Source organism: Hoplias malabaricus, chromosome 2 (assembly GCF_029633855.1).
Source record: "Hoplias malabaricus isolate fHopMal1 chromosome 2, fHopMal1.hap1, whole genome shotgun sequence".
NCBI lineage: Eukaryota > Metazoa > Chordata > Actinopteri > Characiformes > Erythrinidae > Hoplias > Hoplias malabaricus.
Window position 1 is genome coordinate 62316199 of NC_089801.1, and position 111618 is coordinate 62427816.

A 111618-nucleotide genomic window follows, 5' to 3' on the forward strand; every position below is an offset into this window, starting at 1 on the left:
CATACTGAAAGCCATACCAAGCTTGTATAATTCTGAGACTACAAATGACTACATTATTATATATATTATATATATAATATATATATATATATTTCGCTCATTAAATATTTGACTAAAACCACATTCTTTCATCTTTGCAACATTGCTAGACTGTGCCACATGGTTACCTCTAAAGATGCTGAGATTCTGGTTCATGTTGTTTTCACATCTAAATGAGTCTACTCTGACTGTCTGTTCAAGCTAAAACTCATTTCATGACTTCCAAAATTCTGCACCTGGAGTCTTATTACACAAAGAGAAGTCTGCCCATGTCACATCCATAATCACATCAGCTACACTAGCTTCCAGTCTCAGAACGTGCCTGGTACAAAACAATTCTTTTAACTCTTAAATCTTTGCATGGCCTCGTACCGGCTTACCTCCCATTCCTACATTCTTATGACACATCTAGCAAGCTAAAGTCCTCTGAAATAATTATTTTAGCTGTTCCTAGGTTTAGGCTCTGCACTATGGGAGACAGGTATTTTAGTGTTGCTGTCCCTGCCCTCTGGAAATGTTTAGCCTAACATATTCACTATTCTATCTCTCTTTTCATCAGCAAAACTGCTGAAAACCTCTCTGAATACTTTCACTTAATCTACTGTAAATTATGCATAAATATTCCCTCTGTGGGCGGCATGGTGGCGCAGCAGGTAGTGTCACACAGCTCCAGGGACCTGGAGGTTGTGGGTTCGATTCCCGCTCCGGGTGACTGTCTGTGAGGAGTTGCTGTGTATATGCAACATGGATCTGTTAACCATACAAAATATATCATGCAAGCCTGAAAACACATTTTCACAGAATTATAAAAGGTATTTGAATTTTAAGGTCACAGTTAAGAACAACAAAATGTAGATTTCAGAGTTAACAGATTAAATAATTATAAAATTGCAGCTTAAATATATTCTGTAGTTTGGAACAATTTTAGGCTAAAGCCTAGATGCTTGCACATTGTACTTTGCTGTAGAAAGAATGGATGCTGCTTGTTCTTGTCACACATCCTTCAGGTTCTTAATTTCCCAGGATACCTTAGGTGATCATGTGACCTCCAGCATACAAACAGCAGCCTGTCACAGGTCAGCTTCACCAGATCAGCTATTGTTTTCACCTGTTTCATGGTCTATTTAAACTCTGCTTAAATTAGCTCTTAGTGAAGTATTGTTTCTGAGTCATTCATGAAAATGGTGCCTTTTGAGTCCCTCTATCCTCTTTAGGTGTATTTTATCTACTGGGCCATACAAATGGATATTTTAACAACTTTACACATACACTGAAATATCTCCGTTAATACTGTGTATTTTTTATTTATTTGTTTATTTTTTTATGAGAAATGACAACAGGACACCAAAGACAGGCAAGTGGCTTCCTTCTTTTACTTAGTTTTGGTCATATATCCTGTGATATTGTGGTCATCAAATTCAATGACTCAATACCTTCACATGGAAAAAAAAGATAAAAATCTATTACTTATGAATAAAGGTTGTTTTAGTGTGTAGTTCTATTCACTATGTAGAGCAGTGGCCATTTTGTGCAAAAATCACAACCCCATTATGTGTTTGATTGTAATGGGGTTATGAGATTGTCACAGGGTTGTGATTTTAAGATTTCGGATGTTAAGTTATCCAATTATTTTAATTAATTATTATTATATTTGATCAACATTATTTTACCACACACATGCTGAATGTAATCTATGTTCCATGTTTAAGCTGAGTAAGATGGCACCAACAACAGCAGCAAAAAGGCAGAGGAAGTATCGGACACACCTTAAAAATGATCCAGAAAGAAGGGAGTAGTGATGTGTTGGTCGCGAACGAACCGGTTCAAAGAGCCGGCTCTTGTAAGTGAACGATGAGAACAGGTGTTGTGCCGAATTCAGCACCCCCGCCGCGAGATGCATCCCCGGTATATTTAGTCCTAAGGGAGGTTAATGGGCGTTTTATGACAAAACGGGCAAAATATCATGTTCATTTCCGTCAAAATAAAATAAATCGCCTTTTCCCCAGTAGAAACACTCTAGATGTTGAGATGTAAAAAAGAAAAGGTCGCTTGTAAATAATAAAATGATATAATCTACAGGCACCGCTGCTTTTTCTGAAGTCAGCTTCGACTTATTCTAAAACAAACGTGTACGTTCATTTTCTGACCACAATGAAACTCCTACATATCCTGTCGCAGTTTTTATGGAATATTTAAACACTGGAAATAAATAGGAATATAGGACAAAAGCAGCGAATTGTAAATAAAATTACCACTTCATTACTGAACTTGCTAAATGTTATATCCATGAAAATGTACACATGCTGCCACTGCCTGAACATTACTGCAATATTAATAGTTGAATTAGAAAGAAATGTACCCAATTTTAATTCTGGCTACATTACTGTTATAACCATGAAACTTATACAGGTATTTTATATTGATCCTATAGGTGTACTGACAAAAACAAACCATATTTGTGTGTACAGAAAGAGAGTTATGATGGGGTGCTTTTTAAGGCAGTCCACCTGCCTGAAAAGGCACCCCCTCTTAATTCTGGCTACATTACTGTTATAACCATGAAACTTATACAGGTATTTTACATTGATCCTATAGGTGTACTGACAAAAGCAAACCATATTTGTGTGTACAGAAAGAGAGTTATGATGGGGTGCTTTTTAAGGCAGTCCACCTGCCTGAAAAGGCACCCCCTCTTAATTCTGGCTACATTACTGTTATAACCATGAAACTTATACAGGTATTTTACATTGATCCTATAGGTGTACTGACAAAAGCAAACCATATTTGTGTGTACAGAAAGAGAGTTATGATGGGGTGCTTTTTAAGGCAGTCCACCTGCCTGAAAAGGCACCCCCTCTTAATTCTGGCTACATTACTGTTATAACCATGAAACTTATACAGGTATTTTACATTGATCCTATAGGTGTACTGACAAAAACAAACCATATTTGTGTGTACAGAAAGAGAGTTATGATGGGGTGCTTTTTAAGGCAGTCCACCTGCCTGAAAACGCACCCCCTCTTAATTCTGGCTACATTACTGTTATAACCATGAAACTTATACAGGTATTTTACATTGATCCTATAGGTGTACTGACAAAAACAAACCATATTTGTGTGTACAGAAAGAGAGTTATGATGGGGTGCTTTTTAAGGCAGTCCACCTGCCTGAAAAGGCACCCCCTCTTAATTCTGGCTACATTACTGTTATAACCATGAAACTTATACAGGTATTTTATATTGATCCTATAGGTGTACTGACAAAAGCAAACCATATTTGTGTGTACAGAAAGAGAGTTATGATGGGGTGCTTTTTAAGGCAGTCCACCTGCCTGAAAAGGCACCCCCTCTTAATTCTGGCTACATTACTGTTATAACCATGAAACTTATACAGGTATTTTACATTGATCCTATAGGTGTACTGACAAAAACAAACCATATTTGTGTGTACAGAAAGAGAGTTATGATGGGGTGCTTTTTAAGGCAGTCCATCTACATGAAAAGGCACCCCTGCTTAATTCTGGCTACACTGCATAGAGACTACATGTGTCGAGCATGCAAATAGGGGTGTTCTTCTTTCTAACATCTCATGTTTTTTTGGTTAAATATACTTGAATCTTTTAAAGTTGGTTTATTTGCAAATGTAAGGTATGTATATATGTATACAGTATTGTGTTCATTTTCAGATAAAAGTACTTTAAGATAATTTAAAAAATGTTTGATTGTTATAATAGTTTTAATATTTGTTTTTTGTTTATTAACATGCTTTTGTATATATTGTCATTGAAATAATTGCCATAATAATATATTATTATGCTACAAGTTTGCTTGAACTTGTTTCTAGATCCATCCATCCATCCATTATCCACCGCTTATCCGGGTCCGGGTCGCGGGGGAAGCAGTCGGAGCAAAGAAACCCAGACCTCCCTCTCCCCAGCCACCGACTCTAGCTCCTCCGGGGGTATACCGAGGCGTTCCCAGGCCAGTCGAGACATATAGTCTCTCCAGCGTGTTCTTGGTCTGCCCCGGGGCCTCCGCCCCATTGGACATGCCCGGAACACCTCACCAGGAAGGCGTCCAGGAGGCATCCGAACCAGATGCCTGAACCACCTCAACTGGCTCCTCTCGACGTGGAGGAGCAGCGGCTCCACTCCGAGTCTCTCCCGGATGTCCGAGCTCCTAACCCTGTCTCTAAGGGAGAGTCCAGACATCCTGCGGAGAAAACTCATTTAGATTGAACGGTAAATCGAGAGCTTTGCTTTTTTGCTCAGCTCTCTCTTCACCACAACGGACCGGTACGGAGCCCGCATTACTGCTGATGCTGCACCGATCCGCCTGTCAATCTCACGCTCCATCTTTCCTTCACTCGTGAACAAGACCCCGAGATATTTAAACTCCTCCACTTGAGGCAGGATCTCACTTCCAACCTGGAGAGAGCACTCCACCCTTTTCCGGCTGAGTACCATGGACTTGGACTTGGAGGTGCTGATCCTCATCCCTACCGCTTCACACTCGGCTGCAAACTGGTCCAGCAAGAGCTGGAGGTCCCGGCTCGATGAAGCCAACAAGACCACATCATCTGCAAAAAGCAGACATGGAATCCTGAGACCACCAAACCGGACACCCTCCGCCACTTGGCTACGCCGAGAAATTCTGTCCATAAAAATTGTGAACAGAACCGGTGACAACGGGCAGCCCTGACTGAGTCCAACTCCGACTGGAAACCAGTCGGACTTACTGCCAGCCATACAAACCAGACTCCTGCTCTGTTTGTACAGGGACTGGATAGCTCGTAACAAAGAGCCCAGTACCCCATACTCCCTGAGCACCCCCCACAGAATACCCCGAGGGACACGGTCGAATGCCTTCTCCAGATCCACAAAACACATGTAGACTGGTTTAGCAAACTCCCATGCAACCTCCAGGATCCTAGCGAGGGTAAAGAGCTGGTCCTGTGTTCCACGACCGGGGCGGAATCCGCATTGTTCCTCCTGGATCCGAGGTTCAACTATCAGTCGGAATCTCTTCTCCAGTACCCCCGCATAGACCTTACCGGGGAGGCTGAGGAGTGTGATCCCCCTATAGTTGGAACACACCCTCCGATCCCCCTTTTTAAAAAGGGGAACCACCACCCCAGTCTGCCAGTCCAGAGGCACTGCCCCCGATGTCCACGCGATGTTGCAAAGACGTGTGAACCAGGACAGCCCCACAACATCCAGAGCCTTGAACCCGGGGTGAACCTCATCCACCCCCGGGGCCCTACCGCCAAGGAGTTTCCCTACCACCTTGGCCACTTCAGCCCCAGTGATAGACGAGCCCCCCCCGGGGTCCCCAAGCTCTGCTTCCTCTGCGGAAGACGTGCTGGTGGGATTGAGAAGATCCTCGAAGTATTCCTTCCACCGTCTGGTGACGTCCCCAGTCGAGGTCAACAGTTCCCCACCCCCACCATATACAGTGTTGGTGGAAAACTGCTTTCCCCTCCTGAGTCGCCTGACGGTTTGCCAGAAACTTCTCAGAGCCGACCGAAAGTCGTTTTCCATGTTCTCCAGGCTCGATAGGACTCTTTCTTTAGCTTGACAGCCCCCCTCACCCGGGGTGTCCACCACCGAGTGCGGGGATTGCCACCCCGACAGGCACCGACAACCTTGCAGCCACAGCTCCGTTCAGCCGCCTCAACAATGGAGGTCCGGAACATGGCCCACTTGGACTCAATGTCACCAGCCTCCCCCGGGATGCAGTCGAAGCTCTGCCGGATGTGGGAGTTGAAGATCTTTCTGACAGGTTCCTCTGCCAAACGTTCCCAGCAAACCCTCAGCACATGTTTGGGCCTGCCAGGTCTGTCCGGCATCCTCCCCCGCCATCTGATCCAACTCACCACAAGGTGGTGATCAGTTGACAGCTCAGCGCCTCTGTCTATCATCGAAATGCGGCCTAGGGTGTCCTGATGCCAGGTGTACTTGTGGACACCCTTATGTTCGAACATGGTGTTCATAATGGACAAACTGTGACGAGCACAGAAATCCAATAACTGAACACCACTCGGGTTCAGATTAGCGGGGCCGTTCCTCCCAATCACGCCCCTCCAGGTCTCACTGTCATTACCCACGTGAGCGTTGAAGTCCCCCAGCAGAACAATGGAGTCCCCAGAATGAGTGTTCTCCAGCACTCCCTCTAGGGTCCCCAAGAAGGCATGGTACTCTGAACTGCTGTTCGGTGCATAAGCACAAACAACAGTCAGAGCCCTTTCCCCAACCCGAAGGCGCAGGGAAATTACCCTCTCGTCCACTGGGGTAAACCCCAACGTACAGGCGCTAACCCGGGGGGCTATGAGTAAGCCCACACCTGCCTTACGCCTCTCACCCTGGGCAACTCCAGAGTGAAAGAGCATCCAGCCCCTCTCAAGGTTTCAGATTGGTTTCAGAGCCCATACTGTGTGTCGAGGTGAGCCCAACTATATCTAGCCGGTACCTCTCAACCTCGCGCACCAGCTCAGGCTCTTTTCCCACCAGAGAGGTTACGTTCCATGTTCCAAAAGCCAGTTTCAGTAACCGAGGATCAGAACGCCAGGGCCCCCGACCCCGACCGCCACCCGATCCACAATGCACCAGACCCGGATTACTACCTCTCCCACATGTGGTGGGCCCATGGGAGAGTGGACCCATATATCTCCTTCGGGCTAAGCCCGGCCGGACCCCATGGGTGAAAGTCCGGCCACCAGGCGCTCGCCAAGGAGCCCCTCCCCCAGGCCTGGCTCCAGGGTGAGGCCCCGGTAACCCTGCTCCGGGCAAGGGAGGCTGTGTCCGTGTTCTTGTCTTTTTCATCCGTGTCTTTGTGGATCACTCTTTGTCTAGCCCATCACCTAGGACCAATTTGCCTTGGGAGACCCTACCAGGGGCTATTGCCCCCGACAACATAGCTCCTAGGCTCACGCAGGCACGCAAACCCCTCCACCACGTTAAGGTGGTGATCCAAGGAGGAGCTTTCTAGATTCTAATGTTTATTTGCATGTGCAGTTTAAATAATATATTTTCTTTCATAATATATTGTTTTTATATTATAAAATAAATGTGTGGTTGTATTTTTCAAAAAATATCTTATTTGAATCAAGTGCTTATTTCCATCCATCCATCCATCCATTATCTGTAACCGCTTATCCAATTTAGGGTCGCGGGGGGTCCAGAGCCTACCTGGAATCATTGGGCGCAAGGCGGGAATACACCCTGGAGGGGACAGTGCTTATTTCTTTTTACTTTAAAACACACAGCATTTTTAAGAGGGGGTGCCTTTTCAGGCAGATGGACTGCCTTAAAGAGCATCCCCCTGTAACTGTCTTTCTGTACACACAAATATGGTTTGTTTTTGTCAGTACACCTATAGGATCAATGTAAAATACCTGTATAAGTTTCATGGTTATAACAGTAATGTAGCCAGAATTAAGAGGGGGTGCCTTTTCAGGCAGGTGGACTTATTTCCAGTGTTTAAATATTCCATAAAAACTGCGACAGGATATGTAGGAGTTTCATTGTGGTCAGAAAATGAACGTACACGTTTGTTTTAGAATAAGTCGAAGCTGACTTCAGAAAAAGCAGCGGTGCCTGTAGATTATATCATTTTATTATTTACAAGCGACCTTTTCTTTTTTACATCTCAACATCTAGAGTGTTTCTACTGGGGAAAAGGCGATTTATTTTATTTTGACGGAAATGAACATGATATTTTGCCCGTTTTGTCATAAAACGCCCATTAACCTCCCTTAGGACTAAATATACCGGGGATGCATCTCGCGGCGGGGGTGCTGAATTCGGCACAACACCGGTACCCGTCTAAGACAGAGCCACTTTTTTCTAAGGCTTGTCATTCAACCAATCAGAGAACAACAAGCAAGCTCCAGCCCTCCAACCCTCCAAGCTGAGACACTTTGTTTTACCGAATACCAATCTGCCTTCCAAAAAATAGTTGAAGAAAATGTTAAATCAGTTAAATGTTTGTTGACAGTTGTGGTTGTTTTAATCACTACCGTTGAATGCTGCTGTTTTGCACTTTGCAGACTATTTGTTTATTTTATTACCCAGAAATGGATGATTATTTAATTTAATAAGCTATTTTGTAATACCTACCTTTTGGGTTCCATTGGCTATACTTCAGAGTTTACAAGTGAATTTTATTAAGGTGTTTAAATAAAAATCCAGTTATTTATACAATTGAATGTGTGAGTGCAATCAGTGAGTTATTACAAGACATAACATAAAAACAATTGGCCATTGCAACGCTATTTATTATTTTTAATATTGAACAATAATATTTTGTCCATATAGTCATGTAAAATGTAGGTAATATTGTTCTGTACCAGTGGACGTTAAGTGGTAAAAACAAAGAGCCATTTAGGAGCTGAAAAAGCCGGCTCTTCATGAAGAGCCGAGCCAAAAGAGCCGAAATTCCCATCACTAGAAGGGAGAAATATCTGCAGAGTGAAGGTGACAGTTGGAGAAGGAAAGTAGAGGAAGGGAGAAAGAAAGCAATTAAAGACCTAAGTAAATGAGAACAGCATCAGAAAGAAAAATGTGGAGAGCAGCATACAAAATGAAAATAGAATAGCGTTCAAGAACTTAAGCATTCCTCCACACAGTCCAGATCAGGGAGATCACCCAGAGCGGTCAGGATCTTCAAGGTTAGGGCAATGGGCAGTTAACAGTGTTAGAAAGTGATTCTTGCACAATTTGATTTTAGAAACAGGGAGGGGAGAAGGGGGAAAAGTCCTAATACTAGGGGCAGCCTTGGCCTGGTGGTTAGAGAACTTGGCTTGTGATGGGAAGGTTGCCAGTTTAATTACTAGAGCCGACAGGTCACGACTGAAATGCCTTTGAGCAAGGCACCAAACCCCTAAATGCTCTCTAGGTGCCATGGCTGCCCACTGCTCTGGGCATGTGTGTTCACTAGTGTGTGTAAATGTGTGTTTCACTGCACGGATTGGGGGAAATGCAAAGGACAAATTCTTCTGTTTGTAAAAAGCACAGGGATGATTTAATATTCTAAATTCTAAAAAAAAATAAAAAATCTAATTTTCCAGTTTCAAATCAACTTCATGGTTTTGTTTTGGCACAGAAGAGGGGCAGAAAAGAAAGAAACAAGATTAAGAGGCAAAAAGAAGAACTTAAGGAAAAGTAAGAAAACTAAAGAGAAATGAATGAAAAATACAAAAAAGTGCCAACATTTAAAGAAACATTCTGATTCACCATGGTCAAAGGTAAAGCAACTAACTGCAAATTGCCCTGTTAACCCTCAAATCAGAAAGCCCTTGCACAGCCACATAAACCGTATCACTTTAACATTAAGCGGCAGTATGCCATCTGCCGTGAACTGAAGAAGAACATGTCAGGGGAAGATGCTTTGATACATACTGACTTTTAAGAAAATGACAGCTGTAAATACAGCTCCCTAGTTGGGAAAGGAGCACCAGATGGTGTTGGGAGAGTCTTAAAAAGAGCAGCTGATATGATGGTGGCAAAGGGCTGTGACATCCCAGACACAGCAGAGTTGTCCAAGGCCTTGACTGAGACAAACACAACAGTGAAAACGTTTTTTTGTGAAAAGTCAAGATGTTGAGGAAGCAACAGAGAAAAGACCAAAGCTGGTACCAGCTGTTCCTGGCACCATGAGAATTCACTAGGTCATTACTCTGGCTCCAGGAGAACTGATATCTCATGATGTAAGCTTCATGTGCACAAAATGAAAGCAGTTTAACTGCAAGTGCTTCATCACCCAGTGTTTCAGTTTTGGCCAGAAGATAACAATTGCTATGCCACAGACAGCCAGTGGAGGGAATCCAGAAAAGGAAATCCAGTGGGATAGTCCAGAGCTGATTGGGAAATGGTGTATTTCAAATCGATTCTTCTGGCCGCATCAGGAAGATACCCTCTGGTACCTGTTTGATGATGTTCTTGAAGTCATTCCAACACCGCAGCCTGTGACAAAGCACCATGTGAAGGTCTTGAAAGAGGTGTGGATCCGACTTACAGGCTGAAGGCCATGAAGCAAGAGGCACATGCATACACACGCAGATATACACTGAAATGATTAAATGTTTGATTAATAATTATCAGTTCTCGAGTTTAATTGTATGTACATTAACAGGCATAATACTTTAGTACACCTCTCATGAGTCCTTTAAAAGTATATTTGACCAGATGAGGCTTGTGTCTTATGCCTGAAAACACAGGCCATGCACACTCGCACAAATGCACACACGGGCGGACAGACAGACAGACACACACACAGACTCCACATTATGTTAACATTTGAGCTATTCCGTTTACAATGTTTTGATGTATTTGCCATTGTTTTTAATTTGGGTTAACAAAACTCAGCTTAACAGCAATTCATATCTGTTGTCCTTCTCAAGTGAGTAGGTCTGATTTTGACATTGGTGGGGACATTAGTGCTCCGAGGCAGCTCTCCTGAATGTTGATGATTTTTTGCATTTGCAGTCCTAATTTCAGGTCATGTAGAACTGATCAAACAAACAAGCAAGTAGTACGTCATGAGGCCTCTTAGAACACCACTCTTGATATAAAGCATTGATTCCAAAGCCACATGGGTGAAGCGTTGTTATTCAGATCATCATCATACTGACATTTGTCACAATGCTGAATCTCATGACTAACATATCCATCATTCTTTAACCTCACCTGTGAATTTCCAGCCTCTCCTTCATCTCCATCCAGCTTCTCCTTCTCTACCTGCTCCTGCCTCCCCTCCTTTACCTGCTCCAGGCTTCCCTTCTTCTACCTGCTCCTATTTGTCCCTTCTACCCTGTTACCCTAGTCTCGATCCTGTCACACCCACATTTTATAGATAATTATTTAAAAATTCATTAAAAAGTAATTTAATGTTTATTGATTTCTGTCTAAAATGTTGAGAGCTGTCATAAGCTTATTGATTTTGGTAAAGATTCTTCAGTTAAACGAGCGCTTTCAAGAAAAAGGACATTTCATGCTTTAGTATGGCAAAAAAAGGTGAGATTTTTATCTCATTTTCTTATTTGCAATTATTGAATTAGTTTTGGGGACATCTGATTAATATGAAAATATTGATTTCTTTAGAAATACGTTTCATTATCTTATTCAGAGAGCTTCCATTTTGTACATAATGGGGTTGAAGAATAACATTGTCCAGATCTTGAAATGCTGACTAATAATAATAGAGAGCTAATGCCTGAGATGGTAAAATATGTTTTTCTGATAATTAAAATATCCTTAATGCTGAGGGGTATACATACAAATGATATATTTTAGTAAAAGAATGTGAAAATGTCAAAGTCCAATTTGAATCATTCTCGTTTAATGACACTTCTGTATTTCAGTGCATACCACTCATTAGTATCTCTTCTTGTCTTTTCAGGTTTTTGACTTTTGCCATTCTTTTCAGCTTTGTCTTTGGATTCCCCTTTTTGTGCATGTTTGACTAGTTTTCGACCTTCGGCTTGTTTTGGACCAGTGGCGATTGCTCTAAGACTGCAAGGGAAGCTCAGCTTCCCCTGAAATAAGTGATCAAATATATACTGTTGTGTGTACATGTCACTGAATAAATATGCACTACAACACGCTCAACTTTTGTTCAGAATTAGCTTCTTATCACTGGTAAAGACGCGGCTTTCCTCTCAATCATTCGCACAGTGATTTAAAGAGTGAGGACGCTGAGCGTCCACAGAGTTCAATAGCAAAGCAGCGAAGTGCAGCGAAACGAGACGAGTCATTGGATAAATGCTGGGCTTTGTCCCGCCCATCGGACGCTCAGCGTCTCTGGGGGTCTATGGGGCAGTGGGCTGGCCTCAGCTGGCCCGGACTCAGCTTCTGCATGATGATTGGATGATCTGTCTGAGGCAGAATCCCTTTTTGATTGACAGCGAAGTGAGCGAATCAGCGATCCTTTGGTGTAAAGATCCGTGGCAGCACAGGCGAGCAAAGGCCATTTAAGCAGCCTAGCTCTGCTGGCCATTGAGAGGACACTAGTCAAGTCCCTGGAAAAGACGCCTTGTTGGTACGACAGGGTCACAGATCATTTTCTTAAAAATAAACTGACACATTTTATGATGTAGGCCGAAATTGAGCTTCCCCTCCTTGAAAGACAAGCATCCGCCACTGCTTTGGACTGTGTGTTTTGTAATAAACCCTTTTTAGCCTCATCTGCACGTATTGTGCTTTGGTCTGAAACTCAGTTCAAATATAGTTTTGATGTGTTTCACAGAGGGTGTAGCCCAGCAATATTTTCATTTGACCAATGAATTCATCAGTATTCATTTTTTTTACAGCTATTATATAATATTAATATGATCAAGTTTCTGAATCTGAATCAATCAATTTTCTGAAAAAACAAATACAATTTTTTTTTTTAAACCAGATGAATTCATTGTAGAGTCAAACATAACTGTGACATACAAACACTCAACATCTTGCAGTTGCAGTATGTTCTAATCATGCTATAGGTTCTGGTGAATGTTTTGTTAGGGGTCTTGTTTATCTGAGCAGGGAAAACAACCCTAGTCTTGGGCATAGAAAGCAGCAGGTTTACCAACTGAAATACACTAAATACTCAAGTATTTCTATTATATAGGCCATCCCTAATACAATATAAATGATATCTTACCTGTGTTCACTTTCAGGTTCAAATCAATATTCCACAATCTAGATGCTCCACACTTATATGATCCAGAGTCCTGTAAACTCAGTTCTTTGTGGACCACAGTAAGAATATTAGGGGTGTCGACGAAAGCAATTCTTGAGTCTTTGTGACTCACTATGTTGGGAGTTTGATTATGGTTTATAATCACACAGTCCTTTAGAGTGTTTGGATTAATGCCTTTTTTGCAAAAGTATTTCTCATTCTGTCCAAGTTGTTGGTAGTTGCAGAAGATTATGACAGTGCCTCCTGTGTAGCCAGTTACATCAAAGCAGCCCACTAGACCTGCCAATCAAATAGATAAAAAAAAAAACAATGGACATTTAATCTCCCTAAATTATGAAGTAATTTTACCACAAAATTACTGTTTCTACATATGTACATTTTGAGCACAAATATTTAATTTTAATGTATAAGCTCTTTTATTTAAATAATTTAAAAATATGATTCTGACCTGAGATGAGGTAGGTGTAGATGAAAAGGATCTTCATCCTGACTAGAATGTTGGCTTCCTTTTTGTTCACCCAAACTCCAGCCGGCTGTTGTTCCAATCCTGTAAGCTTTCTCCCCAGAATATTTCAGAGAATGAATCGGTTGCTGTGTCTTCTTCAGTTGGTTCCTCTTTCTTTGTCAAGAGTCAGAGTTGCTCAATACCACAGCTTCTCAAAGCAGCATCAGTATACATCAGGTTGTCATTGACCAAGAGCAAGGGTGTGTGAAAAAAGGAAAACACTGGAGGTGGGAAATTGTACAGTTAAAAGGAACTCGCTCAAAGTAGTCTTTACAGAAGAAGAAGAAATGAAAATAGCTAAAACAAAAGTAATGCAGATGCAACAAATTGCACCCAAACTGCCATAAAACAACAACATCGTACTGTGTTTCATGTACAAAAACACCCTCATCCCAGGGTCTACCACTAATTGTAAGTAATAGTTATTTAAATATATCTTTAATGGGATTTAATTCCTCCAGACAACACAATATCATCACAGTCATGTCATAACAGATCTAGACACTAGATAACTCTTACCTTAGATCTGTATAGGGCCCTCAAAATAATAAAAGAAAAGCAATTCAATAGACTATAGTCTGTTGTAAATTTTTCATTTTCCACTCAAAGTTTTCTGTCTGTCCAAGGCCAAAAACCTTAATAAATGGCTTGTTTTATCCCATGTATTTTAGCTCATAGTACAAACCGGATTCCAAAAAAGTTGGGACACTAAACAGATTGTGAATAAAAACTGAATGCAATGATGTGGAGGTGCCAACATCTAATATTTTATTCAGAATAGAACACAAATCACAGATCAAAAGTTTAAACTGAGAGAATGTATCATTTTAAGGGAAAAATATGTTGTTTCAAAATTTCATGGTGTCAACAAATCCCAAAAAAGTTGGGACAAGGCCATTTTTTACCACTGTGTGGCATCCCCCCTTCTTATAACACTCAACAGACGTCTGGGGACAGAGGAGACCAGTTTATCAAGTTTAGAAATAGGAATGCTCTCCCATTCATGTCTAATACGGGCCTCTAACTGTTCAATCGTCTTGGGCCTTCTTTGTCGCACCTTCCTCTTTATGATGCGCCAAATGTTCTCTACAGGTGAAAGATCTGGACTGCAGGCTGGCCATTTCAGTACCTGGATCCTTCCCCTACGTAGCCATGATGTTGTGATTGCTGCAGAATGTGGTATGGCATTATCTTGTTGAAAAATGCAGGGTCTTCCCTGAAAGAGATGATGTCTAGATGGGAGCATATGTTGTTCTAGAACCTGAACATAGTTCTCTGCATTAATGGTGTCTTTCCAGACATGCAAGCTGCCCATGCCACAAGCACTCATGCAACCCCATACCATCAGTGATGCAGGCTTCTGAACGGAGCGTTGATAACAACTTGGGTTATCCTTGTCCTCTCTGGTCCAGATGACATGGCGTCCCAATGTTCCATAAAGAACTTCAAATCGTGACTCATCTGACCATAGAACAGTCTTCTGCCACACTCCATTTTAAAAGAACCCTGGCCCAGTGCAAACGTCTGAGCTTGTGGAGCTTGCTTAGAAATGGCTTCCTCTTTGCACTGTAGAGTTTCAGGTGGCAACGGCGGATGGCACGGTGGATTGTGTTCACTGACAATTCTTTCTGGAAGTATTCCTGAGCCCATTCTGTTATTTCCTTGACAGAGGCATTCCTGTTTGAGGTGCAGTGACGTTTAAGGACCCGGAGATCACGAGCATCCAGTAGAGTCTTACGGCCCTGACCATTACGCACAGCAATTGTTCCAGATTCTCTGAATCTTTTGATGATGTTATGCACGGTTGATGATGATAACTTAAAAGTCTTTGCTATTTTACGCTGGGTAACACCATTCTGGTATTGCTGCACTATCTTTCTGCACAACTATGGTGGAATTGGTGATCCTCTTACCATCTTGGCTTCAGAGAGACACTGACACTCTGAGAAGCTCTTTTTATACCCAATCATGTTGTCATTTGACATAATTAGTGTTAACTGGTCTTCCATCTGTTCGTTATATGCTCAATTTCCTTTTTCCAGCCACTTATTGCTACTTGTCCCAACTTTTTTGGGATTTGTTGATGCCATGAAATTTTAAATCAACATGTTTCCTTTAAAATGTTACATTTACTCAGATTAAACTTTTGATCTGTCATCTGTGTTCTATTACGAATAAAATATTGACATTTGCCATCTCCACATCATTGCATTCAGTTTTTATTCACAATTTGTTTAGTGTCCCAACTTTTTTGGAATCCGGTTTGTACACTGACTGTCCTCCAGAAGGCAGGCCAGGGTTTGCCTCTTAACTAGGACAGGAGCAATACATTATGCCAAAAAAGAGTCCTTGGGAAATGTTCTTGTCATTTTATCTGCCTTCCATGGTAACATGATAAATGTTCCTCTTTATGAGAGCATTTGGTAGTGACATATGTGGCATATGATAGCTTCCATGATATGTTTATAGTATGGTTATGATTGTTTTATGTTGTAGGGCCCCAGTAACATGTTTTATTTTCCTTCGTTCTCCAGTATGGAACGTAGCATTTATCTGAGACCTTTGGGGGGACATGTGCACAGTCAGCTGAGTGTTTGAGGCTGTGATGCTGATGCCAATGGCCTTGATCCCATTTGCTGAGGTTGCTGTGCAGATACAAAGGGGTCAAAAGCAGGAGCTGTTTGTTTCTGTGTGAATCTGTTTTGTGTTTGACCCTGCTATTTTGCAGGTTTTTGAATTTAGTATATATTATTATTTCCTGTGAAATAAGAACAGGTGATTCTGAATTTTGTGCATTTTTAGCATGAGTTGTCACATAAAAGCTGTGGATTTCTGCACTGAAAGATTACTGGAGGGAGATCCTAGTTATACAAGAAATTACTATTACACAGTTTTCCATGTCCCAAAGCCATCTTGTCCCATCATCTTATCAATTATGTAAACCCTCCACTGGACAATTACACGCTTTGTCTTCTACATATTTTTATTTTAGTTTGGCTAAATAACGTATTTGCTGTTATGGTCAAAACAAGACACTACCTCCGTAAAGATGTGGTTAAATCAGACTGTTAAGTGGCTGCCTATGGAAAAGCTAGCTTACAAACCATGCCATGATTCTGAAAAATGAATTGGAATCTAGTCCAGTGTTCAGCTATATTTGTCAAAGTGACTTTTTTCTCTACGTGATCTGCCTGTTGTGTTGTACACACACACACACCACCACTCTGTCTGTATATTTTGTTATATATATATAGCTCTGCGGAGCTACGCATCAAGTAAACAATTATTGGCTATTCAACATCCATAGTTACGAGACCAAAAAAAATACTAAGGCACACATTCATGTTTCAATAATATTTGTTGGTTGATACCTATACTAATATTTCTGTAATGTGTCTATGTTGCAATACAGAGATGTTTGCACTAATTTCTGCAGAGGAGCAAACCTCCCTTAAACAAATAAATGTTCACAGCATTGTTGTGCAGAATTCGGTGACACAGATGTGATATTTAATCATGTTGAATGTTTTATTTCAACTGAATAACAATGTGGCGGATTTCTTGTTTATATTTGCTAGATCTTCTTGGCCAGTCTGTCCTTATTTTGCCCACCCTCCCTCAGATAACTTACTGCCCATAGTCACGCAGTGGTGTTGCATCCTTTAGGCACCACTATACTGGACACGCCCACCACAATCAGAGGAAACCTATATCCAATCAGAATTGCAGTTTTCCAGTTAAGTGCCTCCTTCTGATTTGTCCTGACCTTTGTGAGGTTCTTTACAGAGATGAAAAGCAGAACCGCATCAATCAGCATCCACACAAATGCAGAGAGGAAGTGGAAGTGCAGAAATCCTGCCACCACTGCACACGCCAACTAGAGAGAGACAGAGAGATCAGACAGTCTACACTCTAACACATCTTTAACCGTAATGGGTAGGTGTAGGATAATTAAGCATTAATACACTCAAGGTTCCTGCTGTGACGTGAGATATTGGCACTGGTGTGCTGCAATCGTAGGCATGAGGCCACAGTTCTGAAGATCAGTACACCAGTGCCAGTATCTCACTTTATAGCAGGAACCTTGAGTGTATTGTGATTATACCACAGTTCCTTATCAAGTTTATTATTAGGTTTTTTAAGATAAAGAAGACTTGCAAGGAATAATAGCTTCATTCCATCACACATTCCTTTTTGCTCTTTTCAACAAATTCTGGATCTTTAACTTGTATGATGTTCAACCCATTCAGGGTTTGGAACTTTGGTTCTCTCCAGGAGCCGGTCTGTGTTCACACCAGATTTGTTGGGAATCCAAGTTATTTTATTCAGAGCTGCTCTCTTTCCATAACAGGATAGAAGCAGGGATAAATGCATCAAGTCAGTAAAATGTCATGGTTTAATCATTGTTTACAGCAGATTCAGATCGTAGTGATATATATCTAAACAATGCCATGTTCTCTCTGTTTAAGTTAAATGTGAGTGTTTTGGAGTATTGCTCCAGAGCCATGCTGCTGAGCTGGTGAAGGAGAGCAGCGGAGAAAAAAGACGTGCCTTGACTCGAGTTAAACACAATCATAGAAATCACATAGACATAGAAATTTACTTTTATTAATTTCCGATTTATTTTTTATTTATATTTTTTACAGAGAGCAGACAATGGTCCACTGCACCATAACTCTTCACTCTATTTAAAAAAAGGTGAACAAACAGAAAATGAACCAGAACGTTGTGTGAAAAAGTCCAGGCACAGTTGTCTTGTAGCCGCTGGTGCCGTTACTAGGTTACATGTAATTTGTGGAGTGATATCTGAAGAGCTTCAGTCAGATTGTCATGATCATTTAATATTGGCACTCCTGGAACATCTTTCAGCCAATCACATTGCATGGTCGGAACTAACTGTGGTTATATTGGTAATATTGTTTAGTACTTACTTGTTTACTGGATTGTTCATTGAGCAGGAGGAGGAGGTGGGTCAGCAGAAGGCTTAGGCACAGGTTGACCAGAACCACATTGTTAATATTCAGCTGACGTCGAAATAAAGCACAAGTCAGAAGAGTCAAGCTCAGGAACACCATCCCCACTGGCATGGCTACCAAAGTAAATAGCTGTAAAGGTGTTTTTGGTACTGGAGCAAAATGCATAAATTGTTGTCATTATGAGACCAGTTAAAATTTAATTACATGCATACAAACACTTAAAATATACACCACTCCTTTGTAACAGTAATTTTTTTTTTAACATTTTTTTTTCATATAACATTTTTTACATTTTAACATATGTTTTAACATTTGATCAGCTCCACTAACCCCATAGACGCAGTCTGTAATTTTACAATTGCAGATCATAGCCCACCTGTACTTTACCCCTACCCCCTTTTCACCTTTTTCTACAGGGGTCAGGACCACCTGTAACATCAACCTAAGCTGTTTCTCCTCCAAGCCAACAGAGGTCACTCTCCCTACAAAATTTGTATATAGACTTCACCTGTATCTAGTTATCAGCTCATCAATGTTGATATTTTGTTCACTTGTTTGCAAACCAGCTTACACTGAGTGTTATGTTCCTTGTATTGTTGTTCTGGTTTATGACTTCTGGATAAGAAATCCTTCTCCTGTTTGACTTTGATTTATATTTTGAATCTGATATATATGCATCTAACTCTTACCAATGTTGTGGTAGAGATGCATGATAATCTGCTAAACCTTAAGTCAACAGGATTAGAAGAATGATTAACAAAGTATTTTAACAGTTAATGGATGAATTAATGAGGTTGATGCAAGAAATACAGCAGCAGGGCTCATCTGAAACTAAACCATCTTTTTCAACTCAACTTTCTTCCATGTCTTGTGCTGCATTTCCATCTGTAAACATAGCATATTATGGGTTCCAGAAAACTGAAGAGCTTTTCCTATGCAGTGCAACCTAGCATTGGAAATAATTGTGAAGGGTTCCATGCAGACATTTGTAAAATAAATTGTTTGCTCAATAGGAAGGCTAAACTATAAGCAATGTGATGGACAATTACCATTGTGGTATAAGAAACACAAAGATTTAAAGTCTCAGTGTTACTTTTTTAAAGAAGTATTTCACCATGGTCATGTCAATTTATGTAAACTAGTGTAGAAGAAGTGGTCTGCAGCTGAATATTTATTAGAGTTCCACACTCTTGCTGGTGGGTGTGGTTGATGTGTCCCCACATTACTCACTGTAATAAAAGGTCATATCAACCACACCCACCTGCATAAATAAATAAAACATAAATAAAATTCACTTACAAGCGGAAATTATTAAGTTTTAAAGAAAGTATGCTTCTTCATCAATTCAAACTTCAGTTGCGGTCTAAACAAAGTCTGCAATCATCAGTTCTATCAGGATGTTTAATGTCAGCATCAGTAATAGATTCAAAACCAATCAACTTGGATCAAGCTTGTCTGCCTGCTTAGGAACACCAGGGAAACTGTAATATCTGCTTATGTTTATACAGTGATTAAACTTGTTACAGATGTCCTGAATGTTTTGGCTCTGCTTGGTTGTTGGAGGTGAATTTATAAATGTCTGTATACAAACAGGATTTGTACAGACATAAAAGTGGTTCTGTCAGGAAATTTACCTATTTCAGCACTGAATTACTCAGGAGCAAAGGACACCTTTTATGGGTCAGGGACTAGGGAGAAGTTGAACACAACTTAACGCAGTAGATGACAGACTCCTGGGTCTCTTTGGCTACTGTGGATTTAAATATGAAATACTCCTAAAAAGCTTCTATTACGTCATGTGTTATGAGATTTCCAGGGTGCCTTTTGGGAAAAAAAGACAGTCACCATCTCATAGATCATAGTATTGTGCTAAAGAGCTTTTACCAGGATCCATACATCTTGGTTGTAGAATTTACCCCTTATCTTTACCAGAATTTTAAGCTTTAGTATATTTTCAGGGCAATTAAAGCAGATTGCATTCACCCTTCATCAGCTGCTACTGAATTTTTTCTTCATTGAAAAGAAATACAAACTTGCATCTTTATATTGATTATAGAGGTTTAGAATAAATTATGGAGACATGCATGTCCTCTTACTTTGGCGGCTGCTGCCCTGGAACAGTTTACTGAACTGGACTTGAGTGCTCATAAGTTTTAGAGAAAACAATGATTGTAAGAATGCATTTAACACTAAGGTTAACTATGAGTACAGGGTGATGCCATATTGTTTGCTTAATTTACCTCCTGCATTCCAAAGTACATTTAAATTTACTAAATTTAGCAGACACTCTTATCCAGAGCGACCCACAAAAATGCTTACTGTTTTGACAGAATGTTTATCCTAGCTAGTACAATAGGTTCCAATCTAAACTCCCTCTGAGCTCAGACGCTGACAGAACACAATACTAAGCGACATGAAGGACAATGGGTAATTGTCTACATTAATGACATCTAGACTGATTCCAATCCCCAGGAGTCAGTCATCTACTGCTTTAAAACTAGAAAGACTGAAATTTTCAGACTGAACCTGAGGATATACCTCCTCCTTCTTGCAGCCGATTAGTAATTCACAAGTCATACATAACACTTTGTTTGGAGTGTATCTCCAAACAATTTTAGTTTCTAGATCTATAAAGCCCAAAAAGCTTTTCGCTAACCATGATTTGCATACAAACATTCCCTCTCCTTAGGCAAAATGGAAGGATAGGACTAAGTGGTAGAGGCAAAGTGTGAAATGGGATTCACCCAAAATGCACCTGTATGGTCAGTGAGGCTGACAGAATGGATAATGACTGTAGAAATAAGGAGGACTTCTTAAAGTTATGGCTGATCTGTGTGCAGATAATTGATGCCTTAATTTAATGGTCAGTTAATTAAAGTCTGAGCACTGGATTACAGATCACAAAACAAAAGTTAATAGAAAGTGAAATTAAATATATAAAATGAGCAATAGAAACAAAATGAATAAACATAATCTCTGATAGTTATAATTTAACATCCCCATTTCCTACTCCAAGAGGCGTTGTGTTATATTTATTATTATTTAATGTTATTTTATTTAAAAAATGTTTTTAATTTTTTACTGTGGAGGGGTGCTGGAGAGCCATTAAATAACACTGCAATTAGGTAAGTATTGTTAGATTTAGAGCTAATCAGCCAACTTACTCTTGTTACTGAATGCAGTGAAATTCTCACAGTAGTGTTCAAAGAGCAAAAAATGTGACAAAGCACATTTTAATCTACTTATTTCTTACAATTCTTTCAAAATGTTGTATGAGCAGGTGTCCAACACACTTTGTGACAAATTGTCCTGTTCTTTTGTTGATGTCAGTTTAGACATGTGTATTTTACCGTGGCCCTAACCTGATCATACACCTCACTATAACTATAGCTCTGCTTGTTATGTACTCTTACCTTCAGGGCTCAGTAATTCATCACAGTTGCATATAGTGTTATTACTGTCAGTAGGAATGTATTTACAACTGTTGGCCATCATTGCAGAGTCTCCACTCATGCAGAATAGAATACCATAAGGGTAAGCATCCTAGCCAAAGGAAGAAATAAGAGGTCCTGAAAATAATTGCCATGTCCAATATTTCTTGCTCTTTCTATAGTGTTATTCTGCATACATAATGGGAATGTACAATATTACACTGTCACTCTGTCTCCCTCTCCCTACAATTACCTTTCCAAAATGATTTTCAGCACATATATTTGGCACATGACAGGCTTTATCCCCAACTATTGCCACAAATGTTGGAGCATCTAAAGCACAATTATATTATCATTCAAAGGAACCAAAAGACAAAGCTAATACCCTGAAAACAGCCTCAGGCCATTGTTTTTAACAATGACAAAATTGACAATATGACAAACAATAGGCAATATTAACTTCTGTAGGCATTGGCCAAGCTTAGAATCATACTGTACTTTTCAGATGATTCCTGTACTCGACTCCAGTGGAGACATGTTAAAAATCACTATAGCAAATCAGTGTGCGCTACTCTTCACAACGTGACAATGCAACAGCAAAAGAGGGGGTGGGGTGTGTGTGTGTTTGGGGGGGTGCACACTACACTTACATGAATTTCTCATGTGCAGGAGAGAAAAAAAGCTTGAGTATCTATCTTTTTACATGAGTATTGCTCAATATCAATACCAATGTTGGCATTGACAGTATTGATATTTGGATCGATCTGCCCACCTCTACAGTGTAGCTCTAGTCAGAAATTTCAGTGAACTGGCTGGTTGTAAAAGTTGTGATAACAGTCTTAAATCCAGAGCAGTCTATTATTTTAGAAACACAATTACATGACAGGACCAATTAATTCTACAGCCTTCTTTTGCTTACTCTACAGTTTATCTGCTCCAATTTCCTCCATTTAACTCTCTACAGTTTGGTCAGCAGGGGAAGCTGTGCACTCACATTTCCAATTTAAACTCTACCTATGAGCACAGTTACTGGCTCACAACCCTCTCAAATGTAAAAGTACTATATTGGGTCACTATGGAAATACCTGTGTGAATTAGGGTAAGTTTCATGTAAATGACATTTCATGCACTGAACTGAAGTCAGTTAAAGTAGATATACATCAGTCATTTACTGGACATTGAATAGTTATTCACATGGAATCATCTCTGTTTTAATGTAATGGGAATACATTTTGCATACAGTTCTCTTGCGAGCAAAACAAGAAGTATATTACCACAAAGTATTTTTAATATGCTGTTTGATGTCCTGTTACACAGCATCAAAATCAAAATCTAACTCCAAATAAATTATTTTCTGACAAAGGAAAGAATTCTTCCTAATTTATGGCAATAATTTATTCTAAGCTATTCATGAACATTTCTATTGTTCCTTTTTTTGTTCTAGGTTGCATTGTAAATGTGCATCTTTTGTTTAAACAAATGTCTTAAATATTGGAGATTCAAAGATTTATGACCGTAACAAACATTAGTCTCAGTGACTCACCACAGTGTATTGGAGTGTGTCGTTGAACTGTGTGTTGTTGAGTATTAGGCCTGACATCACTATGGACATCACTGTGGATACCATTACACAGACGATTTCTGATTGCAGTACGTCTGATGTGTTGTATTTGGTCAGTGTTCCAACAGCAAATTCTGAAACATTACAATATCAAGAAGTAATTTTCAAAGGGATGCATGGCTCTTCTGTCTTCTACAGTTCAAAAGATATAATACACATAGGAGTCCAATGTCTGAGAACGTAACTTTTTTTACATTAAGTATGAGGTGTCCTAGCACCACAGGGAGCCAGTCAATGACAGGGAATTCAATCACCCAGTACAGAATTGTGAATCAATACGCTGGTCAGTTACACATTCACCCAGTAACTCATGCACACCTGTGTGGAACCCATGCAGACACATGGAAATCACACCTAACCACTCACAAACAATGAACTGAGGCAGGGTTGAACTCACAACCCCAGGGCCCTGTGTGACAGTGACAAAGGTTTGTGCCACTTTGCTGCCCTGAGTATAATTAAGATATATCTAATATTTATACAAATATATGGAGCTAATAATTAATAGTTAATAACCAACCTAATAATTCCTGACAACTGAAATACTATAACATTCTTTCATTCATTCATTATCTGTAACCGCTTATCCAATTCAGGGTCGCGGTGGGTCCAGAGCCTACCTGGAATCATTGGGCGCAAGGCGGGAATACACCCTGGAGGGGGCGCCAGTCCTTCACAGGGCAACACAGACACACACACACATTCACTCACACCTACGGACACTTTTGAGTCGCCAGTCCACCTATTAACGTGTGTGTTTTTTTTTTGTTTTTTTTTTTGGACTGTGGGAGGAAACCGGAGCACCTGGAGGAAACCCACACGGACACCACACCAACTCCTCACAGACAGTCACCCGGAGCAGGACTCGAACCCACAACCTCCAGGTCCCTGGAGCTTTGTGACACTACCTGCTGCGCCACCGTGCCGCCCATACTATAACATACGGATACATAAGATCATGAAAATTTTTTATTTATAGTAGAAAACAGGAAAGCAAGATGGGTATTCCAGCATAATCTGACCACCCTAAACTGAAAGCAACTGGAAATTTGATGCTTTTAAAGAGGTAACTCTTAGTTCCAACTTAAATAGTGGAGCTGTTTCATTAGTTTTTGTGAACTTCTGTTAGTAATCAGGGTGTGAAGAAGGGTATTAGGTATAGAACCGCATTCTACTAGGGTACAATTCAATTCCGAGGCTTTATGTCGGCTTGGAATCATTTCCCTACAGCTCTGGACAGACATCCAGCATCCTGGCCTGTAAAAATATGGAATTGTATTCACAGTAGTCAAAAACTGTCTGCACAGAACAGAACACACACTCCTGTTCTCTCATCCATGATGCTACATTTTTCACCTAACACTAATTGACTCTGTATTATGAAAATGTCTGCCCCACTGTTACAACCTAGAGTGGCTTGTTTTAAAATAAGGTTGCAACATAAAAGAAAAGGTAACACAAGAAGAGTGATGGGACCAGCCCAAATCTGAGGACCGTCAGAGAGCAGGTTTAATAGAACTCTCAAAGGAAAATCAAAGAACATCCATAACAAACACAAACAGGGCCTACATGTAACTTAGGCCTAAGGAGCCAACATCGACGGTGCCAAAGTAAAGAAAGAAACATAACAAAACATTCATTTAAACTACACCCTGTCTAAACAAAACAAAACAAAAACAACACCTACATACTTAACATATAGACAAAAATTCAACTAAGGGACCCCCGCCTGCCAACCTCCTGTATCTATACATACAGATTTCTAAATGGTATAATGTATAAAGTGCTTTATTCTAACCTGTTGGACTCCTCGGGTTAATATAGTTTTAGATGTCTAGAACAGTTTACAACATTATGAGCATATACAAAAACTACCCATAAACAAACACAGACAGAGACATAGCAATGGTATTAGCAGCAAGGGACAACTAATGGCACACACAGAACAGGCCCCATTTCCTGTGTGAGTCACATTTCCTGTGTAATTGTAGATTAAATATTGTATATATCATGTTGACATCCAACCTGCAGAGACACATACATACAAACGTCTACGGAGAACACCCCCCCACCCCCAGCACACCAACAGTGCCAGATCTGCACGTAACACCCACTGTTGAAATACATCTGTTATAGTTGTGAAATATTTTAAAAGACCTCAGGATCATCTTAGGAACTGCTGTATTTAATAGACAAGTTATGTTTAATAATCAATCTTACAAATGTTGAGAGAAACCGTCTACATGCAAAGAAGGGTGTGTTATTATCAGCCCCAGATGTTAGGCTTTACTTACAGACATATGGAATATTATGTTTATGGACACTGGAGTTTGTGGCTGTAGTTGGCACTGTTGATTTTACTGTATCTGTTGTTGGAAATGGTTCTGTAGTATTTACTGGCAGTGGTTCTGCACATAGTACTGTAGAAAGTACTAGGTGTAGTACAAGCATGGTGACCCCTGGAGGAGATATATATTTTAGTGCATTCTATTACTATGCAACATGCTCTATAATTTGCAAAAGGTGGCAGCATATTTCAGTGCAGTTGTGTTGGACATTGCTTGATTTGAACTGACATTGTTACTTCAGTACGGCATCATACTGCACTGGGTGAACATTTAGAGATCTGGATAAATTCAGCACCTTGATTTCAATGCCCAGCACTTTACAATCAACTTCAAATGCAAAAGAAAACTTAGAACAACTTTCAACAGTAAAGTTGAACCAATCCAAGACATTTAAGTGAGCTCATATAAATCATTACTTCTCATTTTTGTTTAGCTACAGATACAAACTGAACAGTACCGTACAGTACCATACAGTGCCCCTCTAGTTCCCCATCATTCCTCGGACACACAGTAATAAACACTACCGTACACTATGAAAATCCTCCTCAATAAATCTATTACCTTGAAATAACAGAATACACTAAGAATGTACGGGGTGTTTATGTTCATTTTCCCCGATTCCTCCAGCTTAGAGTCTAAAGTAGATAAAAAACAGTCATAAGTCATTAGTCATAAACAGTGACATTGTATAGATCTTCTCCATCCAGCAAAACCCTGCAGGACACAGGCACATGCAAAGTCACCAGGGCTCTTTATCTACAGCCAAACAATATATCTACCGTAAACAAATAATTGTGGATGCTTATTCTAGTCAGTTCTGCTGCTTTGTATTTTAGCCTTTTCCAACACGTGTTCAACTGTGCACACACAATTTTAATAATCTCCATAGAGGAGCAGAATGAAAATAAAATGAGACACAGACATGTGTGAATGCAGTCAAATACTGACAGTAGGTTTACCACAATCCAATGTAGACCTTCCCAGATGAGTAGAGGGCTTGATGTAGTGCATTTTCATATTGACACCCCAGACACATGTGCAGCTGCTCAATAGTGTCCTTTCTCATTTAATGCTTTTCTACAGAGTCATACTGGCTGAGTGTGAACCAATGAATGTCTTTGTCCTGAATGGGACAATGATCTCATACAGTAAATTCACCAGTGTTAAATCAACACTATTAGTGTTGATTTAACACTAAAAGTGTTGATTTAACACTAAAAGTGTTGATTTAACACTTTTAGTGTTAAATTAACACTTAGTGTAATAATTTAACACTCTCAGTGTTAACACTAATAGTGTAATAATTTAACACTCAGTGTTAACACTAATAGTGTAATAATTTAACACTCAGTGTTAACACTAATAGTGTTGATTTAACACTGGTGAATTTACTGTGTATAAACAGTAACATGATGTTAACACTGCATCTGCTACTAATATACATCATTGTATCAGTGATTTACATTTACAATCACAGGGTGTCTCGCCACCCACTTCACACAAGACAGGCACAAACATGTCTGCACACAGAGAACTAGTCATCCTGGGGAAAGTGGGGGCCCTGATCCGTGTATTTTCCAGTTGTCCTGTTCAGTGTAAGAAAACACCTTGCTAACACTACAGTTAGTTTGAAAATATTTCTTTAAAAATTAAAATAGACACTTTCAGATAAAAATCAGACCATTTGCTTAAAGAAAATTGTTAAATTGTTAGAGCATAAAAAATGTCATAAGAAATAGAATTATGTGGCTGATAGTTTAATTATGAAAAATTATTAAATAAAAAGTCATCATATCTTGTAAAAAAGACCAAGAGACCAAGAGAAGCATTGCTGATAAAAAAGGAAAAAATTCTATGCACTCAAACACACACACACACACACATATATACACACATGTAATATATCAACGTTTAGGAAGTAATAAATGCAATATAATACAAATTTACTATTGGTACACCACAAAACCCTCACACAGACAAGGCAAAAGAAATTGTCCACATGAGTATTTGACGTCCATACACAATATCTGCTGTAAAGTCTTGGTGCTTTTTCACCCTTTTAGCATTTTATATCTTATCATCATCAATGACTAATTAGTTGGTGGCTGTTCCTCCTGAAGCTCCTCCTCCTTCCACCTGGATATCTTGAACAGTCTTGGGGCATTTTTTGCATGTCCGAAAAGCTGTTGTCCACTTTCTGCACTGATGTTGGACCTGGAAATGAAATATATATATAAAATAAGCTGCTGGCTCCAGTGCGCAGAAATGTTAACAATGGTGAAGTTAACTTGTTTTATCACATTCCCCATACCACTGCAAATAGTACTGCAGCTGCTTCCAGTGTTTCAAAACAGAGAAAGGCGCATGTAAATAAAACACTGTGTATACGCACTGAATATAAAGGAAAAACACACAGCAACAGAACCAATTTAATTTAAAGCACCATTTAAGGTGGAATGGAACATCGCACTAAGAAGCTGGGGAATAAGGAGCTAATTATTCAGACTTGTTACCTGCGTGTCTGAACTTTCAAAACAAAGCTTTTGTCTTTAATTAGCTCCATAGACCGTGTACTGAATGTTAGACAAAGAAACATAATGCTTATTTTTTATTATCCAACATACAGTGAAATGCAGAAAACACTACATAGAGAGAAGTTCAGCCAATGTTGCCATTATTATCAACATTTTGTATGTTTCAAACCATTTACATGAAGATACATTTTGTCACAGTCTACAGAAAACAAACAGGATCTGATCGATAAACCGACACCATTTTGAGGGTAATGAGACCTCATATGAGAACATACACATTTCAACCAGTGACTACTTTTAAGCCAGATAAAATACTGGCTATAAGAGTTGATAGATGGTCAATTGGGCTGTTGCTATTTAGATGTTTTGCTATCATCAGCAAAGACCATTTTAGCTGAAAGAATGAATAGTTGTAAGCTACATCCAAACATATATGAACATGTATGAGCCTTAAGATAGCGTGACAAGATGTCCTCTTTTACCCGCACATGTCCTCTTTTTTAGACTTAAAAAATGTCCGGGTGGAATTTAACAAACGTCTGGGATTTTGTTTTTCTAGAACTTACATAGAACTTCGAGAAGCGTTTAGTTCACAAACTAGTCCCGCCCTCCCCTACTCCGATTGGTTCGCTTGAGTGAGAAGGGGGAGCGGTGAAGTAGCCTAAAATCTTCTGATTGGATGGTCTGACAGTAGCGCTACCGTTATTGGTCGATAACCTTCTCTGTAAACATTTAATTGGTCAGTCTGCATGTCAGTAGTCTGCATAACAACTCTGCATAACATTTAAAACCTTTCAGCTCTCTCCAACTTTCAAAAGCCAAGCCAATGTTAATCCTGGTTTTAATAAGTCCACTCTTTTTGTTTGCAAGATCACTTCAATTAAACCATGCAGTTTTTTTCTTTATTTGACAATGGATGAATGAAGAGATGAAGAGTTTACCATTCTGATTGGTCCATGTTTGGTCATGTATTCAGCACAATTAGTAATGCAGCAGTTGCTCAGGTAAACAACAGAAGGTGTCTGATCCTCTTTTTAAGGCAGTGCATGTGAAGAGTGTATGAAAAGTCTGGCCATGAAACCAGAATTTATATAATAAGAGATGCAGGGATGGTCGCACCAGCACATTTGTTTGACATGTATTATAAAATGTTGCCCACAAAGGAATAAAAAAGAAAAACTTTGAGGGTCTGCTGCTTTAAGAAACGCTTTCTGTGTTGAAACAATTCTAATTTGAATTTGATAAAAACTAACCTCTTGGTTGAGCACACAGTGGACGATAAAGATGAGGAATCCCTGCAGGGCGACTGAAACATTATAGAGATTTTCCAGAGTATCACTGGGGAAAATTGTAGATGAAGATTTGTAGATGTAGAAAGCCACTAGCCAGGGCCAGGCGAGAACCACAAACTGGGCCACAATTTTAAACAGCAAGCTTATGATGAGTTTTTTATCAGCTGGAGTTTGTGTCCTCTGTAAGATGTTGCTGTTCAGTTTTTTCAGAGTGAAAATGATGATAAAGAACATGGCGATGAAGAGGATAACAATTAACTATAAAAAAAATTAAAAATACACAATTATTTCTACACGGACAAAAAGTCATTCATCTAGAGATATATTCCCTCAAGTGGCAACTGCTATATATATATATATAACCTTTCATTTTACTAATATATATTTTGAGTAACATATTCGTTCTTCAATTTTGTGTATGTATGTACATGATTTAATTTTATGCAACACACTGACATAAAAATATAAAATATAAAGAGTCTTTTTTTTGGTGTAAGAAAGAAATTAATTTATAAAGTGTGTGTGATGATAAATTCATAACCGTTCATATTCTTCCTTTTCCATGTCACTGGTACTTACTGCAAAAATAAAATACACAGGAGCTATAATAATCCAGGAAGTGTTCCAATCCTTCACAACCCAGCACCTAAAGGTATATATGTAAAAAATAAATAAACATCCTGCACCTTGTGTCACAGGTCACAGAAACTTCCAACAGTCTTCTGTATCTTAAACTGAACTTAAATTGCCACATAAAGTATTTACGTTTGCTGATCTTCAATTTTAAGTCATTTGCATTTTATTGGCTGGTCTTTGGTGTGGCCAAAGGGCCCATTGTGAACCTGAGCTTTGGCTTTACCAGAGGCTTGAGAGAATTGAGTCCTAACCCACAAGACCCTACACACTTACATTTCAGTATTGTACTTATCCGGCACTTTTTTAACAGACACGACCACCACAATCAGAGGAACAACGTATCCAATCAGAGATGTACTTTTCCAGCCAAGCACCTCCTTCTGATCGGATGGGATCTTCATGAGGTTTTTTGCAGAGATGAAGAGCAGCAGGGCTTCAATGAACATCCACAAAAAAGCACAGAGGAAGAGGTAGTGCAGAACACCTGCCACGAATAAACCTAGCTGCTGATGCAAGAGTGGAAAAATAAACACATGCTTAGTATCCTACCAATGACTGTATAAAAAAAGAACGGCATGCCTCCATTCCCTTCATTCTATAGGAACAAGAATGTAGCTGTTAGACTATTTACAGTAGAGAGAAAACTTCTGCTCATTGCAACTCTTAAGGTGCAAAGGAGGGTTCTAATAATTTAAAGAAAAATCACACCACGTATGAAGCCAAACTGTGCATGAGCATGGTGCAGTTTCTGTTCGATACTAATGTCAACACACCTACATTTAATCATTAATGATAAATTATGTCATAAATAAATAGATAGCTGCCTCACAGCTCCTCAACAAAAAAGCTCCTCCATGAACAGAAGTCTCAGACAGATGTGTGTAAGTTTAAATGTGTCCCTCCCTCTTATATCATATAATTACTTTGGTGGTTATTATAGTTCATTAAAAGTTTTTAAGAATCAAAAATCTTTGCTAATTTAGTTATAAATATCCCCATTCTTAGAGATTTTCTTGAAGTATATATCACTTCTTCCAGTTTATTTGTATGTGTATACATATATGTATGTGTTTCTTAATTCCCCAGAATAACTGTCTTATTCCCCCTTGCATTTCTGCTTGTTTCTTTTTGTATTTTGTGTTCCTGTGATCTACATCTCAATATGTGTATTGTTTTTTTATATATGGGTCCCAACATTGTATTGTATTGTACAAAAATACATGTTGGTATGTGGCTGGTAATTATCTGCCCCATGCTCCTCAATCAATTTTTACAAAAGTGTCAGTAGGGGTGAATGTGTGAGTGTGTGACTGGCGCCCCCTCCAAGGTGTGTTCCTGCCTTGCACCCAGAACTCTGGGTGGGCTCTGGACCCACTCTGGACCCCTGAATTGGATATGTGATTACAAACAATGAATGAATGAATGAACAAAAAACTCAGACAGAACTAAACAAGCAGGAGCACTAGACCTGTGCTGAATTCACTTTTCAGAAAAACTTTCAAAGAGAGCTGTTTTCTAGAGTCATTGTATCCTACTATCACCTTCCTGTGACTTTAGAAGTAAAGTATGTTTGTCTGATGGCAATGACTTATGAGCTGAGAACTGTATGTGTTTACTTAGGGTAACTAAGGTGTATTTATTTAATTATGTGGCATTATGTGTCTTTTTATGCACTTGGAAATCACCACCACATAAAAATTCTCATACACTTTATGGTACATTAAGTTGTTCCATTGTATGTTTTCGACATCTTAGGTTTATATGACCTTTGTGGCATTTTGGAGATGCATATCCTTGTTCTGAAATAACAGATCCAGATTTTACATTACAGATCTAAGTTTTACATTACAGACATACAATTGCAGATCTCAAAATGTTTGATATTTAGGTTCTTAGGGTAAGTATGTAGATAACAACTCACATTATTAGCTTTCATGTAAGGTAAGAGTGTCATTCTGAGCAGAAATATGATGTGGATCAACAGCAGGCTTATGTATGCATTGATCCGAGCCATGTTGGTCATGTTCAAATGTTGTCGACAAAGAGCAAAGGATAGCACAGTCAAGGTCAGGAACACCATCCCCACTGAGACAGACACCATGGTGAATTCTGTAGAGACAGTGAAGTAATTACTCTGAAGTTTAACACACCGTGGAACAGTTTTCTGCAGAGTTCAGAACAGAACTCCAGGCCTGTAGTGATCCAGAACTCTGATTTGTCCTTATCACGGTACTCAGTTCCCTGCTTCTGCCCACTCATACTTATCTCAAAGACCACCACATAAGGCGTTAAATGAAAGTTAAAAGGTATCACATGATAATTTGCAATTCGCCATAATTAGAAACTAATAAACAAAAAACAGGGGTTTGCATATTTTATGCTTGAGGCAGAATCCTCATTTGTTGTCTTAATGTTTATATATATTACACCACTCCAATGGAAAGAGCACAAACAGCTATCATATGGCACCCTTAACTTGCATATATACTATACAATATGAAAGTTATGAAGTGGAGACAAATGTGACAAGCCTGAAACCACCAGCGGTTTACCAACTAGCTGTACCCTAGCAATCAAACAGCTCATTGATACAAGGATTTAATTATGCATTCAATTTAAAGACAGCATAGAATATTTTATAGTCAACATAAAATTGAATAAGCAGCATGGGGAAGCTGTGAGATCCCTCAGTTAATCTGTACAACATGGCTGTGATGATGACTCAAAGTACAAAATGTGGTTTGGGGTGAAATGAAGGTTATGTTTGGCATGAGCAACTGAGGATCCAGCCTGATCAGCTGTCCCAGTCCAGCCCTGCCCCGTCAGTTTATATCTTATAACCCAAGCATATCTGTAACCTAATCAATACCTACATGTAAACCTTAAGTATATTTTTCTAGACCCTTACCATCAAAGATTGTCATACGGTTGTCACTGTATACTGCATTCTGACAGGAGCACAGAGTGTTATTTGTGTCCATTGGAATGACGGTGAAATTGTGCTTCACACACTGAGTATTGTTCCATATTCCACAGAATAGAACATCTACAGGGCTGAGAACCTAGCCAATGAAAAATGCACAAGAGCTCATGAAAGGATTGTCATATTAAATTTAAATACTCAGACTGCATGTGTGATGCTATACAAGAATACCTTTTGATTTACTGTGGCTTGGTACAGAGTGAGGTTTAGCTGTGAACAGATCCGTATGTTGGTGATGTTGAGCAGTAAGACTAACAACACTGGGCACTGAGTTGTGTTGAAGGGCCTGGGATTAAGACCATGTAAGCCATTGGTACAGACTAGCAAGGCCCCAGCATCTAGTCCTGCATTAAATAAATCATACCTGTCATTGTAAAAGGATAATGAAACCCAATATTTTTGTTAAGCTTTTTAAGTTTCTCTCTTCTGTACCACCAGCACCTGTGCAGGTAAAGGAGTTCCCTTTGGTCAGGTTTCCAACAAGTGCAGAAAGTCCAGAGAAACAATAACAGTTGCCAACAGAAGCATTGCAATGAGCATTCAGCCCACAGGAAGATGCGATGTAGGAGGAATAATCTATGAAAGAGAAATGTATATGTTTTAGATATTAACATTTATGTGTCCCACATTGTTACTAGTTTGGACATTTTTTTCAGTTGTTTGAGACTAAGGGCAACAATTTAATAGTGTAAAAACACTGAGAGGAACCAAGTAGAGAAATTTAGCCAATGCCTTCTGGCATTTTCACCCCAATCCTCAACTTACATAGATTGATTTCTGTGCATAAAGTGAATGGTATGGCTTTTGTTTGATTCACTTCCTGTTCTGGTAACCTGTAAGGATATCCTATCCTTCTACCTCCAGGAAAGAAGCTTAACCCAACATCCCATTCTCACTGAGACAAAAAACCCTATATAGGCACCAATTTAGAATACCTACATGTGGCACATACAGAGGATATAATTTATGTACAGATTGACATCTAGCTTTAGACCTACTCACTTGTGGTATAAGTTCCATTGATTGATGCAAGGTAGTAAGGGACCAATTCTCCTCCAGACTCTAGTCTCTGTGCATGGTCAGTGATTGCAGTTTGTGCTGTAGATGGTTGTGTAGGTTGTACAGTAGCTAGTATAAGCACAGTGACCCCTGGAGGAGAAATATGAGTGCATGCATCATCCAGTGGCAGCCAGTGGCTTTACAGTTAAATTGAAAAATATGAAAGACCATGGTATTTATTTATATGTGCTGTTACATTGCTTAAGGAGGAACTAACATCAAATTCAGGAGAGTGCAACTGCATTAAATTAAATGTGTATAGGAAGTGCTTCTAAACTAAACAATTCAATTTGGGAGAGCGATAACTGTACAAAAGTAAATGCAGACTGAAAGTACTACAAATCTAAACATCTCAAGTTACAAATGAGTTTAAGTGGTTAATCAAACAGTGAATAAAAATTAAGAGAAAAGTTAAACCTCAGCTACAAAAAGTTACAGTCTCATTCAAGCATTTGAGTGTCACATCTTGGCTCTTTCCTGTTTGTTTTCTCCTTCCATGTGGCTCTGTCCTATCTCCGCCCTCGTTTCACTCTAGCTCCACCTTTTGTTACGCCTCTTTGTCATTATCTGTGCCAGGTGTGTCTTGTTAGTTCGTATATTTAAGTCCTCTTCCCTCACTTCCTGGTATCGGTCATTTGTGTTATGTTTTGTTGTGTTTTCGTCCTCGTTCTAGCCCGTCTCTCTTGCTCCTTTCATGCCCCATTCGTGTTTACCCTCTAGTTCGTTTGTTGTTATATTAGTGTTTGTTTTTCGTTTCTCGTTTCTCGTTCCTTGTTCGGTTTCCTGCCTGTTTCCTGTTCTTTCCTATGTTTATAAGTACTGTTATTTCGTGTTTATCGTCAAGTTCGTTTTGTTGTGTCATCTCGTTATTAAACATTGAGCTTCTAAATGAACATAAACCTTGGAGGACTTTGTTTTCCTATGATAACAGCAGTTCTCCTGAATCATCTGTTCCCTTTAATAAAAGAAATAGTGAAGAGGGTTTTTGATGCTATCTAAAATTTGACAATCTTCATATCATATGTATCTGTTTTGCTAATTGTCATGATCCAACATTAGAAACTTCACTTAGGTTTATAAAATTTAATGTCATCAAATCCTGACTGTACAAGTACATTATTGTCACTATAGGTAAAAACTTTAAAGGTACAGCAGTGGTGTTAATGTCCAGCTGTGTTCCTTAATTACATTACATTCTCTTCTCCCGAAGGAGAGGTTAATAGTTGTAATACAGTCGTACAATACAGAACTGTGTAAAATAAAAGAACAAAAGTCCTGTAGGTGCAATGGGGCAAATGAAATCAACACAAATTTAAAATCTACAGAAATTATACAATATGTTACAAAAATATTCACTAACTCAAGGTACTGAAGATGTGCCCTTGATGGTACCACCAGTGATAATTTTTTCTGAGAGTGTACAGGAGATACTGATTATACACTGTTTCATTTCACTCTGTGCAGGATGAACGTACACATGCCAGGACTCCTCTATAGGCAGATGTACATCAGAAAAAATTATTGGTGCATTTCTATTTTTACCTCATCAGGGCCACTAGGGAACCTGAAGACAGACACTACTAACAGCAGAAATAATAACTGAACATCAAAAGGAGCCTGTTGTGAAGCTATATGATATTCCGACAAATATTAGTTTATACATAAATATACTTTTAGATGATATATAGTTATTCGAAAGACACAATCAACAGTCTTTAAAGAAAAGTCCCACACATTAAAAGAATGTTACTCACATGAAAGAATGTGCTTGATATTGACAGTCATTTCTCCTATTTCGTTTGATTCCTTGTTCTTGGAGAGCAGATATGAGTTGAGTGTGTTTTCAGAATGAATGTGGTTGGATTTAACTATCTGTAAATCTTATTCATTTGTTTGCTGAGGCTGGGCTATTGCTAGTGGACCAGTTCTGCCTGTGAGCAGATGTTTACTGTTTTATATTTTCCACAGAACAATGTATTGTGTGATAATCATGAGATACACAACACAGGCACGTACATGCAAAATCTGAGGCCTATGTTTTGGAGTTATTCCTGCTGCCAGAATGCATGTTCCTCTGCTGATTTTTTACCTTTTTTGCATATATATCATTCTTTGTTATAAATCTTCATTCAAAATGTAACTGAAGACATAGACAACATCAGTAAACACAGAATACAGCTTTTTAAACCCTGAAGTATTATTCAGAAACAGCTGTGTCCTCCTTGCAGTAAAACAATTCCCCATGTTGTGATGTAACATGCCTCAACATTATGTGAAATTACCAGCCCAAATTACTTAATTTACCCAGATTCTAGTGCTATACTTTAAACTGCCAGCTGCCTGATCTGTTCATTTGGAGGCTGCTCCATGACTTAGTGCAGATAGAGGCAGTTGGACTTTTATTTATTTTATTTATTGGACTTTTTAAATATTTTACATATTGCCTCATCTAAATTTGTGTTTGTTTCTGTAGGTTTCTGCCATTGTGTTCATTTTATAAAGTTCAGATGCCAACAACAAGGAAAAAGTACATTTAATAATTGTTATTTATTTATTAATTTAATGTTATTTTTTTCAACAACAATTATTTAACAGTCATTACACACACAAAGTTTAATACAGGAAAGACCTTGCATAAAAAGGGAAAATGTATACATCGTTCTTGTGATGGTTGGTTACAAATCCCTGAGGTTGATTTTGTCACTTGTGCAGTATTACAATATGTATGTATGTATCTTTACACTTATATAGTGCCTTTCTAGACACCCAAGGACGCTTTACAACCCACACTGCTCAGAACGCTCAATCCACACACACTGGTGAGAAGCGGCAGCCAAACGCGCACAGCGTACTCTCAACCAGGAACGACCGTCCACCTGGAGGACTGCATCGGGCACTAGGGTTTAAGCCAGGATAGAGCGCCAATCCATGTCTGGGCTCACACATACAGACATTCATTCACACACCAGGACAGTTATTAGAGAAGCCAATTCACCTACCCTCCATGTTTTTTTGGACTGTGGGAGGAGACCGGAGCCCCCCGGAGGAAACCCACACAGACACGGGGAGAACATGGAAACTCCACCCAGATGGGACTTGAACCCAAGATCCCAGCGCTGGGAGGCAAACGTGCTAACCACTAAGCCACCGTGCCGACAATACCATGGTCATCGTGACAGCCTAATTTTGCAAGAGGATTTGAAGTATGATACAAAATACTTTGGGATCTATTTGAGATTTCTAATAAAATGCAGTAAAATCAAAAACTGGCAAAGTTAAAGAAAAGTTTTCTGATGTTTTACAAATCAACGTTTAGGCTTTGATGTCTGTAACATGCTCCAAAAAAAGTTCAGTCCAGGAGACACTCTGGACTGTTATGCAGTTTTGACTGCATCATAGTTCCAGGGCCTCGGGGTCCTGGGTTCAACATGCTGTGTCTGTGTTGTGTTATTCTCATGTCTGCTCATGTCTCGTTTCCTCTTCTCATGTGTAGTTTCCTGCTGCTTAATTTATCAAAGCAAACGTGGGTATGTTGATTGGCAATTTGAAACTGTTCATAAGTGGAAGTGACTGGGTTGTGTGTTACAGCAATTTAAATTAAAACATAATCTTTGTAGACTTAACTGGCCCTCTTTTCTTCCCTTCATCACTCTGCACTTACCAGTCAACACAGTTGTCTGTCCAATGAGTATTAGCTGCTGTGTGAAAACAAGGGTTTGTAGGTATCAGCTGTCTTGCACAAGGTATGTGATAGTGATATAATGTGTGAAATGCCAGCTTATAGGTTGGAATTGGAGATGATTAATGCTGATATTGACTGGCACCCCCTCCAACATGTGTTCCTGCCTTGCACCCAGTGATTCTGGGTATGCTCCAGACTCACCGGGACCCTGAACTGGATAAGGGTTACAGACAATGAATAAATGAATGAATAATGCTGATATCTAGAATACCTGCAAAATGACATGGAATACATTATTTTTACACTGACGTCCATTCAATGTTACTGATTGTAAAATTACTATATTGGAAATAAATTATTTTATTGCATAGTGATGATTTATAAGCTATGAATAGCTTGATGAAATCTTGATGTAATTTCATATCTAATACTAGCATGGTGTTTAAATGAAGTGATATAGTCCTTCTTACAGGACCATGATTACTCAAGGTGAAATTTCTCAGTGTTTTTCCCTTTATTACGTTCATGTGCCTAGACACTTCTGCTACACAACAGCGTGTTCATAGTGAAATTCTTTATCTCATGGATGAACCATGAAGCTAGTAGATGGGCAACAACACACACACACACACACACACACACGCACACGCACACGCACACACACAGACACACACACACAGCTGCAGAGCTAAATACATTGGTCAGAATGAAGCTCCGTGTGCTTTGCTGTCTCCTTTTTGGTAAGTCCTAATGATTTTTTATGTTCTTTTTGAACAACTCCTTTAACATAGGCATTTTTCCACAAGAGAACAGAGTTCTGGGCTCTGAATGAAAGTCTGTGACATGCTTCAGTCAAAATACCACAAGGATCAAACCCCACAGCAGAGTTCTTACTTGTCTAAAAAGCCCTCTTCAGAATGTCAGGTTTCAGCACCTGACCCTTTGAATGATTAAGAGCCCAACAGTTCGGAGCGAGGAACAGAAGCTCTGTTTTTTGCTGTTTTCACTCAACCCCCTTTCTTCTTCATTCTTCTCTTACTTTACTGGTCTGTGCTTTTTTTTTCTTTGTTATCTTTGTACAATCACACTGAAATAGATCACAATACACTGACTAGTTTGTATTATTTCAATGTTTGTACTGCAGATCCCCATATTAATGTTCTCATGCACTGAAAAAGTGTTTGTATTTTTTCATTATAACAAACTTAATCCCTAATTTTGGACATAAATCTTAATTCTTCACAAGGACTGTGACAGATTTACTGCTATCAAAAAGCACACAGGATCCAGAATCTATAAGAAAGTTACCAGTATCTCTAATAAATGACTCAGCAGCTATAATAAGCATTAACTTTAGTATTCATATTCATTGTCAGTTGTTGTGAGGGACGCTTGGTCAGTTGTGAAGCTGCGAGGAAGAGTGGATGGAAATCTGAACATCAGCTGCTATCACTCATGGGCCAGTACCAACATCAAGTACCTGTGCAGGTCAAACTGCAGGGATAAAGATATTCTGATCAGATCTGCGGGTGTGGGAAAAACAGCCCGGAAAGGACGCTACTCGCTGTATGACAGAGGAGCCGGACACTTCATTGTCACCATCGGAGGGCTCTGGATGTCAGACTCAGGAAGGTACTGGTGTGGGGTGGAGAGGTTAGGCTTGGACACCTTTCATGAAGTCTTCATTACAGTTTTGGATGGTGAGACTTCATCATAAATCCAGACTAATATACTGTGGATATATCTTTTTGAAATATATTACGAGGGCTGAAAATAATGACTTTTTTCATTATTAATTAGTTGATTTATTATGCCTTTGGTAAAACAATTATTTACTTTGTTATGACTTTGAATGATCTACTTAGTTGGACAATTTGTTTACTTCATTATATGGTGCATTATGAATCAATACAATAATTACTTAATCCATTATGGCATTATTTAATTGATATTAATAAATGATTTTGGTTAATGGATTAATTTGAAAATAAAATCCTGCTGGTAGTAAAGCTTCACTCACAAAATTACTCTGCTCTCATATATGTATATCATGAGCACAGATTAAGAACTGCTTATGAAAACTGCTCTCTCCATGCACACAGCTCCACAGACCAGAAAACCACCTCCAACATATACAGCTGAAAACGGGATCTTGTCTACAGGTAACACACACACACACACACACTTTCCATGCAGTGTGGAAACTATATTCCACAAAACTTAACCATAAATAAATGCCTAGCCCTATACTCTACCCATATACTTAACACAAATTTGCAACATAAAACGAGATAATGAGATTTGGTTAATTTGGAAATTGAATCCTGCTGGTAGTAAGGCTTCACTCTATGGAGATCACAAGAAAGTCTCCACAATGTGAGTTTGTGTAAACAGGTTTTGTTCCCCACAAGCTACTAGCTACTTGACCTGGTACACTTACCCTCAGAAAATGCTTTATATTTAGCAGCTGTGGCAACAACGAGATGACCACTTCTCCAAAACATTTTGCTCGTTTCCTTGTTTCTGAGTGGAAATAAACTCTCTACCCTTTGTCTCCCCCTAATTTTAGTTCACAATCTGTATACATTTGTGAGTTTAAACCATAAAATGTGCCACTTTTGAACTGGCCAATTCACTATTTAACATGTTCCGAGTTATATTGAGCTGAGGTGTTTTAGCTGAGGTGTTATCTTGTGAGTGAGGTAGGTCTTCTGCTCACTAGTGCAGATGCTACGCTGTCCACTTTGAGAGGTAATGCCTTCTATAAACTATTATGGGAAACCTGACTGTGTGGACTGAAGATATAAATTGTATGCACAACTTCAGAAGTGGAATTTCCCATCAGCTTGGCTCTCACTATCATGCCTTGTCTGAACTCTATTAATTCACGTCACCTTGCCATGAGCACAATGGCCAGTGTTCAACCTCACTTACATGATAAAATCTCATATTATACAGGTGTGGGCGTTCCAAGCCTTCCACTGAGATAACCACACTTCATAATAAATTTACATATTGCTCTCTCATGACTTTTGACATGTACTAAATATATCAAGGGTACAAAACATTAAGATGGGGAAAAAAGTGTTCCAAAACATTAAAACCACCTGGTTAATATGCTGATTACGTTGGTGAAAGGTGTCTGCTTCACCCACAGGTCGGCACAGCTACATTCCAGTAGGTGTGATTGCTTTACTGCTCATTGTAGTTCTGCCTTTGGGACTTCACTATAAAAGAGAGAATGCCTGCAATAGATTAAGAGGTAACAATACAACACACACACACACACACACACACACACACACACACACATACACATACACATTCTTAACTTTTCATTTCTATCATCCAGCTTGCTTCTCTTCCATGTCTCAGAAGTCAACTCGCAGTGGGGTGAGTTAAATGAAGTCCTCAAATCTGAATCCAAGTAAATATACAGTGCCAAACACATGGGTTCCTTTAATTCTTAGATCAACCCTGACCATGCAGTGACCACACCTGGAGACCACAGCCCATGTGAGGACTGTCCAGACTACCAGAACCTGGAGACCAGCATCATCCAATCAAATCCTGTCTACCAAGCCATACACACCCCTGCTATCCAATCAGATCTCTTATATGACAATCTTATCTCTACCACAAGCCAATTACACTGATTCTAAGAATAAAAGTAGGTTCATGTCTAACTCAACTGAAAGGAATATTTTGAGGAGACTAACTTCTGACATGTAAAACATATGTGTTTCTCTCACAGTCTCTTTCTTTCTGTGCTTCTCTTCCTCCCTTTTTCTCCTCTCTGTCTTCTTTATTCAAACCTAAAACAAACCTCACATGCTCTGAACATGGGACTTTTTTACTTGATAATAAAAGTAAAGTCAATCATCCAATCAAATCCAAGTTTACCAGGTGCTGCACACTTCCGTCCAATCAAATCTCTTATATGACTATTTAGTGTACACTAGCCAATCACATTGAAAGAACTCCCCAAATAATTTTGTCTAAAATTTAACAAGTTCATGTTTAACTGATTTGAAAACATAAATTTGTGAATTGTGTTCATGTCTAATGGCTTATGAAAATAAAAAACAGTATATTTAGATTTCAGTGCATGTTTTTGTTTGTCATACAGTCATTTGCTGTACTCTCTTGATGATGATGTGGTTTCATTAAAAACCATTTCATCTTTATAAAACAGTGCTATACCTCTTTGCTGCAGTTTGAGGGGTTGTGGTAAATTCACGTCACTCACACACCTCCTGCTCTGTCTCAGCTAAGTGAGTACTGAAACCAATAAGAACTCTAACCACCACTGTACCTGGATATCGTGATATGCTAAGCATGCGGACACTACTGCTGTGTCCAGGGGGTATTCCACAAAGAAGGATTTCACAGTTAGCTGACTAACTTAAGCCCAAGGTCAAGCCTGTTGTAAACAAACAGCGGAGGGTGATTCTTGTTGGACAGTCCTTATCTTTGGGCTTATGTTGGCTAGCTATGTGAAACCCTGCTATGTGGAATACCCCCCGAGGTGTTTCATTAACACCCAGATTATGCAACCAAACACAACCAAACACGTAGCCATTCACCTTTATTTTACTTATGCAAATATCATAACAATGTGCCCAGTGTTGTACTCATACGCTTCAGGTTTATTGGAAAATCTGCTACAAACACAGAGCTGAAAAATTAATACAATACAAGCAAAGGAAGTCCCAGCAGGTTTACATTCACGTAAAACAAAATAACTGTTTAAAACTTTAGAGTCGCCAGCCTGGTAGTATGACTAGTTCCTTATGTTATTAATATTAGACCTGTACATTATGGTCCAGGTGGCTGCCACTGTCCACATATGTAGATTCTCGACTATATATATGTTGTGCTGAATTTTCAGTGGCCAAATACAGCAGAGGTCTCTTCTAGGGTCTCAGCAGGTCTTCAGATGTTGTTTAACTCACACTGCTGTAGATCACAGAGGGGTCCTTGATGTCTACAGAGCTATAACAAAAATCACCTCAGTGTGACTTTAGTAGTTGGGAGATTTTTATGAAATTAATAGAATAAATAGTCATAATTAATCACATTATATAATGAATAATTATTAACAGTTATCTACTTAATGAGCGATAAATACAATTGGACATATTAAGCTTCATCCTGTATTTATTACTAAGCTTTAACTGTGTATATTACATTAAATAATTCACTATAATTAATTTCACTGGTAGTAAGCAGGATTTACATAAACATGACAAGCCTGAACATGCATTAACAAAATTTGAGAAATAGTAATTAATTAATTATAGCAATTTGTTAACCTTGACACTACTATAGTAAATACATCACCTGTGGGCTGGAGCAGCAGGAGCAAATCTGATACTAGCATAGTGAACATCATCCCCTTCAGTCGTCTTCACTTTACTGCGGCAGTGCTGGATGTTCCCATACTCAGTCTCCCCCTCAGGCCCAGAGGAGGAAATAACAGGGCTCTGTTTGCTCCTCTTGTTGTTTAGACCACACTGGTCAACGGTGGCATAAAGAATATTTTCCTGATTTAGCGACTCTGTAGTTGGATTATGTATTGTAGCATTAGTTGCCACGCAGCTACAGAGGTTTTCCTGAGGTGTGAGAAAATTGCACATTGTTGATGACATTAAGAGAAATGAGACTAACACTATGAATGAACTGAAATGGCTCCCTCTTCACTAGTCCCTACATTACTCACTATACAGTGCACTATTACAGGGACTCTCGTGAAAGACTTTTGGACATTTTTGAACCAAACATTGCAGTGTATTAGCAGTATCCTCTATCTACTAGTGTACATCAGTACATACATTACTTTTTGTGGTGCACTGTGTGATAGATTGAGTGCGCTACTACTACTACAACTATTATTACTACTACTAGAAAATGGTAGAATCCCAAAGCTCTGCATTATAGTGAATAGGGAACAATGTCAGACACAGTGTAAAACTGTAAAACCACTCAAAATCAGGACACACCTAAATTAGCTGAGATTCTGTAATGTTCCCAGTATTAAGTATGCAGTCTAGCTCTTCAAACAGACTCCTTCTGGTTGCTGTGTTACGTTTACTTCACCAGGCTAACAGCCATCCAACGAGAGCAGCTGATTCAGTTAAAGCAGACACACATTCAAAATATACTTTATGTCTAAGACTATTTTTATGACTTTCCTAATAAAAAGTGTATTTAACTATTTAAAGTACATTGTCATCGAAACAGAAGCTAAGCTGTGCATGTGCAGCTTGAATAATGTTGACTTGCCTGATTAGACTTGGGTTCTTCAGATGAACGATTTCTTCTCTTTCTCCTGACAAACCACAACAAGGCAACAACAACTCAATGATAACAATAAAAACAGTATTAAAAAACACAGACCTTGATGAGTAGAACATGTTACACTTTGCTCTAATTGTTTTACAGTTAATTCTGCTTTTACTGGCACAGTTTAAAGGAACCCTAAGTATAACTTGGTATTTTTCCTCCTAGGCTCTCCCTACAGTTGCAGTGTGTAATTCACTCAATAGTACTGTCCTAGAAAGAAGGTGGGTGGTGGTTTCCTACCCTCCTCCAAAATGTACATAGTCTAGTAGGAGCAGCAATGACAGAGGCTCTGTTGAAGTTATTTTATAGCATAATTTTGGGAATAGAACCATTCCCAAACTCCCCTCAGCCCTATGTATATCCTGTGAACTCCCTGTTTCAGCCTTTAGGGGTATAGTCCATACGAGCAAATCTCCCTATTACAGCTTAGTGAAGCATAACATTTATATGGAAGATGTAATTTTAAGGTAAAGAAAAATGACATAGTGTTCCTTAAAATAAAAAGTAAGAAATAAGGTAATTGTGTAAAAAAAAAATGAAAAAAAAGCACATGGACTTACCTTATTATACACACAATGGCAATGATAAGGAAAATGCCAAGACACACAGCCACAGCCCCAGCAATGATATAGATAACAACCATTGACAAACCTGTATAAAAACAATGTGCAGCTGTCACATCCTTTTTACTTTCCAATACAGAACACTGATGCTGTGATAATGTGGTTGTATGACATTGGTATCCACTGTCAGTTTTTACCCTTGAATGTGAGATACACTGCAGATGAATTTTTAGATCCAAGCTCATTCTGAGTGAAACAGTAGTACCATCCACAGCTGTTCAGTATAAAGCTGTAATTCCATCCAGATCCTACAGGTGAAGTTTCACCTTCTTTAAACCAGGTGTAGTTCTGCACAGGTGGATTAGCATCACTGCTGCAGGTCAGAGTCACTGAACTACCCTTCACTATTTCACCAGAGGGACGGATGGATACTGAGACACTTTGTGGGCCATCTAGAGGCAGAGAGACACATTACACTTTATGGCAGTGATTCTATTTTTTCAGAGTCTAATTTAACCATGTTACAAAGTCAAGCGAACACAGTGATAGGAGTCCTGCCCAAGGACACTCTATAAACACTACATATTTAATTTCATGTTTACTTCATATTCCAATCATGGAATTAGTTTTGCTAAATCATATGTTTATAATAATGATTATTAAAAATAAATGAAGGAGTCTGTACTTACATCTGACATTCAGAGTGACCTCAGGAGACTTCAGACCCTGTACAGCACAGTGATATCTGCCTTTATCCTCCCTGCTGACCGACTGCAGGTGGAGCTGGTCAGTTCTGGAGGATAAACCATGTCCATTTTTGTACCAGGTGAATGTTGGACTGTCAGTCAGACTGCAGGAGGTTTTACATGTGAGAGTGACATTATCTCCCTCTGTCACTGTCTCAGGAACCTCCACCTGCAGAACTAGAATAAAATAGACAACACACTGACACTGTGGGGAACATAAAATTAAAAAAAAGTAAATTAAAGTAAAAAATTGAAGTAAATTTTATTTTTCAGTGCACTGTCCCTTTAAAATTCATAAATGCTCCTCCAGGACTAAGCAGTGTTTTTCTCAGGTGTGGTGTGAAGGACTGATGTAGTTCTCTTACAGAACTGCTGGAGGAATCCTGTTCACCAGTGAATGAAGTACAGTGTCTTATTTCTGCTGCGGGATCTTACCTGTGACAGAGAGATCAACTCCATTTAGACCTTGCCACTTTCCTCCAGTCTGATCTGTTATAAATCTGAAGTAGTATTTACTCTGGTCCTTTTCTGTCACATCTCTCAGTCTGAGGGTGCTGTTGTGTTGTTTATCTCCAGTGAACTGAACCCTGTCTCTGTACTCTGGGTCATTTAACAGATCAGGAGGTTCTGTACCATTTACAGGCCACTGTTTGGTCCAGAAATCTCTTTGGACTGAGTGACTCCATGGATATGTGTAAGTGCAGCCCATCGTCACTGTAGACCCCTTTAGAGCACAGATAGATTTAGGGCTGTAATCCACACCCCACCCACTCTGAGCAACACCTCCTGCAACACACACAATACAGAAATGTGTACATTATTAACATATGGGTCTCATTTGAAAAAAAAAAAAAAAAAAAAAAAACCTACCGGATTTCCTCACACTGTAGAGAACTGTTAACACTGAACACACAGTAAAACTGACCAGGGTCATATTCCAGAAATGACCTCACTCTAAAATCTAATCTTTATCTGTAACGTTACCATGAGAACTTCCATTAGGACTGAGTTTAGGACGATAGCTGTTACACAACAACAGTTTCTGAGTTCAGTCTGATCCTGACTATAAATAAGTTAATAACTGAAACAGTGCTTGTGAAATTCCAACACTGAGATCAGATTCCCCTCTATTTGTATGTAAACACAGCACAGCAAATCTTTAACCTGATCCAAGCTTACTAAAAACCTTAATTCCGGCGCTGACACGGATGCCTTCCCTGTAGCTCCTGTGGCAGATTGTGTTTTTATTTTTTTCCAGTTGATGTAAGGGTAACGTCAAGGGTTAATTGGGGGATGTCACTGTAGCCTTATAAGACTGGAGTCAAGCTATCCGCACTTTGGAAACTGACGGTCAAGCCTCCGCGCTTCAAATCCGAATGCACGTATAGGCGCGTCATTACGGTTTTTCATTGCAGAGAACACCACATCCGCTTTGGGACAGAGAGAGAGTCTGAAACCCGCGTTTGAGCAGCGATGTCTCTGTTACTAAATAAATGCACGCAATGCTAAAATGGACTAAATGGGCTAAAATTAACAAGCCATTAGGAATATATTATGAGTTTATGAGAAAAGTACACAGTGAAATTCTACCAATATCATACAGGTAATAGCCAAGAGGCCCCTCTGTTTAATGACAGTGGAATGGTTTAGGCATTATGGGTAAATTTTGAGAAATCCATATTGGTAATATTCAGTATGAGTTTATGAGAAAAGTACACAGTGAAATTCTACCAAAATCATACAGGTAATAGCCAAGAGGTCCCTCTGTTTAATGACAGTGGAATGGTTTAGGCATTATGGGTAGTTTTTGAGAAATCCATATCGGTAGGTATTCAGTATAAATCCATGAGAATATTATACAGTGAGCTACCTCTGTTTAATGACAGTAAAATGTAATCTGTATTTCTACATGTCCACCAGGATTACTATTCAAAGCCAGTTAAGTGTTTATAGAAAAGTAAAAAAAAAAATACGTAAATGTATGAAATAATCAAAGCGTGTTTTGCCTCTTTAAAGTGATTTAAAACGAAATATATTCCTAATGGCTTGTTAATTTTAGTCCATTTAGTCCATTTTAGCATTGCGTGCATTTATTTGGAATGTGGTGTTCTCTGCAATGAAAAACCGTAATGACGCGCCTATACGTGCATTCGGATTTGAAGCGCGGAGGCTTGACCGTCAGTTTCCAAAGTGCGGATAGCTTGACTCCAGTCTTATAAGAAGGGGGAGTAGGAGGACTTAGTGATTCGTTTGCTCTGTGTGGAGTAACGGGGTGATTTTTGTGTGTATTTAGTAGTGATTGCTGTGGGTGTTGTGCCGTGGTCTGAGGCCTTCATTCATTCTTTGCTTCGCATCGTTGCTGCTCTGTGCTTTGCATCTTCACTATTTTGCTGCTTCACAGCTTAATTCCAGGTAGGCATGGTGCTCCCTCTCTCTAAGAACATTTCCAGTCGTCTTTTGTATTTACAATTTATGTTTCGTTAGAACCGTCACGCTGCCAGCTGCTCCTTCTCTTCTATCGGTTGTCGCACCTCAGTGTCGACAGAGAGAGAAAAACTCCTTTTTAAACGGAGTTTAAACATTCCCCTAGCTGCTCCTCCTCTCTTGGTGCTGCTGTTTTCTCCATGTCTTGGCAAAGTCGTGCTGCTGCGCTGTTATTGATTCGTATCACTTGCGGGTCTGTTAAATCGTTTTGTTTGGTTCTTTTTTTTTTTTTTCCCCAAGGCGTCGTTTATTCTGCGACAGTTGTTTTTTTGGAAGTTGTTGCTTTTCTTGTGTTAAGTTTTCGTTTCTATTTTGTTAGATTATTTGTGTAAATATTTGGGTTTAGTTAGCGGGTTATATCACAATTTCGGGCTTGCTCATTTTCTTTCTTATTATTTTTTTTGTCGTCTGTGTATTCTATCCTTATTTTCATTTGTTTATTTTGGTTTTGTTGTAATTGGATATTTCTTGAGTTTGTCAATTGTGTGTGTGGGTTTTTTTTTTGTATTTTTTTTTCTCTCTTTCTCTCTAGTTGTGGCAGCTAGTTTATGGCACCTTGTTGTCATTTTAAAATATAATAATGTTGACTGATTTTTAATGAATGTTGATGTATTCATTTTAAAAGCTGCAGCTAAAGTCTTTTAGGTCAATGTTTAAATGTGTATTAAAATAAAGTCATCTTATTGTGAAAATTAAATTGAGTGTGAACAATGGGTCTCTGTCTCCAACAAACGAACCTGGGTTGCCTGGCTAGTTTTACTAGTCTTATTTCCTGAGGTGAAATTCCTCAGGTGACATAGTCGGACTATAATCACAGGAGATGTATATAAAACCATTCTGTTAGTGGGTATTATCCCTCTTATGACCATTAGGGTTGGTGATTTAATGGGTAGGATGTAGGCCACGTCACACTCCGTAACTTCACGTCATTCTGCTTGTTCTCTTAAAGTGTATCTCTAAGTCCTTTTATTTTATTAACAGTTGAATGATGCTGTTGTGGTAATTATAAAGTGAATCAGCCTTTATTAAAATTGATTTTACGTTTACATTTTAAAATTGATTTACAGTTTAAAACTGTTATTACGTTTTATCCTTTAAAACACAAATCAATTGTATGTGATGTTACTAAACATTTATCTACTTACGTGAAAGTCAAAAATGGAAAGAGCTGCCACTGTTTTCCCTGCATTTATAAAAATGTACTGTCTAAACCACCTTAACATTTTAGACTTGACAAGGCTGGTGTTATTTCAATCAAATGTTATTATAGGAGGCAGATCTTCACTTCTTATTCAATTTTTGTATTCAAGCATCTATTTAAAGGTGGAACTAAGTCTGTTTGAGTCTTATTTGCATTATTGTCCAGCTTCTTCTTGGATATTAATTTCCACCTTAAATAGCTGTGTGAAGCTAAACCTAGCACTAGGTTTAATAAACAATCTCATTTTGAAACACTTATTTCCTATTTTATCCATTAAAAACACCTCACCAAGTGTACATCGTGATACTAAAACATCTACCTACCAGTGAAAATCTTATTTTCTTTAAAACAAAAACAATGGTATTTACACCTTTCACCATGTTATTCACCTTCATACAAAACACCATCCTAACACCTTTCAAACATCATTATGTCTAACTTTCTTTAATAAAACACATAGCCTATGAAGATTTTTAGAAGGGCAATGGGGCTTTTTGAGTCCAGTAAAATATATATATATATATATATATATATATATATATATATATATATATATATATATATAAAACTCTATTCACTTGGTCATTTAATGGCTGCAAGACACTGTTTGAAGACCTGGCAACGCAGTGGGCGTTCCAGTAGAGCTCCACTCCAGACTGTGCACTTCTCAAAGAGAATATACTGCTCCAACACTGCTCGCAGGAATGCTATTACTTCAGTCTAGCATGTTTTCTTAATCCATGATCACACACCTTGGAAATTGTATGACCAAGTACAGTAAATAGATTACAGATTGCTCCTTTAAACAAACACATCAGTGCCCCAACCTCATCTGCAGTGGTCTATTACTTTACCAGTCTCAGTAAAATAAATGTTCCCATTCGACTGGGTTTGGAATAATCAGCTACAAAAGCTGAGATCACGTTGAGCTAAAAGCACAATGTGAGAATCTTCTCAGGCACAACACACCGCACTGAATCGTTCAAGTTCACACATTCCTATCGATCCTTAATTTGAAATGAAATAGTATAAATTGTAAAGACGTTCATGATGTCATAACACTGACTTACCATTAATGAGGAGCAGAAATACCAGAGAAGTGGGAGGAGCTATTCGGAATGACATCACACTAAAGTCTATAAACACAACAGAAAATAAATTGCACCTTGTATTCTTGTTGATTTAGCTTCGTAAAGAAAGAATACTCTACAAAATCAATAAAACTAATTTTATTTTAAAAACAGAATTCATAACTGCTTTACAGAACTAGGGCTCTAGAACTGAGTATAGAACTGAGAGAGAGATAATGAGTTGTAGGTAATGTGAAGGTAAAATATTAGTGTTGAAGGTGTTGGTTAGTGGTTCTGGGGAGGATAAAAGTGGTGAAGACTCCAGTTGGCCTAAAACAGTTCCTTGTATGGGCGAGCATGTCCTTGTACAGGATTCATATTGGTGGGTTAGTAGGTGCACAGTAAGCAGGGGGGGGGGGGGGGGTTACCATGTGAAAAAGCATCCAGGGGCCAGGGAAGAGAACCCAGCAACAGACAAGAGGACGAGAGAGTATGCAGTAGTCAACAAAGACTAACTTAAAAAGTTATGGTAGTAAACCGAGGTTAATACAACATACTGATAACATGTAAAACCAGCTCTAACATCAGTAGAGAAAAGATAACCTGAAAGTGTGAGATTAACCAAAACATAAAACAATGTGGACCACAGCCTTTGTCTGTAAGTGTGGATCTTGAAAGGCATAGATAAGTATCTAAAGCTAATCACATGACAGTATTAAAATATTATTATATAATTACTGGAATACAAAAGGGTTGTGACAGAACTCCTGGATTTCCTGTGGATGATGTGTCTCTGTAATTAGGCATTATCCTAATGTAGGCTTTATGGATAAAAATGTATTCAATTATTAAATAAAGCATGTCTTACCAGACACAGTCTTGTCACTCCTCATTGTCCAAATAGCGAATGAAGAAACTAGAGTCAGCTCTGAGGTGATAAAGAGCAACAGTCTGCGGTTTCTTATGAAGATTACCACACACATTAAGGAAAGTTCTGCTTTTAATTGCATCACTTGTCCTTTCCTCACCACTCCACTGGTGGATAAATCTGTACCCAACAGCTCTTGGGTAAATAAACCTGAAAATATAGAATAGACATAGAATTTGTTTAAAGTTGTACCAATAAATGAATACATGCCATTTTATTTTCAGGGACAAGAAACACCTCTATACAGTCCTTTTTTTAGTCACGCTACTAATTGCCTTTTGGAGAACAGTTTCTTAGTCAGCAGGTCAGCAGTGCATAGTGTGTGTGTGTGTGTGTGTGTGTTTGTGTGTGTGTGTGAAAGAGAGAGTGAGACAGAGATTGAGAAAACCAGTGAGAAAGAGCGTAGTGTCACAAGAAAAGGAAGTCACAACTGCCTGTAAAAGGCCAAACACTAGAGAGGTTTTTGTTGTTGACGGGTCTAGATATATCATTGTTGTCATAGAAACATAACACTATCACTTCCTATGACGTCTTTTAGGAACATGATGTATAGAAAGCAACTCTATAAATGTTCTGATTCTGTCACACCGTCTTCACTAAAAGTCTCAAACCTTATGAAAACCTGTTCAAACTGTGTCATAGTACATCTACAACCTTTGAACATAGAGTGTTTATTTTCACAATCAAAATCACTCAGTCCTTAATGCATTTTAATAACAGTTGTGCTAAAGCAATGACTCACAAACCAAAGGTTTGGGCCAAATTTGTCACAGAAATGAAATACGTCAAAGCCGAGTCTGTCAGAGTGATGTAAGTGTTAAAGTGGCTGCACTGAAAGTTTAAATTCTGGTACATGTCCTGTTTAGACTTTAAAGATAACTCTGAACATGAGGCTTTGTTTCCCACCATGTTCCCTTCTTCTTTTTGTTGTAGAGTGAACTGTTAGTAATTTGAGTGCTATGCTGTGTGCAGGGGGCAGCACTGTTACCCAGCTCCAGGGTCCTGTAGGGTTGTGAGTTGAAGCCCAGTTCTGTGTGACTGTCTGTGGGGAATGTGGTGTGTTCTTCCTGTGTCTGTGTGGTTTTCCCCCAGGTTCCTCCCACAGTCTCCAAAATCACACGGTGGTAGCTGGACTGGCTACTGGAAAGTGTCCCTAGCTCCATAGTTGTGAGTGTGTGGTGCCCTGTGATGAACTCATTTTATTCTAGGTGCAGATTAATGATTCTTAATTCTTTTTTCCAGCAGCCAGAACAGCCAGAATAACAGACCTGTATTATTGTTACTGTAATATACGTCTAAAAATGATGTGGGCCTAATGATGAGAACAAAACAAAAAGCAGACATGCATCCACAAATGGACTAAATCTATGTAAACTATGTTTATTGTGAGCAAACACTATAACAAAAAAAAACATAAAGAGTATGTTAAATACTTAAAATTGTTTTTAAACTCACAACAAAAATATCAAAACAAACAGATGATATTCTATATGACACAAAGCCGAGTAATTAGTAGGTAGCATGTACAAAAGTAAGGACTAAATAGAGCTCAAACAACACTGGATATAATCTTTCAATGTCACAATAAATACACATATTAAATCAAAAGTTTGCACTTTATAAGATGAGTATAGCAATAAATCTGTCAAATATTTTGAAATTGAAATTTTCATGTACAAAATTGATGCATGCTCCTTAAAGGAACACTATGTATTTGTTTTACTTTAAAATTCCATCTTCAAAAACATTGTGATGCTCCACTGAGCTATAAAAGGAAGAACAGAGTCTCTGTCTTAGCTACTTTGGGATCAGCACTGCAGAAACTGCACTATGTATCATTTAAAGGAGGGACAATCACATGTGGATATTTTCCTCACTCAGTCTTAGTCAAGACCATTGGACAAGTTGTTGGATTTAGTTTTTAAAAAGAAACTATTGATTGATGTCACAAATCTGTTTTACTTCAATTTTATTTCCACACTGTGGTTCGGTCATGTTGATTCAAATATCAATGGTGTAATATTGTACTGTCACTTTAAGACAATGCTGGCATGACAGAAAGAGACGGTGTTAAGCTAGGAAGTGGGGGAATCCTGGGGATTAACAATGGTGCTCTGTACTCTTCATTTGGACTCCCAACTCCAGGATTCTGGGAATGAAAGCTCTGTCCATATAACGCTGGTCCTGCACTGTTCTGTGAATGTAGTTTAATTCACGCTGCTGTAGATCATTGTCAGATCATCAAGTGCTGAGGGAGGAGACCTGCACCAAGAGCACAAAGAGTTACCAGAAAGAGTTATTTAAATACAGTTTATTTGTAAGGCGCTATAAAGGACAAATATATTTCTTTTTTTTTTTTTACCTGTTGGCAGCACAACTATGAGGAAATCTGATACTAGCGTACTGAATATCATTTTCAGTCTTCTTCGTTTCATTAAGCTGGTGCTGGACAGCGTCATACTGGACCTCTTCATCAGTTCCAAACCCAGAAGCTTGTGGTGAAAAGCTTTTAAGCTTCCTGGTGTTTCTGTCTCTTGGAGTGACAGCACTCAAATAATCAACATCATCATCCTGATTGTGTGGACCCAGGTGGGCTGTTGAGTCACAGGTTACAGTTCTCATGGCCACATTGCTGTTGAGATTTAACTAAAATAAGAAGTAATTACACATTCAGTAAACCATCCCAAAGACTAAGATTTCTGTAAGAAATTGGAATTGAAAAAACTGGAATAACTAAACATTCCTCATTCAGTTTCATCTGAGACATGATAACTCTACTTTTAGTGTTAGCTGACACACAGGTAGATATTAACACCACATATGTTTCACCACATTCCAAACTAGAGTTAAGGTTAATTTTATTTGTATTAATAATAGTCTAGTTTAATAGCAGTCAATCTCTTAAACATTAAGTAATTTAAGTAAAACATATCAAGGGAAAAAAGAAGGACAAGTATGTAAGTACCTGTTATTATTTTGTGTGGTGACTTACCTCTCGTAGGTTTACTTCATCAACAGGGTATGCTCCACTCTTTTTTCTGAAAGGTAATTAGAATAATTTTAATAACAAAACTGTAAAATAAACTCCAACATAAATATTTTCACTGATATTAAATGAAAGCTCAAAGAATGGAAAAGAACAAGTAAATCCAAACTAGAAAAAGGTGTCTGTCATGTTCTTGCCCTGTCTCTTGCTGTCATTGGTTTTCTATGCCATGTGCTCTTTTAGCACATGGTTCTGTTTGTTTTGGTCCTTTGTCTCCGCCTTAGCTCCGCCCTCTCATCTGAGTCTCAAGCTGTGTCTCCTCTGTATATATAGTCCCTTTCGTGTAGGTGTTTGTTTCTGTGTCTTGCTCATGTCTACACCTGTTCATGGCTGTTTTCTATCTGTTCCTCTCTTAGTTTGTTCCTGTTAGTCCTGTTCAGTTTATTATTTTGTGGTTTTGCCTCCCTGCATGTGTTTGTTTGTCTGTTGGTTCGATTTTGATTTTGTTAATAAACATATTGTGTGTACGTCCGCCTCCTCGTCCGCCAAGCCGTGACAGTGTCATTATTCTTTTGTGTCAAAGTGCCTATTTCCAGAGAATGGATCTGAAAAGATGAAAAGAACACTTACCTTATACATAAAACAACAATAATGGCAGATAAACCTCCAGCTGCCACTGCAATAACTGCAAAGAGAACTACATTTCCACCCGCTGTGTGCAGAGGAAAATTGAAGTTGAAAGATACACAAACCTTTATTGCTCTTACCAAGTGTTACTCTGCTTAAAGGTTTTTGTGTTTTAAATAATAATACCTTTTACACTGATAGACACTGCAGCTGCTGTCTGAGCTCCGTACTCATTCTGAGCCACACAGTAGTAGGATCCACTCTGTAGAGCACTGTAACTGTGTCCAGATCCTACAGGTGAGGTTTCACCTTCTTTAAACCAGGTGTAGTTCTGCACAGGTGGATTAGCATCACTGCTGCAGGTCAGAGTCACTGAACTGTCCTCCACTGTTTCACCAGAGGGACGGATGGACACTGAGACACTCTTTGGAGGATCTACACATCAGAATAAAAACAGGGAGTGATGTAATCATCTCAGGATATCAGATCTTTAGAAAGTAATGCATACCCAAATGTATGAAGTGAATATTCACTTACAGAAAACATTCAGAGTTAGAGCCTTAGAGTATTTCTCTCCGTGTTTATTTCTGCACTTGCACTTGTATTCTCCACTGTCCACAGAGCGGATCCTGTTCATTGTGTAGTTCTCTCCTTTTGATAAAAATGATGCTCCTTTAAACCAGTTACACTCTGGAGGTGGATTAGCATCACTGCTGCAGGTCAGAGTCACTGAACTGTCCTCCACTGTTTCACCAGAGGGACGGATGGACAATGAGACACTCTTTGGACCGTCTGGAGGTAGAAAGACTCATTACTCATTATCAGAAGTATTATTATTATTAACACTGCAATGGTCCACAATCTCTATATTAATTATTACATTAATCTTAGGCTGGGCAGTCTTATCTGCAAAGGGCCGGTGTGGCTGATGGTTTTTATTCAAACCAACCAGGAGGTCACATGATCAGATGTTTTACTGAGACCAACTATTTAAAGCAGTGAAATCAGGTGTGTTCTGGCCTGAATGGACTCAAATACAGCAGCCACACTGGTCCTTTGTGGATAAGATTGCCCAACCCTGATCTACATCGGTTCTCATAGTTTTGGAGTCATTTATTGCAAATAGCATCAAACATAAAGATAAAATCACAAATAATAAAATTAATACAAATAATTTCTAAGTATAAAATTAAAAGAAACTCTTTATTGTTTTCCATTGTGTTCATCATTTTCAGGTTTAAAGCTTCTCCTGCAGATATTTCAGTGAACTCTGGAGAATTTCTGTAACTGTGTCTTTCACTCATAGGTTTATTATTGTTTAAAGAGAAATTACTGCTACAGTTCAGCACCAACCCACTGTTTCTTTTTTTCCTGAGACTGAATCTGTACTTACATCTGACATTCAGAGTGACCTCAGGAGAGTTCAGACCCTGTACAGCACAGTGATATCTGCCCTTATCCTCCCTGCTGACCGACTGCAGGTGGAGCTGGTCAGTTCTGGAGGATAAACCATGTCCATTTTTGTACCAGGTGAATGTTGGACTGTCAGTCAGACTGCAGGAGGTTTTACATGTGAGAGTGACTTTATCTCCCTCTGTCACTGTCTCAGGAACCTCCACCTGCAGATCTGTAAACAAGAGAAAGATAATTACAGTGCTGTCTTCAGATTAACTGAATAAATGTTTAATTTCTCTTGTGAATGATCTGCAGGAGGGTGACACTGTGGTGCTGCAGGTAGTGTCTCAGTCACACAGCTCCAGGGACCTGGGGTTGTGGGTTCAAGCAAAACCTCGGGTCACTGTCTGTGAGGAGTGTGGTGTATTTTCTTTGTGTTTGTATGGGTTTCCTCCGGGTGCTCCGGTTTCCTTCCAAAGTGTGCGCCCTACTTGATTCTTGGTAGGCTCCGGACCCACTGTGACCCTGATTAACTGAATAAGCCTTTACAGACAACGAAAGAATTAATGATGTGCGTGAGTCTGCTGTCAGTTTACTTTCAAACTGACATTGTAGTTTAGATTAGATTTCATTTATTAATCCCCAAGGACGGGTCGGCAACCTTTACCACTCAAAGAGCCATTTGGACCCATTTCACACAGTAAATAAAACACTGGGAGCCACAAAATCCTTTTGAAATTTTAAATGAAATAACACTGCATATAACAGGGTTTTTTGCCTTTGTGTATAAACAAACTATACTGTGTTACATTCATGAAATCAATGAACGACTGCAGAGAAAATTATATAACATTTCTGCATGCAAAAAACATTTTTAACTCAGACGTTGTGTTGACGGTTAAGTAAAATACTCAATGTCTATTTGAGTCCTTGTAGTAATGAAAAAAAAAACGCCGAACTTAAATTATCCACTGGCAGCAAGATGCTGTCCTCTCTCTGCGTGCCGTCATTATTTTACTGGCGCCGTGCAATTGTCAAAAAGTTCAAGAAACCGCACACTGGCGGGTGTCGCACATTGGAAGTTGTGACGTGTATTAAGAGCGACAAAAATATTTTAAATATTAAAATATTTTAGATGTTACAAGATCGCCATAATCTTCATAGAATTACATTTTGAAAATGAACGAACTAAAAAAATAATTTTTAATTAAATACTCATAAATTATTTAATTAAGCTGAGCCGCATCAGAGGGATCAAAGAGCCGCATGTTGCCGACCTCTGCCCAAGGGGAAACTAACAGTGATAGAATAACAAAGGAACAGCAGAACCTATGATACATTATCTGTGAAGAATAAAACTTTGAGTTCTGAGGACTGAGGAGGTGCTGACAGTAGTAGTTTCATATAAACAATGTACAGTTCACTGTTTACATTTAACTGCTACTGAAAGTGCCTTCTCAGAACTTGGGATATTAAAGCTTGTGTTTATAACCACAGAAATATCAACTTCATGTTGTTATTTTTTATTTCAGTTTTTAATCTCACAATATTTCAGGAGTAACACTGAAACACATCTGGACTGGAAAAGTACTGAACTGTGCTCTTCCAGGACTAAACAGTGTTTTTCTCAGGTGTGGTGTGAATCCTGTTCACCAGTGAATGAAGTACAGTGTCTTATTTCTGCTGATGGATCTTACCTGTGACAGAGAGATCAACTCCACCTGCACCTTGCCACTTTCCTCCAGTCTGATCTGTTATAAATCTGAAGTAGTATTTACTCTGGTCCTTTTCTGTCACATCTCTCAGTCTGAGGGTGCAGTTGTGTTGTTTATCTCCAGTGAACTGAACCCTGTCTCTGTACTCTGGGTCATTTAACAGATCAGGAGGTTCTGCCATTTTTGCTGGCTGCAATTTTGTCCAGAAAGCTTTTTGCACTGAATTATTAATTGGATATGTGTAAGTGCAGCCCATCGTCACTTTAGACCCCTTTAGAGCACAGATAGATTTAGGGCTGTAATTCACACCCCAGTTGTTCTGAGGAACAACTCCTGCAACACACAGTACAGAAATAACTGTTACACAACAAATTATTCTGAGTTTAATCTTATCCTGACTCCAGAGAAGAACAGTGTATTACAGAAGGTAATGTTGATGAAAACTTGCTAAATAAATTATTCTAGAAATGGTGAAGAAATATGTGGTTTAGAATCATGGTTTAAAACTTAAATGGGTTTAAAACATGTGGGCAGCACGGTAGCACAGCAGGTAGTGTCGCAGTCACACAGCCCCAGGGGCCTGGAAGTTGTGGGTTCGATTCCCGCTCCGGGTGACTGTCTGTGAGGAGTTGGTGTGTTGTCCGCGTGGGTTTCCTCTGGGTGCTCCGGTTTCCTCCCAGAGTCCAAAACACTCATTGGTAGGTGGATTGGCGACTCAAAAGTATCCATAGGTGTGTGTGTCTGTGTTGCCCTGTGAAGGACTGGTGCCCCCTCCAGGGTGTATTCCCGCCTTGCGCCCAATGATTCCAGGTAGGTTCTGGACCCACTGCAACCCTGAACTGGATAAGTGGTTACAGATAATGAATGAATGAAAAATAACTGATGTGCTCTCTTGACCCAGAAGACGAGGCCTGCCTCTGTCTCAAAGATTCTACATGTATTTATTTTCCGTGTTTAGAACTAAATTAAAGTAAAATTAAGTTTATTCTATAGTTTAGTTCAAAATGAGGCCTTACTGAACGATCACGGCATATTTCTGCCTCATTAGACAATTCAGTTTGAGAGAGCTGTCACTTCCTCAGGAAGAGTCTTCTGAGGACCTTCCTGTCCTGATTTATTGCTGCATTTCATAGCTGTCCTTCACATTGGAACAGGCAAATTAACTGAAAAATGCAGCCCAGAATTTGTGGCCAAGTTTCACTGTATTGTTGTTTGCTCACTGTCATTTAAAGATGTGAGATGTGAAAGCCTTGGGAAATGGAAACTGGAGTAGCCTCACCATTAAACAGCAGGAGGCTGTTTAGGTTTTTAGTCACTGTTTGAATTACTGCAGAAACTCATTTGTAGCTCAAGTTGTTTAGTGTTATGTCATCTTGGGTCTATGTTTATTTTCATGCACATAACGTTCTCCCAAATTCAGAGTCAGTTCCACATAAAGTAATCTGAAACAGCAAAATAAGCCAATAATACCCACCTATGCAGTAGTAATAAAGGAATATCCTAATATATTTGACAACATTTGAAATTCTCTTTGCTGTGCAAACACTTCCAGATGCTGTTTTTCTTTACGTCTTATGTCTTTAACAGTCTTTAAGTCTAATGAAATAACTTATCATTGTTATTATTTTGACTGTAAATAGACATATCTAATGTTTGCTGATGTCTTTAGAGTGGCGTATGGTGTGCTGAGATTAGATTACATGAGGGAATGTAAAAAATGCTTTTAAGAAGCAAAACAATTTTGAGGGATAAATAAAGACAGGACATGTATAAAATGACTGCAAAGTATCTTATATTAATAAGCTCATAACAGTACACAATGGATATTATATCTAATGAGGAGTGACATTAGGGCTGGGCAATTAATCAAAAATTAATAGAAATCAACATTCAGAATTTCTGATCAATTTAATTTGGATAAAATCAATTATATTTATTTTTCTTATGATTCTGCTCATCATTTTTAATTCTGGTAAAACCCACTGTGTTGCCCCATAAACCACACAACTGCGCTGGAACTCCAGCAACTTGAAGGAGAACCTAAACATAGAGGCTGACCGAGCAACTCCAACAATTCTTACCAAAGAAAAATGTGTTTGTCATTTGCATGTTTATTGAAGATGACAAAGATTATAAAAAACAGTTTCTGCTCTCAGAGTTAATCCCACCAGTCTGTTTAAACACAATTACATGCTGAACATGAACAGTGCACAGTTAAAAGAAAGAGACAGGCAAGCTCCCAGAAACATTAGATTATAATCCCAGCTCTAAAGCTTTAGAATATTTACAGAACAAGTAACTTCAGTGAACTATGAGCCAAAACAAATATTCCTACATTCATCATAATCAAGGTAAGATATGCAGTTAATCATGACTAATTTGTGGTTGAATCATCCAGCTCTGACTCACCAGAGATGAAGAGCAGAAACAGCAGAGAAACAGTGAGAGACATTCTGAGTGAAACCATCAGTGAAACCTGGATGATCAGAAATGACACATTACTTTTTCAAGGCTCAGCAACATCTCTAAATCTGCAGAACCATGTTCATAGTGCAGACACAGAGCTCTGAGTTAAACCCTGTTACTGCACTGAACATTAGATTCAGTGAATTAGAGTTCTCATATCACTGCTACATTTCCTCTGTTATACACATACACTTCACTAACAGTGCATCTCAGTAGATGCTTTAGAGTAGAAATGATCACAAGGGACCAATAGTCAACCTACATTTCTGAACCTAAAAACAACACAAATATTAGAGTCACTTCACTTCTCTTTCCATTAACAATGAATTAATGACTCTTTGCTGATTCCAAAAACACTGAGTCTTTTCCTACCTTCATTAAGCGTCGTTCATCTCTTCAACACAAAGAACAAATGCAGAAAACATAGAGTTAAACTATATGTGGGTAAAGTGTTACTGACTTATTTTCATACACACTCTGACATGTTCTTCCTGTCTTCACTCTGTTTGTCCCTCCTTATGAACTAGACATAGACTAAACTCTCTTTCTCATTAAAATTGGAGATCACAAAAACATGATTGAAAGAACTGTTGAATATTGTAGAATACTGAGGCAGTAGTGAGACGAACATCTATTTAATCAGTTATTTTACTCTTTCTTGCTCGTCTGTCTGTACAGATATTGAGTGACTGATGTCTATTTTCTTTCATTGGAACTTCCTTTACCTCTGAACACTCAGGCCTCAGTGCTGAGTTCAGCTTGTGGTCCGTGTGGTGGTGCTGTCATCTGCTCTTGTCATATACTGACATTTAGAAAAATTTAGAGAGGAATTCAACTCCCACTGCACCATAAGGTCCATCACTGACTGAGATCTGGAGCTCTAGTAACTCATCTGACTCATGAAATATGTACACAGTTCATTACTTGTGAAACCTCTTTTATTTCAGAAATTAAAAATAGCATTAACATCACACATAAGCTAACAATAGAAAAGCTGTTCAAAAAAACATTCTTCCTTAACACCATTGGTATTTAAGAATTTAAATAAAAGGTTTAAATGTGGGTTAAACCTTTTAACAAATTGATGGCTTTTTTGGAGAACAGCAGAAACGATTACATATGGCATGGTGTGGAAAATCAGGATTTGACTTGTTTAGCAGGCGTTGACGTTCCAGGCTGTAGACACAAAGCCTCTGGTGTTTTATTTATTTATTTAGTTAGTTAGTTAATTTGAAAACCTAGCTACTAGAAGGGGAGAAACAGCCCTTCATTGGATCATTAACCACATCCCTCTCCAATACGATGTTTCCAGTTGTACCTTTGGGATTAAACATACTCAAGTACATGTACTAAAGTAGAATTTGGATAGGTTTGTACTTTCTGTCTTACTTCTACACATTAATATTAATGAGTAAAGGAATTACATTTTTTACTAACAGTGTCTCTGCTGCTTTGTGGCTGGTCATACCAATGACGTCTGGGATTTATCTTCTTATTTCAGGAGAGGAGTTCAGCAGAAGAGGAACAGAGCCGTACAAACTAAATTTCCCTAACTGAGATGTGATGGAAGTTACAGTTCTGTTGTATGAATATTCTCATCTAAAAAATGGGATGCTGCAGATTAGAATTTGGGAACCACTAGATTAAGGCTTTTCTAACCACATTTGTTTAAAACCTAACCAGTGTTGTACATGTTACTGAATCTGATGAAAACAAGTCAAATTCACTCTGAAAGTTTACAATGAAACACTAAGTGGAAAACAGCAACATTAGCCAAAGATCTAGTAAAGCTTTATCTATATCAAGAATATTGAATGCAAGTATTAAGATACATTAGCTCTAGCTCTAAAACAATGTACATAAGCTGATTATACTACAGGGTGTCCTAAAGTAAGTAGACACAAGATGTAAGGGAAGAGTACAGTCTGTTAGGCTATGATTAACCCTTCCCCCCACAGCTGGCTTCAGAAATTCGATCACCGTCTTTTATGTGGGTGTTTCCTTTCTTTTCTGTCTACTTACATTTGGGGCATCCTGTATTACATTTTAAATATTTCAGTTTTAAACATAATACTCCGCATCAGTCAGCCTCTCTCTCTCTCTCTCTCTCTCTCTCTCTCTCATAATAATAATAATAATAATAAGTTGCACTAATATAACACTGTTCACATACCCAAGGACACTTTAAAATTGAGACGGAAAATAAAATCAGAGAGAGAGAGAGAGAGAGAGAAGCTAAGATTTTAGCTGAGTTTTGAAGGAGGAACGAGAGGAGGAAAAGTGTATGGAAGATGGTAAGGAGTTCCAAAGTGTGGGGGCAGCAGCGCTGAAAGACCTGCTCCCCATAGAAGAGAGCATCTAGGAATTGTCAGAAGACCATTATCAGCAGATCTGAGTTTATGCAGCAGAGTATAGGTGTGTAGAAGTGAGGACAGATAGAAGGGAGCATGGCCAGTTAAGGCCTCTCTCTTAGAGTGATTCAATGGGGGGATATCTTCCATCTGAGCAGGTTTACATTCTGATCATCTGAAAGAAAAGAAAAATGCAGTCAACTTTATCCAAAACCACCCCACACTGTCTACGAGGATCATGAGAAAGTAGTCCTCAGTAGAAGTGGACTGACTCACTGCTAGATTCTCGTACTCAGGAGAGCGGGACTGAGGATCCAGAGCTGTGCACAGATCATCAGAAGGACTGGAATGGACAGTCTGTTTGAGGGAGACAGAATGAAGCAGAGGAGGAGACATTAAGAGGTTTGAGGTGTGTATGAGTTCTTCATTCATCTGAATGTCTGAGTAAGGAGTGTTTTTAAAGAAACACTTACTGCAGCTGGGCTATACATATTATTAGAACATCTGGGCGTGGGCTCAAGAGCTGTAAATGTGTTGGGCCCAGCCTTAGGGTCATAGTTCTGGGAAATAAAAAGGGTTAGAAAACATTACCAAACTACCAAAGAAAAAAGTTTATTTCGGCCACTCACAGGTATAACTTGCAATGTTCCCACACCCTGATGAAACGTTTCTTGTGCACAGCTTGTGGTGGAGATTTCACTGACCAACAAGTACATTTACATTACAGACAAAGAGCCTGGAAGCAACAGTATCTTCATAAATATGTATTGTACATTTATTTTACTGTACTCTAAAGAGTACAATATAAATTGTCTAAACAAATTCTGCAGCCACCGTGCACAAGAAACTGTTCTTCTCTCATTCTGCTCTCAACAGTATCCTGGATGTTCAGATCATAAATTTACCTACAGAAGTATTCAGGGACACATCAGTCCACAGTAATGAGCCCCAATGAACTATAGAGGAGTACAGATCATGAAGAAATCTCTTTCTGTTTTACTATTGTCATCATAAACTCATTGCGGCCCTGAGATAGAGAAGTGTGAGGTCTGAATTTCAGAAGTCTCATGTGATCGGATCGCCGAAAACACAATTTAAAGTCAAGTAATGAAATACTTTTACTATACACCACAACTTCTCCACAACAGTACAGTACATTTACAAGTGGAGTTTACTCTGCTCTAACTCACTACATCAGCTCAACAGGTGAGAAACAAGCCCCTCAGGAGTTTAATCAGATCAGTTCCAGCAGCAGAAACACAGCACTGTGCTGCTTCAGTCCAACAGCTGTCTTTAAACACCTCACCTGGTAGATATTATCATGATCCTCCACCACTCTGTTCCTCACACTCTTCTTCTTCTTCCTCCTACTGGATTTTAGAAATAATTGAGTGATGTACCGGCGTGATTCATTAGTGATTATTCATTATAAATGCTAGAAATGCTATAGTTAATATATCTTATTCTGTGTTTAAAAGATATTTGTTATTAACAACACAGACATAATGAATGTAAATGTATCAGAAAACACATGTCCATTCTTACCACATCATACAAACAACAGCAGTAATCACCACAACCCCACAGACTCCAACTCCAACCCCCACATGCAGGATCAGAGAGCTTTCTGTAGACAGGAATCAGAACAAATGTTTCATACGCGCTAACAAAAGCCACAAGACTTTTTGTAAACAATTAGACATGATGCTTTTTTAAAATACCTTCAATACTGACTGGAACTGCAGCTGATTTTTTAGACCCATGTTCATTCTGAGTGAAACAGTAGTACCATCCACTGCTTCTGGAGTTCTTTATAAAACTGTAACTGTGTCCAGATCCTACAGGTGAGGTTTCACCTTCTTTAAACCAGGTGTAGTTCTGCACAGGTGGATTAGCATCACTGCTGCAGGTCAGAGTCACTGAACTGTCCTCCACTGTTTCACTAGAGGGACGTAGGGACACTGAGACACTCTTTGGGCCGTCTGTAGGCAAAACATTACACATGGGATTAAATAGTTGCACCGTAGCTTTAAGAAAATGTCCTGACAAATGCCAATATGTCAACTCATTCACTTATATATTATGTGTAAACACTTCATTGTGTTCAGGGTCATGGGGTATGGTGTCTGCCAGGAATCACTGGACATTTGGCAGGAACTGGACAAGGTGCCAGTTCTGATAATTTCACACAGCCAGTCCACTGGCTAACATGTTTTGGGACTGTGGGAAGAAACCAATGCAAACACAAGGAGAAAACAAAACTTTTCACAGACAGGGTAAAAAACGACAGAATATTATGTCATAATTACAACATAATATCATGAGTTATCTTATTATTATGAGACATTATGTTGCAAGTATGTCATTTAAATGACACGTAATTATGTGAAAAGACAGTCCTTGTAGCTAGACCTTGTAATAATGACATAGCGAGGGTTTACATTTTTTAAATTAGGCATCTCAGCCATGTGCTTATATAATTTAAACATAAATTTAATAAATACAAAAGGAAACATTACACACAAACACACAGGAAGTCCAAAAACAACAAACTGTCAGAGTTCATGTCATTGTAACTACAACAAAAGATTTGACAAATGACTGATAAAACTCTTCTCACAAACACTGTGCTTATACACGGACTCATCACAATAAACATCTGTGAACTGGGTCACCTGACCCAATAATTCTCACAGGTGAAGATACGACAACTAAAGAATAGCACATGGCAAACAAGCATACGACACAGAGGAACCATACGACTAGGACCAAACAGTTTCTTTATTTTCTGAGACTGAAAGAAATGAGTCTGTACTTACATCTGACATTTAGAGTGACCTCAGGAGAGTTCAGACCCTGTACAGCACAGTGATATCTGCCCTTATCCTCCCTGCTGACCGACTGCAGCTGGAGACGTTTAGTACTGGAGGATAAACCATGTCCATTTTTGTACCAGGTGTATGTTGGACTGTCAGTCAGACTGCAGGAGGTTTTACATGTGAGAGTGACTTTATCTCCCTCTGTCACTGTCTCAGGAACCTCCACCTGCAGATCTGTAAACAACAGAAAATTGTCTGTGTTATCTTCACCTTAGAATCAATAAATTACTGGTGTTTTAAATATTTCTGAAAAAAAGAAGAATTAAAAGCAATGCCGCAGATGAAACTTCAGCACTTTACATAAAGCACAATAATAATTCTAATGAGGGGCTCACTGAAGGCCATGTGAATTTAGCCATCAAACATTGTCATGTTTGTGTTTCACTCTGAAACTCCTCATATTTTAAATATATTAAGTACATTTCCCATATGTATATGAACAGGTGTAATATAAACTTAGGGTAATTCTCCTTAATTCGGATTCATCTGATCCTAGATCACCACTGTGTCTCTGAAATGCTGTGTAAACACTGGTCTCTTACAGAACTGCTGGAGGAATCCTGTTCACCAGTGAATGAAGTACAGTGTCTTATTTCTGCTGCTGGATCTTACCTGTGACAGAAAGATCAACTCCACCTGCACCTTGATACTTTCCTCTAGGTCGAGCTGTTATTAATCTGAAGTAGTATTTACTCTGGTCCTTTTTTGTCACATCTCTCAGTCTGAGGGTGCAGTTGTGTTGTTTATCTCCAGTGAACTGAACCCTGTCTCTGTACTCTGGGTCATTTAACAGATCAGGAGGCTCTACACCCTTTACAGGCCACCCTTTGGTCCAGAAAGCTCTTTGGACTGACTGACCCTTTCGATTTCTGTAAGTGCAGCCCATGGTTACTGTAGACCCCTTTAGAGCACAGACAGATTTAGGGCTGTAATTCACACTCCACTCTCTCTCAGCAACCGCTGCAAAAACAAAACAGAATTTTGCAAATTATCAGGACTATAGCTTTTACACAGCTAAGGGTAGGGTTTCTGAATAAAATCTAATCAAGGCTCAAGTGACGAAATGAGAATTACAGAAGAGTAAAGAAAATACACAAATATCTCAGAAAAACAGTTTAAACTTAGTAAAAAAAAATATAATTAGACACAAAATTAAGGGACACGTTTATTGAAACCCAATCCACCCTATTGGGAAAAGGCTAAAATAAATAAAATTAATGAAAAGTATTGAGGAAAAATAGAAATCATCATCATCATTTTCTTTTCCGCTTCTCCATTTCAGGGTCACGGTGGCAACAGGGCGAACAAAGAAGCCCAGACGTCTCTTTCCCTTGCAACATCCACCAATTCCTCCTGGGGATCCCAAGGCATTCCTAGGACAGCCGGGAGATATAATCCCTCCAGCATGTCCTGGGTCTACCCCTGGGCCTCCTTCCAGTTGGACGTGCCTGGTATACCTCCAGTGGGAGGCGTCCAGGAGGCATCCTGATCAAATGCCCAAACCACCTCAACTGACTTCTCTCAATGTGAAGGAGCAGCGACTCTACTCCAAGCTCCTCCCTAGTCACTGAGCTCCTCACCCGGTCACGGAGAGTACGCCCAGCGATTTCGGCCGCTTGTATCCGTGATCTTGTTCTTTCGGTCATTACCCAGAGCTCATGACCATAGGTGAGCGTGGGGACGTAGACTGACCAGTAAATTGAGAGCTTTGCTTTATGGCTCAGCTCTCTCTTCACCACAACGGTGCAGTACAGTGACCGCATTACTGCAGATGCTGCACCTATCCTACGGTGAATCTCACCGTCCCTCTTCCCATCACTCGTGAACAAGAACCCGAGATACTTGAACTCCTTCACTTGGGGCAGGTTTTCACCCCTTACCTGAAGGGAGCATGCCATCTGTTTCGGGGAGATAACCATGGCCTCAGACTTGGAGATGCTGATCCGCATACCGACTGCTTCACACTCAACTGCAAACTGCTCAAGTGAACGCTGGAGGCCTCGGTGCGAAGAAGCCAGAAGAACAACATCGTCCGCAAAAAGCAGAGATGCCACCTCCTGAGCTCCTCGATGGAAGCCCTCCGGCCCCAGGCTACGCCGCGCCACCCTGTCCATGAATATCAGGAACAGGAGTGGAGATAAGGCACAGCCCTGATGGAGTCCAATGCCCATACTGAACAAGCTTGACTTACTACCAAGGATGCGAACACAACTCAAACTCTGAGAGTACAAGGACCGTATGGCTCGCCGGAGCGACCCTGGCACCCCATACTCCCGGAGCACCTCCCACAGAATCTCTCGGGGAACATGCCTTCTCCAAATCCACAAAGCATGTGTAGAGTAGTAAATTCCCACGCCCCCTCAATCATCTGTGCAAAAGTAAAGAGTTGGTCCATAGTTCCACGGCCAGAATGAAACCCGCATTGTTCCTCCAAAATCCTAGATTCGACTATCGGACGGATTCTCCTTTCCAGCACCTTGGCATAGACTTTCCCCGGGAGGCTGAGAAGTGTAATGCCACGATAATTGGCACACTTTCTCCAGTCCCCTTTTTTGAAAATAGGAACCACCACCCCGGTTTGCCAATCCAAAGGCACTGTTCCCGATGCCCATGCAATATTGTATAGGTGTGTCATCCAAGACAGCCCCACAGTATTGAGTGCCTTCAGTAATTCTGGGCGAATCTCATCCACTCCTGGAGCTTTGCCACTGCAAAGCTTTTTCACTCACTCAGTGACTTCAGCCAAGAAAATGGAATCTGACCCCCCAGACACTTTTGGCCCTACCTCCTGCACAGGAGGCATATCTCTCGGGTTAAGGAGTTCCTCAAAGTGCTCCTTCCAACACCCAACAATATGCTCAGTCGAGTTCAGAGTTTCACCTTCCTTGCTGAGCACAGCTTAGACAGTGTCCCCCCTCCCTCTCCTGAGCTGTCGGAGTGTTTTCCAGAGCCTCTTTGAGGCCGCCCAGAAGTCATTCTTCATGGCCTCTCCAAACTCCTCCCATGCTCTGGATTTTGCTTCAGCAACTGCCACAGCTGCAGCCTTTTTCGCCTGCCGGTACCCATCCGCAGAATTGGAAGTTCCCAGAGCTAGCCAATCTCGAAAAGCCTCCTTCTTCCGCTTGACAGCTTCCCTCACCCCCGGTGTCCACCAACGGGTTCTTGGGTTGCCACCATGACAGGCACCGACAAGCTTTTGACCACAGCTACATGCAGCCGCTTCCACGATGGAGGTCCGGAACAGTGTCCATTCAGACTCCATTCCCCCTACCTCCTCCGGAAGTTCTCTCGGAGGTGAGAGTTGAAATCCATCCGGACAGAGTCATCTGCCAGCTTTTCCCAGCACACCCTCACTATACGTTTGGGTTTACCAGGTCTGTCCGGCAGCTTTCCCCGCCATCGGATCCAACTCACCACCAGATGGTGATCGGTTGACAGCTCAGCCCCTCTCTTTACCCGAGTGTCCAAAACATACGGCCTCAGGTCAGAAGACACAACCACAAAGTCGATCATTGACCTTTGGCCCAGAGTGCTCTGGAACCAAGTACACTTATGAGCAATCTTATGTTCAAACATGGTGTTCGTTATGGACAAACCATGGCTAGCACAGAAGTCCAACAACATCACACCACTCGGGTTTAGATCTGGCAGTCCGTTCCTCCCAATCACTCCTCTCCAGGTTTCCCAGTCATTGCCAACGTGAGCATTGAAGTCCCCCAGTAAAACAATGGAGTCAGTGCATGGAATCCCCTCTAGAACTCCACTCACTGCCTCCAAGAAGGCTGAATACTCTGAGCTGCTTTACGGTGCATATGCACACACAACAGTCAAAGTTTTCCTCTCTGCAAGCCGGAGCCGCATTGAGGCGACCCTCTCGTTTACTGGGCTAAACTCCAGCTGTACAGGCGCCAGCCGGGGACTTGTGAGTAGATCAGATCTGACAAGTTTGATAAAAACATGTTAAAATATTAGATTATTATTACTACTATTATTATTATTATTAACAATACCAACAACAACAACAGCAACAATAATAATAATTGCGTCTGTTCAGATATAGAGCTGCTTCACTGACCTCTGCTTCACGTTATAGTCTGGTTTATAAAGTTAGTGTTGACCAGCACTGGGCTTGAGGTCAGTAACGAGAGCCCAACAGATAAAAATGACGGATAATTACAGTTATGAAAGAGGCTTGTATATAACTGGTAGGGAAGCTGAGGAGGATCTGAGAATTAGTGAATGTTAATATTAGCTGTGTTCAGGTTGTGAGAAACCTCTAAACATGCAGCAAGTTAACGTTAGTCATTGGCCCTGTCCCAAACTGCACACAGCTGAACTGAATGGTATGAAATTACATACAGGTGCTGGTCATAAAATTAGAAAATCATTAAAAAGTTGATTCATTTCAGTAATTCCATTCAAAAAGTGAAACTTGTATATTATACTCATTCATTACACACAGACTGACATATTTCAAGTGTTTGTTTCTTTTAATTAGATGATTATAACTTATCTATCTCTGAGAAATACGTGCTACACCATGATCATTATATAAAATCAAACTCTCTTTTTTTTTTACAGCCCTCTGTTTTTAACTGAAACTAAACTCTGAGATCAGCTTCCCCTTGGTATCTATGTAAATGCAGCAATACAAATCTGTAATATGAACCGAGCCCATTGAAACGTGAGAAAATCACTTCTGACTGGTAATCACTAGACAGTGTCACTGCTTATTTGCATGAAGTTGAAATTGGAAACTGTAAAAGCCACACCATTAAACAGCAGGAGGTGCTGTTTTAACTATTTCACACCTTCAGTTAAGCACATTATTTTTCATAGATTTTTACTCTTAAGAACTAATTTAAAATGTGTTTTACTTTTAATGAACATAGCTGTATTTAATGACAGACCTCTTTGGAGCTGTGTAGAGTTTCCTGAGATAAGATTATGTTAGGATAGATGAGTTTACTAAATGTCTAAGAGAGGATTTGCTTCTGTAATACAGATAAAAATGATGAATAAGAATTAATTATTATCTTGTCAGATCTTGAGGAGTAAAGACAGGACATTTTTAAAATGATCACAAAGGATAATAATAAACTCCTAACTGTACAGAGTGGAGGTTATATCTGATGAGGAGTGACAGCTCTGACTCACCAGAGATGAAGAGCAGAAACAGCAGAGAAACAGTGAGAGACATTCTGAGTGAAAACATCAGTGAAACCTGGATGATCAGAAATGACACATTACTTTTTCAAGGCTCAGCAACATTTCTAAATCTGCAGAACCATGTTCATAGTGCAGACACAGAGCTCTGAGTTAAACACTGTTACTGCACTGAACATTAGATGTGTGTTACATAGCAGTGTTTCTACAGTTATAGAGAGAACACTGTGTGGATCCTGAAGGAAACTGCAGCGTTGCAGTAGCAGACATATTCCACATGAACAGACATAAACTAGTATAAATAGAGGGGGTTATAGTTCTCATATCACTGCTACATTTCCTCTGTTATACACATGCACTTCACTAACAGTGCGTCTCAGTAGATGCTTTAGAGTAGAAATGATCACAAGGGACCAATAGTCAACCTACATTTCTGAACCTAAAGACAACACAAATATTAGAGTCACTTCACTTCTCTTTCCATTAACAATGAGTTAATGACTCTTTACTGATTCCAAAAACACTGAGTCTTTTCCTACCTTCATTAAGCGTTGTTCATCTCTTCAACACAAAGAACAAATGCTGAGAAAAAGAGGTAAATCACATGCAGTTAAAGTCTGGCCAACTTATTTTTGCACACATTGATATTGTTCTTCCTGTTTCCACTATATTTGTCCTTCTTAAATCACATATAAACTAGACATAGTCTGGATGTTCTTTCACATTAAACTTGTACTTTATAAAAACATTACATATTGAAAAAACTGTTGTATATTGTAAAATACTATGGCTGTTGTGAGATACTCTTTCTTGCCTGTCTCTCTTTAGAGAGATTTAAGAACTTACCCGCAAGTCTATTTCCTTTCCATTTACTTAGAATTTCCTTTTCTTGTAAACACTCAGGCCTCAGTGGTGAGCCCATCTTGTGGCCAGTGTGGAGGTGATGTCATGTAGTTTTGGCTTGTACTGCAATTTAAAGGAATTTAGGGAAGATCCATCACTGACTGAGATCCGAAGCTCTAATAACTCCTCTGATTCTTCATCCATCTTTCTCTTCTGCTCTGATTTCACTTACATTAGTCTTACAGATGCCCGGAAGGTTAAGATGAAAAAATAAATGTTGAAAGTGTGTTCCTAAGACAAGATTAATTCACACATTTATAATAAGGAAGAGCACATTTTCTGTCCTGTTGCTGCATGATGGCCAACATCCTTGTGCCTTTACAGTGGCAATGTACTGAGTTTGTCTGCTTGTGGTCAAAGCTGATACAGCATGCTAATTCTTAGAACTTAGCTTCTCAGAAAAAATAAATGTACTGTTCCCTATGAAGCCTGGAAGGGTAAGGCAAAAAACTGCTCCTAAAAACTGGTGTAACATGCTAAGTGTTGGTCAATTATTCTTTAGTTTTTTTACACTTCTGGCTCTAAATAAGAATAAATAATAAATATATTTTTTTTTCTGAGAATGTATTAGCTTTGTGTGTTTGTTTAATTTTACAGAATATTACAGTTACAGTTTAATATTTCACAGAGTATTAGAGATTAATTCTTGAGCACTGGAAGAAAGTAGCATCAAAGGAGATTAGCTAAACACCAAGTATGTTTATTTAAACAGTACTTTTAATATCCTGCAGTTCAGAAAACATCAAAAACACACAAAGAAATATATAACTCAATACCAATATGACAATAAAACAAATGAAACTTGAAAAAGCAAACAAAAAGTGTAACTGAAAGAGTTTTAACTGAAGTAACATGGATAAAACAAATGTAAAATCAGTGAAAATCAATATGTCTCAGTAACAGATCCATAGATGAATATTGTATATCTTTAACCAAACACTTCCCACAATACAAAATGTTAAATTGTAGCTTAGGAAGTGTAACTAGGCATGGCCACCACTGGTTTTCATAGCCAAAGGTGGTTGTAAACTTTGTAATTATACTCATACTGAATTAGAATCTGATAGGTTTGTACTTTCTGCTTTACCTCTACACATTAATATTAATGAGAAAAGGAATTACATTTTTACTGACAGTGTCTTTCCTGCTTTGTGTTTGGTCACAACACTGACTTCTGAAATTTATCATATTATTTCAGCCAACTGCAGAAGATAAAGAGGAATCAGTTGAGATCACATGAGTTATAAGGGGAAGTAAAATTTGATTGCTTAATTCACATCCTACACCAGTTCTCAGTATTTAAAACCTATTCTTAGTTAAAACCATCAAAAACCACACAGAATATATCACCCATATCTATATCCCCATTCAGGTTGGATTCACTTCTCTGGGGGGACTTTGTAATAAATTTGCATGTGATGAAACTCACATTCGGACAGCAATGAAAAATTAGCATTGTCACATGATAGTGAGTGAGATTTTAGTTCTCAGTTTATATTCTATGAATATAAAAGTAATTCTGTATACCTGCAGCTGCCATTATAATGGTTCCTTTTATCAACCTTTGTGATCACCTTTTTTCTCTGTCTCTTTAACCACACGAATACACTGATAAATCTGACCATTTCTGATTTTATGAGGAGTTTATCCGTACAGCTTTTTAACTTCACATGAAATATTACAAAAGCTTTTTGAAAATCACAATATGGTCACCCCACTACAGAAGACCGATCCCCCCCACCCCTCATCATCTAAGGCTACTTAGAAATTAGCTAGAAAATTCATGTTTAAAAAAAGTTAGGAGGTTTTCTCTTCAAATGATGAGTTCATTGTAATTTCATGTTGCTGTCAAATTCACTCTGAAATTTCATTGTAAAAATTGAACACTAACAGAAAAATATCCGCTCTAGCTTTTAATGTATTTAAACTTATACCATAATATTGTAAACAGCATCAGTCAACACCTCTCTCTCTCTGTGTTTAGATACTGACATTCTGAATAAATGAAACACAGTCAAAATTAACCAAACCTAACCCTCAAAGTATATAAGCTGATACATGTAGTTTTAAACATTTATAATATATACTAATATCTGTATATAAAATAGGGTGGCACGGTGGCGCAGCAGGTAGTGTCACACAGCTCCAGAGGCCTGGAGGTTGTAGGTTCGATTCCCGCTCCGGGTGACTGTCTGTGAGGAGTTGGTGTGTTGTCTGCGTGGGTTTCCTCCGGGTGCTCCGGTTTCCTCCCACAGTCCAAAAACACACATTGGTAGGTGGATTGGTGACTCAAAAGTGTCCATGAGTGTGTGAGTAAATTTGTAAATGCAAATTTATCAGAACATACACACTTAAACAAATGTCTATTTTTACCACATAATAAAAGCAACAGCAGCAATCACTGCAACCCCACAGACTCCAACTCTAACCACCGCATACAGGATTAGAGAGTTTTCTGAAAAAAAGAACATAAACAAATGTTTTTATGTTGTGTCAAAAGTTGGCAAGCTGCCATGAAACATTAAAATATATGATGCATTTCCTGAAAGACCTTCCATATTGACTGGAACTGCAGCTGATTTTTTAGACCCATGTTCATTCTGAGTGAAACAGTAGTACCATCCACTGCTTCTGGAGTTCAGTGTAAAGCTGTAACTGTATACAGATCCTACAGGTGAGGTTTCACCTCCTGTAAACCAGGTGTAGCTCTGCACAGGTGGATTAGCATCACTGCTGCAGGTTACCCAGAGCGGGAATCGAACCCACAACCTCCAGGCCCCTGGAGCTGTGTGGCTGCAACCTTACCTGCTGCGCCACCATGCCGCCTAAGCAATGTAATCTTGCCTAAATCAATTATATCAATGTATGTGTGATTTTTTCTTTTTAGTCCTATTAATATCCCTCACTCTGTGTTCATGTACTGTCCCTTTAATTCTACATGGCCGTGCATGTATTCAAGTTATTCTGCCACATGGAAGCATCATGGAGGGGAACCTAAACAAAGAGGCCAACAGAGCAACTCGAGCAGCTTGAACCAAAGGAATAAACTGTGTCTGTTGTTTGGACGAGGAAAAGTGGTTAAAGATAATGAATGAATGTCATTTGGATGACAACACTGAACATAAAGGAGACAAATGTAAACACGGACAAAAACAGTTTCAGCCTAAGTTAATCCCAACAGTCTGTTTCAACAAGAAGCACAGAACGTCACCAATTATGAACAGTGCATGGCTCAAAAAAAAAGTAAATTAAAAAAAGATACTGAGAAGCTGTGGCACGGTGGTGCAGCAGGCAGTGTTGCAGTCACACAGCTCCAGCGACCTGGAGGTTGTGGGTTTGAGTCCCGCTGCGGGTGACTGTCTGTGAGGAGTTGGTGTGTTCTCCCTGTGTCTGCGTGGGTGGTTTCCTCCGGGTGCTCCGGTTTCCTCCCACAGTCCAAAAACACACGTTGCAGGTGGATTGGCGACTCAAAAGTGTCCGCAGGTGTGAGTGAATGTGTGTCTGTGTTGCCCTCTGAAGGACTGGTGCCCCCTCCAGGGTGTGTTCCCGCCTTGCGCCCAATGATTCCAGGTAGGCTCTGGACCCTGAGAAGCTCCTAGCAACATTAGAAAACAAGTATCTCAGGTTTAATACTGCAGCATAGTTATAGTAGAATCATTGTCAGTAAATCATGAGGGCAAAAAAACTTAAATAATCATAATTTATGTAAAATGTTCAATTAACTGTGTTATTGATTGTGGTCATATCAACCAGCACTACCCAGACAGCGAGCATATAGTCGTCCACTGGCATAAAAGATTGGCACACCACTGACTGTAGACCACTATTGGTCCACCATCAGACCACTTAGATTACTGTTCTGTGTCTAGGATATAACTCATTTTAATCTCCTCAAACAGATTTTAAATTCACAGAGACCTTTATTTTGGAAAACAAACTAATACAAATATTACCAGATATAATAATGAGTGCCTGATATGAAATGATTATGCTGAAAATGCTGACACTGTGCTTGATTAAAATTATTAACTAATCTAATTTAATATGAAAAACAAAAGAACCCAGTGAATGAAAAATTAGTAAATTGGAATGTGAATGGATAAGTGCTAAAATGTGACATTTTGTCTAAAACTCGGAAGACGCTGTGCAAAACGCTAGTGGACCTGCAACTTTCCCCTCAGTTGCCAGCCAAGGTGTGCCGTCTTCTTGCTATCAGGGTACTGTGAACTAATCCTCACCTGCGCATAACATATTACTTAGTATTGTTGCATCTAAGTGTTAATACTATAAAGCCCTATTCACACAGGCTTAGTTTTACATGTGGGGGTAAAGTAATTATTACCTGAGTATCCCAGTATTTTTAATCCCATTTGAGTAGACCATTACAGTCATTTTTACGTAGTGCACACTCCCGTTTCAGGAAATATTACTGAGCCTTTTACCTACAGTAAAACGAGCAGTAAATATGACCCGAGGTTATTAAGCCCATCTGAAACCGCTTGTTAAGTGTGATGCCATGCGTGACATTTTGACATTTCAGGGTCCAATTGCGCCTTTGTTTCTATCCCATACATTTATAATGCATGTGTTTATTGTTTGAATAAAGCTGAATATTTCAATCAATTATGTTATGTTGGTTCAGGGCTTCATTAAAAGCAATAAATTAAAATAAAATGAGGCCAATGTGTCTTGGCAGCACTGTTTGCACATTCACTGTGTGCACCGCCTTTGGGAGAGAGAGATGCTGCATCTCCGTCTCTGGGAGCTGATGAACCGCAGAGAGAGAGCTGTGTCTCCCGCAGCTCTGTCTCTGGAAGCCAAAGAACCTTGGTGAGAAAGCCATGTCTCCCGTTGCTGTGTCTTTGAAAGTACAGGAGCCACAGAGAGAAACTGTTATGGCAAATCAGGAAGGAAGATCGATGCTCAAATAATTCTTTGGGGAGAAGAGAGGAATAAAGACACACAGTCAAAGATTTTCTCTTACCTTTCGAGTTTATTGAACAAAGCCAAGCCATATATAGGCTACAGTCACGTACACCATTTGGGCATTATTACATCATGTCTTGTTCCACCATCCCAAACATTCCCTTATTGGTGCCTCATTATCTCCAACTTTATAGCTGCCAGGAAAAATGGTGATAGATGTCCTTCAGTTGTTGACTGCCTTCCTTCTAATCTGCTCAGCGCCTTCCTCCCACAGGTCACCGTAACCACACAATGCAATAAGTCCCTTCAAGCACTAAGGCCTACATAATTTAGTAAGAATTAATCAAGATTAATCAAAACCATTACTCCCTGAATATATTATATCATTAGTTATTATTAACCATTACTCATTAGTGTTAATCTGCATTCTTCCATCACATTCCTCCCTTTTCATGATTTAAAAACATCAATGCATGTGAACTTTAATCATAATATTGCTAAAAGAAAATGCAAAAGATAACATCAACCATAGACTAGCTAAGCTTTCAGTCTAGGCATCATAACTCATGCACTTAAAAAAACATATTGAATGATTACATGTCAAATGATTAAATCAAATGATTATTTAAACTTCATAAAATCAACTTGAATTCAGCATTAATAAATGAAAAGTGAGTTTAATGTAAAAATTTACTCCCCATCAAATGAGGCATGAAATTGACTGAGGCATTTCAAGAGGCATCTCATCCAGTGGATTTCTCTCACGACCAGAGGCTGCAGGGTCAAGCTCCATGTACACATCTGCACTCACCATACTGAATGTAACAGAACGCTCAATAATTTTGATGATCACACTTCTGATACAGGGAATAATACAACATCCGATTAGTGCCTATTAGTACTAATAGAGAAATGATCACCGTGACAGCCAGTTTCAAGCTCAGTGCTCCCCATTTGCCAAAATAGGAATCAAACCATGCCATCCAGTCAATGTTTACACCTGAAAATCCATACAACTCCTCAGTAAAAGTTGTTAACTCCTTCATCGCCTTGTGAATGACCCGTTTGCTGCTGCGTGATTAGGAATGACTGTGCAGCAGTGATCACCAAACATGTGACACACACCTCCCTATTTTTGTTGACTGTTATCCATACACTGTAAAAAGTGGGACTGGGGTAAATTAATATTTAGTTAAAAACTAATAGTAACTTGCACTTAATAAAAAGACTTCATGAAGTTTGAAATAAAATTGAGCTAAATTCAACAAATTTGAACAAAGCGTTAATTACAATTTACAAGATTTTGGCTGAATAAAATTAGCTGTGATATGTTGAATAGAATTTATTCATATTTTATGAGTAACACCAAAGATCCAGAAAATGTAATAGATTTTACTCATTGGGAGGTCTTTAATTTTAATCACACACTTCCGCCCAAAGCATTTTGAAACTCGTGGACACCAGCATCACTGGGTTCTGAACGTCCCCGGACTTCCCAAAGTGAACAGCTTTTAAATTATTAATAGGGAAAGGACAATTTTTATCTAAAACTGTGTATTTTGTTTGAGGCGCTCTTAAATGTGGGGACACGCAGTTCTAAGCTCCGGATTTTTTAAGGTGGATCGGTGTTTTTGAGGGGGACGACGACAGTTGTTTGTATGTGGATGAATTTTAACTTCTCTGTAAGTTTTTAATTCACTGGATGAATTCCCAGAGACACTCATTTGTAACTCGATGGTGTTTAGTTTGTAGCACTGTCGCTAATGCAGTTAGCCGTCTCCGGAGTTTGGAGGCATTTCCACCTTAAGAGATCCCAAACCGCAAAACCATGGAGCAGGAACAGAGTAATCCTCATTTAACATTTTACGTATTATGTTAGCATTCCATACTCAGTATATCAGAATGCATGTTTTCATAATATTGTGTAGGAACACCTAGCTACATTTGTTTTTATTTTTAATCTCTTTGGTTTTCTGCTGTTTTTTTTTTTTTTTTAATCTATTTCCCAACAGCATTTTCTCTTTTCGCGCCATATACCCGATGGTTTCTGTTAAAGTAGACCATTCAGATCACTCTGAATGTTTACTGCTGTGTTATTTCTGTGTCAGAATGACTGTGTTATATTCACTGTTTATTTGCACTACTTTGTGTTTCGGACATTTTGTAGTGTTCGAAAACAGGCTGTAGCCGATTAATTTTTTCCTGTGAATCTGAATCGTAAAACTAAATTCGAGCGTGACTTGAGGGCACTACTATAAACAATGTGATTAGTACTTATTAAAAGCAAGAAAAATTCCAATTCCAATAATTTCTATAAAATTTTCTGACCTCACTGCTCACTGTCTACAGTCTGGTTTAAATGGTTTGACTGTATAGCAAGGTTATGTCTGTTTATATTTTATGAACATAATGAATTTGAAATACAAGATATCATATTTTGTTAACAATTTTACCCAATCAGTCTAATTAGGACTCAGGATGCACCTGAAAATAGATGAATAGAAAAGACCAACACTAAAACATTACACTTGCTGATGAAGTTAAAACTAATATTCATCTATTTGCAGGTGCCTGCTGAATCCTAATTAAACTGATCTGGTATAAGATGAGTGCAGTCTCAAAACATTGTTGAGATTTAAGTGGACCAACAAGTTTTAACCTTGCATCACATCCCCAAAATATATTCTGCCTGTGATCCTTGTTGTAGTTGTATCAATTTTCAATTTTTGTATGAATAAATGTTTCAAGAGTTGAATAAATGTTTACGTGGTATTATTTTTATGCACATTGACCTGTTGACTCGAACATGGCACAAAAAGGACAAATTAGGTAGATTTAAAATAAAACAATTATGGCAACAAAGTGACACGTGATATTATTGAATAGATGTAAAGTTACTATGATTAGTAAATAGAAACAAGCTTTCTCCAGAAACCTTCTACATGCTACTATTTGCCCGATATTTAGTAAATGTAAATCAATACTTGCAAGATATTTAGTAAATATTAATTAAGTTTACTCAGATAAATAGTCCTTGTGAAATTAAGTTGTACTTACTCAATATTTTTGAGCTATATTAATTCATATTTAGGCATGTTATTACTAAATCCAACACATTTTAACTGTGCATTTTATTAACATTGACATAATTTTCTTGCTTAAATTTAGTTAATTTATTCAATGAATGTTACTTAAAAATTGGAAAATTAGAATCTACTCATTAATATTACGTGTCACTTTGTTGCCATAATTTTTTTTAAGTAACTAATGGGTCACATTTTTTACAGTGTACAAAAATATAGTCAAACCCTGCTGCTATAGGGTTTTGTCCTTTGAATTAATCGGGGACCCCACGAGGAATGCCTATTGCATCTAAGTAAATCAAACAGTCTCCCATGAAATTTCTTTTGGCCCTGTGAATCAGCTTTTTAGTCGGAAGGTCAGACAATTTGAATTCAGGAAAAATAAGTGTTGGCTCTGCCAACATGACTAGTGCACATGTACCTGTCCAATTTGAAGGAAGGGTCGATCTAAGATGACCTTTGTTACCACACTGCCAGAATATGTCAGCCCTTGGTCTCTGTTGAGTCACCAAGTGCGTGTAACGTGGGGGATAGAGAGGATACATGTTCTGAAATGTAGATGTGTGATCAGACCTCAGTTGAAACACTTTTTGATTTTGATCAATCACCCACATGATGGTGCAACGCCCTGGAAAGCGGTTCGCTACAACACACATTATGTCCTTTGACAAGTTTCTGGTGTAACACTCATAGGGAGCGTCCAAACTGTCAACATAATCATCTGGGTTTTCAATCATCCCTGTAGGGGACAACATTAAAAAAGATTTAAACCATGTGGGACATTCACGATGCATAACTGAATAGTTGAATGTTTTTGAGCCAGCTGCTAGAGCACAATCTCTAGGACACATAAAGCCCCCCTTTTTTGACTGATCTAGGATGTCTTCATCCTTACACATTTTACCTTTATTCCCCTGCAGTGAGCATTCTATCTTTAATGGATCTGGATGCATTTCTCTCATGTATCTGGCACAAGTGGAAGCATTGTAAGGAAATGGCATGATAATTGGAACGTCCTGAGCGCCCATAATACACATAGCATGATGAATTTGTGGCTGTAGTAACAGCATATTTAGCCTTTTGATACCAAAGATTTATACATGATCGTATGGCATTGCTGTGATAGCCTGAACCTTGAAATGACCCAATCAATGCTGGTGCCAACAACATCAACCAAAAGATAAAGATTAACAGTTGGAAAACATTTATTCTTGCTTCACGGCGATCGCTGTCGTCCCTCTGTAAGGTTGGTGCCATTTTTGCAGTGCGTCACGTGGATCCAGGATGCGCGTCCCTCGACCTTCACCGCAGTTTCAGTAGTCAGCAGGACTTGGAAGGGCACAATTTTGCAAAATAAGCAGAGGGTAGGCAAGGCCTGCCATCTAAAGCTTGCCACATTCCGTCCTTGAAAACACAGCCTGCTTTGTGCCAAGCAGAACGCTCTGCTTCTAAGGCCTGCAAGGTTAGTTCTGTGTGAGGGTGGAGCTACGGAACACAGGATTCCTGAAAAAGAGAAAACATTGGATAATTTCTTTTTTTTTTCTTTTTTTTTTTTGCTGCTTCATTTGCAAAATGTGTGATGTGAAATGTGTCTCCCTGTGGATATCAGAAAAATTCCTGTAGGACCATATCATTCCAAAATCAAACACAGGAATATGCATATCAGTCTTACTCTCAGCCAGTTTGCATACTTCTGTGAGAGCCACCGATTCAGCTGCTTGAGCTGAGAATGACCCTGGCAACCTGCCAGAACACAAACACTCATGCAGAGACACAACAGCCAACTTGGTTCTTTCCACAAGTGTCATAGGTCGCTAACCCATCAACAAACAAATTGAAATCAGTGTTAGGAATATCCTTTAAAACAGATCTCCAGGAGCAGACCTGAGAGATGGCTGTCAGAAATCATCCCACCAACCACCAACATCAAAGTTTTTTTTTTTTTTTTTTTTAAACCATGATATCTCTAGAAGCTAGGATCACCAGATTTTCTGGAAAAATATGCACCTGTGCATATTAATATTAATTATAAACAACCCCATGAGAACTCAACAATGCATATCATCCCCAACTTTATTTGCACTTTGCATATCAGCAGTCTGGGACTGCAGCCAGTTCCTCAGGAGGAACTGAAACCCATACACAGCTCTGGTTTGTGTGTGTGTTCATGTCAATTGAGAAAACAGAAACCACAGCTGTGTATTAGATGCGGAACACTTGAGAATTTTACACTTCAGAATTTTTCTTTTTTTCCCCCTCACACCTCCTCCATGATACTGCCAATCATTCAAGGAGGTGCACTTGCACTGCAATGGACCCAGATCTCTCCACCCATCCTCAAGAAGTTTAGACAGTATATAGGAGGCTCAGAATGCAAAAATATACTGCTCTTTTGAACAAACAGTTTAAACAATTGCATTTGTGAGGGTGAGAGGATGATCTGAGCCACAGAGTGACAATTTACCCACTAGAGATAAACAAGCTTTAGCTTTTCACTTAAAACCCATCAAATTCCTTTATCAAAAAATCTTCATCAGGCCCTTCATGCATGTGCACAGTGCGATGAAGGTCCTCTACTGACATGACATTGACCCAGTCTGTAAGGAGGTCAGTGGATTGCAGAAATTTAGACTTAACAGTGGACAGTAAATCTGCTGATAAAGCCAAGCTTTCCCAGCTTCCACTCATATGTATAACAGCAAGCCACGTACCTGCTTCACCATGACATACATCACTGTATCCTCCACACAGACCTCGATGCCCACATAGACTCAGTATATATACATTTTACGGTCTCTTCTGCACAATACAGGAAAATATAATAATAGAAAAATCTCAACAATCTCAACAGGGTTGTACACAACACATGCGTAAACTCTAATGCAACTTACACAAAACATTCAGAGTTAGAGCTTTAGAGTATTTCTCTCCATAATCATTTTTGCACTTACACTTGTATTCTCCACTGTCCACAGAGCGGATTGTATTCATTGCGATGATCTCCTTTAAATACTATTTTTCCTTTAAACCAGTTACACTCTGGAGGTGGATTGACATCACTGCTGCAGGTCAGAGTCACTGAACTGTCCTCCACTGTTTCACCAGAGGGACGGATGGACACTGAGACACTCTTTGGATTGTCTGGAGGTAGAAGAACATATAACACATGAAGGTTATTAACTGCACAACATTTAACTGAAAATTTTATGATAAATGACAATGATCAGAGGGCATCACATACTCAACCAGTCACACACACACATGGCCACTCACCTCTGAATCAATTACCAATATTTGTGTTCGGACTTTGGTAGAAAACCTACACAGACACATGGAGAACACACTACACTCCTCACAACAACTGACTGAATGAGTTTTAACCCACAATTCCAGAACCCTGTAGCTATGCAACCAGGACAATATCACTTGTGCTATGGTGCCATCTTAATGTTTTAACTCTTACTTTAAACTTACTAGAATTTTTGACTCTGGATAATTTAATGAAAATTAAAATTTAATTAACACATATTTCTGTGAACTCTGGAGAATTTCTGTAACTGTGTCTTTCACTCATATTATAAATTATGGGTGGCATGGTGGCTTAGTGGCTAGCACGTTCACCTCTCAGCGCTGGGATTTTGGGTTCAAGTCCCATCTGGGTGGAGTTTCCATGTTCTCCCCGTGTCTGCGTTGGTTTCCTCCCACAGTCCAAAAACATGGAGGGTAGGTGAATTGGCTTCTCTAATAAAATTCCCTGGTGAATGAGTGTGTATATGAATGTCTGTATGTGTGAGTGAATGTGTGTGAGCCCAGATATGGATTGGCACTCTGTCCTGGGTGAAATCCTAGTGCCCGATGCAGTCCTCCAGGCGGACGGTCGTTCCTGGTCGAGAGTACACTGTGCGCGATTGGCTGCCGCTTCTCACCAGTGTGTGTGGATTGAGTGTTCTGAGCAGTGTGGATTGTAAAGTGTCCTTGGGTGGCTAGAAAGGTGCTACATAAGTGTAAAGATAGATAGATAGATCATTGTTTAAAGAGAAATTACTGCTACAGTTCAGCTCCGACCGTCAGCTTTCTTTTCTGAGAGAGAAGAAATGAATCTGTACTTGCATCTGACATTCAGAGTGACCTCAGGAGAGTTCAGACCCTGTACAGCACAGTGATATCTGCCCTTATCCTCCCTGCTGACCGACTGCAGGTGGAGCTGGTCAGTTCTGGAGGATAAACCATGTCCATTTTTGTACCAGGTGAATGTTGGACGGTAAGGCAGACTGCAGGAGGTTTTACATGTGAGAGTGACTCTATCTCCCTCTGTCACTCTCTCAGGAACCTCCACCTGCAGAACTGTAAATTAGAGAAATATGTACACAGTGCTGTCCTCACGTTAACTGAATAAATGTTTAATTTTGTTGTGAATTATCTGCACGAGTCCGCTGTTTAAAACTCACATTATATTGAGAAACTACTGAGACTTCATATTTTGTTTGTTTCAGTTTTTAAATTTCACAATGTATTTGGAGTAACACACTGAAACACATCTGGACTGGACAAGTACTGAACTGTGCTCTTCCAGGACTAAACAGTGTTTTTCTCAGGTGTGGTGTGAATCCTGTTCACCAGTGAATGAAGTACAGTGTCTTATTTCTGCTGATGGATCTTACCTGTGACAGAAAGATCAACTCCATCTGCACCTTGATACTTTCCTCCAGTCTGATCTGTTATAAATCTGAAGTAGTATTTACTCTGGTCCTTTTCTGTCACATCTGTCAGTCTGAGGGTGCAGTTGTGTTGTTTATCTCCAGTGAATTGAACCCTGTCTCTGTACTCTGTGTCATTTAACAGATCAGGAGGCTCCACACTGTTTGCAAGCCACTGTTTTGTCCAGAAAGCTTTTCGCACTGAATGATTACTTGAATATGTGTAAGTGCAGCCCATCATCACTGAAAAACCCTTTAGAGCACAGATAGATTGAGGGCTGTAATTCACACTACACACATTCTGAGCAACACCTCCTGCAACACACAATATAGAAATGTTATTTCTGTTGGTTTTACAATTATCCACTGCTAATATCTAAGACTGAGTTTGGAGCAAAGTCACAAAATGAAAAGGGGGGGTTGCTGTTAGGATAATGTTAGAAGATAATGTTAATATAATTAACTAAATTAACTGAGCATTGTAGAGATGCTGGTGAATAATGAGGTGATTTAGGAACCTTATTTAAAACTTTAGATTTAGAGGTGAATATCTGTATTTGGAGAATTATAGTAGAAAAGTTCTAAGTACAGAATGTAATCATTTTCAGAAAACTGCTTTCTTACGATTGCGGGGAAAAGTTGTTCCCTCTGGTTTGTTTACATTCAGAAGCTCTGTGTATTTCTAGGTGGAACAGTGTGTTTGAGGGAAATATATTTAACTAGTCTGAATGTTTTTATTTACTGTTTGAATTACCAAAGAAACACATTATTCCAGTTTAGTTTTGTAGCACTTGTCTGTAATGCATTTGGAGATTTTTTCACATTAAGTGATCCAAAACAGTAAAAAATAAGTCAATATTACCGACCTACTGAGCAGGAATAGAGCAAAATGTCAGTTAGTGCTTTTCAAATTTCAGAGGTCTCTTCGTTGTCCTCCATTGGAGGTCATTTATTTACCCATTCACAAACACTGGGCTGTCATAAACACATTGGACTGGTTTTGCACACACAAACAGACTAGAGAGCAGCAAATGATGAGGACAATTTATAAAGTGTATATATAACATAACATATATATATATATATATATATATATATATATAGTTATAATTTCTTGGTTAAAATCATGATTTATGCCTTTTATTGATAATCATTGGATATGACCTGCTTATTAACAGGTTCTGATGTGCTCTGTTGATGAGTGAATGGTCTCTGTCTCAGGAAAGCAGAGCATTTCATTTTCTGTGCATGGGACAAATGTAAGTTTAATCTATAGTTCACAATGAGGCCTTGCAAGACGAAAATATTATCACCAGGGTCACCATTGTAAAATCATATTCCTTGTAGTGATGGGAATTTCGGCTCTTTTGGCTCGGCTCTTCATAAAGAGCTCTCTTTCGGCTCCTAAATGGCTCTTTGTTTTACCACTTATTTCCACTGGTACAGAACAATATTACCTACATTTTACATGATTATATGGACAAAATATTATTGTTCAATATTAAAAATAATAAATAGTGTTGCAATGGCCAATTGTTTTTATGGCTGTCTTGTAATAACTCACTGATTGCACTCACACATTCAATTGTATAAATAACCGGATATTTATTTAAACACCTTAATAAAAAAATCACTTGTAAACTCTGAAATATAGCCAATGGAACCCAAAAGGTAGGTATTACAAAATAGCTTATTAAATTAAATAATCATCCATTTCTGGGTAATAAAATAAACAAAAACAAAGTGCAAAACAGCAGTATTCAATGGCAAAACAACCACAACTGTCAACAAACATTTAACTGATTTAACATTTTCTTCAACTATTTTTTGGAAGGCAGATTGGCATTCAGGAAAACCAAGTATCTCAGCTTGGAGGGGCTGATCCGGTTTCTTCTCTCTGTTATTATCTGCCCAGTTTTTGAAAAGATTCTTTCAGAGGGTACTGATGCCGCTACAATACACAGTTGCCCTGCCATCACCTTGACTAGCCATGGGTAAACTGAGGCCTTTGAATGCCACCAGCTCAGTGGGTCTTCTGTTCTTGGAATAAGAGGCTCCTCAAGATAAGACCGTACTTCCAGCATTGCATCTACTGAGGGAACTCTTCTTGCAGTGTCCTCTGTGGCTCTTGCATCAAATAGTTTCCAAACAGCAGATATCTGTTGCTCCACTTCTGCCCTTGCTCCTCCTTCTTCTTGGCCTTCTGGTTGGCCTGGTTGGAAAGTGCTAACTGAAGTGGATCTAGTTCCTGCTGCTGTTACTCTCTGCAGTGCCTCATCAACTGCTCTATCATCATTAAAGGCCAGCCTTTTGAACCTTGGGTCCAGTACAGTAGCTTCAGAGAGAACAATGTTGTACTCCATTCTGTGAAACCTTCTGTCCATAGAGGTGCAGAGTGCAGCCACCATCTCAATGACACTCTCATTAGTTGCTTGTGTTTGGCGGTCGGCAGTTATTTTTTGCAGACCCCTGCACAGTAGAAGCATTTTGGAGGCAGTCACATAACTGAAAAAGAAACAAAAAAGTATTATTACTAAATCTAATATAATCTGTTGCTACATTTGTTGGTCTTGCATCTAGAGATTCCTTATGACACAGCTTATAACAATAATTTTACCAATATAATTTGACATTCACATTTGTTATGTGCTTATTTTGATATTGCCAAGTTATTCCTGTTCAGTATTAAACATGTATGTCCAATTTTGTATGTAAACACACCATAAAATTTACACACTACAGTATATATTAAAAAAAAAAAAAAAAAAAAGAAATATATATATATATATATATATAATTTACCTTTCAGAGCTGATCTCCACAGTGACTTGCTCGAAGGGTTCCAAAATGGAACTCGACTCCAAAATGACATCTCTTGGACAAGTCCCCATTCTTCTTGTCTGGGTGCGTCAACTGGGGCACTCGAGAGGGCCAGGGTCGAAATGACAGCATCTTTGCTCTCCAGAAGTCGTCTCAGCATATAAAAGGTTGAATTCCACCTTGTTATGCAGTCTTGTTTAGGTTTAGGAGTCTTAGTTCAGGGAAACCCATCTGGTGCTGTGTGGATTTAAGTTTTTCTGTGGCTAGTTTTTCACAGACATGAATGATGTGGTTGTCCTTGCAGTCCAGCAATCAGTAGTAAGACATACAGCTGTTGCTTTTTTAACTCTTTCTTGTAGTACTGAATATTCTCTTTCATACAATCTTGGAAAAATTTTTTGGGAGAGCGTCTTTCTGCTTGGTAGTACATATGCTGGATTAAGAGCTTCTGAGTAACCTTTAAATCCCCTCTCCTCTACAATTGAAAAGGGTTGGAAGTCTTGTGCAATCATTATGGCCAACTTTTCATCAATTTTGGCTCGTCTTGCTGGTGTCAATGTATTTGTCACAAAACGGTTTATGGAGCTCTGTGTTGCTGTTCCTTGACATGTACCTTGACAGGTGTTGGCATGCTAGCCTGCCTTTCTTCTAGATGAACTGCTGGATGTATCGTTCTCAAATGCCTATGAAGATTGTTAGTGGAGCCTGCTCGAAAAGATATTGTGGTCTTGCAAATGACACATTCTGCCGTTGCATTATCATGATTTTTAAAGTGCAGCCAAATACTGCTTCTTTTCCTTTCGGTCATTTTTCTCCCTCCGGCTCTCCCTTTTCATTTTCCTCCTGTTTGTGTTTGCCATGTGCGAGCACTGCACACACCACCAAGCAGGGAGGGGAGGGGTAAATGCCACCCACCCCTCCTCTCCCTGCTTGGGGGTATAACCCTTCGCTGATTTGTACCTTTGCTTGTTGTTCTCTGATTGGTTGAATGACAAGCCTTAGAAAAAAATGGCTTGGTCTTAGATGGGAACCGGCTCTCATCGTTCACTTACAAGAACCGGTTCGTTCGCGACGACACATCACTAATTCCTTGTATTAAAATGCTTCATTTCTAAATAAAACACTACTGTCTAAACACCGGGCGACATGGTGGTGCAGCAGGTAGTGTCGCAGTCACACAGCTCCAGGGACCTGGAGGTTGTTGGTTCAAGTCCCGCTCTGGGTGACTGTCTGTGAGGAGTGTGGTGTGGTCTCCCTGTGTCTGCATGGCTATTTTCCAGGTGCTCCGGTTTCCACACTCCAAAAACACACGCTAGTAGGTGGATAGGAAACTCAAAAGTGTCCGTAGGTGTGAGTGTGTGAGTGAATATATGATTGTGTGTGTGTTGCCCTGTGAAGGACTGGCGCCCCCTCCAGGGTGTATCCCTGCCTTGCTCCCAATGATTCCAGGTAGGCTCTGGACACACAGCGACCCTGAACTGGATAAGGGTTACAGATAATGAATGAATGAATGAATGTCTAAACACCACTGAGATCAGATTCTGCCTCCATTGTCTATGTAAGGAGAGAGGAACAAATTTGTTACAAAATCCAAGCTCACTCTTTTTCATTGCTTACAAATTTAGCACACTTCATTTTTAATTTTTTAATTGGTGTAAACCTCAAAATGTTGTTGCAGCATAAACTGTTTAGCAGTAACAAATATGTAACATGCCAGGAACCACTCACTGCCTGATGCCACTGCATGTGACCATGACCAATGTGACCCCCCCCCCCCCCCATTAATTAGATGTCTTCCTCTCAAGGGCCGTAAACTCCAGTAATGTTTATACTAATATTACTAATATTTCAGTTGGGATTACTTGAAGCACTCATATAAAATACAATATCTGATGAGGAGTGACAGCTCTGACTCACCAGAGATGAAGAGCAGAAACAGCAGAGAAACAGTGAGAGACATTCTGAGTGAAACCATCAGTGAAACCTGGATGATCAGAAATGACACATTACTTTTTCAAGGCTCAGCAACATCTCTAAATCTGCAGAACCATGTTCATAGTGCAGACACAGAGCTCTGAGTTAAACGCTGTTACTGCACTGAACATTAGATGTGTGTTACATAGCAGTGTTTCTACAGTTATAGAGAGAACACTGTGTGGATCCTGAAGGAAACTGCAGCGTTGCAGTAGCAGACATATTCCACATGAACAGACATAAACTAGTCTAAATAGAGGGGGTTATAGTTACTGATTCCAAAAACACTTTTTGGAGTCTTTTCCTACCTTCATTAAGCGTCGTTCATCTCTTCAACACAAAGAACAAATGAAGTTTCTAACTTTTACTTTGTTCTTCCTGTTTTACTGCACTTATCCTTCCTTATTCCAGTGTAAACTAGACATAGATTAAAGTATCTGACTGGAAATTGTAGATTATAAAAATGTAGCCCTTGGAAGAATTAAAAAAGAAAGATTATGTTTTACAGTTTGTGTTTTTGCTGTAAATGTAAATATAAAGTAACAGGAAACAGGTGTTTTCAGAAGGGAAGCAAACAAAGGGTTAATTGAAATGAATATATAGTTCTGAAAAAATTAAGTCTGAAGTTTGTTTGGGATGTACAGAACTAACATGTGCTTGGTGCAATCTAACTTTATGTGGGTGTCAATGTTCTTTTGGGTTCGTCCTTATTGGATAGATTTGAGTTTTGGTTTCCTTGGCTCTTGTGATTAGCTCCTAGAGGAAAGGTGGGAAAGAAAACGGGAATGTGCACGGGAAAAGAAAAAAGAACAGACGACAGAAGCACGGGTGTAGTTCAGTGGTTTTATTTCGAGGTTTTTGGAGTAAAATTGTCTTAATATTTGCAGAAAGTGTCTGCTGAACAACTTGTAAGTCTCGTAGTAACAGCATTGCAGTGTACTTTTGAGTAAATAGCCTTCAGTTCGAGAGTTAGTGAGCTCGGAGTGCATGGTGAACAGAGTTTGTTGCCTGAGACACTGTTTAGCTGTGGAAGTCAGACGAGTTAAAGCACTTTTGTATTTAGAGAGACTGCTGCGTGGCGACGGAGAACGTTTGCTAACGAGAGACTACTACCTGCAACGTCCAAAGAAAAACAGAGAAACTCAAGGATCCAGTCGCAGGAGTTTTATTTGTAAAGAGTATTAAGTGGATCGCAGAGACGTGTACTGTCCAGACGGGTTTATTCCTGTAAGCGTAGTCAGGGAAAGCGTGGGTCACACCGGGAAAGCAGAGTCCAGAGATTATCCGAGGGGCCAGGCGAATGACGGGTCCTGAGGGGAAAAGCAGAGGGCGAAATACCAGAAGACAGAGAGGAACATTAGACAGTTTAGTTAAACGCATGTAAGGGGCAATACTTCGCAGGGGAGAGAGGAAACATAAAGGACTGTGTGGCTTATGAGGTGCAGGTGTAACTAAGTAACACTCAGGCGAGCTGGAGCGCGAGTGGTCCGTTACACTACCGTGCCGAAAGGGAACTGGTTTAGTCGGCGTGACTAACTGAGAGCTTGACTGGGTTTAGCGAAAGAGAACGCGATGCCACCAGTGCGTGTTCGACGGAGTGAGAAACTGCGAGAGAGCAAGGACCAAGAAACGAGAGAGAGACCCTGTGTATTGGGGGTACCGTAGCGCTACTCTCTTTTTTCTCTTTTCTTTTGCTCTCTCTTTCTGGCCACACCATTCTCAAGCATCGAAACAGGCCTGCAACGAGGGTCAAGACTAAGAGTCTTGGGTGTAGTGTCGCCATAGATTGGGTTCTTTTATTATCGTTGATTGTGTTCATGAGGCTTAATTCGCATTTGTAATTCCCCAAGCCTGATGGATTTTTTTTGGGTTTGAGAGAGAGATTTGTTTGATGATAATATCTCTGCTTGGTTCAAGTGTCTTTGTTGGGCATGTTCAGGAGGTACCTAGAGTTATTTTAAGGTATAAAGACTGTGTCATTCGCTGATGATCACATGAAACTTGGTGTATTGAAAACTTCTGAGAGGTATACAGATAACTTGAAATGAACCCTTTAAGAAAATTATTGAATATTGGAGTTTTCAAGTAAACCTTAAAATTACATCAATAAATATTTGTTTAGTAGAAAATAGTAGTACATACTTTTTAAGTTTGATCATTTTTGAAAGTGTTATTGTTGATATTGACTTGCTGTGTTTATTCATTGGACACACCATACTGATTATAGGGCCAAACCCTTGAATCTCGCCACCAGGTACATCCTAGTGACGGCAGAATATAATTATAGAACCCAGGGCCCCATCCATATTATTTGCAATAACTTTAAATAATAAATTTAAAGGGACAGGGCGTTACAAAAAACTGAATATTCAAATAACTGTTGAATATTGTAGAATACTAAGGCAGTAGTGAGATTATGAACATCTATTTAATCAGTGAATTTACTCTTTTCTCCTCATCTGTCTGTATAGAGATTGAACAATGTCAGATGATCAACAGCTCTATTTCTAAATTTGCCTAGAATTTCCTTTTTTTCTGAACACTCAAACACCTGCGCTCTTGTGGTCAGTGTGGTGGTGATGTCCTCTACTGTTGGCTTATACCGCCATCTAGAGGAATTTATAGAGTCTATCTACTCCCACTGCTCCATAAGGTCCATCACTGACTGAGATCTGGAGCTCTAGTAACTCATCTGACTCTTCATCCATCTTTCCCTTCTGCTCATATATCACTTATAACTTAGAACTGGTGATAAACTGATGCTGTGACCACCTTTTTTATTTAAGAAAAAAAGGAAGTGATTGCTACACTTAAAAACCCACACTCTCCATTTCCGAACAGCTTAATTTTTTTTAAGTTGTCATAGCGACATAACACTATATTTCTTCCTATGAAATCTGTTAGGAACAGAAAGGTTTTTTTCCTGATACAACACCATACTATTTATATAGCTAATACTTTTCTGAACACCTGCTCATCCAGTATTAAGGGCCATTTACAAACATTTACATATGATTATCTTTTTAAATCAGATAAGAAGTTCATAATCAAGATCATTGAATGATGCTATTTCCTTAACATAGCAGAATTAACCAGAAGATTGACACCAACACAACGGAATTAAGCAGGCCAGAAAATGTTATATATACATAAGTTCATAAAGTTTATATATATATATATATATTGCAATTAAACACGATTTGTTATACACATGTTTATTTCCTTTGTGTTGCATTGCAACAATAAAAAAGAAAATAAAAGACAAAATTTATAAAATTTCATGCAAAACTCCAAAAATGGGCTGAACCAAATGATTGCGACCATTTAAAAATTGTGGGTAATGTTGTAAATTGTTTTTTCTTTTATTTGAATTGTACCATTTCTCCTGGCATTTGGACTGGTTTGGAGATAACACGCTCCCTAAGCTCACCTCATGTGATAAGCTCAGTCTGTTAGACAAGATGATTAATTTTATGACCATGAATTCAGATGATGTTTAGGGTTGTTTATGACAGTTTCCTCCTGTTTTCAGATTCTATTTAGATAGTGATCAATCCATGTGTAAGGTTGCAAAATGGAGTATAAAGATGTGTGACTCTCACAGACCATTAGATCAGTCTGAGACCAGATCAGACTTAATTATGGATCCAGAGCACGTAATAAACAGCATTATATCCACATTGGTCTCCTCTCTTCATTTTGAAACCACCAGAAGACAAGTTTACAACAGTGAATAGCTTTGATTCTAGCAAGTGATGCTTGTTTAAACTCACCTGTCGGAAGTAACAGGTGTGGGCAAAATAAAAATCTCACCTGAAACCAGATGAAAAGGAAAAAAATTGACTTAATCTTTGCATTGTGTGTGCCACACTAAGCATGGATAACAGAAAGAGGACAACTGTCTGAAGACTTGAACCAAAATTGTGGAAAAATATCAACAATCTCAAGGTTACAAGTCGATCTTCAGAGATCTTGATGTTCATTTGATGATCCACAGTGTGCAACATAATCAAGAAGTTTACAAGCAATGGCACAGCTCCCTCGATGTGGACAGAAGAGAAAAACTGATGAAAGTTTGTAACGCAGGATAGTCCAGATGGTGGATAAGCAGTCCCAATCAAGTTCCAATGAAATTCAAGTTCCAAAGAAATAACACCTCAGCAGTGCTACAGGTTGATCGCCTCCACGCCACACTGCATTGATGCAGTATTTCATGCAAAAGGAGTTCTGACTGCACATACGTATCAGTCGGCCAACATTTCTGTAATAAAATTCATTTTTAACATGGTCTTATATAATATTCTAATTTTCTGAGATGACTTTTGGGATTTCATTGGTTGCAGGCTATAATCATCAACATTAAAATAAATAAATGCTTGAAATAGATCACTCTGTTTGTAATGAATCTGAGTTTCACTTTTTGAATTGAATTTCTGAAATAAATTAACTTTTTAGATGATATTCTAATTTATTGAGATGTACCTGTATATTGTGTGTGGAAACAAGAAAGTGGTCATTATGGTTAAGGGGGACATACCATTATGGTGATAATTACATTATGGTTGGTCAATGTTTGCAAGGTCTGAACTCTGTGATATGTTTAAAAAAAATAAATGTACATGTACACAGTTGATTTTTTTTTTTGTCTAGCCACTTTTATTTCAGAACTTAAAAAAGCATTAAAATCACTTACAAGCTAACAACAGAAATGCTATTCAAAGCATAGTCCTCCTTTAAAACACAATTGGTACTGGAGTATTTAAATAAAGTGTTTTAAAGCATTTTTACAACTTGATGGCTACTTTGAAGAACAGCAGATATGGTTATATCAAATAGAAATATCATAATTTGACTTTGTTTAAGCAGGCGTTGAGGGCTCAGGGTGTGGACACTACACTCCCTCTGCTTTTTTTTTTATTTTTTTATTTTTTTTTTGTACCTGAAAACCAGTAAATACCCACAAAACCCCAAAATACTTTAATCTCTGGGGTAAGGTACAGACGCTAATAACAAGGGAGAGAAATTACACTTCAATAAATCTTTAACCAAACCCTTCCATCAATACAATCTTGTCCAGTTGTAGCTTAGGAAGTGTAACTAGGCCTGGCCACTGCTGACAGGCAATGTAAGGTGTTTACTTCTTAAAAATTCTCAAGTACATATACTCAAGTGGAATTCACTTTCTGCTTTACCTCTACATTTAAATATTAATGGGTAAAGGACTCAATTTTTTTTCTGACAGTGTCTTTGCTGCTTTGTGGTTGGTCACACCATTGATGTCTGGGATTTAACATCTTTTTTCAGCCCAGGAGTTCAGCAGAAAAGGAATAGAGTCATACAAACTGAATTTCCTGTGCTGAGATATGACGGAATTTTCAGTCGAAGTACTCCGGATACTTAGTACATGAGTAGTTCTTTGAGAAAATTCTTTCAGAAATTTCATTGTAAAAACAAAAAGAGAATAATAGCAAAATTAACCACTGAGTTTTAACCATTGAAAAAAAGCAGATTTGGATATGTTCGCTCTAGCTCTTAAACAATGTACTTAAGCTGTTTATACTACAGACTGTCCTAAAGCAAGAAGACAGAAAACAAAGGAAACACACACAAAAAATACTGGGAAATCAATTTTAGACACAAGATGTAAGCAAAGATGTTTAGGCCGTGGTTCCCTTTCCCACACAACTTCTTTCTAAAATTGGATCACCATCTGTTACATGGGTGTTTCTTTTCTTTTTTGTGTACTTAACATAAATATTTCAGTATATATATATTATATATAATATAGCTTAGTTAGTAATTTCACTGAGAATGCAGCGTTTTACCTCATAGTTGGGAGCTTATTTTTGTCGAGATTTGAGTAAGGCAAATGCGAGGTTCTATTTTCCCGCTATTTTTCTCTGGTGATTTTTTTTTTTTAAATAAGAAAAATTTGTTTATTTGCTCAGCATGAAATGATCTGCAGTCACCATGCCACCTTGAATATTTTAATACAATTTATACTCTTTTCCAGGTATATTCTTATAAATATGATCATATATTTTTTTTGTTGTTGTTGTTAAATTTAGTGAAGATTGTTAAATATGCAAATACTTAAGTCATTTAGTACATACAAATATCGCAGAGACAGTAAAAATGTATTGTTTTATTGGTATTATTTTGTTAAAAACTGTGTGTAAATCCATATATGTGCTGTTGGCTAAGCAGCAGTCTGTTTTCCATGCTGCTGCATAAATGATCTGCAGTCACCATCCCACCTTCAAGATTTTAATAAAATTTATACTGTTTTCCAGATTGGGCGAGAGCGTGTGTATGTGCCTTTAATCCAGTAGAGAGGGGTATTTTACTTGGAAGCCGTGACCACATACGATCCGTCACACTTAGTTAGCTAGTAAGTTAGTTAGTTAACTTGAAAACCTAGCTACTAGAAGTGGAGAAACAGCCCTTCAGTGAAGCATTAACTACATCCCTCTCCAATACGATGTTTCCAGTTGTATCTTTGGTATTAAACATACTCAAGTACATGTACTAAAGTAGAATTTGGATAGGTTTGTACTTTCTGTCTTACTTCTACACATTAATATTAATGAGTAAAGGAATTACATTTTTTACTAACAGTGTCTCTGCTGCTTTGTGGCTGGTCATACCAATGACGTCTGGGATTTATCTTCTTATTTCAGGAGAGGAGTTCAGCAGAAGAGGAACAGAGCCGTACAAACTAAATTTCCCTAACTGAGATGTGATGGAAGTTACAGTTCTGTTTTATATTTATATTCTCATCTAAAAAAAAGGATACTGCAGATTAGAATTTGGGAACCACTAGATTAAGGCTTTTCTAACCACATTTGTTTAAAACCTAACCAGTGTTGTACATGTTACTGAATCTGATGAAAACAAGTCAAATTCACTCTGAAAGTTTACAATGAAACACTAAGAGAAAAACAGCAACATTAGCCAAAGAACTAGTAAAGCTTTAACTATATCAAGAATATTGAATGCAAGTATTAAGATACATTAGCTCTAGCTCTAAAACAATGTACATAAGCTGATTATACTACAGGGTGTCCTAAAATAAGTAGACACAACATGTAAGGGAAGAGTACACTCTGTTAGGCTATGATTAACCCTTACCCACACAGCTGGCTTCAGAAATTCGATCACCATCTTTTATGTGGGTGTTTCCTTTCTTTTCTGTCTACTTACATTTGGGGCATTCTGTATAACAGTTTAAATATTTCAGTTTTAAACATAATACTCTGCATCAGTCAGCATCTCTCTCTCTCTCTCTCTCTCTCTCTCATAATAATAATAATAATAAGTTGCACTAATATAACACTGTTCACATACCCAAGGACACTTTACAATTGAGACGGAAAATAAAATCAGAGAGAGAGAGAGAGAGAAAGAAAAGCTAAGATTTTAGCTGAGTTTTGAAGGAGGAACGAGAGGAGGAAAAGTGTATGGAAGATGGTAAGGAGTTCCAAAGTGTGGGGGCAGCAGCGCTGAAAGACCTGCTCCCCATAGAATAGAGCATCTAGGAATTGTCAGAAGACCATCATCAGCAGGTCTGAGTTTATGCAGCAGAGTATAGGTGTGTAGAAGTGAGGACAGATAGAAGGGAGCATGGCCAGTTAAGGCCTCTCTCGTAGGCTGATTCAATGGGGGGATATCTTCCATCTGAGCAGGTTTACATTCTGATCATCTGAAAGAAAAGAAACATGCAGTCAACTTTATCCAAAACCACCCCACACTGTCTACGAGGATCATGAGAAAGTAGTCCTCAGTAGAAGTGGACTGACTCACTGCTAGATTCTCGTACTCAGGAGAGCGGGACTGAGGATCCAGAGCTGTGCACAGATCATCAGAAGGACTGGAATGGACAGTCTGTTTGAGGGAGAGACAGAATGAAGCAGAGGAGGTTTGAGGTGTGTATGAGTTCTTCATTCATCTGAATGTCTGAGTAAGGAGTGTTTTTAAAGAAACACTTACTGCAGCTGGGCTATACATATTATTAGAAGATCTGGCCATGGGCTCAAGAGCTGTAAATGTGTTGGGCCCAGCCTTAGGGTCATAGTTCTGGGAAATAAAAAGGGTTAGAAAACATTCAAACTACCAAAGAAAAAAGTTTATTTCGGCCACTCACAGGTATAACTTGCAATGTTCCCACACCCTGATGAAACGTTGCTTGTGCACAGCTTGTGGTGGAGATTTCACTGACCAACAAGTACATTTACATTACAGACAAAGAGCCTGGAAGCAACAGTATCTTCATAATTATGTATTGTACATTTATTTTACTGTACTCTAAAGAGTACATTATAAATTGTCTAAACAAATTCTGCAGCCACCGTGCACAAGAAACTGTTCTTCTCTCATTCTGCTCTCAACTGCATCCTGGATGTTCAGATCATAACTTTACCTACAGAAGTATTCAGGGACACATCAGTCCACAGTAATGAGCCCCAATGAACTATAGAGGAGTACAGATCATGAAGAAATCTCTTTCTGTTTTACTATTGTCATCATAAACTCATTGCGGCCCTGAGATAGAGAAGTGTGAGGTCTGAATTTCAGAAGTCTCATGTGATCGGATCGCCGAAAACACAATTTAAAGTCAAGTAAGGAAAGACCTTTACTATACACCACAACTTCTCCACAACAGTACAGTACATTTACAAGTGGAGTTTACTCTGCTCTAACTCACTACATCAGCTCAACAGGTGAGAAACAAGCCCCTCAGGAGTTTAATCAGATCAGTTCCAGCAGCAGAAACACAGCACTGTGCTGCTTCAGTCCAACAGCTGTCTTTAAACACCTCACCTGGTAGATATTATCATGATCCTCCACCACGCTGTTCCTCACACTCTTCTTCTTCCTCCTACTGGATTTTAGAAAGAATTGAGTGATGTACTGGCGTGATTCATTAGTGATTATTCATTATAAATGCTAGAAATGCTATAGTTAATATATCTTATTCTGTGTTTAAAAGATATTCAGCTCCAGGGGCCTGGAGGTTGTTGGTTCGATTCCCGCTCCAGGTGACTGTCTGTGAGGAGTTGGTGTGTTCTCCCTGTGTCCGTGTGGGTTTCCTCCGGGTGCTCCGGTTTCCTCCCACAGTCCAAAAACACACGTTAGTAGGTGGATTAGCAACTCAAAAGGGTGTCCGTAGGTGTGAGTGAATGTGTGTGTGTGTCTGTGTTGCCCTGTGAAGGACTGGCGCCCAATGATTCTAGGTAGGCTCTGGACTCACCGCGACCCTGAATTGGATAAGCGGTTACAGATAATGAATGAATGAATGAATGAATGTGTTTAAAAGATATTTGTTATTTATAACACAGACATAATGAATGTAAATATAATAGAAAACACATGTCCATTCTTACCACATCATACAAACAACAGCGGTAATCACCACAACCCCACAGACTCCAACTCCAACCCCCATATACAGGATCAGAGAGCTTTCTGTAGACAGGATTCAGAGCAAATGTTTCATACGCGCTACTAACAAAAACCACCAGACTTTTTGTAAACAATTAGACATGATGCTTTTTTTTAAAATACCTTCAATACTGACTGGAACTGCAGCTGATTTTTTAGACCCATGTTCATTCTGAGTGAAACAGTAGTACCATCCACTGCTTCTGGAGTTCAGTGTAAAACTGTAACTGTGTCCAGATCCTACAGGTGAGGTTTCACCTTCTTTAAACCAGGTGTAGTTCTGCACAGGTGGATTAGCATCACTGCTGCAGGTCAGAGTCACTGAACTGTCCTCCACTGTTTCACCAGAGGAACGGATGGACACTGAGACACTCTTTGGAGGATCTACACATCAGAGAATAACAGCAGTGGGTGATCTGATCAACACAGAGCATAGCATCTGTAGAAAATATAACCATTGAGAACCATACGTGAAAAAACATACACAAAATATTCAGAGTCAGGGCTTTAGAGTATTTCTCTCCGTGTTTATTTCTGCACTTGCACTTGTATTCTCCACTGTCCACAGAGCGGATCCTGTTCATTGTGTAGTTCCCTCCTTTTGATAAAAATGATGTTCCTTTAAACCAGTTACACTCTGGAGGTGGATTAGCATCACTGCTGCAGGTCAGAGTCACTGAACTGTCCTCCAGTGGTTCACCAGAGGGACGTAGGGACACTGAGACACTCTTTGGGCCGTCTGTAGGTAAAACATTACACATGGGAATAAATAGTTGCACCGTAGCTTTAAGAAAATGTCCTGACAAATGCCAATATGTCAACTCATTCACTTCTATATTATGTGTAAACACTTCATCATGTTCAGGGTCATGGGGTATGGTGTCTGCCAGGAATCACTGGACATATAGGAGGAACTGGACAAGGTGCCAGTTCTGATAATTTCACACAGCCAGTCCACTGGCTAACATGTTTTGGGACTGTGGGAAGAAACCAATGCAAACACAAGGAGAAAACAAAACTTCTCACAGACAGGGTAAAAAACGACAGAATATTATGTCATAATTACAACATAATATCATGAGTTATCTTATTATTATGAGATATTATGTTGCAAGTATGTCATTTAAATGACACGTAATTATGTGAAAATTCCTTGTGGCTAGACCTTGTAATAATGGCATAATGAGGGTTTACATTTTTTAAATTAGACGTCTCAGCAATAGGCTTATATAATTTAAACATGAATTTAATAAATACAAAAGGAAACACTACACTAAACATCCGTGAACTGGGTCACCTGACCCAATGATTCTCACAGGTGAAGATACAACAAGCAAAGAATAGCACATGGCAAACAAGCATACGACACAGAGGAACCATACGACTAGGACCAAACAGTTTCTTTATTTTCTGAGACTGAAAGAAATGAGTCTGTACTTACATCTGACATTCAGAGTGACCTCAGGAGAGTTCAGACCCTGTACAGCACAGTGATATCTGCCCTTATCCTCCCTGCTGACCGACTGCAGGTGGAGCTGGTCAGTTCTGGAGGATAAACCATGTCCATTTTTGTACCAGGTGAATGTTGGACTGTCAGTCAGACTGCAGGAGGTTTTACATGTGAGAGTGACTCTATCTCCCTCTGTCACTGTCTCAGGAACCTCCACCTGCAGATCTGTAAACAAGAGAAAGATAATTACAGTGCTGTCCTCACATTAATTGAATAAATGCTCCTCCAGGATTAAGCAGTGTTTTTCTCAGGTGTGGTGTGAAGGACTGAGGTAGTTCTCTTACAGAACTGCTGGAGGAATCCTGTTCACCAGTGAATGAAGTACAGTGTCTTATTTCTGCTGATGGATCTTACCTGTGACAGAGAGATCAACTCCACCTGCACCTTGATACTTTCCTCCAGTCCGATCTGTTATAAATCTGAAGTAGTATTTACTCTGGTCCTTTTCTGTCACATCTCTCAGTCTGAGGGTGCAGTTGTGTTGTTTATCTCCAGTGAACTGAACCCTGTCTCTGTACTCTGGGTCATTTAACAGATCAGGAGGCTCTACACCATTTACAGGCCACTGTTTGGTCCAAAAAGCACTTTGGACTGAGTGACCCTTTCGATATCTGTAAGTGCAGCCCATGGTCAGTGTAGACCCCTTTAGAGCACAGACAGATTTAGGGCTGTAATTCACACTCCACTCTCTCTCAGCAACCGCTGCAAAAACAAAACAGAATTTTGCAAATTATCAGGACTAAGGCTTTTACACAGCAACAGTTTCTGAATAAAATCTAAGACTCAAGTGAGGGAATGAGAATTACAGACGAGTAAAATATCTCAGAAAAGTTTAAACTTAGTAAATAAAAAGAAATAGACACAAAAACAAGAGACACGTGTATCAAAACCCAATCCACCTCACTGACAAGAAAATGATCTACAATTCAAGTCATTAATAACAGGAGGGAGGGCTGTAACAAAGTTAAAAACAAAATAACTGGCAAGCCCTATTGGGAAAAGGCTAAAATAAATAAAACTAATGGAAAGTATTGAGGAAAAATAGAAATAAGCAGGAGAAATCTGAGGAAGAGAGGAACCGCTGTCTTCCCTCACACTAGACAGGTACCGTTTGAGTGTGTGTCTGTGTTTCCAGACAAGAAAGAGTCTCGAGAGCTCAAGGAGAGAAAAAGTTGAGAGGAAGTGCGAAAAAAACCCCGCTAGTGTTTACTGGCTGTGTATTAGAGCTCAGGTCAAGGGTGGGCCGTTGAGTCTGATTAGCTCCGGGGACCGTGCGGCACCCCCCTCTAGTGGCCAGAGACGACATAGCGCCAGAACCAACCGTTACAGAAACAACGTCTACAACATTAGATTCTTAAAACAAAGAAAACAAAGGGAAAGCTGTGCGAACAGAGTGCCATTTTATTCCATAGAAAAGTGCTGTATTACTGTGTTATTGTTCATTTGCATTAAGTTGAACAGCTAAATTGGAAACTGGCGAACTACACCATTAAACAGCAGGGGGTGCTGTCACATTTTAACTATTTCACACCTTCAGTTAAGCACGTTATTTTTCATACATTTTCACTCTTAAGAACTCATTTAAAATGTATTTTATTTTTAATGAACACAGCTGTATTTAATGACAGACCTCTTTAGAGCGGTGTAGAGTTTTACCTGAGATAAGATTATGTTAGGACAGATAAGTTTACTAAACATCTAAGAGAGGACTGGCTTCTGTAATACAGATTAAAATGATGAATAAGATTTAATTATTACCTTGTCAGATCTTGAGGAGTAAAGACAGGACATTTTTAAAACAATCACAAAGGATGATATATAATAATAAACTCCTAACTCTACAGAGTGGAGATTACATTACTCTCTCCCTAACTGACTTTTTCAATAGGTATGCACTTGTTCACTTTATTTAGTTGTTATACGATTATCTTGCACTATTGTCTACTCTGCCTTGTACATCCATTATCCTACCTCCAAATCAGGTTATTGTCTTCAGTCAGTGTCCCATTGACTCATGTCTATCAGTGAGCTCCTGGTATCGTGTGTCCTGCACTTGTCTTCTGTTTGTACACTTTCATATATTTATATACTTAGCTTGGTTGAATTTAGTCTATTTGTTGTTAAATGTTACTGCATCTTGGAGAGGAGAGTAACGTAAATTCAATCCTTTGTATGTCCTGTACATATGCAGAATTGACCATAAAACTCTCTTGACTTGACTTGACTTGACATCTGATGAGGAGTGACAGCTCTGACTCACCAGAGATGAAGAGCAGAAACAGCAGGGAAACAGTGAGAGACATTCTGAGTGAAACCATCAGTGAAACCTGGATGATCAGAAATGACACATTACTTTTTCAAGGCTCAGCAACATCTCTAAATCTGCAGAACCATGTTCATAGTGCAGACACAGAGCTCTGAGTTAAACACTGTTACTGCACTGAACATTAGATGTGTGTTACATAGCAGTGTTTCTACAGTTATAGAGAGAACACTTTGTGGATCCTGAAGGAAACTGCAGTGTTGCAGTAGCAGACATATTCCACATGAACAGACATAAACTAGTCTAAATAGAGGGGGTTATAGTTCTCATATCACTGCTACATTTCCTCTGTTATATACATGCACTTCACTAACAGTGCGTCTCAGTAGATGCTTTAGAGTAGAAATGATCACAAGGGACCGATAGTCAACCTACATTTCTGAACCTAAAGACAACACAAATATTAGAGTCACTTCACTTCTCTTTCCATTAACAATGAATTAATGACTCTTTACTGATTCCAAAAGCACTGAGTCTTTTCCTACCTTCATTAAGCGTCGTTCATCTCTCCAACACAAAGAACAAATACAGAAAATATAGAGTTAAACTATATGTGGGTAAAGTGTTGCTGACTTATTTTCATACACACTGTGACATGTTCTTCCTGTCTTCACTTTATTGGTCCCTCCTTATGAACTATACATAGACTAAACTCTTTCTCATTAAAATTGGAGATCACAAAAACATCATTGAAAGATCTGTTGAATATTGTAGAACACTGAGGCAGTAGTGAGATGATGAACATCTATTTAATCAGTTTTTTTACTCTTTCTTGCTCGTCTGTCTGTACAGATATTGAGTGACTGATGAACAGATCTATTTTCTTTCATTGGAACTTCCTTTACCTCTGAACACTCAGGCCTCAGTGGTGAGTTCAGCTTGTGGTCAGTGTGGTGGTGCTGTCATCTGCTCTTGTCATATACTGACATTTAGAGGAATTTAGAGAGGAATTCAACTCCCACTGCACCATAAGGTCCATCACTGACTGAGATCTGGAGCTCTAGTAGCTCATCTTTCTCTTCATCCATCTTACTCTTCTGCTCAGATTTCACTTAGAACAGAGTCCTCAACATGTTTCATTTTATATAACGATAACTGGTGTTAAAGTGATTGTGTAACGGTCCATTCACTTGTGTCTGACAGCAGTGCTACTGTAAGGTATGACACACAACAGCAAACACAAACACAGCATGTGCAGTCATAGAAGTGAGCAAGTGAACAGAGAACAATAACATTAGTTTCCACTAAACCTAAAGGCCCTTGACGTCCTTCTAAAAAGCTCCATGACCACAGACAAAGTAAAACAAAGTTAATATCGGCAAGGTATTTGAGAGATGGATGCAGCTTAAAGAACAGCAAGATTACAAGAACATTTAAAATAAATAACCCTTAAACAAGTCATTTCCTGAATTATATTAAAGTACAAACTTGTATGTATGTAATTTCTGTACTTATAACAAGAATTAAAGTGAAGATGTTATGTAATGCTGTAGCTGTTAGGAGTGTTTTGAGGCATTGTTTTATATGGTTTTACAGTGAGTTAAAATGGAAATATGTGCATGAAATATGTACACAGTTCATTACTCGTGAAACCACTTTTATTTCAGAAATTAAAAATAGTATTAACATCACACATAAGCTAACAATAGAAAAGCTGTTCAAAAAAACATTCTTCCTTAACACCATTGGTATTTAAGAATTTAAATAAAAGGTTTAAATGTGGGTTAAACCTTTTAACAAATTGATGGCTTCTTTGGAGAACAGCAGAAACGATTACATATGGCATGGTGTGGAAAATCAGGATTTGACTTGTTTAGCAGGCGTTGAAGTTCCAGGCTGTAGACACAAAGCCTCTGGTGTTTTATTTATTTATTTAGTTAGTTAGTTAATTTGAAAACCTAGCTACTAGAAGGGGAGAAACAGCCCTTCATTGGATCATTAACCACATCCCTCTCCAATACGATGTTTCCAGTTGTACCTTTGGGATTAAACATACTCAAGTACATGTACTAAAGTAGAATTTGGATAGGTTTGTACTTTCTGTCTTACTTCTACACATTAATATTAATGAGTAAAGGAATTACGTTTTTTACTAACAGTGTCTCTGCTGCTTTGTGGCTGGTCATACCAATGACGTCTGGGATTTATCTTCTTATTTCAGGAGAGGAGTTCAGCAGAAGAGGAACAGAGCCGTACAAACTAAATTTCCCTAACTGAGATGTGATGGAAGTTACAGTTCTGTTGTATGAATATTCTCATCTAAAAAAGGGATACTGCAGATTAGAATTTGGGAACCACTAGATTAAGGCTTTTCTAACCACATTTGTTTAAAACCTAACCAGTGTTGTACATGTTACTGAATCTGATGAAAACAAGTCAAATTCACTCTGATGGTTTACAATGAAACACTAAGAGAAAAACAGCAACATTAGCCAAAGAACTAGTAAAGCTTTAACTATATCAAGAATATTGAATGCAAGTATTAAGATACATTAGCTCTAGCTCTAAAACAATGTACATAAGCTGATTATACTACAGGGTGTCCTAAAGTAAGTAGACACAAGATGTAAGGGAAGAGTACAGTCTGTTAGGCCATGAATAACCCTTCCGCCCACAGCTGGCTTCAGAAATTCGATCACCGTCTTTTATGTAGGTGTTTCCTTTCTTTTCTGTCTACTTACATTTGGGGCATCCTGTATTACATTTTAAATATTTCAGTTTTAAACATAATACTCTGCATCAGTCAGCATCTCTCTCTCTCTCTCTCTCTCTCTCATAATAATAATAATAATAAGTTGCACTAATATAACACTGTTCACATACCCAAGGACACTTTACAATTGAGACAGAAAATAAAATCAGAGAGAGAGAGAGAGAGATAGTGAAGCTAAGATTTTAGCTGAGTTTTGAAGGAGGAAAGAGAGGAGGAAAAGTGTATGAAAGATGGTAAGGAGTTCCAAAGTGTGGGGGCAGCAGCGCTGAAAGACCTGCTCCCCATAGAAGAGAGCACCTAGGAATTGTCAGAAGACCATCATCAGCAGATCTGAGTTCATGCAGCAGAGTATAGGTGTGTAGAAGTGAGGACAGATAGAAGGGAGCATGGCCAGTTAAGGCCTCTCTCTTAGAGTGATTCAATGGGGGGATATCTTCCATCTGAGCAGGTTTACATTCTGATCATCTGAAAGAAAAGAAAAATGCAGTCAACTTTATCCAAAACCACCCCACACTGTCTACGAGGATCATGAGAAAGTAGTCCTCAGTAGAAGTGGACTGACTCACTGCTAGATTCTCGTACTCAGGAGAGTGGGACTGAGGATCCAGAGCTGTGCACAGATCATCAGAAGGACTGGAATGGACAGTCTGTTTGAGGGAGAGACAGAATGAAGCAGAGGAGGTTTGAGGTGTGTATGAGTTCTTCATTCATCTGAATGTCTGAGTAAGGAGTGTTTTTAAAGAAACACTTACTGCAGCTGGGCTATACATATTATTAGAACATCTGGGCGTGGGCTCAAGAGCTGTAAATGTGTTGGGCCCAGCCTTAGGGTCATAGTTCTGGGAAATAAAAAGGGTTAGAAAACATTCAAACTATCAAAGAAAAAAGTTTATTTCGGCCACTCACAGGTATAACTTGCAATGTTCCCACACCCTGATGAAATGTTCCTTGTGCACAGCTTGTGGTGGAGATTTCACTGACCAACAAGTACATTTACATTACAGACAAAGAGCCTGGAAGCAACAGTATCTTCATAAATATGTATTGTACATTTATTTTACTGTACTCTAAAGAGTACATTATAAATTGTCCAAACAAATTCTGCAGCCACCGTGCACAAGAAACTGTTCTTCTCTCATTCTGCTCTCAACTGCATCCTGGATGTTCAGATCATAACTTTACCTACAGAAGTATTCAGGGACACATCAGTCCACAGTAATGAGCCCCAATGAACTATAGAGGAGTACAGATCATGAAGAAATCTCTTTCTGTTTTACTATTGTCATCATAAACTCATTGCGGCCCTGAGATAGAGAAGTGTGAGGTCTGAATTTCAGAAGTCTCATGTGATCAGATCGCCGAAAACACAATTTAAAGTCAAGTAAGGAAATACTTTTACTATACACCACAACTTCTCCACAACAGTACAGTACATTTACAAGTGGAGTTTACTCTGCTCTAACTCACTACATCAGCTCAACAGGTGAGAAACAAGCCCCTCAGGAGTTTAATCTGATCAGTTCCAGCAGCAGAAACACAGCACTGTGCTGCTTCAGTCCAACAGCTGTCTTTAAACACCTCACCTGGTAGATATTATCATGATCCTCCACTACGCTGTTCCTCACACTCTTCTTCTTCCTCCTACTGGATTTTAGGAATAAGCGAGTGATGTACTGGTACGATTCGTTAGTGATTATTCATTATAAATGTTAGAAATGCTATAGTTAATATATCTTATAGTTAATATATCTTATTCTGTGTTTTAAAGTTATTTGTTATTAATAACACGGACATAATGAATGTAAATGTATCAGAAAACACATGTCCATTCTTACCACATCATACAAACAACAGCAGTAATCACCACAACCCCACAGACTCCAACTCCAACCCCCACATGCAGGATCAGAGAGCTTTCTGTAGACAGGATTCAGAGCAAATGTTTCATACGCGCTACTAACAAAAACCACCAGACTTTTTGTAAACAATTAGACATGATGCTTTTTTTTAAAATACCTTCAATACTGACTGGAACTGCAGCTGATTTTTTAGACCCATGTTCATTCTGAGTGAAACAGTAGTACCATCCACTGCTTCTGGAGTTCAGTGTAAAACTGTAACTGTGTCCAGATCCTACAGGTGAGGTTTCACCTTCTTTAAACCAGGTGTAGTTCTGCACAGGTGGATTAGCATCACTGCTGCAGGTCAGAGTCACTGAACTGTCCTCCACTGTTTCACCAGAGGGACGGATGGACACTGAGACACTCTTTGGACCGTCTGCAGGTAGAAAGACTCATTACTCATTATCAGAAGTATTATTATTATTAACACTGCAATGGTCCACAATCTCTATATTAATTATTACATTAATCTTAGGCTGGGCAGTCTTATCTGCAAAGGGCCGGTGTGGCTGATGGTTTTTTTTTCAAACCAACCAGGAGGTCACATGATCAGATGTTTTACTGAGACCAACTCTTTAAAGCAGTGAAATCAGGGGTGTTCTGGCCTGAATGGACTCAAATACAGCAGCCACACTGGCCCTTTGTGGATAAGATTGCCCAACCCTGATCTACATCGGTTCTCATAGTTTTGGAGTCATTTATTGCAAATATCATCAAACATAAAGATAAAATCACAAATAATAAAATTAATACAAATATTTTCTAAGTATAAAATGAAAAGAAACTATTGTTTTCCATTGTGTTCATCATTTTCAGGTTTAAAGCTCCTTCCTGCAGATATTTCAGTGAACTCTGGAGAATTTCTGTAACTGTGTCTTTCACTCATAGATTAATTATTGTTTAAAGAGAAATTACTGCTACAGTTCAGCACCAACCCTCAGTTTCTTTATTTTCTGAGACTGAAAGAAATGAGTCTGTACTTACATCTGACATTCAGAGTGACCTCAGGAGAGTTCAGACCCTGTACAGCACAGTGATATCTGCCCTTATCCTCCCTGCTGACCGACTGCAGGTGGAGCTGGTCAGTTCTGGAGGATAAACCATGTCCATTTTTGTACCAGGTGAATGTTGGACTGTCAGTCAAACTGCAGGAGGTTTTACATGTGAGAGTGACTTTATCTCCCTCTGTCACTGTCTCAGGAACCTCCACCTGCAGATCTGTAAACAAGAGAAAGATAATTACAGTGCTGTCCTCACATTAATTGAATAAATGCTCCTCCAGGACTCAGCAGTGTTTTTCTCAGGTGTGGTGTGAAGGACTGAGGTAGTTCTCTTACAGAACTGCTGGAGGAATCCTGTTCACCAGTGAATGAAGTACAGTGTCTTATTTCTGCTGATGGATCTTACCTGTGACAGAGAGATCAACTCCACCTGCACCTTGATACTTTCCTCCAGTCTGATCTGTTATAAATCTGAAGTAGTATTTACTCTGGTCCTTTTCTGTCACATCTCTCAGTCTGAGGGTGCAGTTGTGTTGTTTATCTCCAGTGAACTGAGCCCTGTCTCTGTACTCTGGGTCATTTAACAGATCAGGAGGCTCTACACCCTTTGCAGGCCACTGTTTGGTCCAAAAAGCACTTTGGACTGAGTGACCCCTTGGGTATCTGTAAGTGCAGCCCATGGTCACTGTTGACCCCTTTAGAGCACAGACAGATTTAGGGCTGTAATTCACACTCCACTCTCTCTCAGTAACCGCTGCAAAAACAAAACAGAATTTTGCAAATTATCAGGACTAAGGCTTTTACACAGCAACAGTTTCTGAATAAAATCTAAGGCTCAAGTGAGGGAATGAGAATTACAGACGAGTAAAATATCTCAGAAAAGTTTAAACTTAGTAAAAAAAAAAAAAAAAAAGAAATAGACACAAAAACAAGAGACACGTGTATCAAAACCCAATCCACCTCACTGACAAGAAAATGATCTACAATTCAAGTCATTAATAACAGGAGGGAGGGCTGTAACAAAGTTAAAAACAAAATAACTGGCAAACCCTATTGGGAAAAGGCTAAAATAAATAAAACTAATGGAAAGTATTGAGGAAAAATAGAAATAAGCAGGAGAAATCTGAGGAAGAGAGGAACCGCTGTCTTCCCTCACACTAGACAGGTACCGTTTGAGTGTGTGTCTGTGTTTCCAGACAAGAAAGAGTCTCGAGAGCTCAAGGAGAGAAAAAGTTGAGAGGAAGTGCGAAAAAAACCCCGCTAGTGTTTACTGGCTGTGTATTAGAGCTCAGGTCAAGGGTGGGCCGTTGAGTCTGATTAGCTCCGGGGACCGTGCGGCACCCCCCTCTAGTGGCCAGAGACGACATAGCGCCAGAACCAACCGTTACAGAAACAACGTCTACAACATTAGATTCTTAAAACAAAGAAAACAAAGGGAAAGCTGTGCGAACAGAGTGCCATTTTATTCCATAGAAAAGTGCTGTATTACTGTGTTATTGTTCATTTGCATTAAGTTGAACAGCTAAATTGGAAACTGGCGAACTACACCATTAAACAGCAGGGGGTGCTGTCACATTTTAACTATTTCACACCTTCAGTTAAGCACGTTATTTTTCATACATTTTCACTCTTAAGAACTAATTTAAAATGTATTTCATTTTTAATGAACACAGCTGTATTTAATGACAGACCTCTTTAGAGCGGTGTAGAGTTTTACCTGAGATAAGATTATGTTACTAAACGTCTAAGAAAGGACTGGCTTCTGTAATACAGATTAAAATGATGAATAAGATTTTATTTTTGTCTTGTCAGATCTTGAGGAGTAAAGACAGGACATTTTTAAAACAATCACAAAGGATGATATATAATAATAAACTCCTAACTCTACAGAGTGGAGATTATATCTGATGAGGAGTGACAGCTCTGACTCACCAGAGATGAAGAGCAGAAACAGCAGAGAAACAGTGAGAGACATTCTGAGTGAAACCATCAGTGAAACCTGGATGATCAGAAATGACACATTACTTTTTCAAGGCTCAGCAACATCTCTAAATCTGCAGAACCATGTTCATAGTGCAGACACAGAGCTCTGAGTTAAACACTGTTACTGCACTGAACATTAGATGTGTGTTACATAGCAGTGTTTCTACAGTTATAGAGAGAGCACTTTGTGGATCCTGAAGGAAACTGCAGCGTTGCAGTAGCTGACATATTCCACATGAACAGACATAAACTAGTCTAAATAGAGGGGGTTATAGTTCTCATATCACTGCTACATTTCCTCTGTTATATACATGCACTTCACTAACAGTGCGTCTCAGTAGATGCTTTAGAGTAGAAATGATCACAAGGGACCAATAGTCAACCTACATTTCTGAACCTAAAGACAACACAAATATTAGAGTCACTTCACTTCTCTTTCCATTAACAATGAATTAACGACTTTACTGATTCCAAAAGCACTGAGTCTTTTCCTACCTTCATTAAGTGTTGTTCGTCTCTTCAATCCAGAGAACAAATGTTGAGAACAGAGGTAAATCACATGCGGTTAAAGTGTGGGCAATTTATTTTCACACACACTGATATTGTTCTTCCTGTCTCCACTATATTTGTCCTTCTTAAATCAAGTAATAACTAGACATAGACTGGACTTTGTTTCTCATTAAAATTGTACATTATAAAAACATTAAATATTGAAAAAACATTGTAAAATACTATGGCTGTGGTGAGATTAACATGTTCCATTTTAATCTGTGATTTTGCTCTTTGTGGCTTGTCTCTCTGTAGAGAGATGTAAGAACTTACCCGCAGGTCTATTTCCTTTCCATTTACTTAGAATTCCTTTTTCTTCGAAACACTCAGGCCTCAGTGGTGAGCTCATCTTGTGGCCAGTGTGAAGGTGATGTCACCTGATTTTGGCTTATAATGCAATCTAGTTTAGGGAAGATCCATCACTGACTGAGATCCAAAGCTCTAATAACTCCTCTGATTCTTCATCCATCTTTCTCTTCTGCTCAGATTTCACTTACATTAGTCTTACAGATGCCCAGAAGGGTAAGATGAAAAAAAAATGTTGAAAGTGTGTATCTAAGATAAGACTAATTCACAGATTTATAATAAGGAAGAGCACATTTATTCTGTCCTGTGGCTGCATGATGGCCAATGCCCTTGTGCATTTACAGTGGCAATGTACTGAGTTTGTCTGCTTGTGGTCAAAGCTGATACAGCATGCTAACACTTAGCTCCTCAGAAAAAATGTACCATTCCCTATGAAGCCTGGAAGGGTAAAGCAAAATAACTGCTGTTCAAAACTGGTGTAACACGCTAAGTGTTGGATAATTGTTCTTTATTTGTTTTATACTTCTGACTAAAAGGCTATTTTGTTAATGGATACATTTGTACAAGATATGATAATTAAATAAATATTTTTATGTTATACAGGCAGAAAGAATTATATAAACATGTGGAACTCACATGTGTTTCAGGAACACACTATTTCCATTATACTCTTAAGGTCTTAAGGTATTTATGATAAAAACTGGTGTAAAAGTGATGGTGTAACAGTTGTGACAGAAATAGAAAGACCTGGGATATAGCTGGAAGCTTTCAGTAATTCAC

At 39.0% G+C, this 111618-nt stretch overlaps 5 protein-coding genes across 5 annotated transcripts; 1 reads left to right on the top strand and 4 right to left on the bottom strand.

Annotated features, from left to right (window-relative positions):
- Window positions 1-27434: 27434 nt before the first annotated feature.
- Window positions 27435-34145, bottom strand: LOC136687612 (adhesion G protein-coupled receptor E3-like). Its single transcript, XM_066662118.1, has 9 exons — window positions 34048-34145; window positions 33487-33621; window positions 33217-33389; window positions 32971-33124; window positions 31984-32171; window positions 30336-30565; window positions 30006-30072; window positions 29388-29684; window positions 27435-27814 (listed from the first exon to the last, which is right to left on the bottom strand). The coding sequence occupies exons 4-9, from the start codon at window positions 33041-33043 to the stop codon at window positions 27695-27697; spliced, it is 975 nt and encodes a 324-aa protein (XP_066518215.1). The 5' UTR covers window positions 33044-33124; window positions 33217-33389; window positions 33487-33621; window positions 34048-34145; the 3' UTR covers window positions 27435-27694.
- Window positions 34146-38438: 4293 nt separating this feature from the next.
- LOC136687613 (CMRF35-like molecule 7) lies at window positions 38439-41770 on the top strand. Its single transcript, XM_066662119.1, has 6 exons — window positions 38439-38526; window positions 39163-39486; window positions 39889-39948; window positions 40944-41048; window positions 41139-41179; window positions 41257-41770. The coding sequence occupies exons 1-6, from the start codon at window positions 38493-38495 to the stop codon at window positions 41440-41442; spliced, it is 750 nt and encodes a 249-aa protein (XP_066518216.1). The 5' UTR covers window positions 38439-38492; the 3' UTR covers window positions 41443-41770.
- Window positions 41771-42409: 639 nt separating this feature from the next.
- LOC136677726 (B-cell receptor CD22-like) lies at window positions 42410-51088 on the bottom strand. Its single transcript, XM_066655326.1, has 9 exons — window positions 51064-51088; window positions 50196-50261; window positions 45876-46226; window positions 45384-45617; window positions 44892-45146; window positions 44692-44782; window positions 44072-44117; window positions 43130-43401; window positions 42410-42781 (listed from the first exon to the last, which is right to left on the bottom strand). The coding sequence occupies exons 1-9, from the start codon at window positions 51086-51088 to the stop codon at window positions 42733-42735; spliced, it is 1389 nt and encodes a 462-aa protein (XP_066511423.1). The 3' UTR covers window positions 42410-42732.
- Window positions 51089-52901: 1813 nt separating this feature from the next.
- Window positions 52902-103413, bottom strand: LOC136677734 (B-cell receptor CD22-like). The gene is made up of 17 exons (XM_066655335.1): window positions 103353-103413; window positions 100417-100764; window positions 99994-100227; window positions 99037-99291; window positions 98775-98936; window positions 82512-82613; window positions 64385-64645; window positions 64238-64290; window positions 62888-63020; window positions 57829-58179; window positions 56130-56363; window positions 55274-55528; window positions 54923-55171; window positions 54740-54821; window positions 54116-54161; window positions 53486-53769; window positions 52902-53385 (listed from the first exon to the last, which is right to left on the bottom strand). Exons 1-17 carry the CDS (start codon window positions 103411-103413, stop codon window positions 53331-53333), a joined length of 3165 nt encoding a protein of 1054 aa, XP_066511432.1. The 3' UTR covers window positions 52902-53330.
- Window positions 103414-105289: 1876 nt separating this feature from the next.
- Window positions 105290-109975, bottom strand: LOC136677743 (B-cell receptor CD22-like). Its single transcript, XM_066655348.1, has 9 exons — window positions 109933-109975; window positions 108407-108754; window positions 107984-108217; window positions 107115-107375; window positions 106934-107015; window positions 106682-106742; window positions 105851-105937; window positions 105665-105745; window positions 105290-105563 (listed from the first exon to the last, which is right to left on the bottom strand). The coding sequence occupies exons 1-9, from the start codon at window positions 109973-109975 to the stop codon at window positions 105549-105551; spliced, it is 1212 nt and encodes a 403-aa protein (XP_066511445.1). The 3' UTR covers window positions 105290-105548.
- Window positions 109976-111618: the final 1643 nt, after the last annotated feature.

Bases quoted from the DNA above. Each gene is read 5' to 3' on its own strand.
- LOC136687612 (XM_066662118.1), bottom strand. From the start codon at position 33,043: ATGGACACAAATAACACTCTGTGCTCCTGTCAGAATGCAGTATACAGT. The intron at 32,172-32,970 runs GTAAGGGTCTAG...CTGTCTCTACAG, and splicing joins CCGTATGACAATCTTTGATG to AATTCACCATGGTGTCTGTC. The intron at 27,815-29,387 runs GTTAGTTTTTAT...TTTCATTTCCAG, and splicing joins ACTGTGTGCTCAACCAAGAG to GTCCAACATCAGTGCAGAAA.
- LOC136687613 (XM_066662119.1), top strand. From the start codon at position 38,493: ATGAAGCTCCGTGTGCTTTGCTGTCTCCTTTTTG. The intron at 39,487-39,888 runs GTGAGACTTCAT...CCATGCACACAG, and splicing joins CTTCATTACAGTTTTGGATG to CTCCACAGACCAGAAAACCA. The intron at 41,049-41,138 runs GTAACAATACAA...TCTATCATCCAG, and splicing joins TGCCTGCAATAGATTAAGAG to CTTGCTTCTCTTCCATGTCT.
- LOC136677726 (XM_066655326.1), bottom strand. From the start codon at position 51,088: ATGAGGAGTGACAAGACTGTGTCTG. The intron at 43,402-44,071 runs GCAAGTCAACAT...CTCACACCTCAG, and splicing joins AAGAACCCAAGTCTAATCAG to GAAAACCTCTGTAGCTGCGT. The intron at 42,782-43,129 runs GTGATGTATTTA...TTTTTGTTATAG, and splicing joins CCTGCTGCTCCAGCCCACAG to CTCTGTAGACATCAAGGACC.
- LOC136677734 (XM_066655335.1), bottom strand. From the start codon at position 103,413: ATGGATGAAGAGAAAGATGAGCTACTAGAGCTCCAGATCTCAGTCAGT. The intron at 55,529-56,129 runs GTAAGTACAGAT...TTCTACCTCCAG, and splicing joins GGTCACTCTGAATGTCAGAT to ACGGTCCAAAGAGTGTCTCA. The intron at 53,386-53,485 runs GTAAAAAAAAAA...CTCTTGGTGCAG, and splicing joins CATAGTTGTGCTGCCAACAG to GTCTCCTCCCTCAGCACTTG.
- LOC136677743 (XM_066655348.1), bottom strand. From the start codon at position 109,975: ATGTCTCTCACTGTTTCTCTGCTGTTTCTGCTCTTCATCTCTG. The intron at 108,755-109,932 runs GTGAGTCAGAGC...TTGTTTTTGCAG, and splicing joins GTTTCTGCTCTTCATCTCTG to CGGTTACTGAGAGAGAGTGG. The intron at 108,218-108,406 runs GTAAGATCCATC...TCTTGTTTACAG, and splicing joins AGTTGATCTCTCTGTCACAG to ATCTGCAGGTGGAGGTTCCT.